The 121,896-nt window shown below is 38.1% G+C and overlaps 1 protein-coding gene across 2 annotated transcripts; it reads left to right on the forward strand.

The window, feature by feature from the left end:
- The first annotated feature begins 14,743 nt into the window (after positions 1-14,743).
- Positions 14,744-121,089, forward strand: map3k5 (mitogen-activated protein kinase kinase kinase 5). Of its 2 annotated transcripts, none has more exons than XM_057822390.1 (30): positions 14,744-15,600; positions 42,278-42,417; positions 47,520-47,543; positions 55,282-55,475; positions 56,640-56,808; positions 57,214-57,320; positions 64,369-64,539; positions 68,991-69,103; positions 71,258-71,417; positions 71,960-72,113; positions 72,216-72,323; positions 75,879-75,931; positions 79,930-80,025; positions 82,380-82,461; positions 87,908-88,041; positions 94,636-94,763; positions 97,432-97,568; positions 100,355-100,460; positions 101,010-101,167; positions 104,468-104,645; positions 107,348-107,365; positions 107,512-107,689; positions 110,668-110,836; positions 112,211-112,396; positions 115,093-115,198; positions 118,346-118,580; positions 118,662-118,774; positions 118,935-119,059; positions 119,131-119,207; positions 120,146-121,089. In XM_057822390.1, exons 1-30 carry the CDS (start codon positions 15,165-15,167, stop codon positions 120,204-120,206), a joined length of 4,116 nt encoding a protein of 1,371 aa, XP_057678373.1. In that variant the 5' UTR covers positions 14,744-15,164; the 3' UTR covers positions 120,207-121,089. The 2 variants fall into 2 exon arrangements, with proteins under 2 accessions (XP_057678373.1, XP_057678374.1); XM_057822391.1 differs by having other exon boundaries at positions 118,938-119,059.
- Positions 121,090-121,896: the final 807 nt, after the last annotated feature.

Here is a 121,896-nt window from a genome sequence, read left to right on the forward strand (position 1 = left end):
GTGGGCATCTTCCCGCACCCCGAGGTGATGTCCACACCTTCATTTTTCTCAGACAATGAGTGGAATCATTTCCCCTTGCTTGCATGCCTCTCCATCATTATTGGCACACAATTATTGATCAGGACCTTACCTGCTAAATTAGAACCTATTTATCAAACTCTTTCTTAAAAGATGTTGATGGAGGTTGTTTACACTGTATGATCTATTCTGGAAATTTTCCTGTTAAGTAGATTCATTAGGTGAATGTAGATGAGCCGGCCCATTCCTCAAGGGGCTACTACCTAAGCATCAACATTAGTTCAAGGAAGCATCCAGGTGAAATCTACAATACTGAAGTTAGAGAGCAACAACGGCCTCACTTTTTTTTGTGTTTGTCCCCTAGGCCTATCCTACTAAAGAGAAGTAATTTGGCTTATCTTATCCCAGAGACCTAGCAGCTGCTTTTTATTCTTTTTTGTGAGGTCTTTTTTCTCATTTAGTCCAACAAAGATTGTCCTCATAGATTGACCTTCTCTTGTGCCTGCAGGCCGTTGCCCTCATGCCAGTAACTAGATAACACACTCTATCAGAGATTTGAGAAAATCATTGGGAAAGCAGTGGGGCTGATAGTGGCATCAATCCTAACCTGACACTAGGCTGGGTCAACCATTTATCTCTGCACACCGCCTCTGGTCACAACAGCGGCCATCTTGCGCCGCTACATCCTTCTTTAATAACCTTGGCCACGTCTCTTTGCAGATTGAGAGGCGCGACGCAACTCATCACTGCGGCTTCGTACGTTTTTTTTCACGGAAAAACAGCATTCTTACACATGTTTTTAAATGGCCGTGAATTTCTGCACACGAGTCCAATAAGAGGTCCAAAACTCACAAACTCGTTAGCTTCCGAGTTAATGGTGGCTACACTGTCATTGATTCCCCTCGGTGTGTGACTTAAATGCTTCTATATTGGTGGAGGAAGAGATTCCCAGAGGCCTCCTAGAGCTCAGATCATTGTTTTTCACTTACTAACAATGAACTTATGATCAGAGCGCTGCGAGGCGTTTGAAAAATGCCCTGTAGGATCATTAGAAAAGTGTGTGTGTGTGTTTGTGTTTGAGGCCGGCGCAGCGGCAGCGTGTCCGAAGCTCATCTCGATGCTCGGTGGCGCAGACTGCGATGAGTGGGGAGGTTAAATGGGGCGTCATCAATCTCAATGAAGTGCAATTATTTTCTCACTTATTAATCATTGCAGGCTAATAGCTAGTGGCAAAGCTACGCCTGCCATTTGTCAAACTTAGCAGATTTCTGTAATTTTGTTTCCCCACTAATGTTTGTGTGGATGTTGGCAGATATCTATGGAGGGATGCAATAAGTCTGTGCCTCAAAGTGTCTTTCGCTTACCTGCAATGCCCAACTAACTGAACTTCTTTCACCATGTGAGTGATTCTCTCCATTTCAGAGCTGAGTGACCATTTCATGGTCGGTGGCTTTATTTGCAGGACTGCAGTACAGACTGACTGTGGATGCCGAATAACTACACTGAAACGCACAGATGGACCCAGTTCTTTATTAAATATACGGTCTGTATTTTAATCTTTGCTGGAAGATGTTGAAAATCAACTTCTAAGTAGGCCTGTCAAATTTATCGCGTAAACGGGCGGTAATTATTTAAATTAATCATGTTTAAAAATTTGACGCAATTAACGCATGCACGAAATGACCCGTTCATGCTTTGCCTCAAACAGTTTACAATGACACCGTTTTAACACGGGAAATGCGAGTGGATACTTATTGGCTTAAGCTTTGGCAACTCTTTCACAACAAATATGAGTATTGTGGCAAACGACATCGGGAAGAATGAAAGGAGACGATCTTTTTCTTGACACGGTTAATTGAACACAACGCAGAACATACTGTATACCATTTGCAGCCACTATTAACAGACATGGTTGCCCGACTTCCCATCATGCATTTGAGTGGAGCAGGAGACGATATTTTTCTTAATACACTTAATTGAACACAATGCAGAACATACTGTATACCATTTGCAGCCACTACTAACAGTCATGGTTGCCCGACTTCCCATCATGCATTTGGGCAGAGCAGGACACGATATTTTTCTTAATACGCTTAATTCAGTGCTTCTCAATTATTTTCTGTTTCGCCCCCCCAAGACTTAAATGTTTCGCGCCCCCCAAACTCTGCCGCCACTGTAAATAGTATCATTTGTCTATAATATTACGATTATAAGTACGCCTCTGCCTCACAGTGTGTCCTTTTTTTCTCTTAGAGAAAATATAAGTATCATCAAATATCAACTTATAAAGTATCACTTTATTAACATTGTTTTGTTTGGAACAGAAAAGACTTAACGCGCATCAATTTGCCTGAATTTGAAAAAAAGTCACATCCAAACTAAAAATACACTCAAGGTACATTTTTGACCATTTGATACGGAAAAATAAAATCAGTAAATAATAACAAATTCAAATTGATTAGAAACATTAACTCATGAGGACAATATGCCACAATATAACACTGACAAAGCGGGACGATTGTTGGCAATATTCGGCACGTTTTCACTGAAAAACAACCAAGCAGCTTATCAATGAGATTTGGCTCTAATGTCTTTAAGTGGCGTCTTAATTGATTTGGCTTCCGGCTGTCCGCTATGATCATTTTTAGAAACAGTAAACAGTGGTCTTTCCTCATCTACCACTGTATTAAATGTCAAAGCTAAAAGGCAAACGGCCCGAAAAAAAGCGCATGCTCGGTGGCCGAGGGAGAACCGTAGGTGAGGGCGGTCATCGTGACGATCCCAAGCCGAAAATGGCACTTCTCGGGCGGACACGTGAAAACTGGAGAAGACAGTGGGTCGCTGTGTGAGTCCGGCTGGAAAACGGCTTTTGAAAACGGCGCACAACTCTTCATATCTCTCTTCTGTGTGCTCTTGCTTACTTCAAAAATACTGCGTGCACTTTGAAAATGAGAGCGCCACTGCCACCCACTGAGTGGATGTGCAAGTACACTTTATTCTAGTATGGCAAAAAAAAAAAATGCATGTTCCCCAAGGTCACATGCGGCACCCCTTGCATAACTCTGCGCCCCCCTGGTGGGGCACGCCCCACTATTTGAGAAGTACTGGCTTAATTGAACACAATGCAGAACATACTGTATACCATTTGCAGCCACCACTGACAGTCATGGTTGCCCAATTTCCCATCATGCATTTGGGCGGAACAGTTAAGTCGCTACAGTATCATTTAGTGAAAGCACAACAAAAATAATATTACTATCGCTCAAAAAAAATAATGTTAACAAAAAGAAAAGTGCTCAATGCAAAGAGAACTGGCATTCCCAATCGAAATAGCTATGCAAAATACACATAAAACTTACTCAGACTTTGCCTTGGCTAGATCTCTAATTCATTTAAAACTCGCCATTGACACCTTGTGGTGTATTTCAATCACTACCTTACGTAGTTAAAGACACTGTGGAAGAACGGCAGGGAGCCCATATGACGTCCCGCTCGGTGATGTCAACAATGGCGAGCTATTAGTTTATTTTTTGATTGAAAATTTTAAATATTTTATTAAAACGAAAACATTAAGAGGGATTTTAATATAAAATTACTATAACTTGTACTCAAATGTATCTTTTAAGAACTACAAGTCTTTCTATCCGTGGATCCCTTTAACAGAAAGAATGTTAATAATGTTATAGCCATCTTGCGGATTTTTTGTTATAATAAACAGATATAGTACTTATGTACAGTATGTTGAATATTTATGTCTGTCTAAATAAATAAATTAAATATAACTGAAAAAACCTCTTAGTTAAGTAAAACTACTGCTTTGGTCCACAAGCACAGCTAAACTCGACAAAAAAAATGATAGGTTTTTTTTTTTACCTTGACTATGATTAATGTATGACTATCTGAAAAATCTGCATTGGCTCCAAATAAAAATATTTTTAAATAAATAATGTCGAAAATTGAAGGAATCTGACCTTTTAGCCAGATTGCTGGAATCACGCCAGCCAAACCTCCGGAACCGTGCTAGCGCAATTCCGACAACCCGGGCCGGCAGACATCCGACAGCCCGGCCAAAAGGCCAAACTCTGCGCGTTCACCTTAGTCTTAACCCTTTGTACTGACTCCATTTTAAAAGCTGGAAAAAGGCTTCGAAACACAAGTTGACAATTTATTCCAAGTTGGCAGCAATTCAATTCAATTCAATTTTATTTGTATAACCCTATATCACAACAAGGTTGTCTCAAAGGGGTTTTCAAGGGGCAATATGATACACAGTCAGAAACAGTAGATGAATTAAATAAAGTTCAAGTCCAAGTCCTGGGCATCCCTCATCCTTAGACCGTCCATGTCGGCAAGGAAAAACTCCAAAAACCATTTGGGAAAAATGAGAAACCTTGGTTGAGAACCGCAGTCAGGACAGATCCACTCCCAGGACGGACAGGCTATAGATGCAACAGGACTGATGGTGGGTATTAGCAGCAGGAGGTCCAATTTGTAGAGACGCAATGGAATGAAGAAACAAGAGGAGGTCCATCTAGCCAGATGAGACGGGGGCGTGGGGTCAACGAGGATGACCATGCAGCCAGGGGTCAGGATAGTCAGCAGCAATCATACAGCACAGACAGACCCAGGCGAGGAGGCAAACTGGATCCAGGGTCACCATATAACAAGTCAACAAAAGATTCCCGAGAAAAATGACAACGATTAGTTAAAAATTCTGTGTTTTAAAGGCTCTGGTGAGGCGGGCTGTGTTCTGGAAGAAGGGTGTGTTTGGGCATTGTTTAGGATTATTGTATGTTGGACAGGAGAATTCTGGCATTACTGTTGTCAGGGCAAAGAGAGGATATTTCCATCCTCAGCACCACGTGAGTGTGTGCGTTCACTTCTTGGTCAAAGGTTCCTCTGTATCAGATGTTCCTTGTGGCAAGACAAGATGTCCCGCCATTTGTTCTGGCCTGTCCAAAAGAGTTGATACATTATAAATAAATGCAAATGATCAGCCAATCAAACGTGAGTTTGAGAGGGAAAAATGGACTGGCACATTCAGCAAGTGAAAAGGGGTGAATGTAAGTCTAAACATAATGAGCATAGTTCACTTAATGATGGTAGGGTCAATTTTGTCCTTACAACATACGGGAAGACAATCTAAATTACCTATATAAATGAATTAATAATACAATGCTGATAAAGTTGATAGTATTATGTCCCTTCTATCCCTATGCAAACCTACACCCTTGTATTACAGCTACATATTGAGACGACAAATCACTAGCAAGATACTTCGTGAAACTTCAACTTAGTTAGCTTTAAAAGGACAAACTCGGCAAGTGTGTGCTTTCACTGTGACACTGTGCCAGCACAGAAGAGTATGATAGAATGGAAGAAAAATCTGGTGATGACCACAGAATAACAGAGCTTTCAATTAACCTGTAATGTTCAGCTGCTAAGACCTGCAGAATGGCTAATCTGAATGTATTTTAATGCTAGAACAGTTTTATCATGCCACGATAGAGTTTGGAATACTCCCTCTGTGGTTGATAATATTTTGATGTTTATTGAAAATGCAACCGCACAAAAAGGAGGACAGACTAAAAGAGCAAACAGAAAAATAGTAATACTGAAACATTGTTGAATATACAGTATATGCTACTTGACTATAAGTAGCGTTACAAAATCATCACAACTTTATTCAATCTGTAAAGCAGGGATACACAAGCTAACGGATGGGAAAGAAAGAGGGAGGCTGGAAAGTTTAGGGTATGACGTGCAATATAGACCCACACTAAGATTAATCACCTGTGAAAAATTGTAAGTTTACATCCAATGTGGTATTATTATTCCCGGCACAAACAGCCATCATAAACTAAAATATGTCAAGTGATGCCTATGTGTAAGTATACCAAAGCTTACATGAATGTTAATCCTGTGGTGTAAGGAACTGTTGCACGGGTATAATAAAAAAAAAATTTAAAAAGGAGAGGCACCATCCCAGCCACCCTTGAGCAAGCTGAGCCGGCGCCCCCACTCCTTGTAGCAACCAGCTGAGGGGATATCATTCGCGCCCCAGGACCCAGGGCAGCACCCCAGTCCCACAGAGATACCTTTACCAGTCCCCGAGAGTATGAAGGGTGAATCAGATCAACCTCCCCCTAGCCCTCCACAAACCCACGCAATCATAAATGAAGACATAGTAATAGTATACACTTAACACATTATGGTAAGAAGTGGATTTTAACGAACCAAAGGTTGAAAGCTTTTTTGTACAGTGTAATACATTGATGAAAATGACATGAATGAGCATACTCCTAACAATACAAAGCTCATTATTTTTGCTTTTTACTCACATTAAGAATGGCTCACTGTCATTAACCTTAGTGAGCTTTTCTTCACCATAGGCGGATCGACAGTGTTCGATGGGAGCCGTTTACTAAATTACAGCATTTAGCTGTCAGAGAATCACAAATGATACCCTTGCATGTGCATTCATTAAAATTCTGAAAATTCTAACCATGACTAATGAAATTTTGGGGCAAGGTTGCCTTCCATACACCCACAGGACATTCCTTTCAAAAGCCTGCAAAAATCATGGAGATTCTGTACTGTTTGATTAATGAATACTGCATTTCTACTTTGAGAACAATTTATAAGATTATGAGTGAAAAGGGTCAGTTGTCAATTAATCGGGTATTGTGTGACATGATAATTAATCGGGTATTGTGTGACATGATTCCATCAAAAATTAACACCAACTATGAGCTCCATAGGATTTTGTACGAATCAAGAAGGGGAAAATATCACGACAGGATGACCACTATCAATAATAACAATAATGTAAGAAAATATAATCATAATACGTTTGTTTTATTTCTTTCTTTTTTTTTTTTTTTCTTTTTTTTTTTTTTTTGTTTTTGTCCTTTTATTTCTGGACAGGGGACCTAACTATTGCATTTATTTCAATAACCAAGCTCGCTGGTGGTCTTTTTCTGTCCCTAAGCGGGTCTTTGGTATCAAAGTATGTGATTCCACCTAGGCCATATCTTGTAATTTGAGTGTGAATGAAACGATAATGTGGAAAGCAAACGCTTGTGTCATGTAGGATTGCGCCACAGGTACCTACCCTCACGCGGAGTAATATCACAGTGTCGGGGGAAATTCAGTGCGACAGCATTTTCACACTCAGTCTGGAGTGCAGCATTTTATGGCAGTAATGAATCTATGTGTTGTTATTGAGTGACATCTAGTGGTAGGATTGATCACACACCACATAGATGACAAGTAAACCTCAACCAGATCAATGTTTATTTGTTTATTTTATCGGTCTCATGTATGAAACAGTAGGGAAAATGCACTTGAATGCGAGGTCCCATTTAATGAATGACCTAGTGGTACTAAAAGAACACTGGACAGGCGTCCGTAAGAATAATTTGACTTGCTGCACAGAAAAAAAGCTACACTCATCAATTTTTTCCTTAAATATGAGAGTTGTCCAATATAATCGGGTAGGCGATAACATCGACCGATAAAAGCATTTTAAATGATATTGGATAATATTGACATCAGTTTTTTTATTATTGGGTTTGGGCGAATATGCATGTTGTTTTCAGAGTGAATGTAGTTGTATTGAGCACATTTTGCCTACACATATAGATTATATGCTCATGACAGTGTCATAATTATGATTGTCTAATGACTTGTGGCGGCACTGTCAAATAAAATGCTACCAAATAGCATAACTAGCAATTAATGAAATAATTGGAACAGTAACTGAAGAAATAATTAGCACAGAACACGATTTTTGATTATCATTTACAGTGGGGCAAATAAGTATTTAGTCAACCACCAATTGTGCAAGTTCTCCGACTTGAAAAGATTAGAGAGGCCTGTAATTGTCAACATGGTTACACCTCAACCATGATGGACAGAATGTGGACGGAAAAAAACAGAAAATCACATTATTTGATTTTTAAAGAATTTATTTCCAAATTAGAGTAGAACATATGTATTTGGTCACCTACAAACAAGCAAGATTTCTGGCTGTCAAAGAGGTCTAACTTCTTCTAACGAGGTCTAACAAGGCTCCACTCTTTACCTGTATTAATGGCACCTGTTTTAACTCATTATCGGTATAAAAGACACCTGTCCATAATCTCAGTCAGTCACACTCCAAACTCCACTATGGCCAAGACCAAAGAGCTGTCGAAGGACACCAGAGACAAAATTGTAGACCTGCACCAGGCTGGGAAGACTGAATCTGCAATAGGTAAAACGCTTGGTGTAAAGAACTGTGGGAGCAATTATTAGAAAATGGAAGACATAAAAGACCACTGATGATCTCCCTCGATCTGGAGCTCCATGCAAGATCTCACCCTGTGGCGTCAAAATGATAACAAGAACGGTGAGCAAAAATCCCAGAACCACACGGGGGGACCTAGTGAATGACCTAAAGAGAGCTGGGCCCACAGTAACAAAAGCTACTATCAGTATCACAATGCTCTGCCAGTGACTCAAATCCTGCACTGCCAGCTGTGTCCCCTGGCTGAAGAAAGTACACGTCCAGGCCCGTCCGCGGTTGGCTAGAGAGCATTTGGATGATCCAGAAGAGGACTGGGAGAATGTGTTATGGTCAGATTAAACCAAAATAGAACTTTTTGGTAGAAACACAGGTTTTCGTGTTTGGAGGAGAAATAATACTGAATTGCATCCGAAGAACACCATACCCACTGTGAAGCATGGGGGTGGAAACATCATGCTTTGGGGATGTTTTTCTGCAAAGGGACCAGGACGACTGATCTGTGTAAAGGAAAGAATGAATGGGGCCATGTATCGAAAGATTTTGAGTGAAAATCTCCTTCCATCAGCAAGGGCATTGAAAATGAGATGTGGCTGGGTCTTTGAACATAACAATGATCCCAAACATACAGCCAGGGCAACAAAGGAGTGGCTTCGTAAGAAGCATTTCAAGGTCCTGGAATGGCCTAGCCAGTCTCCAGATCTCAACCCCATAGAAAATCTGTGAAGGGAATTGAAAGTCCGTGTAACCCAACAACAGCCCCAAACATGGAGGAATGGGCCAAAATACCAGTAACAGTCTGTGAAAAGCTTGTGAAGAGTTACAGAAAAGGTTTGGCCTCCGTTATTGCCAACAAAGGGTACCTAACAAAGTATTGAGATGAACTTTTGGTATTAACCAAATACTTATTTTCCACCATGATTTGCAAATAAATTCTTTAAAAATCAAACAATGTGATTTTCTGTTTTGTTTTTCCACATTCTGTCTCTCATGGTTAAGGTTTAACCATCTTGACAATTACAGGCCTCTCTAATATTTTCAAGTGGGAGAACTTGCACAATTAGTGGTTGACTAAATACTTATTTGCCTCATTGTATATTAGAGTGCGTCTATTACGTGGATTATGCAGGCCAATAAATTGTATGTCTTTATTAGGGTTGTTAGAAATATTGAATTGTATTGATACAGAAATATTATATCGGGATATGATATTTTCTCAGTTATCTATTGGTTTGTGAGCTACCACATGTTAAGAGAATTTTGTCGTCATATGGTAAATTTGATTCTGCACGAGTCTTGATAGTAATGGAGGGTATTTTTTCATTTTCCTTTTTAACTCATTGGCTGCCATTGACTACGCTAAATGTCCAGTCCATTTAAAGTGGGAGGATCGCTAGCGAATGAACATTTATTCACTGCCAACCTCCACGTTCAAATAGATTGGACGCCAAATAGGGTTTTTTTCTGGGGGTGGAGGGGTTTCCACATTCTGTCTCTCATGGTTGAGGTTTACCCATGTTGACAATTACAGGCTTCTCTAATATTTTCAAGTGGGAGAACTTAGTGGTTGACTAAATACTTATTTGCCCCACTGTACATAAGGAGCACCGCGATGCATGCTAGGAGGCATGTTGGACAACAACAGTGTTGAGAGCAGATGGCAACAGAGGTTAACTCCTAAGGGCCAAATGAAGCTTCATAAAACAATTAAGCTTTGCAGCCAATTGTGTCAATGCTTCATGGTGGTTGATTTGGTCTTATGACAGTCGTATGATGCCACTATCCAGTGTTGTGTTACCGGTTAATATCTTTTGGTGTAAATATCCCATAATACAGTGTGGACAGCTGCGACTTATAGTCCCGTGCGGCTTATCTATGAACAAAGGCCATTTTCGTGTCACATTTGGGGGGTGGAAGCTTATAGTCAAGTAAGCTTTAAAGTCCGAAAATTACGGTAGTACTACTAAAATGCTCTGGAAAATTTTGCCTGAAGATCAAGGTGTGCTCAAGCTATTAAGTCCTTTAAATTGGGGCTAAATGCTATTGTTTACTAGAGCGTTTTCATAATTGCCCCTATTGTTCAAATACTCAATTGTATGACCTTTTACTTTTCATCCATTTATTTGTTTTTATTTGTATTTCCTGTATGGTTTTTATTTTTAACTGTCTGACTGATTTCACATGACTTTGAAGTGTCCTTTTATTTGTGATATTTCCATTGCTTAATTGTGCTTTGCTAATTTGATGTAAAATGATTTGGTTTTATTTCTATTTCTTGTATGGTTTTTAATTTTAACTGTCTGATTGATTTCACATGACTTTGAAGTGTCCTCTTATTTGTGCTATTTCCATTTCTTAATTGTGCCTTGCTAATTTGATGTAAAATGTGCTTTAGAGCTCTTTGACTTTGTGTTGAGTTGTAATATACATGCCTTCAGGTGAGTCACACCATCATTCATCAGCTGATAAATGACGGGTCACACCAACATCAGTGACACTAGATGAAGGCGAAAGTAGTCGCCGAAACATGTCAGGTAAATAAAAAAACCTAAAGCAATTGTCTGGGATAAAAGAAAAAATTAACTCCAGTGAATGTAGTCTTCTGCCTTTGTACAAGGGCTGGTCACAGTTTAGCACAGAAGTTATGCTATATCCATTAGGTTTCTCCAAACTAAGATGCTTGGGCTTTGTTATGTGAGCTGATCATTGGCATTCATGGTGCAAAAATTAAATGAACAATAAATGATTGAAAATTAATGAATGTGTTTCTTCCACGAGCGCATATATTGGTATCGGTTTGATGTCGGTATCAGATTTTTGGAGTTTGGATAATATCGGGATATTAGCTATTGGTTAAAAAGTCATTATCGGACAACTCTATTAAATATTTGTCATACGGTCCAGAACGAAACAAAGTATTATTTCTCTGGAGTTTATGACTCTTACAAAATGGTCACAGTGTTCTGTAATATTATCTTTTCACCACTAGAGGTCTGTCCTGCAATAAGAAATAAATAACCAAGCGCATAACTCGTCCTAAAACGTTTAGACGGTATTAATTTATGTAAAGCAGTTTACATTTTGTAGAGTAATCGATTAAAATGTTGATCAAATAATTTAGGTAAGTTTTACAATGTACCTTTAACTAATAATTTACAGTGAATAATTGGGAAATTTAGCAACACATCCATAAAAATGCCCTAAAAATGACTCTTTAACCCATTATAAAGCAAGTGAATATTTTTGGTAATTAAAAAAAAAAACTTCCAACATATTTTGGGTGATGTGTTGCCACCATGATAAAAAATTGGAAGTCCATGTTTGTGTACACCAGGTCTCAACCATAAATTTTATTATTTCTTATTATTAAACATTGTTATATCAAATTTTTTTAAATTTATTTTTTCTGAAGACGCACAATTATAAATTAATGTAATGTTACTATAACCAAATTAATACAATGTAAAGGATAAAAGATAAACCCAGAAAAATTGAGTTTTTTTAAAGAAATAATAATAATATTTTTTTTTTTTTTTTTTTTAATTTTTTATAGTATTTAACTCATTGCCTGCCATTGGCAAGGATAAACGACCAACTCATTTAAACTACGACAATGGCTGTGAATGCTCATGTTTCAGTGCTATTGACGGTGTTAGACATCCGAGCCATTTTAACTAGGAGGTAGCGATCATTCGCTGCCAGACTCTCCTAGAAAAAAAATGATTGAATGTTGAGCTCCAATGGCAACTGATGAGTTAAATGAGTGTATTTTAAAAGGGTCAATAAACAATCTATCCATCCGTTTGCAACACCACTATATTGAATCTTTGTTTGAATTTTTCCCTAGAATTTTGGCGCTGGAAGTGGGGTGCTAAGGGTTCTGCAGCACTCCCTGGTGTTGGGTAGAGTCTTTTCTTTTGTTTTTTTTTTTTTTTTTTGTTTTGTTTTTGTTTTTGTTTTTTTTGGGGTTAAAAATCAGTCAATCAATGAAACATTGATACAATCGCCTATTTAACGTTGGGAATTAAATATATACAGTACTGTGCAAAGGTTTTAGGCAGGTGTCCTGCCTAAAACTTTTGCACAGTACTGTATGTTGAAAAAATGTTTTGAATAAGACGCTATTGGAAAGTAAAAGTTAACTGTTGACAGAAGAGGTGTTAACGTGGTACAAAAACGAATTAGGGATTTTTTTCTTTACAAAAAAAAAAAAAAAAATTCTAAAATTCAAATCGTGGTCAAAAATGAAGATGATTCTGATAGTTTATAATAATGCCCGGCGAGGAAATGTTAGCTGCAGATTTTGACAGTGGAGAACTTCATACAGCTTGCATTGCAGTCATATTATTGTTTGTTGTTCCTGTTGAGCTGCTGCCGTGCAGAGCGCTGTTGAGTGTCGTGAAAAGTAGGTGTTAAACCGAGGCTTATTAAACCTTTTAGTTGTCAAATGTGTGTCATTGTGCCATCGAGTTGCGAGGATTTGCATTATAATCAGGGCCGGCCCAGGCCATTTGGGGGCCCTAAGCAAAATAATGCAAAGGGGCCCATATTTTTGACCCACCATTTCCTCACAGTGTACTATGAAACCCATGCTACATGCAATCCCACCCATACGTCCATATTTTGTATATTAATCAGATTTTGTCGCACTGCATACTTCAAACTTCTCACTCCAAATGATTGTCAGTACTTACAGTAGATAGCGCCAAACCTTTTTCTAAAAGAGGAAAGAAAGAAGTTAAGGAAGAACTTTTTTTTTTTTTTTTTAAGCTTGTAATCAAGTATCAAAACTCACAAAAGTCAAACAAAGCAAACTGTAGTAAACAAAATAGAATATAAATTAAACAATTGCCAGATTGGGGGCCCCCTAGTTCTCAGGGGCCCTAAGCAGCTGCATAGTCTGCGTATAGGCTGGGCCGGCCCTGATTATAATACACTTTTATTTCCAGTACAAAAATTCCAACACATACTGTAGATGAAATAGAAAGCTGTCTTTCTAGTAGCCTAGTAGTAGTACTTAAACTATCCAGCATGCGTGTGTACTGCCATTGTGCACACCTTGTATGGAGAAAAAGAGCGAGCCATAGACTTCATAATGTATTGACGGGACACGGGATGCGGCGCCGATTAATAGAGGGGAGATCAGCGCAGCCCATCCCTCCTCCCGCAGCCCAGCAAAGGAGCCATCGTCACCCCCCCCCCCCCCCCCCCCCCCGGGATCCCCGGGCCACCCGCGCCCTTATCCAGCGGCTTTCAGGGATGGGAAGAGGGGACGCACCATCAAACCCAAGTCAGTCTTGACTCTTGGTTTAAAACAAAGAAAAACGTGCAGTTAGCATATATTTTACGTAAATATTGCGAACTATGATGCGAGTCAGTACGCAAATGTAGCAGCGGCCTTATTTAAACAAAGAGCTTTTTCCGTTGAAGATTCTTGTGAATATTTGCTTAAATCCCTGAATCTTTATGGATATGGACATAAAACAGTCTAGATTCTTGGTTTAAAGCCAAAAAAAAAAACAAACGCACAGTTAGCATTTATTATACATAAATATTGCGAACTATGATGCCAATGCCGTAGCGGCTAATTTCTCCCATTGATTTTTTTCCAGGTTTCAAAATGCATGCATGGTACGAAAAATACAATAATCACCTTGAATCCTCGAACAAAACACTCCTGAGACAATCCTTCCTGTTTGTATGCGGTACAGCTTTTGAACCTTTTCAACCAAAATCCGGTGTTGGATCGCTGCATGTGTCGTTGCGAGCGACTGTGAATAACTGAAGCGGAGTGTGGGATGGCCCCCTACTTGAAGGCGTGGCGCAGTGCCTCTTTAAGGTGACCCGTCAATGTCATTATGAAGTCTATGCGCGGGCATGACATATTTGGACCGAAACACCTGTTTTTGGATGGGAAAACAAAATAATATCCTCAGCACCCCCTGCTGTGAGTGACTTCCAGCGCCCCTGCTTGTATTTGTTAAAATTCCTATGTTTATGTATGTAATTGCGTATGTGTGTGTTGTTTTTAATATCATTTTTCAAATGCATAAACTTTAGTCAAACATTATTATTTTTTGTTTTATCTCATTGCTTGAAGATGGCTCGAGAATGGTACACATACTAATGGACATTACAGAACACTGACAGGTCCTGTAGCGATGTGATCAATTGAAATTTCAATATAAAGAATTGAAAAAAAAAAAAACGTAATCAGAGATCAAATTCACAGTGTACAGTAAAATTTTGGCATAGCTTTTATAAATCACTTTTCGACATTCGTCAAACTTGGCAAAACTCCTGTATTTCGACACGCGTTGCCATGGCGAGCGATCCCTTTCAGAGCCTCACACGTGGTCAACGTAACTCCGCCCACACCCACGAGGATTTCAGTCGTTGTCTCCGCCCACCGAGCTGCAAGTAGACGGAACAGATAAACAGTACAAAACTGGGCAGGGTTCGACTACCGTGCTGTACCGAAGCCTTTCGTGTCAATCGTGTACTTCTTTTAGTAGTGAGTGCACGGCTTTTAGCGTCGCGTTTCTGCAGCTTTGCACAACTTGCCTGGATTTTTCACAAAAGGCAGTAAGGAATGCACGGAGGTTGTTGTTTTTCCGCTTCTTGTGCAGTGTTTTGAAGCCAGTCGCCGTGACGCGCAGAGTGCAACATTTGCAGCATGACTTTGCCTTGCAGCTTTTTGTCGTGTGGTGAACCCACGCGAGCCTTGCACGTCGTGCCCGAGCAGGTGTGAAGGCGCTGTGCGTAAATCGCCGTGCGTAACCGTGGGGTTCCATGGAGCTCCTGCGGCTGTGCTGCTTGTCTCTATCCGCCTTGTAAAAGAAACCTAGAGACATTCGAGATGAGCCAAGAGCAGGAGGGCATTTCCTTGCATGTACCTTGCCTCGGGGTTTGTCCCGCCAGAGGAGGGGATGTCGGCGGGGAAAGCACTTGCACTACCCGCGGAGGAACCACAGGAGCCTCGGGTCCTGCAGTTCCAGCAGCCGGGACTTTCTGGCAGGATTCCGCGGTGGCAACCGGGGTGCACAGCCACACTTCCGGGAGCTGTGCGCTGGATGGTGGCGGTCTGTTGTCCACGGGCAAGTCGTGCAAAAGCAGGCCGGTGAGTGTCGCCTATGTGTTCAACAACGAGCCGAACCAGCAGAACAACGCCGAGTGCATGGCCCTGCAATGCCTCAAGGACGCGTGTGAGGCAGTGGGTAGCAAACTGGAGACGGTCCACTTTGGAAAGCTGGACTTTGGAGAGACCACAGTGCTGGACCGCTTCTACAATGCAGGTAAGGACGGTTGGTAACTCCAGCGATTAATGCATTGAGCTGGATTAATTAGTGCAAAAGTGTCAAACATAAGGCCCCGATGCCTGGGTTTGGTCATGCACCTTTATGTGACCCCAGAAAGCTTATCACAATGTTTCCAATTTTAGTCAAATCATGTCTTTAAAACTGGTTAATTTGTAAGTTTGAGACTGTTTGGTGCAAGGAAATGTAATTTCTCATGACTATGTAGATTGGAATGCTCTTGTGTCAAAGGTCACACCTTTGCTGCATCATCTTTACCTATGAAAGTGGATGCCTGCAGGACAGGTTGCTCTAGCCTCAGCAGTCAGATTTTCATGCCACTACTTGAGACTGCACCCCTTATATCACGCTGTAGTTTACACCTGATTGAATGCATGTGAAAGTCAATGTGAATCAACAAAGTGCAGATTGTTTTGCTACCACGCATGTGGATCTGCACATATTTTCAATTCATGTGAGCCACATCACTGAAAACAGAAACTGTACTAATCAAAAACTGAAAAAAAAGATTGTTTTGCTCAGTTGCCCAAAACTTTAGAGTAGCTTTTATTCTCATAATGACTACTTTAATGACAGGTGGAAAAACAGCTAACTGAATAAATGATTTCTATTTATAAATAGCTTATTGCAGAATTGGCCCTAGGTGATGGCAATGCACAAGAGGATAAAGTTATTTTATCTTTAGGAACTTGCTAGTAATTAGGGTTGCAGCTATCGATTATTTAATAGTCGATTAATCATCTAGTTAGTTTGAATAATCGAGTACCGTATTTTTTGGACTATAAGTCGCACCTGAGTATAAGTCGCACCAGCCATAAAATGCCCAACGAAGAGGAAAAAAACATATATAAGTCACACCAGAGAATAAGTCGCATTTCTGGGGGAAATGTACTTGATAAAATCCAACACATAGAACAGATATGTTATCTTGAAAAGAAATGTAATATAAAAATACAATATACATGCTGAATAAGTGTACAGTATGATGTTACATGATGCATGAACAACGAAATGCGAATATACTGCCCTCACCAGGACAGTATACGGCTCGGTCCTGGCTATACAGCGAGCTAAACTCCCAAATGACGATGCTGGACGTCCGTATGATTTGCTGAATCAATTTCGTCCTCGATACCAAACAGGTTCGCATCAACGTAAATACATGATAATTAGCTGCTATTACAGCTATGACACAAATGGTTAGCATGCGTTCGCTAGCATTAGCACATAGTTCAAACAACCACACAACTGGCTCCAAGTGTCTGATCGCGGGTGGAAAACACAGAACAACAACAACAGAAAAGATGATACACACAGGTGTTGCCTCTGTGGAGATATTTTACAAGCATGAACAATGACCGTAGGTTCGCATCCGTGTTTCTCTCTCACTCTCTCTTCCATTCGCTCAGAGACGCTGCATAGCTGTCCGTCTTCTTCTGGCGGGTGGAGTGCGCCCCCACTTGGGCGTGAAAGCGCCACAAACTAAAAGCATGCATTTCAATATTAAAAAAGTCAATAATACAATTGAACACACATTGCCAAAGGCATAACGCGAACGTGGCCATTGCTATTAAGAGTTATTCAGATGACTATAGCATAAAGAACATGCTAACAAGTTTACCAAACCATGAGTGTCACTCCAAAACACCAAAATAACATGTGAAATGATATCGTAATGTGTTAATAATTTCACATATTAGCCACTCCTGAGTATAAGTCGCACCCCCAGCCAAACTATGCAAAAAAACTGTGATTTATAATCTTAAAAAATACAGTAATCAGATTAGGAGCATTGATTGTGTTGTAGAATAAATTTTAGGAGATGTAAAACAAAGGATTGCTAAGATTGCACTTTCAAAAGTGCATGAAATGCGAACACAAAAAATTTTCCTGAGCGTTTCTTCAAACTATGCAGAATTTCACTTTCACTTTGTTTTTTGTTTTGTTTTTTTACAATACTCTAAACAAATCGTTTAAAGACATGTTCCCACAAAAATCAGCTAAATATACTGATAAACTAAATTACAAATGCATAAAAAAATACATATTAGCTTATGTTGATATTAACAGGGAGTGGCTGGATTCAGCAATGGTAAATGAGTTATGACATTGTCACTATTGCCACTAGAGGGCAGCCCAAAAAAATAAACCAACCCCCCCCCCAAAAAAAAAAAAAAACTAAAAGCAAAAACTTTCAAAACAAACCATTACAACAGCACTCTAATTAAACAAATACTTGAAGCAACAACATTTGATTCGAAGCTTTTTCCTAAGTGAATTCATCGAGTTAATCGATTAATCGTTGCAGAACTAATGGAGTGGAGTGGAATGGAGAATACTTATATAGCGCATTTAACTACATGGTTACCATGCCCAGAGCGCTTTACATTACCGCACATTTACCCTTTCACGCGCACATTCAAACACCAATGGTGCTGTTGCCATGCAAGGCGCTGCCAACCCATTGGGGACAAATAAGGGTTCAGTGCCTTGCCCAAGGGCACTTCGACAGTGGGCAGTCGTAGCCAGGAATTGAACCGCTGACCCGTCGGTCCCAGAACGACTCGAGCTACCAACTGCGCCATGCCCGCTCTAAACTAGAACTAATAGTGATGTTGAAATAATGCTGAGGACAAGGCAAGAAACTTTTGTCCCAGTTGAATAAAATCATTACGTTATTCTGCTTAAAGCAAAACTCAATGATATATCACCTGGTAAATCAAATGTAACAATAATAACAGTGACTGCACACCATGGACTTCCAAACATGACTTTCCTGGCAATACAGTCACTATAGGTTCCCCTTTTTTCCATTTGTTTATCTTGTTCTGAACTTCAGTGGAAATGTTTCATGGTTCACATGGGAGGGCTGAGGCGTTTTTCCCAGAAAGGCACAGTATCTACCCGCACACACTACGTCGCCTCTTCCTGCACAAGCGTGTACCAGTGAGTAATGAAGGCTGGGCACAAAAATCGCACAGTGGGTTCCTGGCCAGACAGCACCTGCCTGTGAATATTAAGAAACAATTTGTCTTCGTCAAATGCAACAAGAAGGTGCTGGCCTTTAAATATCTTGGTCACGTGGTGTTGAGGACAAGACTGATTTGGGCTGGGAGATGGAGGGAGGAGGATGTATCAACCTTGAGTGTATATTCACAAGAAAGAGAAAGTTGTACAGCTTTCAAAAATGAAACACCAGAGGCTGCCGTGTTATTTTCATCTGTACTTCATTGCAAATCAGCTGATGATCCTGCATTGAAACACTGGTTTAGACTAGAGTTAAGAGTAAGTGTAAGTAAGTTTGGTTTAGTGGTTTCATTTGCACCCTCTATCTTGCTCAACAAAGACAAGTATTTTTGGCTTGATGGACAAGTAGAACGTCTTGTTATAAGTGACAGCCGCTTTCATGATAATAACTGCTGTATTGTACTAGTAGGTAGTGCAGTATGACAATCATAGAAAAAAAGAATCACATAATTTAGAACAATAGGACTGTTTAATCGCTAATCAGGCTGTGAACTGTACGTTTTTCTCGTTCTTTTTCTGTTGGCATGATGGTTGTTGCCTGCTCCTGTGTCTTATTCTCTTATTAAAAGAAGCTTAATATTTCACTTGAAACAACACGAGGTAACTTTTCAGTTTTGGTCGATTTTAGCGACACCGGTGAACAAAAGGTAATGTTTTGCCCTATGGAAGACTGTGTTTCCCATGAGGACAAGTGCACACCCGCACAGTGTCGTAAAATCGCGATCTCCCTGGCGCCGGCAGATGGATTAAACAACATTTCTGTTTCCAGCGGCTGTGTGAAGGATGAATAGTAGTAAGGTAATGAATCCAGTTGTGGCCAAGCAACAGCATAGGACGATTAGCAACCGTGTGGCTTGGTTTGGCTAACCCCCCACCCGAGCTCGTCAGCGTTGACGAGTTCAGCCGAAGGGGGCAACATCACGCCTGTTAAAGCCAGGCCAATGTTTATTCTTGAGTATCCTGGTAGCCTTTTTTCCTCCTCGGACGAAACTTTTTGTCTCTTTTGTTGCTCTGCCATCTTTGCAGGATTCACGCGACATCGTCCGCATCGACTTCCATCTTTATAATAAATGGTGAAAGGGGAAAGTGACGTATGCCATAAAGCTGATATGAAGTTTTTTTTGTGTGGCGGTGTTCCTGCCATCCTCCTTAAAGTTAATTAGTGCTGGTGAAGATATAAAAGAGGTGTCATTCAACTAATTGTCAGTCAACCTATCATCCCAAATGTTATGAAAATATTTTCTAAAGTAGGAGTCGGAACCTCTTGGTATCTCACGATACGATACGATTTGCGATACAAAGCTCACAATAACGATGATCTGACGACATGGCGATACAATGATTATCGATACATAGGTAAGGAAATCATTCTAGGATATTCTACAAACAACTAATAAAAAGAAAAACAAGCTTCTGCTGTGAATTGGAATGAGTTTATCACTAGTAGATGTCCAATCCATTTGAACTGGGAGGGTGGCAGCGAATGAACATTCGTTCATTCGCTGCCATCCCTCCCACTTCAAACGGATTGAACGTCTATGGCTGTCAGTGGCAGCCAGTGCCAGGCAATGAGGTAATTTTGGGCCATTTAAGGTCATTTACCTGTTGATTTTCAGTTACTTCTTGTTGATTTTGGGGTATTTTATAGGTCACTTCCTGTTTAGCTTGAGTTACAGAACAGGAAGTGACCTGGGAATCACCAAAATAACTCAAACTTAACAGAAAATTACCTGTAAATGCCCTAAAATGAACAAACAGCAAGTGACCTGTAAATGCCATAAAAAAATCACAGAATGACTGTGAATGCTCTGGTTTGGAATGAACCAACGTTCCTAGTCTAAATGGATTGGGCGTCGAGCACTATCAATGCAGCCTTAGTGTTAACTGAGACACTATTAAGGTGGAAGATTTTGGTAGCAACTTGTTTGTTCCTTTTTATTTTTCATGTTTTTAGACATTGACACCTTTTTAAAACGGTATCTCGATTCTTGGCAGGAACATATTGATAACCTTTTGGGATACAAAGGATCATGATATATCACCATTTCGATATTTTGTCACACCCCTATACTAAAGGTTGAAAAGTTACCTAGTGTTGCTTTAAGAGTCTATACAGTAGGTGTGAGTGAGCAAGTGCTACAGAAAACGATTGGATGAAAATGGCTTAATGCGTCGTACGATAACAATCCCAAAGTGATCATAATGAGTACAAGCTGTATCGAAAGTTGATTGCTAGATGATATGCACTGAATGTAATCTGCTATAACAATGTTTCAATGGACTGCAGTATTAATATTGATTTCATCGTGATAATGTATTTATCACTTGCAAAGGCAATACATTATACTATGTACTGTGTGTCAATCTCTAAATTGGGTTTCTTATACAGTATAGTCTCTAGCTGTGCAAAGAATTTTGTTATGTAATTCATGATTAATCATTATCAGATCCACTATGTTGTTGACAGTCCCTATTCTGCTCTGAGTTTCATCAGTATTCATTCAGATTTGGACTCCAAAATTTCAGTGGTGTATCTCAAGGTGAAATTGTTCTTTGCAAATATTCATCCTCCCTATGTCCCTGTTGTCTTTTGATTGAACAACATACAAACTTTCAGTCTCCAGCACAAATCTGCCAGCGGATGACCTAAAAGTCTGCGTGCTGCCACCCCATCAGTTGGCCCCCCGCTAAGTTGTTTATCCCCTCTTGTTGACTCTGCCTGCTCAGTTGCGTGTCAGGTGAGAGAGCACAAGGTCATAACGAATTAACCCTCAGGTTACTCAATGAGAAACTGCCATTAAGGCACGTGGGGGCAGAACTGCACTTAAACTTTCAAGTTTCTATCTCTTTCCCCAATAAAACAATTTCTGTTTCCTGTTCAAAAGGAACAGATTTCTTGCACATTATTTCCTGTCAGGATCAGAAGCTCTGTAGCCTTAAGATCAAACTCCAAGCATGACTTATTAACAATATATACATCAAATCGCATTTCAAGTAGGGGTGTGATAAGATATCCAAATGGTGATATATCTTGATACATTGTATCCCAAAAGGTTATCGGTATACTCCTGCCAAGAATCGAGATATTGTTTTAAAAGGGTGTCAATGTTTAAAAATAAATAAATAAATAAATAAATAAAATAAAAGGAACCAACAAGTTGCTACCAAAATCTTCCACCATAATAGTGTCTCAGTTAACTCTAAGGCTGCATTGATGGTGCTTGACGCCCAATCCATTTAGACTGGGAACGTTTGTTCATTCGAAACCACAGCATTCACAGTCATTCTGTCTGATTTTCAGGGCATTTACAGGTCATTTGCTGTTCATTTTAGGACATTTACAGGTCATTTCCTGTTGAGTTTGAGTCACTGCCTATTCATTTGGGTGATTCTCAGGTCACTTCCTGTTCCTTAACTCAAAATAAACAGGAAGTGACCCATAAAATACCCCCAAATCAACAGGATGTAACTGAAAATCAATAGTTAAATGACCTCAAATGGCCCAAAATTACCCCATTGCCTGGCATTGGCTGTCACTGACGGCTATAGACGTTCAATCCGTTTGAAGTGGGAGGGTGGCAGCATTCGTTCATTCGCTGCCACCCTCCCAATTCAAATGGAATGGACGTCTACTCGTGATAAACTCATTCCAATTCACAGCACAAGCTTGTTTTTCTGTTTATTAGTTGTTTGTAGAATATCCTAGAATGATTTCCTGACCAATGTATCGCCATATCGTCATATCATCATTATCGTGAGCTTTGTATCGCAAATCGTATCGTATCGTGAGGTAACAAGAGGTTCCCCACTCCTAATTTCAAGAGCGTATTTGTCAGACAAGCTGAATTTGTTGTTACTTGGTTATATAGTTTGAAACCTTTAAATGATGGTTAGAAAAAACATGGGCATCTAGCCGATGTCTTAAAAAAAATGTCATTCCAAATTTTTCAGATTGATGATTGATGTGACGATAAGGCAGTGTTTTTCAACCTTTTTTGGATCACAGCAAGTTTTCACATTGGAAAAAATCTTGCGGCACATCACAAACCAAAAAATATTACAAAATTACTTTCTGTACCGTATGTTTTAATCATAAAACGATTTCTCAGTATTTATACTTACTCTGTGTGAAACTTGAGCCTGTTTATATGAACATAAAGCCGATATCCCTGCAGGAATCTTCTTCAACAGCTGTGAGCATTTCTGTTTTTATTTTATTATAGCAGTTTTGCTTGAAAAGCTCAGAATGATCAGACAGAGGGATTTTAGCAATGTCTGTAACCGCATCAGGGCCAAGCATCTTGCTGACAATGGCTTTGCAGACAGGTACTCTTAATGTCACTGTCACAGTGTGGGACTTCTGGATTTAGCAACGGGTTCACCAACAAAAGGTAACTGGCTATAGGAGCTTTCTCATTTACTTTTGTAGTTTTTCTCTAAAAAGTTGCCTGTTTCTTTGTGTTTTCACAAAGGCGAACAAAATAGTCCATCGACTTGTTTTGAAGCGACAGGTGTTTCGTTTGGAGACGACGTTTAAGTTTGCTTGGCACCATGGCGCTGCTCGTGTCGGGTTCAAGAAAAGGGGGGAAGATTGACGGTCATCACATATGGATAAAATGGAAAGGACATTTTCGTGTATATAAACACTTGACGATGCTAATCAAATGATACAGACTCGCTGGGGTCCACATTGTCACACAGCCAGGTGGCTGATGGTTACTCATCTGTACACAACCGAGAACTTTCTACCTACTCTTTCCTTCCTACTGCATCTCCACAGGACGACTTAAAAAAAAGGCAATATTAGATAATTTCTCGCTGCACACCTGACGATCTCTCACCCACACAAGTTGAAAAACACTGCGATAAGGTAGCAGCATCTTGCTGACTTTTGCGTACTGTAATTTCAGACTGTAAGAAGCTGCTTTTTTCCTTCATTTTGAATCCTGCGGCTTATAGTCCAGTCCAGTGCGGCTTATTTGTGGATTTATTTACGTTAATAGGTAACACTTTATTTGACAGCGGCTTCATAAGACTGTCATAAGACCATCACAATTATGGCATGACACTATCATGGGCTTTACTGAATGCTTATGACAGATGTCATTAAGTTTCATCCGGCAAATTATGTCTCTAACTCAGCTCGGATCTTTTACATCCATTTAAAAGTGAGATAATTTGCCGGATAACACTAAATGACATCTACCGTATTTTTCAGACTATAAGTCGCACATGAGTATATGTTGCACCAGCCATAAAATGCCCAAAGAAGAGGTAAAAAAAACATATATAAGACGCACCGGAGTATAAGTCGCATTTTTGGGGGAAAATTGAATTGATAAAATCCAACACATAGAACAGATATTTCGTCTAGAAAGGAAATTTTTAAAATAAAAATACAATAGAGAACAACATGCTGAATAAGTGTACAGTATGATAATGTTACATGATGCATGAACAGCGAAATGCGAACGTGGCCGGTATGTTAACGTAACATAGCTATTAAGAGTTATTCAGATAACTATAGCATAAAGAACATGCTAACAAGTTTATCAAACGATCAGTGTCACTCCAAAACACCAAAATAACATGTGAAATGATATGTGTTAATAATTTCACACATAAGTCGCTCCAGAGTATAAGTCGCACCCACAGCCAAACTATGAAAAAAACTGCGACTTATAGTCCGAAAAATACGGTATTATAAGCTTTCATTAATGCTTATGACAGTATCATGTCATAATTATGATTGTCTAATGACAGTCTTATGGTGGCACTGTCAAATAAAATGTTACCAAATACCATAACTAGCAATTAATGAAAAAAATGGAAGAAATAATTAGCACAGAACATGAATTTTTGATTGTTATTCACATCTGGAGAGCCGCAATGCATGCTAGGAGGCATGTTGGACGACAACAGTGTTGAGAGCAGGTGGCAGAAATGGTTAACTGTCTCCCCTAAGGGAGCAGTGATGGCCAAATGAAGCTTCATAAAGCAATTAAGCTTAGCAGCGAGTTGGTTTAAAGCTTCATGGTGGTTTATTTGGTCTTATGACAGTCATATGATGCCCCTGTCAAATAAAGTGTTACCGGTTCATATCTTTTGGTTTAAATATCCCATAATACAGTGAGGGCGGCTGCAGCTTATAGTCCAGTGTGGCTTATCGATGAACAAATGCCGTTTTCGTGTCACATTTGAGGGTGGAAGCCTATAGTCAGGTGCGCCTTATAGTGTGAAAATTACGGTACTCTTAAATACAGTGCCTATTGTTCAAATACTCAATCATATGATCTTTTGGTTTTCATCCATTTATTTGTTTTTATTTCTATTTCCTGTATGGCATTTATTAGGGCTGTCAAAATTATCGCGTTAATGGGCGGTAATTAATTTTTTTATTTAATCAAGTTAAAATATTTTATGAATTTAACGCACATGCCCCGCTCAAACAGATTAAAATGACAGCACAGTGTCATGTCCATTTGTTACTTGTGTTTTTTGGTGTTTTATCGCCTTCTGCTGGCGCTTGGGTGCGACTTTATGGGTTTCAGCACCATGAGCATTGTGTAATTATTGACATCAACAATGGCAAGCTACTAGTTTATTTTTTGTTTGAAAACTTTACAATTTTTTTTTAAACAAAAATATTAAGAGTAGGTTTTAATATAAAATTTCTATAACTTGTACTAACATTTATCTTTTAAGAACTACAAGTCTTTCTATCCATGGATCGCTTTAACAGAATTTTAATAATGTTAATGGCATCTTGTTGATTTATTGTTATAATAAACAAATACAGTACTTATGTACAGTATGTTGAATGCATATCTCCGTCTTGTGTCTTATCTTTCCATTCCAACAATAATTTACAGAAAAATATGGCATATTTTATGGATTGTTTGAATTGCGATTAATTATGATTAATTAATTTTTAAGCTGTGATTAACTCGAAGAAAAATTTTAATCGTTTGACAGCCTTAGTATTAATTTTTAACTGTCTGACTGATTTCCCATGACTTTGAAGTGTCCTTTTATTTGTGTTTTATTTCTATTTCTTAATTGTGCCTTGCTAATTTGATGTAACATGTGCTGTAAAGCTCTTTGACTTTGTGTTGAATTGTAATAGACAAATACATTTCCCTTGCCTTGACTTGCCTTGCCGTGAGTGTAATACTCCACAACTGTGGCCAAGTCTGGCAGTCAGTTGTAACAGCCTGTCAATAAAGGGCTGGATCAATCCAAATAAGGACACATTGAGGATAAAATCAAGAACTACTAAATTCTTTTCTGGCTCAAATTAATTCCTGCTTTAAAGTCATAAATGTAGACACTTGTTAGGTAGTAGTTATCTGGTTCCACCCAGCATGCTGGTCAGCTGGAGATGAATTGGCATTCTGTTCTCAGAATCCACCCCAACCCTCTACTCCCGCCCTTCCTTGGAGCCAGCACAAGTTGTTAAAGAAAAATATATCAGTGTGTGCAAATTCAAAAGGGCTTGAGGGAAAAAAAAGAAAGAAATTACTAGACTAGTATGCCATGCATCATATGCTTCAATTTTGATTTGCAGAAGAAAGGAAGCATTCATCTTTCAAGGTTGGGAGAGCATATGATTTTCTAAATAACCATTGTTTGCCTCCCATTTGTTTTTTCCTGCAAATGCTTTCTTACTTAGCGTGCCTATCTGGCTTCACATGTTGGTGAATGTGAATGGGAATTATTAAGTCCTGTTCTTTCTTCTCATGTGTACCATGTATGCGTCGGGTGTTAGTAGCACGTGTTTGTCTAGATTAATGACTACCTTCCTCTACTTGCAAATTGGCATGGCGTCATGTATGAGTTAGGGAATTTCCCTGAAACTGAGTTGAGCACTGCCTCGTTACACCTGCAGCCTCTAACCGGCAGTGTATGCAAAACACCTTGTACCCTACTATTAGTCTGTCTATTGAGAACACCAGTAAGTTGTCTGAACATATGTTGAGACAATAAGATCAAGATTCACATTAGCATGCAGAAATCTAATGTCATCACAACTCACACATTTTCTATCATAACTAACAATGGGCTTTGTTCTTTGAGAAAGTCAAGCACTGACGTGAATACTTTTCTCAATTTATTTGTCAAAATTCTTTTAGTCAGCCAAATATCTTTTTTAGCACAATAGGTGATCTTGGTTGAGAGCACCACACCTATTATTGCTACTCCTGGAAATTTGGCAGAGAACTCAAACGTTACTGTCTCCGAGGTTCCTTTTTTCCTGCAAAGAAAACTCCTTTTTTTTGTGTGGGAAACACTTTCCAGTCGAGCAGAGACAGTAAGTCCTCTGTGTATTCAGGGTGGGACTAACTCCAGTGCAATCTTCCCACTGCTTTCACAGAGATATTCACCTCTTTCTTCAGACTAAAAACCTTAGCACCTAATGACTGATGGTTCAATCTTTTATTGCAGTTTCCCTGTAGTCCCCATGGTTACAAAAGTCTCTGCACTGTTCCAATGCACTTCATAATAACACTTGTTTTATTCAAGCGTAGCCCTGTCCACCTACATGAGTACACAATTGGCCACAATTGGAGATACGAGTGACCGAACCTTCGACAGAAATAGACAGTTTGTGCACAGTGACTGCAGGCGGAGACATACGCATTCTCAGTTGCAGGTATAATCCATTAAGTTGAACAGTTGTTCCATTTCAATGTTAGCACACATAGAAGAGCAAATGGAACTGAGGAAGCATCTACAGCAGGGGTCCCCAACCTTTTTTGCACCACGGACCAGTGTGATTTTGGTCTTTTTTTCACGGACCGGTGTTCTGTCAAATTTTGCACCCTTATAAAATTTTGCTCCCAAAGCTTTTGTGGGGGTGAAAAAAGCCCTCTTTTATATTCAGTTGGACTCTCAATGTTATCCAACAGTGCTAAAAAACTATATACATCATAAACATACAAGTGCAGTATGAAAATGGCGTAAATTAATGCTTAACGACACGGCGAAGTCGTTAAGTGAGAGAGCTGCGTGCAATTGTTGTGTGCAGCTAACATGGTAAACGTAAGTTAATATTCCTTTCTTTAAAGAAAGTTTGTAGTGTGTACATTGGAATCGCTGCATTCGTGGTCATTTTTAGCGTTACACGCATGTAGGGCTGCCGCTATCGAATATTTTAGTAATCGAGCAATCAACTGAAAATTCTATCGATTAATCGAGTAATCGGATAAAACATATATATTTTTAGGTGAAGAGCAATTCTAAATATACATGAGAAAACAAGACATTTCATCTAATACTGAACGATTTTCAGTCAATCAATGACTTTATTTTCGATACACATTGTTGAAAACTGCCAACAATTGCATCTCAGATGTAACTAGAATTAAAAAAAGACTAATTCACTGCTTTCACTCAAAAAACCTTTAGATCTTATAAAGTATATATATATATATATATACATACATATATATATATGTTACCTAAAAATGCCATTACGCTTGATAACAGACATCACTTAAAAGTTAGGTGTTTTTCTCCACGTGTTTCAATTGAATTTCTATTTGTGTCAAGCTATTTTGTAAGTCCTGATAGGATTTTGAGTTTTTGCAGTGTTCAAAATAAATGTATGATACCTGCTGTATTGGAGCAGGGTCCAGTGCTACTTGGTGTTTATCCAGCAATGACTACTGAGCTAAAATTGACAGTTAGCATTATTAAGTTTTTATTTTACACCCTCATCACTCTACAATGCTATGTTTTCACAGAATAAATAAAGCCTGTATGTAAAACACGTTAGCCACGCATCGACAGTGGTCATAATTAATAGAAACCTAGCCCTCCACAGGGCTAACGTTACATGAGCGAGTGACAGTAACGTTAAACTTATTTATTAGCGCTTTAGAAGTCTACTGCTTTAAGATGGTTGCTGTTTAGTATCGCCTCTGACTCTTGTCATTTCGCATCTAGTTCAACATACATGTGATCTCTAGGAGACGCATCAGACGCTACCTGCTACCACCGTAGCATCATACGGGCTAGTTTTTAGCAACGTCGTCGTCGTTTGTAGCACCTGTCGGCTGCAGTGTTTTGTTTTGTTTTTAAATTTATTTATTTATTTATTTTTATTGCTTCTTCTTCTACGCACGTGACATCAGTGCGTTGTCTTGCATTAAAAGTAGTCCGGGCAAAACGTGATGCTTAGAGCTGTCAAAATTAAACGATTACTCGAGGTGAATAAAATTACTCTGATCAGTTTTTAAACTGGAGTTGCTCGAGTATTCGTTTCAGCTCTACACTAGTGTTGTATCGGTCGCGAACGATTCGTTCTTTTTGAACGAATTGTTTGGGTGAACGAGACCGAACTAATCACCATCTGCACTGATTCGTTCTATGAAGTTGGTGGCGCTTGTTCGCTGCGTGGGAGGGCGTTGAGCAAGCGGCAGCGTCTTCTGACATCGCACACGACCAATCAGACGCCAGCCTCATCGCGGGCAGGGGAGGGAGCGGAAACAGAATCATGGCGTATGTCACTCATTTCCACGTGTGGCCAATAAGCAGCCAGCGTGCAGGCAGGGGGGAAAGACTGAGTTTTGTCACTTCCCGTTCAGTGATTCGGTCCTCCGGTTCCTGACCTAGCTTGCTGCTAACTGGACTTTCCAGTAATGACTATGCGGTGAACGAGTCATAAAATGAAAGGAAACGACTTTGTCACATATTTGTTAACGTGGAGCCTATCAAATGCTGCTCAAAAAGACAAAAACACCACACAAATCTAGCGAGCATGGTTTAGTGTTCTACTTTTCTCAACAGACTCGGGACTGTGCCTATGACGATATACTATCAAATTTACAGTAATTTAAAACACGCGTAGCTACGAGGCAAGCAAAACCTGAGCTGCGGTCGCGTGACGGCAGTGAAGCGGGCAGAGAACTGTCACTATATGGAGGCTTCATGGCAGCGATATGTACCTCATATGTGCACAGAAAAAAAATAATATTTAGTATGATCACCATAATACTGATTTGCAATGAAACTGTATATACATGTCAATTTTTTCCGAGTGTTTTTTTTTTTTTTTTTTCCGTGTCAGAGGGTGTCGGTTGGTTTGACAAATTATGTCAATCCGTCCATCATGTGCTACTCAAGCGCCCCAAAAACAAAGCGCGCGGACACGGGAGATGTCGCAATATGTCTACATTTTTCTTAACAGACTAATGAGAGTAGAAAGGCGAAATCATAAAGCAAACAATTATTTCTCGTCAGCATTTGACGATCTGAGATGCGGGGACGACAGGGGAGCTGACCGGATTATTTTATTTATTAATACCAGTGCAAAAATTCAAAACGATCATCTTAATAATAAAAAACAAAAATACAACAGAGCGAGAGGTTAATATGATGTGTTGGCCGTTCCATAATTAGAAATTAAACTTTCGATTTATTTTTATTTTCGTGACAGCAGGCATGCCGCGTTGGCTGTTAGCAGCAGCATTGTATATGTGAGCAAGATCATGCTAAAGAAAGTCCGTGCGCCCCCTACCCCAAACCCCGACTTCCCCCTCAAAAGGAAAATGTTTAACCGTGTCCTAATTCGAAATGCAAGCACGAGCCATGACTTTGAGCCCATAGAACTAGGACAGACGACGCGGAAGTTCTCCCTCGCTTATGCAGCAGCGGGAGGGAGACGAGGCTGTCTCTGAGAGCAGAATGATATCGCCTGTCACTCATTTCTGAAACTACGACGAGTGGTCAATGTGCAAGAGAGGGAGGGACCAAGCAATGTCACTTCCCGTTCAGTTATACTGCGAAGCGGTCTTTGGTGATTCGTTCGGCAACGTCACTTCCCGTTCACTAACCGAACGATTCATTTGGGTGGGGAGGGAGATGAGGGGGGCGAACGATTCGTTGAACGATTCGTTTGAACGAATTGTTTTACTGAACGAACCGGAATGGATTCGTTTACTCAAGTGAACGACAGATCCCGTCACTACTCTACACGCATGCCAAATTTATCAGAACACCGGCAATGTGCGGCAGAAAAATACAGCAAATATAAAATAACGTTTGTTTTTAGCCCCGTTGTGTTAAGTTGTGTTAAGTGCAGGGAAAATACAACTCACCCGCTGAATCAGTGGGAGGCCTGAGCTTGTTTCGTTGAGACGAGATGGTCCCGAGATGGGAGAGTGAGAGAAGCCTGCTTCACAAAGATACGATGTTGGAAATTGTAGCACAGTTTTCAGTGCTCTCTTAGCGATGTCAGGATATTCCGAAATGACTTTAATCCAGAACCACAGCAGAGTTGTTGTCTCAAATGTACGTTTAAGGTCGCCGTGATTTGCGATCTCTACAAGCTGATTTTCCTGTTGCACAGACATGCTCGAATCACTCGGTTTTTTCACATACAGGTCACGAATCCACTCCTTCGCAGTTCGTGGGTCTTTAGTGATAGGGAAGTAGCATAGATTTTGTTTTCTTCGAGATTGTAGGCTCATCTTCTGGCTCGCCAGGTGCCGTTTTCCTCGTAAAAATTCTGTCCAAAGACATCTGTTTTTCAGTCATTCTAGTGTGGGGCTAATTATTTCCGGGAACAAATGTGATGCGCCCGCCCTACGTCATACATCATTATCGAGCACAAGCCACATAGATATACAAAACAAGATGTACTGCTAGCAGTCCAATCAATGGATTTCTATGACGACATTCTATCCTGTAGTATTATATCTAGAGTAGACAGGGGTTTTTGGTGTGTTTAGGGGCACACGGCAAAGTTAATTTGGCCGGAATGCAGTCGTTAATAAGTTATTGTTTCTGTGCGGCCCGGTAGCAAATGCGCCACGGACCGGTCCCGGTCCGCGGCCCGGCGGTTGGGGACCCCTGATCTACAATGGTTACTCGACATACGATTGCGTCGACACACGATCTTTTCGACATCCGACATAAAATTTGACTCGCCATTTGTTTCTACATCCAAAGACATGCTCGAAATACAACGACATGACAGCGCCGCAGACGGACGCATGGCAGATTTTCTTGTGAGAGAAATCAGCACAAGTTCCAAGAAGGTTAGTGCAGGTGGTGAAAAAAGAAAAAAGGTCACCTTTGCAATTGAAATGAAGGTGGAAATGATAGAAAAATATGAGCGTGGGGTGCGCATCCGTGAACTGGCTCAACAATAAGGCCGTAGAATGTCTACTATTTCAACAGTCCTCCTCCGACCTTCGTTTGCCAGGCTTCATAAGTTAAGGTGACAATTGTTATTGTAACATCGCTAAAGATATCGCCAGCTTTGTGAGGTTTTCATCATTTATTTCATAACTTGTGCAACACAACACGCCTACTGGCCACCGAAATTGATGGCAACAATAAAACATTAAAAGAGAAAGTTAAATCTCAACCGCACTTTTCTCTCTCTGTGACGTCAGCCACGCGGTGCGTTCAGGTACAGCACACAAAACACGTCCGCCACATTACAACCCGATTCGTTACATTATTACAAGAATTATTATGGTTTTTATTAATAATTTATTTGTTTTGCTGTGTGTAATTGCCATTTGTAATAGTACCAGTAATATTTATTAAGGATTTAGTGTATGTTTTTGGGCTGTCAAATTAATTTATGGAATTAAAATGTATTCTTGTGGAAAATCCCTGCTCGACATACGATCATTTCGACTTACAAACAAGGGCCTGGAACGAATTAACTTTGTATGCGGCGGTACCAATGTATTTTATACTAAGGGGTGAGTCAACACCAGTGCTGTTTTCGTCAACAGTGATAAAAAAGGTAAATATTTAGTCGACTAACAAATTTTTCATGACTATGACGTGACAATGACGAGTTAAAAATGTGGCTTTGGAAACTAGAACATAACGAGACGAATGCCAGTTTTCATCTTGTGAGATGAAAATGCGGCATCGTTTCTGTCATACGTTAACAATGTGTGACATTTTTCACATGGTACGTGGAGTACGTCGGCTTGCATCGTGGCAGTGTTTGGGTCGTGTTGCCCATGTGAGATTTGCTGCACCTCTCCCTCCTCAACGGAGTTTAGGATGTGTCTCAAACTAAGCTGCACTCCATCTTGCTTGTTTGGAAACATGGGTAAGATTTGTTTTCTTATCCTTGCAAGAGAGAATATGCAATGCTGCTTTAGCCTTTAAAGATCTGTGCTGAGTGATCATCAGACGCTAAATGTAATCCCAGCATTAGTGTAGCATTCGCGTTAGCACTAGCATTAACTTTAGAATGGCGAGGGTCCTCTAATTACATTGGCCGTTCTAATGCAGAACCACTTGGCTTTTCTGGTTGGTAAGTCTAGAGGATGTTAAACTAGGGATGTCCCGATCCAGGTTTTTGCACTTCCGATCCGATACCGATACTGGCCGATACCGATATCGGCCTATCTGAGCATGTGTTAGAGTTTAAAGTTATTTAGCCTCCTTACTTCGTTGTCAGACTCATGTTGAAAAAGGTTTTAGTACTCTTGATAACAACTAGCCAGCTGAATTAGGTGAGTTTGAATAACACACAACGGTTGGTAACAAGGAACTGACCTGTTTATTCAGTGACAAGCACAAAACATTATAAATAACAAACAGAAATTACATAGTCAGTCAGTAAAACGTGCAAATAATATTGTAAACTGTCTTAAAAAAGCAAAACACACAAACAACCTCAGTGGAAAATCCCACAAACTCCCCCAAGCTATTAGATGCTTTTAATGTTTCGTGCATTAGTTAAAAAATTGTATAAAAAGCCTCTCAGGTTTAAATAAACGACTATTTCAGTATCAAGTTAACATTTTAAAACAGTAAATAAAATACTCAAGTCCCCATTCTGTATCAGCAGCTTTAAACTACATTCAATTCATTTAATTTTCCGAATCAACTGTTAAAGTTGTTAAAATTGCTCCCATTATTCCGTAATTTCCCTTCTGTCTGCTTTCGACATGTGAAAGTTTTAAAACTGTTTTGAAGATAGATTCAAGTCAAGATTTTGCCGATTTAGGAGTATTTTAGATAAAAAGTTCATTAGGTTCGCTTGGAAGGTTCACACCAGCCTACTAGGGAAGTCTCCTGCTTTAAGATGGCGGCTGTTTACTAGCGCAACTAGTTTCAATACTTCAATATTGCTAACGCCATCGGGTCTGTCATTTTGTATCTTAGTTCTATATACATATGATATCTATTATCTACAGTAAAACGATGTTGACGTAGTTTGTAGCGGCTGTCAGCAGCAGTCAGGTATTCTTGTGTTTTTTATCCAGCGGCATGAGTTGAGCTAAAGCCGTGAGTTGAGCATTGGCATTACCCGGGTCTATGACAAGCATGATGTTTACTTCCGGGACGCAATGCAGTCTGTTTCTCATTGCGTCCCGAAGACCGTGCTGTGTATTAGTTCCACTTTACTTGACATATTTCAATAATTGGAATTTGGATGTTTGTGAATCGTTCTCGAATCTTCCACGGCCGAATTGCTCAAGGATGTAATGACGGCTGGGCATATTGTACCGTGGTTCTAAGTGTTGGATGGTGCGTCTTTACTCACGAGAGATAATGGCTCGTCATCCAGAATGAATTCTTCGGCAATGACTCTTGTTATTCCCTGGGCTTTGGGACTGTCGAGTGCCAGTTTGTCACGCATAGCAAAAGTTTCTGCCAGTGTTAGTTGCGTAGGACCTTTCTTTTTGTCTTCGGTTTTCTTAACATAGTTCTTATATTGTTTGTGGTGGTATTTCGCTGAATGCTTGATTAGGTTGGTTGTATTAAAACTTCTTACAGCTTTACCACTACGCTTGACTTTATTGTGGCATATGTTGCACTCTGCCTCTTCATCTTTGCCGTCCTTTAAAGTGAAATAATCCCACACAGCTGACATTTTTGCCGATAAAGTCTCTTGTTAAATTGGGAGACGGTAATGTAAATGTAGTGCGTTGAAGGTGTGCCGTAAAATGCGGAACGGATTTTAGGGAAACTGAAGCAAAAACTGGAATGGATTATGTAAATCGGTGCGCTGGAAAACCCGGACCAGACTTTTACAAAAAAAAAACTGTTTTAAAAAAAAAAAACTGGATCGTAAGTCTGGATCAGAATTTTTCCGTGTTGGCTGATCCGATACTGATATGCATTTTTTTGCCCATATCGGCATCCGATCCGATCCAAATATCGGATGGGAACATCTCTATGTTAAACGCTCTGACAAGTTTTTTTTTTTTTTTACATACAGTTCGTGTCTTTTAGGTAGGTTTAATTGAAAATAATGTACTCCTTTCCTGCTGAGTGTGTATAGTTAGTACCCAGGTTACGAACTAGTTCTGTTCCTAGGCTGGCGAGGTAACCTAAATTGCCGCGTAAATCAGAATTAACCCTTTAAGTACCCCAAGATACCCCCCGAACCTCAAAATAACTGTCCAAAATATTCATTATACGTCATATCAATAAGATAAAGTAAAAAAATTAGATACTGTCAGGGACATTGTGTTAAATGCTGTTATATTGAACGAGTATTCGGACTTTAAAAAAAAAAAAAAAAAAACTTCAGTTTTTACTCGAATGTGAGTCGCCTTGCTGAGAGAAAAAGGCGCCGTGGGAAGAGAATGGGAATGACATGGCCGCTCAGGTCACCAGCGTCCCCTCTCTTTACGCGACCCGCTGTCCGAACTAAAAAAACAGAAACAGATCGGTAATCGCAAGAAGTGTCCGCACTGAGGGGAAGCAGCATCAGCATGAGAACAAGGAACTGGGACCTGATGCTTTCAGAAACTGCAGGACAGCGGCGACGCTGCTAGGGGAGGAAGGAATCCTGACATGGCAAGAACTAGGTACTGTTTACGCGACTTAAGAAAAAAATATAGGACTGGAGAATGGAGACAGAATGGTGGATGATACTCCGATGTCATAAAGTCGAAATCACGTAAGCCGGGTACGTCATTACCTGGAGACTAGCTGTATTACCATCACAAAGTTGGCGTTGTCCTTGTAGACGCTTATACGTATGTGCTCGTCTATTTTCATTCGAAATTGTTGGAAACCTTTTTTAATTTTTGAACTAAAACTTGAATTTTAGCGACGAAAAATTTTTGAATAACTGACGACTAAAACTAGATGAAGTTTGTATGAGATTTCATCGACTAAAACTAGGCGAAGACGAAAACATTTTGAAATGACTAAAATATGACTAAGACTATTAAGTATTTTAAACCAAAATACTAACACAATAATTTAAAGGCCTGCCAAAAACAACACTGGTCAACACGTGTCAGTGAATTCAGGACCGCTGAAGGCATACAATCTTACTGAGATACACCCGAGAAAGGAAAAAAAGCATCTGCAGGAGACTGAGCATTGCTTCAAGCCAATTAGAATATTTAATTGTTTTGCCTGTTCTGTTTTAAACGGGAAGCAAGAAAATCAATTTGGTTTGGGTAAACAGTAGCAGTTCTGTGAATGGACGAGGCAGACTAGGAGTATTAGGCCCCTTATTTTATTGTTTTTATATGTTTAAGCGTAACATAGTTTTTCCATTACTTATTGGAGTGGCAGTAAGGGCAAGTGAGGTGAACATGTGATCTGATGCTTCGAGTCTGTTTTTAATGGGTGACACAGTGGCTCAAGTTACCCTGTTGCATTCTCTAAACAATTCTGTGTTCATACTGCCAGGTCGGCTGGCACAGTGGCATGCATTCAGATGTTCTGTTACGTTGCCAAGATGTCCCAAAATCATCTGCGTTCCAATTCTGTGCTGGTGAACAAGCGCATGCATTATCTACTTACAAGCATGCAGGTTTGAGGCTTGACTGCACATTCATAGCCGACACATTTTTTATGCAATTCAAAATAATGTTATGAAACAAAGCAGACATCAAAATCCTTGCTGTGGCCTGAAACAGGGTTATCACAGCCATGGGAAACATGGTGTAAATGGAAAGCTTAATGATGACAAATCCCAAACACAAATTCCTGCTTCCTGGTGGAAGGTGCTGGCATTGGCAATGATTGCAAGGCCACTAATCATGCACTTGTTTGCCGTGTTTGCAGAACTGAGGAATTCTATTAGTGATGTGTCATGGGAAGTGCCAACGATTGAATAGCTATCTTTCCAGGCTGTAGTTTGTAATTTTGCACAAAGTCAGCGAGGAATTGTGGGATTAAAACTAACTTTTAAAAATAATAATAATAAAAAATACTATGTAACGGTACACAAAAATCTCGGTTCGGTACGTACCTCGGTTTTGAGGTCACGGTTCGGTTCATTTTCGGTACAGTAACAAAACAAAATGCAAAATATTAATGTGATAGTTGTTTATTACACACCTTTGCGCTTTCAACAATAGGAACATTAGCCTATACAAAACTAGAATTCTGCTCAAAAAGTAGCGGGTTTTTAAAGATAATCCAACAACAATTTGCCTTTCAGACCCCGCGTATTGGTCAGCTTTCTTTCTGAAAGAAAGAAGAAAAAAGAAATCCTGTGCTAAAGAGAAAAGCAATCCCAATGACAAAGATTTTAACATGTATTTTACAAATGAAATGCCTCAATGAATCATTTTTTTTTCTTATGAAAGGTTTTCAAAAGCTGTATTGGTGTATTTTCTCAAGTTAAAGCGCCACACAGAAATTAATGAATTTAATTGTGGATCTGTGGAGGATCTGTGTATTATTCATATTATTTGATTACAGGTTAAAACACCTGTAATCAAATAATATGAATTCATTTCATTTCACTCATTTCAATGTATTTTATTTAAATGAGCTTTTATTTATTTTATAATGTGTTTATATTTTATAAATGTGATGTAGTATTCATTTATATTTGTATATTTTATGTTGTATAACTTTAGCTCCTATGTGAATATTAATTCCTACTTGTTTTGTTGTGGTAGGAGGGTTTTGTATTGAACACGGGGCAGTGTTGGTTATTATTATAGCAGAGATGACAGCAGTAAATCAACAAAGACAAGTCAACTGTGCCCTGATCTACCACTCAAGAGATCTGATGGACTTAAAAAGTGGGTTACGATTGCATATTAGTTTGAAAATCGACTGGATCCATCGTATTTTTACACAAGTGACTTCCGGTCTGCCCGATTCCAGCTACCGGTAGTAGTATTGATGCAGGAGGGTCGCGTCTCGCGTCAAATAATAAACTTTGCTGTTCTTTTCGCGTGCATCGTGTTAAGCAGCTTCTGGGACGCGTCTAACACGCGGCCGCACTGCGACTGGTGTGCATTGGCTGATTGACTTTAACGCCTGCATTTCACTGCGTTCTCGCAGCGGCCACATTGTCGCGCCATTGACATTTCTGGGTTATACTGTCGTACCGTGTTGGTCCCCATTATAGTAGAGAAGACGGAGTAAATATAATCTACACAAAGAAACTGTAACCCGATCGACTCATAGCCTCGAAAAGTAAGGGTTACATTACGTCAGAAACTCGTTCGGTACGCCTCCGTTCTGAACCGAGCACCACATGCCGAAACGGTTCAATACAAATACATGTACTGTTACACCCTTATTATATATATAGATTTTTTATATACTGGACTGTCTCAGGAAATTAGAATACACAATATTCTAATTTTTTGAGACAGTCCTGTGTATATATACAGGACTGTCTCAGGAAATTAGAATACACAATATTCTAATTTCCTGAGACAGTCCAGTATATGTATATATATGTAGAAATACTCTCTCTAAGCAGCTTCTTGCTCACGTTTTTCTGGCATTCTGTAGTTTCCAGCAGAGGTCACTACATTTCTCACAGCTTAAATCACATTAACAGTAGAAAACACAAACAGAAGGACACTTTTCTCTTAGCAGCTTCCGACTTTGATTTTGCAGGTTAGCAAGTTCACACAGTTTAATTTTATGCTAACTCTGATGCAGATCAGACTTTCAGTACTTTCAGCTACTGTCCACCATAGCCGACAGCAACAATAACAGAACATGAAAAGTGAAAGTAAGACTCTAACGCACCTCTCTCACGCTCTCGTCAGTCTGTTCAGGAACAGCATGCAAAACACAACTGCCACATTAGAACCGGATTCATTAGATTATTATAGGGCTGTCAAACGATTTAAATTTTTAATCGAGTTAATTACAGCTTAAAAATTAATTAATCGTAATTAATCGCATTAATCGCAATTCAAACCATCTATAAAATATGCCATATTTTTCTGTAAATTATTGTTGGAATGGAAAGATAAGACACAAGATGGATATATACATTCAACATATGGTACATAAGGACTGTATTTGTTTATTATAACAGATAACAGAAAATCAACAAGATGGCGTTAACATTATTAACATTCTGTTAAAGCGATCCATGGATAGAAAGACTTGTAGTTCTTAAAAGATAAATTTTAGTACAAGTGATAGAAATTTTATATTAAAACCCCTCTTAATGTTTTCGTTTTAATAAAATGTGTAAAATTTTCAATCAAAAAATAAACTAGTAGCCGCCATTGTTGATGTCAATAATTACTTACACAATGCTCATGGGTGCTGAAGCCCAAGCGCCAGCAGAGGGCAGCAAAACTCCACAAAACACAATTAACATGTGGGCATCTCACTGTACTGTCATTTAAATCTGTCTGAGTGGGGCATTTGCGTTAATTGCGTCAAATATTTTAACGTGATTAATTTTTTAAAAATTAATTACCGCCCGTTAACGCGATAATTTTGACAGCCGTAGATTATTATTATTATTATATTATTATTACTCCAATTTGTATTTATAATATATTTGTTTTGCTATGCGTAATTGCTATTTGGAATTTTTCCAGCAATATTTTTTAAGGATTTAGCGTAGGTTTTTGGGCTGTGGAACAAATTAATCTAATTATAATGTATTCTTATGGGAAAATCCCGCTCAACCTACGACCATTTTGACTTACAAACCACGTCCTGGAACCAATTAAATTTGTATGTGGAGGTACCACTGTATTCGCATAACGATATACAGTCTACATACTGTACAAACAAAACTAAACACTTCGCTATCAACGTGCACCTTTGTCATGCACCGACTTGTCTCTGTTATCAGTGTCTCCAGTCTGTAGCAACAACCCAGAATCCTGCATAAAGGCGCTTTCTCCACTGACATATACAGTACCATCATAATGTTGTGCAAGAAATAATTACTTATGAGCTAGTGGTGTTTAATGTTGTACTGATTGTCGGTTTCGGTCATAATCCTCCATGGTATCTGTTATCTAGCCTCACTTTCAAGGGGTGGGATCTCACCACAATTTCACCAGCAGTTTTAGTTCCTGCTAGCTCAACTGACACTTGTAATATTTACTCTCCTGACCTATTGATCTATCGCATAGGAATTCAGCTGGAGTGAGTGTCGTCCTGGCTGTATTTGTGTTCATTGCCAATGTTGAATTGATGGAGGAGTTGTATTGTAAAAGTGCTGTATTTTGAAGAGTCTCATTTGCCGCTGCTTGGCTTCTTGACACAAGACTCAATAGTTAACAATTGCGACAATTGGCAAATGGCAGTTTCAAGTTATTCTTGCTTTGGATTACCAATCCTGACTGCTCCCCCTTGCTAAACAAAGCCAGTTTTAGATGATGTATCCCCTCTGTGAATTTTGATGCTTATGAAATTTGATATACAGTGGAAGCTTAAAGTTGAAATACAATACTTCCCGAGATACTATTCACATAGGAAATTATGGTAACAAAAGCATTTGTTCCTGAGTCAAAATGTCGTTTCTGTCTTTCTTTCGACTTTTATTAAGTGTACGGGCACTATGGTAAATAGAGGTGGGAATCTTTGGGCACCTAACGATTCGATTACGATTACGATTCAGAGGCTACGATTCGATTATAAATCGCCAGGCGCTTTTAATGTTTTGTACATTAGTTAAAAAAACTGTTAAAAAAATAAATAAATAAAAAAAGCCTTGCAGGCTTAAATAAACGACTATTTCAGTATCAAGTTAACAGTTAAAAACAATAAATAATATACTCAAATCCCCATTCTGTATCAGCAGCTTTAAACTACATTCAATTATATTAATGTTTTGAATCAACCGTTAAAGTTGTTAAAATTGCTCCCGTTATTCCATAATTTCCCTTTTGTCTACTTTCGACATGTGAAAGTTTTAAAACTATTTTAAAGTAGATTCAAGTCAATATATTACCGATTTAGGAGTATTTTAGATAAAAAGTTAATTAGGTTCGCTTGGAAGGTTCGCTACAACAGCCTTGCAGGGAAGTCTACTGCTTTAAAATGGCGGCCGTTTACTAACGCCCGCATCTAGCTTTCTGTACATGCGCTCCTAACGCCACCGAGTCTATTTTGCATCTAGTCCTATATAAATATGATATCTACCATTATGTGGAGCTGTCGGCAGCAATCAGGTATGTTGTTGTTTTTTTATCTCGCGGCATGAGTTGAGCTAGAGCCGTGAGTTGAGCATTGGCATTACCCGAGGGGCCGGGTAATGACAAATATGATGTTTGCTACTCTCGCTCTGTTCCTCATTGCGTCCCGAAGACTGCGCGGCGCACTGAGTGTGTTTTACTTCCGCTTTACTTGACATATGTCAATAATCGGAATTTGGATGTTTGTGAATCGTTCTCGAATCTTCAACGGCCGAATCGCAAATAATCTAAGAATCGGAAATTTCGCACACCTCTAATGGTAAATATATTACATTTATATACTATAGGGCTGCAGTTATTGATTATTTTAATAGTCGATTAATATATCAACTATTTAGTTCAAATAATGGAGTTATCGGATTGGGAATAGTTAATGCGTTGCAGAAAACAGTATATTTTAGGAGATTTAAAATGCTTCTTCAAACTATGCAGAATTGCACTTTCATTTAAAAATAAATTAAAATACACGAGCTTGGCCTAAAATGGTATAAAAATAAAAATAAATGAATAAATAAATGAGGATCTAAGTACAACAAAAGAACAATTGGCTAACTTGCATAGCAAAAGTTCGCTAGCTTAAATGCTATAAAATGCTAACTTTTTTTTTTACAATGCTCTTATTAAATTGTTCAAACTCATTTTCCTACTAAAACAGTTAAATATATCTCTAAACTAAATTACGAATGCATAAAAAAAATATTAGCTCAAACCAAAAAAAATACAACTTTATGTTGGTCTTAACAGGGAGCAGCTGGATTCAGCCATGTTACATGCGTTATGTCATATTCACTAGAAGGCAGTGTATCCACCCAAATCAATCAAACTAAATGCAAACACTTTCAAAACAAACCTTTACAAGGCCACTCTAATTAAATGAATACTCGAAGCAGCAAAATTTGATTCGAAGCTTTTTTCTAATTGAATTACTCGATTAATCGTTGCAGCACTAATATACAGTATGTTATTATAGCTGTATAAAAAGATGTTCAACATTGTTGGAATTTTACCTGATTTTTTAGTTTTATTATTTCTTGTAGTTTTCGGGATTTAAACGAGGAATTCCCTCTCTCCAGTAGTTAATGAATGTATAATGTTGTACATATGAGTTTTAGCTTTTAAATTAAAGCACTGATATAGTGGCATTTATTTTATTAAGCTGTATCAGTCATTAAAGTCTATAAAGAAATTGATGGCTAGTTTCCAAGTGGCACCTGACATACAATGATGTAGTGCCTGTTTGTCCCTCTCAGATATCGCTGTTGTGGAGATGACAGACGCTTTCCGCCAACCGTCACTCTTCTACCACCTGGGAGTCAGGGAGAGCTTCAGCATGGCCAACAACATCATTCTGTACTGTGACACCAATTCCGAGTCTCTCCAATCACTGCAGGTACTCTCTCATCACAATCATTTCCAGAAAAAAAAAAGTACAGCGGTTTAATCACGAGCTTGGTTATTAAGGTCTATATTTAGGGGCGTCGAGATAGGTCAATATGGGATTTACAGACTAAGATCTTTTTGTTCCAGTAACCCCCAAAATGCATCAAAAATTGGATTGAAACACTCAACAATAAGTGAATGCAGACTCACTTATTTTTGACCTAAATACCAAACAACATAAAAACATATAGTACTGTTGTCCATTTGCTTATTTAGATGGAAGACCTAGTTTTTCATTGGTTATAATGTGAGTCTGAATTGTTATATCGTGTGTATGTGCGCCTTGATTGCTTGGTGACCAGTTTAATGTTTATCCTGTGTCAGCTGCGATTATTTGCCACTCTAATCAGGAAAATAGTATAAGATTGCATTGAAGACTAGAAGCTTTTATAAGAGCAAACAAAACAACTGTGTCTATAAGTGGCTTATTCCAGGTCAGGCTAAATCTTAACACATTGCGTTTTACAGTGTGAAAGTTGCTCAAGATAGCATTCTTTCCTTTTCTAATGCTGCTAATTAGGAAGCTATTTCCCTCTTCTGTAGAAACGCCTGCTGGAACGTGTGTGTTCTGCAAATTTTCACTTGCCACAACTAAAAAGAATCTCAGAGTTTGTTACTTTAAAGCCTGCTTACGCCTTTTATACATAATTGTTTTTTCTTTGTAATAATCCAGCTACCAGTATCTCAAGAGGTTATTGTGACCTTAAGTAAAATTATTCTCACAGCATATCTGTAGAAGTAAGTGCAGGAAAGTGTTTAATACAAAAGAGGCTTGTAAAAAAAAATCACTGCTGTCATGACAACTGAGGCCATGTCTACATGTAGCAGGGTACTTTGTAAAAATAACTTTTTCTTTGGTTTGGCCTATCATCCACACGTACACGCACGTTTTGTGCATTGGAAAACGAGGGTTCTTGAAAACTCCGACCAAAGTGAAGATGTGTGAATTCTGCGTTTGTAGCGCCATCGTATGGACACTGATAACTAGCGGTGGGAATCTTGGGGCACCTGACAATTAGATTACGATTACGATTGAGAGGCTACGATTTGATAATAAATCAATTATTGATGCACCCTAAGGCTATTAACTACTTTTAATATTTCGTACATTAGTTTAAAAAATTGTACAAAAATCCTCTCAGGCTTAGATAAACTACCTTTTCATTATCAAGTTTATAGTTCAAAACAGTAAATAAAATACTCAGGTCCCCATTCTGTACCAACAGCTTTAAACTACATTCAATTAATATAATCTTGTGAATCAACCTTTAAAGTTGTTAAAATTGCTCCCATTATTCCATAATTTTTGACATGTGAAAATTTTAAAACTTTCATAATTTAAAAAGTCAAAAGTCAAGATTTAGCATTTGAGAGAAAAAGTTAATTGGGTTCGCTCGGAAGGTCCGCTACAACAGCTTTTCAGAGAAGTCTATTGCTTTAAGATGGCGGCTGTTTACTAACGCAAGTCTGTCATGTGATATCTACCGTAGCATTATGTGGACGTAGTTTGTAGCAACGTGGGCGTTGTTTGAAGCGCTCTCGGCCGCAGTAAGGTATTTTTGTTTCTTTATCTAGCGGCATAAGTTGTCAGTCCATTCCTCATAGTGTCCCGAAGAATGCAATGACTGTGTTTTCGTTCCGTTTTATTTGGCATATTTGAATAATCGGAATTTGGATGTTTGCGAATCGTTGTCGAATCTTCCACGACGGAATCGCGAATAATCTAAGAATCGGAAATTTCACATGCCTCTACTGATAACCGGAGATTTAACTGTGGTAACATCACTGTCTGTGGCAAACTTTGTTCCTACGTCAACCATGAGACTAGGCATGTGCCGATTACAAGTTTCAAGGTATACCGTGGTATGAAAACGTCAAGGTTTCAAAACCGCAAAAAATTTCTGTCATACCGTCCCTAAGGTATTAGCTATTTTGTATGTCCCAAAAATACATCCAGCATGTTTAGTGTGTCTAGCGGTGGTTAAACGTGTTTTTTTTCTCTCTAGCAATTGTGACTAAAGGACTGCATTTATTTTAATTGTATTTAGAATATTTGTTATTTTTTTGTTATTTACTTTAACTTAACATTATAGATATCTTCCAATTTGCTAGTATGTTTTGTAAAAATCCTAATGGAAAAACATTTTTTTATTAACCTAGATATTTTAAGGCAACACATTTTAGAGCTGTAATTGCAATACCTTGATACCGTCAGAATTTCATACTGGCACATGCCTACGTACATGAGACCAATGTTTACATTTGAAGTCAACATGGATACAAGAGGCGTGTGAAATTTCCGATTGTTAGATTATTTGCGATTCGGCCGTGGAAGATTCGAGAACGATTCACAAACATCCAAATTCCGATTATTGAATTATACCAGGTAAAGCAGAACTAAAACACAGTCAGCGCGATCTTCGGGACGCATTGAGGAACGGACCGAGAGTAAATATCATGTACAACTAATGCTGATAGATAAAAAAAACAATAATACCTGACTGCGGCCGACATCTGCTTCAAACAACGCCCAGTTGCTAGTTGCTACAAACATACGGACACATACAGCTAGAATAGATACCACATATACAAGAACTAGAAGCAAAATGACAGAGGACGGCGGTGTTAAAACACATGAAGAGAACTAAATGCGAAATGACAGACTTGCTGTTTAGTAATTGCCATCTTAACGAAGTAGATTTCTTTAGAAGGCTCTGTTGTAGCGAACCTAAATAATGTTTTATCTAAAATACTCCTAAATCGGCAAAATCTTGACTTGACTCTTTAAATGAAGAAACAGTTTTAAAACTTTGGCATGTCAAAAGTAGACAGAGGGCAAATTATGGAATAATGATAGCAATTTTTACAACTTTAACGTTTGATTCACATCATTGAATTAATTGAATGTTGTTTAAAGCTGGTGATACAGAATGAGGACTTGAGTATTTTATTTATTGATTTTAACTTAACTTGATAATGAAATATTAGTTTAGCCTGAGAGGATTTTTCAACAATTTTGGAACTAATGTACAACACATTAAAAGCGCGTGGGTGGTGGGGGTGGGATCACTAATCGATTTATAATCGAATCGGTGCCTCTGAATTGTAATCGTAATCGAATCGTTAGGTGCCCAAAGATTCCCACTTCTAATGGATACCTTCGCAGTGGGTGGTCACAATATCAGTGATTTTAAACAGCCCAATGTCAAAATGTGACAAATTTTTGTGGATAAAAGATACCCATTTTCTTTTATTTCGCAATTTTTTTTTCATAAAAAGATGTTGAAATCATGAGGTCCAAATTCTTTAAATTTCCCATTTCACCCAAGGCAAAAGAAGTTCATTAGTTAATTCTTCAGAATTCTTAAGGCTCTACTTTGCTTTGGACCACAACAACGGTATTTTTTGGTCATGAAGACATTGAAACGACTGACCTTTTTTTTTTTTTTTTTTTTTTTAACTTTCTTATTATATCTCCAGTGTGATTGTAATTTCAGATGTATGATTCATGATTATTCCTTATGTTTGTCAAATATGTTTTCATTTAGCCAACAATGTACCATGCCACTTATGTTCTATATGTTAATGCATAATAATACTTTTTTTTAAAGTTAAAAAAAAAAAAAAAAAAAAAGATGGTTTAGATCTGATGATTTGACGGGTGTTTTCTGCTTCCATTTATTTCCAAACTCTTGCACTGCTTCATATTGAGGAACACATGCGGAGGTTGAGATTACAATTATTTTTCGCACATTGCTATGAATGTACAGTGGTACCTCGACATACGATCGCTTCGACACACGATATTTTCGACATCCGACATAAAATCTGACTCGCCATGTTTCTACATCCGACGACATGCTCGAAATACGCCAGTTTATGACAGCGCCGCATTTTTTTTTTTGTTTTCCCGCAAGACAGACGCACGATGGATTTTCTTGTGAGGGAAATCAACATGGGTTTCAAGAATGTTAGTGCAGGTAGTGAAAAAAGCAAAAAGGTGAGGCTTACCATTGAAATGAAGATGGAAATGATAGAAAAATATGAGCGTGGTGTGCACGTCCGTGAACTGGCTTGACAATACGGCCCTACAATGTCTACGATCTCGACGGTTCTCCTCCAACCTCCGTTCACTAGTCTTTATAAGTTAAAATGACAATTATTATTGTGGTAAAATCGCCAGCTTCTTCAGGTTTTGAATCATTTATTTCAGAACTTGTGCAACATGCCAACTGTCCACCACAGCGGAACATGAAAAGTGAAAGTAAAAAGTCCGCTCTCACTCTGTCAAGTAGCCACGTGGTGCGTTCAGGTACACCAATCAAAACACATCCGTCACATTAGAAACCTATTTGTTACATTATTACACGTATTATTATTATTACTATTATTATTGTGATTTTCACTCATAATTTATTTGTTTTGCTCTATGTAGTTGCTAATTGTAATAGTAACAGCAGCATTTATTAAGGATTTAGTGGAGGTTTTTGGGCAGTGGAAGGAATTAATGGAATTATAATATATTCTTATAGGAAAATCCTGCTCGACCATTTCGACTTACAAACAAGGTCCTGGAACAAATTAACTTCGCATGTAGAGGTACCACTGTACTTAAAAACTAATAAATGTGGTTGGCTGTGGATGCTTTTTTTTCTATAAACATGGTGGTGTAGACGTAATTATTTTTTGCTGGCATAAGAGGGCAGGATCCTCGGTTTTAAAAAGCCCTGCTAGGTGTAAACATGGCCTGAGTGTGTGAAGTGAGTGGACATTATTCTTTACTCTCGCCCCTCAATGATGAATAAAACCATCTTAGGAAGACATGTAAGTTGTAACCATTGAAAAGTATGCATCTTCAAATTGTGAATTAATTTTTCCTTTAATGAGTGTACAGGTATATTAAACTTTAATTTCAAATATCAACTCCAGTGAGTATTAGCATAGTTGTTTCAGTTTCAAAGACATATACACCTTTTTAAAATGTATTTGTTACACAAATAGAATAGTTCAATTTGAAAGTCTAATTATGCATTTTCTCTTGTCATCCATCAGGAAATTATTTGCCAGAAGAACACTGTAAGTACCAAATCACACATTAGAGCTTTATGCATCAATTTTTCACTGCATAGATAAAAACTGTTTTATTGGTTTCAGTAACTGTATTGCCTCATTACAGAGCACATTAGAAAAGTAAAAAAAATGTTAAAAAAAAAAAAGATCTGATAACATTCCGAGATATTGATATAGTATATAGTATTTGCATACTGTACAATGTGTGAAAGCTAAAATAAATTTGCTAAACGGGAAAAGGAGCATTAAATCGTCACATTAGAGAAGCAAGATCTGTTTAATAAAATGATTTTCTTTTCCAAAACGTTTGATTTTAGTGCAAGAAAAGAAATGAAAGGTGGACATGGCCTTATTGAATGAACACTGACTCATAGTAGTCTCTGTGGTGAACTGATGATCACTCTCAATAAGAGTGTGAGCTCTCTTGTGTGCACTTACTTTGTTTCCTTCCTTCCTACTGTTAGAGCCATTTACTGGCATTCTGCAATGGAGAAGTGAAACGATGAAGACTTATTTTTTATCTGTCATCATCATCCTTCCTCCCATTTCATTCAGGAGCAAGAAATTAATGGTACTTTAGTAAAGCGTTTTATATTTTGTAAAAAAAAAAAAAAAAAAAAGTCTTTAAAAAAAGAAAGAAAACAGCCATACTATTACTGTATTTTCCGCACGATAGGGCGCATCAGAGTATAAGGTGCACCTTCAATGAATGGTCCATTTTAAAACTTTTTATATACTGTATTGCGCTCACCACATTGTAAGGTGAAGTAGTAGTAGTAGTAGTAGCAGTGGTTGGCGTTGCGATACACATCCACTAGATGGTACTCCACTAAAGTGAATGTCATGCTACGATCAACTAATATTGAGCCATATATAAGGCACGCTGTCTGCTTTTGAGAAGATTGAAGGCTTTTAGGTGCGCCTCATAGTGCGGAAAATACGGTACGTATAACATTTTTTTTTTTTTTTTTTTTTAATGATTTAAAAAAGTGGTACACATCATCACTCTCTTTTTTTTCCCCACAAAGAAGGTTAAAAATGTTAGCGTAGATAAAATGAATTCAACAAATCAGTGTTTTGCATTTCCTGGAAAATCAGTTAAAAAAAAAAGAAAAAGTCTTAAAAAAAAGAAAAAAACAGCCATACTATTACTGTATTTTCCACACGATAGAACGCATCAGAGTATAAGGCGCACCTTCAATGAATGGTCCAGCTTAAAACTGTTTTTATATACTGTATTGGGCTCACCGCGTTGTAAGGTGAAGTAGTAGTAGTAGTAGTAGTAGTAGTGGTTGGCGTTGCGATACACATCCACTAGATGGTACTCCACTAAAGTGAATGTCATGCTACGATCAACCAATATTGAGCCATATATAAGGCGTACTGTCTGCTTTTGAGAAGATTGAAGGCTTTTAGGTGCGCCTCATAGTGTGGAAAATAAGGTATGTATAACGTTTTTTTTTTTTTTTTTTTTAATGATTTAAAAAACTGATACACATCGTCACTCTCTTTTTTTCCCCACAAAGAAGATTAAAAATGTTAGCGTAGATAAAATGAATTCAACAAATCAGTGTTTTGCATTTCCTGAAAATCAGTTAAAAAAAAAAAAGAGTCTGGTGATTATTAACAGTCCACCTCCACTCCATGTATTATCCTGAATTAGAGGCACTTGTTTGAGGTCGATAGCTGCATAAAGACACCTGTCCACCCCATACAAACAGTAAGACTCAAACTTTTAACATGGCCAAGACCATAGAGCTGTCCAAAGACACCAGAGACAAAATTGGACACCTCCACAAGGCTAGAAATGGCTACGGAGCAATTACCAAGCAGCGTGGTGAAAAAAGGACCCTGTTGGAGCAATCATTAGAAAATGGAAGAAGGTAAACATGACTGTCAATATTAATCGGAGTGCAGCCCCATGTAAGATACCACCTCGTGGGGTATCAATGATCCTAAGAAAGGTGAGGAATCAGCCCAGAACTACACGACAGGAGTTGGTCAATGACATGAAAAGAGCTGGGACCACCGTTTCCAAGGTTACTTTTGGTAATACACAAAGACATCATGGTTTGAAATCATACATGGCATTGAAGGTTCCCCTGCTTAAACCAGCACATGTTAAGGCCTATCTTAAGTTTGCCTATGACCATTTGGATGATGCAGAGGTGTCATGGGTGCAAGTTTTGTGGTCAGATAAGAGCAAAATAGAACTTTTTGGTCATAATTCCACTAACCCTGTTTGGAGGAAGAAGCATGATTAGTCCTTTCCCAAAAACACCATCCCTACTGTGAAGCATGGTGGTGGTGGTGGCATCATGCTTTGGAGGTGTTTTTCTGCACATGGGACAGCACGAGTGCACTGTATTAAAGAGAAGATGACTTGGGCCCTGTGTTGTAAGATTTTGGGGAACAACCTCTTTCCCTCAGTCAGAGCATTTAAGATTGGCCCTGGCTAGGTCTTCCAAAATGACAATGGTCCGAAGCAGACAGTCAGAATAACCAAGGAGTGGGCTCCATAAGAAGCATATCAACGTTCTAGCGTGCCCTACCCAGTCTCCAGACCTAAACCCAATAAAAAAACCTTTGCAGGGAGCTCAAACTCTGTGTTTCTCAGCGACAGCACAGAAACCTGACTGATCTAGAGAAGATCTGTGTGGAGGAGTGGCAAAGATCCCTCAAACAGTGTGAAAACCTGGTGAAAAACTACAGGAAATGTTTGACCTCTGTAATTGCAAACAAAGAGTACTGTACCAAATATTAACCTTTGTTTTCTCAGGTGTTCAAATACTTATTTGCAGCTGCATTACACAAATAAATCGTGAAGAAAATCATACATTGAGATTTCAGGGTTTTAGATTATCTCTCTCACAGTGGACATGCAGCTATGATGAAAATTTCAGACCCCTCCATGATTTCTACTCTGGAGAAATTGCAAAATAGCAGGTGTTCAAATAATTGTTTTCTTCACTCTATATGACTTTCCTATTCAATTAGTTTAAAAAAAAAAATGAACAAACATGACATTGAAGCAACTTTCTGTCTTGTCTTTGTTTAAAAATGACATACATGCATGAGATCTTCGAGATGACTTGAATCTCACACACTGCTAAATATAGCGTGGGGACTTGGCATCCTGTGTTGGGAAAATTGAAAGGCCGTGTCTGCCGGCAACAATGATGTCTCGAGTCTATGTTGCAATGCCTGTAGTCTGAGGTGCATCAATGCCTTTCATTACTTTTCAGCCACACCTACCTTTCACTTCCTGATTTCTCCTGACAATAGCATATTAAAAATCTCAGGAAAACACACCCACCCACCCTTATACGCTCATGTGCTTTCTTTTAACCAAATATTTGACATTCCATTGGCGTCTTCTTCGAAAGACCTTGCATGTGCCCAAAGTACAAATAGATAGTCCTGCTACTTTATCTTTATTTTCCCTGTCTGTAAACACCACATGTGCTAGAATTGGCTTTGTTTATTCAGTAGGGTCATGCCATCAAGCTGCAGGACAGGGAGAAGTTCAAACAAATAGAAACTTCTTCTTTCTGGTGAAACTATCCTACTGTTTATGTATTAAACAGAAATACACAAACAATCCCATATACACACAATACTACAGCAGTGCAAAATGAAAAATAAGGGGTTTTCATCAGGTGAGCAGGAAGAATGGTTGCTAAGTTTGTATTTCTTTTGGAAGGAAGTTCCACAATTTAGGAAGTTTTGCGATGTCTGACTTAGATTCCTCCACCCTGTTCTGCTACTGCTGTCTGTTTAGACTGCACCTTACAAACGCTCGATTGTGTGTGGTGATTTCAGCACAAGCATCACCTCATTTCCTTGAAGTTGCCTTCAGTGGGGAAATAGCTCAGACTCCCTCCAGTAGGCCAAGTTTCAAAGAGAGTAATGTAATCTTAAAACTTTCCTCAGGAAATGTTGGTTTAAGTTCTAATTTTGACTTGCATGATGTTAGGCTCAGTCTAGCCAAAAGTATGAACCCCAAAGAATTGATGAGGATACAGCCTATACATGTACTGTATAACACATTTTTAAAATACTTTATCTTAAATATATGGGATTTAGAAGGCATATGAGGTACCAGAATCAGTAGTGTTCCATATTTTTTCTGAGTAATAAATAGTTCAGTCTAAATAAGGAACAAGATACAGTCGTATGTAAGTGTCTGAACCTTTTGGAATTTCTCACATTTCTACATAAAATCACCATCAAATGTGAGCTGATCTTTGTCAAAATCACACAGATGAAAAATCTGTGTCTGCTTTACGTAACTAAAACCACCCAAACATTTTTGACCGAGCCATGATGCACATCAGACAATACTTCGCATTAAGACATTTCTTACCAGGTGCAAGTTTTATAGTGGGCAGGGCAGCTTTAAACCATTCATCCGTGATTGGGCACATACCTGACTTAAAATGTCTGATAAAAAATTGGTTTCAATTTTTTTTTAAGTCTTCTTAGTCTTCTTAGGTTTTACTTACTTATTCTCCCCCCCCCCCCTTTCTGTCATTGTTTGTGTGCTATCCTGATTAAAATATGAAAACCTATAAATGTTTGGGTGGTTTTAGTTAAAGCAGACACTGTATTTTCATCTGCGTGATTTTGACCAAGATCAGATCACATTTGATGGCGATTTCATGCAGAAATTTGAGAAATTCCAAAAAGTTCAGATACTTTTTCATTCCACTGTACACACTGTGACTAAAAGAGTCATAGGTTGCGACACATGTCCAAGACTTCTTTTCACATATGGAGAAGTTGCGTTTGTATTATTTTGTTATATTTTGTTTCAAACTAGTGATACTTGACTGCCGGTAGGTATTTGCATATTTGTAGCAAAGTTAGAGCACAACAAACTGCCGTCTATTAACGCAATATTGAGTCATTGGTAATCAAATGGAAGAAATTTGCTTGAAATAATGCTGCAAATGTATTCTGTTCAGTGCAAAAAAATCAAATGCATCTTAGTGCATTCATAATAATATACAAATGCTTATACTGTACAGTATACAGTGCATTGATATTCATGTATGCAAATCTTAAGTTTAAAACAATTCCAGACAGTTATTTTCTAATCGAGAATATCTTTACCGTAGTTTTCGGACTATAAGACGCACCTGGCTATAAGCCGCTACCAACCAAATTTGACAAGAAAACAGCATTTGTTCATAGATAAGCCGCACCGGACTATAAGACGCACCACCCAAATTTGACAAGAAAACTATTTGTTCATGTATAAGCCGCACAGGACGATAAGCCACAGCTATAGTCACACCTTTAGACTACTGTCGTCGCGATACTGTAATATTTTCAACTTGATAGCTATATTAAAAAAATACTCAATACCATTTAAAAACATGTAATGTTTGTTTTTTTTAGGAACGCTTTCAGTGCAATTGGACAATGATAAATGTTCAGTCTTGTGGCACATGAAAAATTAAACTCTTTAAAAGAGTTAATGACTATTAGACGTCCAATGTATTTGAACTAGGAGGTTGGCAGTGAATAAATGTTCATTCGCTACAAATCCTACCACTTCAAATTGACTGAACATTTATGCGCAGTCAACGGCAGCAAATGAGTTAAGACGGAGAAAGGAAAAAATATCCTCCATTACTATCCACAGTCGTGCAGCATCAAATTTACCATATGACAACAAGATTCTCTTAACCTGTGGTAGCTCAAAAACCAATAGATCGCTGAATAATCAAATATCGTATCACGATATAACATTTCTGTATCAATACAATTCAATATTTCTAACAACCCTAATAAAGACATACAATTTATTGGCCTGCATAATCCACATAGTAGACGCACTCTACTATAAACCGCAGGGATCAAAGTGGAGGCAAAAAGTAGTGGTTTATAGTCCAAAAATTACGGTATACTGTATATATTTTGAATTTGGCCATATGGATACACAGTACAGTAATCCCTCACTACTTCGCGCTTCGAACCTCACGCCCTTAGTCCATCGCGGATTTTTTTTTTTTTTTTTTTTCAATTAAAAAAATTATTTTAAAAATACGGATGAGCTGTCCGAGCCGATCGCGTAGTCTCACTCTCTCTCCCTCCATCCCTTTCCCTGTTCTTTGTTGGTCAGGCAGTGCACTTGTGCTGCTTATTAAAGTTAACAATGACTGACAGACAGTTAAGGTTTGATCCGCATGCGTTAGTCATCGTTTAACTTGTTAATAAGTTGCTGTGTTAACTCATTCTGTATAAGTGAGCTGCTTGAGTGGATTTGAGTGGACTACTCAATGAAGCATTTAATAAAGCCAAGCATTTTATTTACTTTATTCTTGTTTAAAAATAACTTGGTGGGACAGTAACATGTTCAAAACTTATTATAATTGCTACATTTGAAGTGGTTAAAAAACATTTATTATATATATATATATATATATATATATATATATATATATATATATATATATATATATATATATATATATATATATATATATAAAAAATTTATTATGCTTTGGGAAAAAAGTGAAAAAACATGCTAAAAAAAGTGAAAGTGAAAAAAACATGCTGCTAAATCTGAATACATTCATTAAACACCCAAAAAAAAAAATTTGGGGCGCTACTTCACAGTTTTTCACTTATCGCGACGGGTTCTGGTCTCCATTAACCGCGAAAAACGAGGGATCACTGTATTTAACATTTTTATGTCTGTCTTTTTTTTCTTTAAATGTTTTTTTTATGGTACCACTATCAAGGTACTTTATGCAAGTAATGATACTGATGTCATAAGTATTTTGGCATAATGGCAGCACTAGTAGAAGTTTTGCGAATGAGCAACACTGTAATACATTAAATAAACTTGTGCTGCAGCTATGGATTATTTAAATAATTAGAATAATCATTTAATTAGTTCGAATAATCGAATTATGAACATTGAATGCATTGCAAAATAAATTTTAGGAGATGTAAAACAACAAAAAAACAAGTGTTTATGCTTGCAATAATATCTATTTTGGCTTGCCAAGATAGCATTAGCATTTAATGCTCTTTTGAAAGTGTGAAATAAAAAACTGTACCTGAGTGTTTCTTCAGTCTATGCAGATTTGTCTCAAAGGAGCAATAAATGCATTAATTAAAATGCTTTAGCTTCGCTTCAGATAGTATAAAAATATAAATAAGGATCTAAGTACAACAAAAGAACAATTGGCTAAATTGCATAGCAAAAGTCCGCTAGCTTAAATAATATAAAATGCAATCTTTTTTTTTTTTTTTTTTGACAATGCTCTGAATAAATTGTTCATACACAAATTCCCACAAAAATAATCTAAATATACTTCTTAACTTAATTATGAATACATAAACAAACATATGAGCTCAAACTAATCTTACAACCTTATGTTGACCTTAACAGGGAGCAGTTGCATACAGCCATGTTAGTCGTGTTATGTCACACTCACTGTTGCCACTAGAAGGCAGAGTGTCCACCCAAATCAATAAAACTAAATGCAAACACTTTCAAAACAAACTATTACAATGGCACTCTAATTAAACGAATCCTCGAAGCAGCAAAATTTGATTATAAGGTTGTTGTTTTTTTAATCTAATTTCTCGAGTTGATCGATTAATCGTTGCAGCGCTAACATAATCTCTCCACAAGACTAATTTGGTTCATCTTGGCATATAATACATGAGATACAGTAGTCCTAAAACGTTCAATTCCACAATACTGTTTGTTCTGTGCCGACAGACTTGCTCAGCCAACTACACTTTCATCCCGTACATGGTGACGCCGCACAACAAAGTGTACTGCTGTGAGGGGAGCCTCATGAAGGGTCTCACCGAACTGATGCAGCCCAGTTTTGAGGTGCTGTTGGGGCCAATTTGCAGGCCTCTTCTGGACCGTTTCATCCAGCTTCTCAAAGTCTCGCAGGCTAGTTCCCAGTAAGTACAGCGAAGACGCTGCAATATTTTTTACTTCGTTACATATCCCTGCAAAAATCATTCTTCTTAATGTTGCTGAGTCACTGTGATGAAATCTGTGAAGTGAAGCATTCAAGCATCCGGTTTGTGAGCTTAGTAGTCGCTCCAAACAGAAACTGGCAAGGTCATCTTAACCCTGAAGTTTCAGGTGAGAGAATTTGAGATTGAGGAAGCAATAGAAGGGAAAAGCTGTTCTCTCAAACAGGAAGTCCTTAATAGGTAATGTGACCTTACAGAGGCACAGCTTTTACCATGGCTATCATTTATGGTTCTTTTATTGGACAAAAAGGAAATAGCTATATTTTTAATTTGACGTGTTTAATGTTTGCCCTAGAGGTGTGTCTCATACAAATATTTACTGTAATCATGGCATTTCCAGGTTAGAACTAGTTTGTGCAGTGGCTTAATACATACAGTCACACAACAGAACAAGGCATGCTCACTTATCACAATATTGCAATATTTTTTATTTATTGTAGTCGTAGCCTTGAAAATGTTGTCATACTTGTATGTACTGTAATGATTATAACTCTACAAATACTAGTATACTGTATCTTGCATATAAATTTAGTTCACTGTACTTTGCCACTGCAGGTGCTAAACTCTTTCACAAATCACACTAGTTCCATCATATGACCTTGTTTAGTAGAGGCACAATTGCTCAAACACAGTAAAACCTAACTATAGTATTAATTGTGTGGCTGGTTTGGGACATGAATGTCATGGAAGAAAGCAAAACAAAACTGTAATCATTATGTTTTTGAGCACCTGATAGAAAATTTCCATGATGTCAAACCTTTCACAGCCACCAAACGGCAAATTTACATGGTACCGCAATGACATTTACTCATTTAGTATATTGCCTGACATTCTCGCTGAAGTAATGCGTACATACAGTACATGACAGTTTTTTACAAATTGGAATTTGATTATATTATATGAGATTATATTAGATTCGATTTGCTTTATTGTCACTGCAACAAGTAAAACAAAAGATGAAGTGCAGACCAATCACTGCAATGTCAAAAACAGTGCAATATATAAAATATGCGAAAAAAACACAATACAATTATACCTTATAAAACACCTTCAAGATGCACCTCACTTTCCCCTCTCTTCTGACAGCCAGTATTTTCGTGAAACAATTCTGAGTGAGATTCGTAAAGCTCGTGAGCTCTTCACCGGAGCAGAGCTGGCCGCCGAGCTGGGACGAATACAGCAACGACTGGACAATGTAGAGTGCCTCTCGGTGGACATCGTCATTAACCTTCTACTGACCTACAGAGACATCCAGGTAATTGTCACAAACAAGCGAAAGATAACCCACAGTTGACATCCTAACAATGCCATTGTAAGTGGTACATTCCTTTGCGTCTTTTCAAGCAGGCACCATTAAAGCTCTTAGACAAGCATGTCTCAAAACTGTCTTTTGGTTTAGTCTTTCGTTTTTTTACCTTAGCGTCTCTGCATTCCTCTAAAACTCCTTTTGCTGTGCGCACAACCTCATGAATCATTCATAGTGACAGCGAGTATTGAGCTTGCGCTGAATTATTGAGCACTCTTTGGTTAAAGTCAACGTAGGAGCAATAAAAATGCGTTCGGCGCCACACAAATGTTGAAGTGGTGAGACAGATGATCTCTCCATTGTCCTCGGATGTCAAGTGGCTCATGATGTGTTCTATATTCATTTGTTGTGTAGGACTATGAGTCAGTCGTGAAGCTGGTGGAGACTCTGGAGAAGCTTCCCACCTTTGACCTAGTGTCGCATCCACATGTGAAGTTTCATTATGCCTTTGCACTGAATAGGTGAGTTAGAAAGTGTCGGGGCTCTTGGTTTACTGTACATTAACTGAAAAATGAAGAAAATTTGCAGTTGATTTCACTCTTTACAGTCGAAATATGTAACTATGTATAGAACGTCTTGCTATTTTTTTGTTCTGAAAGGTTCAAGACTTTATTGATGGTATGCTAGCTTGTAATAACAAAAATACCTGTTTATTTGTCAGGCATTATCTATTGTCATAACTTTAATTAATGCACAGTTAATATTGCTGTTTTGTTTTAAGCACAGTGCCTCTGTACAGTTGTAAATTTAACTTAATGTTCAGTAGCAAAACATGTTGTGGTACATTAATATTATGGCTTCAGCTATCAATTATTTTAGTAGTCGATTAATTTATCATCTAATTTAGGGGTCCACAAGCTTTTTTGCACCACGGCCCGGTGTTATTTGGGTCTTTTTTTCACGGACCGGTGTTCTGACAAATTTTGCAACCCATCAAAAATTGCAACGATGCGGTTCTGCACATGGGCGTAACGTTAAACATAGCCGCAAAATGCGCAAATGCAGCGATTCCAAAGTAAACACTACAAACTTTCTTGAAAGAAAGGAATATTAACTTACGTTGATCATGGAAGGACTTGTAGAAAAGTTCTCCACAGATACATCCTGCCATGTTAGCTGCACACAACAACTGCACACCGCTCTCACCATTAACGACTTCGCCTTGCTGTTAAGCATTAATTAAGAAGATCGCTTCACAAAGATACGATGTTGGAAATTGTAGCAAGGTTTTCAATGCTCTTGTAGCAATGTCAGGATATTCCAGAATGACTTAAATCCAGAACCTCGGTAGAGTTGTTGTCTCAAATGTATGTTTAATAAGGTCGCAGTCATTTGCGATCTCTACAAGTTGATCCTCCTGTTGCACAGACATGCTCGAATCACTCGGTTTATTCACAAACGGGTCACGAATCCACTCCTTCGCAGTTCGTGCGTCTTCGAGGTTGTAGGCTCGTCAGGTGCCCTTTTCGCCGTAAAAATATCTCCAAAGACAACCGTTTTCCAGTCATCTTCGCTCGTGTGGGGGCTAATTATTTCCGGGAACAAATGTGCTGCGCCCGCGGCCTAGTAATACGTTATTATCGAGGACAAGCGCACATAGATATATACACAAACAAGATGTACTGCTACCAGTCCAATCAATTGATTTCTATGACAACATTTTAATCTATCCCTTAGTATTATATCTAAAGTAGACAGGGATATTGGTGTGTTAAGCAGGGGCACAGGGTTAATTCGGCCAGAATGCGGTCGTTATTAAATTATTATTTCTGTGCGGCCCGGTAGCAAATGCGCCGCGGACCGGTACCGGTCCGTGGCGCGGCAGATGGGACTCCTGATCTAATTAGTTCGAATAATCGAGGTATCGGATTAGGAATTTAATGTGTTGCAGAATCAATTTTAGGAGATGTAAAACAAGGCTTGTTAAGATTGCTCTTTCAAAAGAGCATTAAATGTGAATACAAAATAAAATTCTCGAATGTTTCTTCAAACTATGCAGGATTACACTTTTATTTAAAAAAAAAAGAAAAAAATTAAAATACCTGACCTTAAAATAGATAAATGAGGATCTAAGTACAACAAAACAACCTAACCTTATGACTATATCATGCAAACTTTTCTTTTTTTACAATACTCTTAACAAATGGTTCAAACACATAATCCCCCCCAAAACGGCTATAAACTATAAACTAACGAATGCATTAAAAATCATTAGCTCAAATAATAACTTCCCAGCTTATGTTGGTCTTAACAGGGAGCAGCTGGATTCATGTTAAATGAGTTATGTCATATTCACTGTTCCCACCAGAGGGCAGTGTATCGACCCAAATCAATAAAACTAAATGCAAACACTTTCAAAACAAACCATTACAACGCCACTCTAATTAAATGAATCCTTGAAGCAGCAAAAAAAATTTCTAACCCTTTTTCTAATCGAATCACTTGAGTTAATCGATTAATTGTTGCAGCAATAATTAATTCATAACAGGACTGACTGAAACACACAACACAAGCCCTTTAAAGATTATTATTCACTTCAATTCATTTTTAAAGCAGGTTTTCTATAGTATAAGTGTGACAGTTGTCTCCTCTTTTTACTCCAAAATAAAAAGTGATCAAGCACATTCTTCCTTCAGATGCATTTCTGCAACATGCAACTTCCCTGAATAGTGAGATATTATAAAAGTGAAAGCAGCTGCACCCACACTCATTTGCATGATGCACACAAACAAGCCATTGTACGTTCCACTGAATCATGTAAGAGCATTATGTATCTCAGATATGTGGTAATGCTGTTTAAAGGATATTAGATTTTGGTGTTCAGTTTTTGTCATTTTTGTGAGAAGAGCAAAAATAATACAAACATGTGCTTTGATTTGTGAGATGTTAGTTATCATGAAAGTATGATGTCATCTTTTAAACCAGCAGAATTACTCATATACTGTATACGTACATATCATATCAAGAGACAAATAGAGGTCCCAACCCTTTTATGCTGCTTTCTCTGTGGTCGTGCGTGTGCAACGAGCAACCTCAAACAGCAGTGACGCATGCGACTAAGATTTGGCAACATTTTGGAACTTTTCCAAGTTGAACTATGTTTCGGGTTTCACTGACCGGCCCTTTACAGGTGGGTGATGTTATGTTTCATTCTCAAACAGGAAAAAGGGAGAGTCATTGCGTGACATATTCCAAACACTAATAAATTTCCAACAACATAAAACTGGCATAACCATAGAACAATAGGTACCGGTAATTTTGTATTGGGATGTTCTCCAGTTAAGATCCTACACATGCAGCAATGTAACATCAAACATTTTGATAAAGGTTAAAGTACAAGTCTGGACATATTTTGTGACTAGGGATGTACTGAAAGCAAAATTCTAGCAAAACCGAAAACCAAATATCAGAAACACTTGGCCAAAAGGCTGGAAAATACACATGCATATAATTCATTTCTTTCTTTATTTATTTACTTATTAGGGCTTGAGCACCAACTGGCGTGAGAGTCCTATTGTAATGCAAAGGATTATTATTCTTTTTTTCAGGGCAAATGAAATGGCCAATTTGGAGGCCTGAACATGCTCGAAAACTCACCAAAATTTGCACATACATGCAACTTGGCATAAATTCCGATAACTTTGCGAGATTGCGAAAAACATAACAAAATGGCTCAGTGGCGCCCCCTTGAATTAAAAAAAAAAAACACCTCTTCCATTAGGTTTTTTCAACGTGGAGCGATGAAATTTGGGGAGTCGATACATTGTGAAAAATTGCTCCAAAAAGTCTCTTTCACCCATATTACAAATCCAACAGGAAATCTGGTATTTTTGATTCAATGTGAAATTTTCATCGATTTACAGGGTGCACATTTGAGACCTTGTCGCCCAGGGAGTTAATTGGCTCCTCCTCAAAATAGGTGAGACTGTTCATGAGACCTATGAGATCTTAAGTTTTCAAAATGGTGAGTTTTCATTCACGAACCTGACCTGGGCAGCGTACAAAAGTCGGCCATTTTTTCGGCAACACGCCAAATTCAGTAAATGACTAATAACTCCCTAAAACAAGGTTAAATCTTTTTTCATATCTGGCATGTGTGTGTGGTATCCCAGCCTGAACACGACTGCATTGAAATATTACCCATTAGGCCTGGCGCACCCTGCTGGGAACGGGAAAAGGCGTTTTTTTCCGAGACGGGCTCTTCCCGCAAGGGAAAAACTCAATTAACCTCAAACCTGCATCAGGGGAGCCTTAAGACATGTGTTCAGATCCTGATGAAAAATATTGGGTTGGGTTGAAGCAAAAGGGTCCAAACAGCAAAGTGAAAATGGGTCCAAACAGCAAAGTGAAAATGACTGTGACCATTTTGTCTCGCCACAAATTTTGAACAATCATACCTTGGCAGACATACAACATATCTGCGCCAAACTTCCCGTGATTGGTGAGAGTTGTACCCTGAAGAATCATTTAGGGGTCATTTACATCAACCATACAGCGCCAGCTAGTGGCAACAGAAAGCCAATCATTTTACTTATACATGTCCAGTTCTTTTCAGGTTGGTCATTGTAGTTTCACGACCTTTTGTAATACTGTTCTCTAATCTGTTGCCGTGACGACCCTTTGTGCACCATTAAAAGGAAGTATATTTTTTCAGGGACTCAGGCAGCTTAAAGAGCCACAGAATTTGGCACACTTGGTCGAATTGGACCAATTAGAAGATTCATTTTGGTCTTGAATAAGGGCATGGCTGCACAGCTCAGTGTTGCCTCCTTTTGTATGACCCTCTAATATGTTGTTTTTTTTCTCCTAAGTATGTGAATGTATTTTTAAATAAAAAAAAAAAAGAGGTGAGTTTTGAGTGTGTTAGGTTCTCATGAAATAATTAGAGGGGACGATCTGTCACCACCCTGACCTGCGTGCCGTCCGAGTTCGCGTGACGCCCTAGTTGCGCCACACTGCAAGGGCCCGTTCAGTACTGCTTGCAGGCCTAGTTTATTTCTATTATTTGATTTCATTATTTTCTGATTAATGCCTTTTGCTTTGGCATTGGTTCAACAACCCCGGAGGCTCGGGAAATTTAGTTTGAAAGATGTCGATTCTGAAACCCTGTGGTAGGGTGTGTTCCGGGCGGCAGTGACTCTGATAGCGTCCTTTAGCTTTGGTGTTGGCGTCGTCATCGCATTCTGTTCGCACACGTCATGGCCGATGAAACATTGATAAATGTGCTTTCTTCGAAGTTTGGGGCACTCGAAAAATGGCTCTTACGCCTCCAATTGCTAAGCTAAATGAGATCTCGATTTACGTTTGTGTGGAACTGTAGTTCACAACAACAACAAAATAATTATTCCGCTCTCGCCGAAAGTGGAAAGTTCTTTACAACAGTCTCTCCTACTCCTTAAAATAAGAGTCAGTGTTTTCTTGTGCGACAAGTGGAATCAATTGAGAGCCAGGCAGGTAGGCCGAGTTCTAGCGGTGAGAAAGCTGGGCAAAGTCGCTCCCGCCCGTATTCAATGGCAACTGACAGAGGTGGTGTGAACGTCTCGGGGAAAAAAATGTGGCAAAAGAGGAAGTGGTCGTGCCATACATGTATTGTACTAAACCACAGCAAATGCACATGTATGCATTTAAATACTATTTGTATACTGTTCGCTTCATTAAACTCCAATACTCACACATGGGCTTAAGTACGCTGTGGTGCGGAACATCAATGGAAAGCAAATTCAGAATCCGCGTGTAACCGCGATGAAGCAAATTTATTATATTTACCTTCGTTTTATAATTTCTATATTTCTTTGATACCTCAAAATACTTCCATACCGCAGAGTATATGGCTGTAAGCCAGTAGTTTAGCTTCTTGCCGTGTTTTGATGATGTCATCACAAGAGTACTACGGTTCTTCACACGGTGGTAAACTCTTTAACTGTTTTCGGCGCCAGATTTTCGGTCACATCTCAATTGCTCTTGATTTATGTCACATTTGGTTTTAGGGCTGTCAAACGATTAAAATTTTTAACCGAGTTAATTACAGCTTAAAAATTAATTAATCGTAATTAATCGCAATTCAAACCATTTATAAAATATGCCATATTTTTCTGTAAATTATTGTTGGAATTGAAAGATAAGACACAAGATGGATATATACATTCAACATACGGTACATAGGGACTATATTTGTTTATTATAACAATAAATCAACAAGATGGCATTAACATTATTAACATTCTGTTAAAGCGATCCATGGATAGAAAGACTTGTAGTTCTTAAAAGATAAATGTTAGTACAAGTTATAGAAATTTTATATTAAAACCCCTCTTAATGTTTTCGTTTTAATAAAATTTGTAAAGATTTAAATCCAAAAATAAACTAGTAGCCCGCCATTGTTCATGTCAATAATTACTTACACAATGCTCATGGGTGCTGAAGCCTATAAAATCAATCGCACCCAAGCGCCAGCAGAGGGCGGCAAAACTCCATAAAACACAATTAACATGTGGGCATTTCACTGTACTGTCATTTAAATCTGTTTGAGCGGGGCATGTACGTTAATTGCGTCAAATATTTTAACGTGATTAATTTAAAAATATAATTACCGCCCGTTAACGCGATAATTTTGACAGCCCTAATTTATATTGCAGCTTTAAAGAAACACTATGTAACTTTTCAACCTTTATAGAATATTTTCATAGCATTTGTGGTAATATGTCGACTGACAACCAATTGAATGACACCTCTTTTTTTATCTTGAGGGGGGTCTATATCGCTTTCACTGGCACTAATTAACTTTGAAGGGGGTGGCAGGAACCCTGCAACACAAAAAAAAAAACTACAAATGTGGCGACTGCTTTACGGCATATATCACTTCCCCCTTTCCCCATTCATTATAAAGTCGATGCAAACGCTTTTGCGTGAATTCTGATGGCAGATGCAAAGATGACAGGGCAAAAAAAGACAAAAATTTTTGTCTGAGAAGGACAAAAAAGGGAGGCTACCAGGATATACAGAATAAACATTGGCCGGCTTTCACTCGCTGGCGTGACGCTCAAACAACCGAACTTATCAGTGCGGCAAGTTTGGGTAGGGTGGGGGTTAGCCACACAGTTGCTAACCGTCATATGCTATTGTTTAGCCACAACTGGATTCATTACCTTATTACTATTCATCCTTCACACAGCCGTTGCAAACAGAAATGTTGTTTAATCCCTCTGCAGGCGATTTTACGGTGCATGCTGGTCCTCATGGAAAACGCAGTTATCTTTAAGGCAAAACACTACCGCTTTTGTCCACCGGCGGCGCTAAAATTGACAGAAACTGAAAAGTTACCAAGTGTTGCTGTAAGACAGCCATGACACTATTAAAAGTGGTTGAAACATGAATACAGTATATTCCTTATCTTTAATAAATATCTTATGGATTCTAGCTGTTGTTTAAAAGTGACCATTTTAATGGTCCATTTTACCCACCTCTGCATGCTTGTTACAGTATGTGCTTTTACCTGGCGTTTGTGCACAGGAGGAACCAGCCAGGCGACCGACATAAGGCCCTGGACATCATGCTGCCCCTAGTGGAGGCCGAGGAACAGGTGGCTTCGGATATCTACTGCTTGGTAGGGCGCATCTACAAGGACGTGTTCCTGGAATCGCATTTCGCTGACACTGAAAGCAGAGACAGAGGAACACACTGGTGAGCGAGACAAAGTTAGCGCGTCTGTGCATTGCATCATCAAACAGTTACTCAGAATTGAGCTACATTGTCACATTTGCGGAACTTTGTTCTTGAGACAATTGCAAGGAAATCACAATGCTTAAAATGATGTATCCCTTTGACATACTGCCTAGTTCTTCTGATTTTTTACTCTGAAGTTGTACAATTGGGGGTTGCGTCATGTAACTGCATTTTGCAGCCTATCGATATCTATAGACATTGTGAAAGCTGTTCAAAACAGACAACTTTTGGGTATATGTTTTTTAGCTGCTTTCTCAAAGCTTCTTATTGTTCGCTAATAAAAGCATGCTCAAACACAACTTAGGGTGCAACAAAAACATCCGCAAATTTCCGAGATATATGCTTTGCATCTTAAAGTTTTGGCTTTGGTGTATGGAAACACAGGAGTACCAAAATGTAAAAAAAAAATTAATACGGTATTTTTCGGACATAAGTCACAACTGAGTATGAGTCGCACCAGCCCAAAAATGCGTAATGAAGACGGAAAAAAATATATATAAGCAACGCCAAAGTATAAGTCTAAGAAAGTATAAGAAATGTACTTGATAAAATCCAACACATAGAACTGATATGTCATCTTGAAAGGCAATTTAAAATAAAAATACAATAGAGAACAACATGCTGAATAAGTTTACAGTATGATAATGTTACATGACGCATGAACAACAAAATGCGAACGTGGCTGGTATGTTAACGTAACATAGCTATTAAGAGTTATTCAGATATATAAAGAACATGCTAACAAGTTTACCAAACCATCAGTCTCACTCCAAAACACCAAAATAACATGCTGAAATGATATAATAATGTGTTAATAATTTCACACGTAAGTCGCTCCAGAATATAAGCCGCACCCCCAGCCAAACTATGAAAAAAAACTGCGACTTATAGTCCGAAAAATACGGTATATAAATAAATGGATAAATTAATTACCGTATTGGCCCGAATATAAGACGGTGTTTTTTGCATTGAAATAAGACTGAAAAAGAGGGGGTCATCTTATATTCGCGGTCTAGACATTATACCTATTCACGACGCTAGATGGCGCCAGATATCATTGAAGCGATGTTCTGTCATGACAGATCTCAGCTACTGTCCCCATTCACGACGCTAGATGGCGCCAGATATCATTGAAGCGATATTCAGTCATGAGAGATCTCGGCGACTCTCAAGTCTAACCATTTTGCGTTATTTTATTGCAATGTTTTTTCTTATTCAGATTTGTTTCAAGACTACAGTTACAGTTAGACTTCACTTTGATGGTTAATGCAGTCATTGCAATTTTGTTGTTTTATTACAATAGATTTGTTTATTTACATTTCAAAAACCAGAAGCCATTCATTTATGATTGATTGCACTTTAGTTTACATATTTAAATGTTCAGATATTAAGATTTGAATGAGGCAAAATTACATGCTTTTTCTCTCAAATATATTGTTATAATCGTTTGTTTCGGATGAACTGTAATTATTTTCGGTATAAAAATTAATTTGGTGTTCAAAAAGTCTTTTTTGAAACTTGAGTCTTGAAAAAGGGGGGGTCGTCTTATAATCTGAGCGTCTTATATTCGGGCCAATACGGTAATTAATGAAAATATAAAAGTGTATTTTGTCTTTGACTTTTGCTTTCTGTCATTGAAAAACACAAACGGAAAAACAATGGCAATTTTTTTCTTTGTCTTTGCCTTTTCTATTTTGCTTGTCATTGTCTTTGCTTTTGTGTTCATCGTCTGCTTTTACTGAAAAGAACGGTCTGTCAATCAAATGAAATTGGGAGGGGCTTTCCAAAGAGGAAAAGGTTAGTTATTGACAGCATTAAATTTTGATTGTCTTTATAACAGTGTAGTTGGCTGAGGCGACCCATCCAGCCTGTTAGCTGCTCCTCCAAGCAGTTGTGAAAGGGATTTTTTCCATATCTCTCCAAATACTGTAAATGATGAATCAAAAATCGCACGTGATACAGATTTTCCCCCTGTTGTTCCGAGGCGTCACTTTCCTTCAGGTAAACTAGGTGTAATCAGCTATCGACTACTATTCCTGTTTGGAAAGCCCCTGCCAACGGCATCTGATTGACAGACCATTCCTTTCGGTAAAAGCAAAGGCAAAGACAATGACGATGACAAACGATAAGAAAAAGCCCAAGAAAAAAATTGCCATTGTTTTTTCCGTTTGTTTTCCACTGACAGAAAGTCAAAGTCAATGACAAAAATTGCCATTGTTTTTTTGTGTGTGTGTTTTCCAATGACAGAAAGAAAAACTCATTGATAAAAATTGACATGTTTTTTGTATGTTTTTCAATGACAAAAAGTAAAAGTCAATGACAAAATATACTTTTATGTTTTGTTTCATTTACAGTGCCTTGCAAAAGTATTCGGCCCCCTTGAACCTTGCAACCTTTCGCCACATTTCAGGCTTCAAACATAAAGATATAAAATTTTAATTTTTTGTCAAGAATCAACAACAAGTGGGACACAATCGTCAAGTGGAACAAAATTTATTGGATAATTTAAACTTTTTTAACAAATAAAAAACTGAAAAGTGGGGCGTGCAATATTATTTGGCCCCCTTGCGTTAATACTTTGTAGCGCCACCTTTTGCTCCAATTACAGCTGCAAGTCGCTTGGGGTATGTTTCTATCAGTTTTGCACATCGAGAGACTGACATTCTTGCCCATTCTTCCTTGCAAAACAGCTCGAGCTCAGTGAGGTTGGATGGAGAGTGTTTGTGAACAGCAGTCTTCAGCTCTTTCCACAGATTCTCGATTGGATTCAGGTCTGGACTTTGACTTGGCCATTCTAACACCTGGATACGTTTATTTTTGAACCATTCCATTGTAGATTTGGCTTTATGTTTTGGATCATTGTCCTGTTGGAAGATAAATCTCCTTCCCGGTCTCAGGTCTTGTGCAGATACCAACAGGTTTTCTTCCAGAATGTTCCTGTATTTGGCTGCATCCATCTTCCCGTCAATTTTAACCATCTTCCCTGTCCCTGCTGAAGAAAAGCAGGCCCAAACCATGATGCTGCCACCACCATGTTTGACAGTGGGGATGGTGTGTTCAGGGTGATGAGCTGTGTTGCTTTTACGCCAAACATATCGTTTTGCATTGTGGCCAAAAAGTTCAATTTTGGTTTCATCTGATCAGAGCACCTTCTTCCACATGTTTGGTGTGTCTCGCAGGTGGCTTGTGGCAAACTTTAAACGAGACTTTTTATGGATATCTTTGAGAAATGGCTTTCTTCTTGCCACTCTTCCATAAAGGCCAGATTTGTGCAGTGTACGACTGATTGTTGTCCTATGGACAGACTCTCCCACCTCAGCTGTAGATCTCTGCAGTTCATCCAGAGTGATCATGGGCCTCTTGGCTGCATCTCTGATCCGTTTTCTCCTTGTTTGAGAAGAAAGTTTGGAAGGACGGCCGGGTCTTGGTAGATTTGCAGTGGTCTGATGCTCCTTCCATTTCAATATGATGGCTTGCACAGTGCTCCTTGAGATGTTTAAAGCTTGGGAAATTTTTTTGTATCCAAATGCGGCTTTAAACTTCTCCACAACAGTATCTCGGACCTGCCTGGTGTGTTCCTTGGTTTTCATAATGCTCTCTGCACTTTAAACAGAACCCTGAGACTATCACAGAGCAGGTGCATTTATACGGAGACTTGATTACACACAGGTGGATTCTATTTATCATCATCGGTCATTTAGGACAACATTGGATCATTCAGAGATCCTCACTGAACTTCTGGAGTGAGTTTGCTGCACTGAAAGTAAAGGGGCCGAATAATATTGCACGCCCCACTTTTCAGTTTTCTATTTGTTAAAAAAGTTTAAATTATCCAATAAATGTTGTTCCACTTCACGATTGTGTCCCACTTGTTGTTGATTCTTGACAAAAAAATTAAATTTCATATCTTTATGTTTGAAGCCTGAAATGTGGCGAAAGGTTGCAAGATTCAAGGGGGCCGAATACTTTTGCAAGGCACTGTATTTATTCATTTAATTTTTGCAATCCCGTGATTCCATATTGGTGGTAAAAATGTGAATAGAAAATCCAATATGAGCTAACTTAGTAGCAGAGCTAGGAGGGGGGAAAAATCAACATGCGTGTTCTCATATATCTCTTGAACTATTACAGGGAGTCCCAGCTTATTGGCCTGTCACAATGAGGCAGCGGTTCCTAATAACATTCATTCCCTTAGATGAACATATTACTCATTAGATAAATGCTTCTGTCATTTTGTGCCCTCCAAATCAATATAGCTGTAATTGCAATTTCCAACTGAAGTGCTTCAAGAAGCTGCAGGCGCAGTGCAAAGTCGTCTGTTACTTAAGATCTGAGATGCTTGGGAATTTCGATGATGCATTTCTCGGATGACTCATATTTATTAAAGTTATTTGTCCTCGTCTATTGAGGTTTAAAATGGGCTTTGAGTCGGAGCCAACGCTGCACTCTGGCATTAACTACGCTGTTCTGCTCCTGGCGGCTGGACACCAATTTGAGACGTCTTTTGAGCTTCGTAAAGTGGGTGAGTGGATTTTTCTTGGTTTTTGGTCTTGTAGGCATCCAATGCATTTCTTGTCGTTGTTTGTGCTTCCTCTGTCTCTTTTCTTCTGTCCACCAATAACTCCTTCCTGTTCGCTGGTCTCTCTTAATAAACGTGGCACATTGAATGACAATCATGACGATCACAAAGGAAGTATGTCATACTCCACATTAAAACTGTTTAAAGCAATCGGACACTCAGATTTCCATCCTCCGCGTCAATCAGCTGAACAGGACAGGTAAAAAAAAATTAATAAATATATAAATAAATAACACAAAATAATAATAAATACAAAATAAAATTTATTATTATTTATTATTATCATCTTTGAATTCCCAGTTCACACATGTTATTTGGTAACAGCGGTGGCACTTTGTGAGTGATGGTCATAGGCGGATCTACTATTTAGGTGAAGTAGGCGATCGCCTTAGGCCCCCAACCAGCTGCCCTTGCCCCAACAAGCAAGGGCTTGGGCCACCAGAGCCAGCAGCACCCCCAACTATTCGTCATGTATAATTATGTCAGCATACTAAACAAACAAATAACAAAACAAAAAGAAAGCCATTTGAATGCTGTATTCATATTATCTCTCCCCCACACACACGCACTACAATCGACTGTTCCACGACGACTGACTGAGTATCAGTCGCTTAGCTTCATTTAGCGCCATTTAGCTTCGCTTAGCTCCGTTTAGCATCGCTTAGCTGTTCGTTAGCTTCACTTAGCTCTCCCGCGTTTTTCATGCCACTAAGCTCGCTAATTTTACAGCTCACTTTCTACTTTGCACGTCGGCTATCGTTTATCTCGAACACATGAGCGAACGTGCTCTCCATGAGAGCCAAAGTGCAATGAGGGAGAAGTTGAGAACAGGCCGCTAATGCCTCTTTTAACTTTCTTCTTCTTCTTCACACCGAACGTAAAATACACGACAGCACACCCTGTGGCGAAACAATGCAGTACAGTTCCAATCAGTCATACAATAACACTCAACAGCTGGTTAACAGCATTTGCTAACGAAAAAAAAATTAAATCTATTAGTGACACCACAAGCAATGACGAAGAATGTTTTTTTTTTTACGGAGTGTCAAGCTTTCGGTTAGCAGTTTAGCAAACGTACCTCCGGTGAACATTTCAAAATAAAAGCATGTCTTGTTGGTCATATAAATAACGATTTCTGGAGTTAATCCCACATACTTCAGAATTAATATTATAATATGTTGAGTAAATACTACAGAATACAGATTCTACACTAAGAATAGCTTTTAAATGACACTCTTTAAGACAAATATGATTGGCAATTAATAATTATTATAATTATTATACTTCCATTATACATAGTCGTATACTATAATAATAATGCTAGAATTTTTTTTAAGAATTGTTTTGAATAATGTTGGAAAGGCAGTCAAAGTTCTGAATCCGTTTACTTTTCATTCTTTTGCACTAGTAAATGCTATCAGCATTTAACCTCATTGTTTATTTGTGATTAATTATTGTTATTTACATGATTAGTTGTACTTTAATAAAGAATTTAAGTGTTCCAAAATGGTTTTGTGAATTAATAAGCGTAAAAAAAATGTCATAGCTAAATTAGTAAAAAAAAAAAAAAAAAAAAGAAAATTATTAGATTAGTCGACTAATCGTAAAACCTGTCGGCTGACTAATCAGGAGAAAATTGTCGTTTTGGACAGCCCTAGTGTACCGGAACATATTTCCTACACACCCTTCTCACCTTTTTAACCCCTGACCCATGAAGAAGGCCTCTGGATATGTTCGCCTTAGGCCCCAAAATTGCCAACTCTGCCACTGGTGACGGTAGTAGCAGTGGGAGGCTACATTAGTTGACATTTTGGGAACCTTTGCACTGTAAATACAGTCTTTGTTTATTGAGGTGCTGTGTTTTAATTTCATTGCTTTGATCCACCTCGGTGTCAAGTGAAGCAGATGGGCGTCATGGACTGCAAAGCTCAGAGGAGCCAAGGAATGCATGGAATCAGCTTGTGGCTCCTTATATTCCCCCTTGGCCTTCCTAAAACCTGCTTATGATTTTCTCCAAACCGCAGTTTTGTTTTGTTCTTCTGCCCATAGAACAAAAACATCCCTATGCACCAACTCCTTTTCTTTTATTTCTTGCAGGGGTGAAGCTGAGCAGCCTCTTGGGTAAAAAGGGCAGCTTGGACAAGTTGCAGAGTTACTGGGATGTAGGCTTCTTCCTGGGTGCCAGCATCCTGGCCTGTGATAACACTCGGGTCATCCAAGCTTCTGAGAAGCTCTTCAAACTCAAAGCACCCATCTGGTGAGAAGACACATAAGACATTCTGGTATGAGGCTGAACATGGGGAAGAAAAAAAAACGTTTTTGGGCCTCATCGGTCTCCAGCAGGACGAAAATGGGCCGTTTTTCATTGAAAGACTTTACTTGCCATCTGTGGACTATGTGTGAGCATTTGGCTTATTTGGGATGGGGAAAATATCACGAGAGGCTCAAGTCACTGTTTGAACAGCATCTCTTTTGTGTACACAAATACAGAATCCTTTATCCTTTGTGTTTAAATAAGTTAACTTACTTGATTAATGATGGATTGATAGTTTTACTTCTGTAATTGTTTTCAATTACATTGCATTTAGTTATTTAATATTATTTACACTGATATTTTAATCATTTAACTTTTTTCATCGTGCAAACTCTGCACAATGAGGCCTAAGCCGAAATTAAATCGAGAACCTCTCGACTTTGAGGCATTCATTCTGACCACAAATACACTGTGGTGCCATGTTTAGAATATTTGAGCATTTTGACACATTATACTTCATTTCTTCCCTGTCTGGTTGACATCAGGTATCTTCGCTCCTTGGTGGAGACCATATTGATCTATCAGCACTTCAAGAAGCCCTGCATTGAACAACCAGCCCCCAAGCTGGAAGTGATGGATTTTTGGATGGATTTCTTAGTGGAGGCAACCAAGAAAGATATTTCCTCTGTGCGATTCCCTGTGAGTTAGCCAGTGAAAGTAATCCTTCACCATGGAGACCATAAATATGTTCACCTAAAGAAGCATTGTTTTACAATACGACCGTTTTCATCCCTTGCCTAGGTGTTGATACTGGAGCCTACTAAAGTCTATCAGCCTTCATATTTGTCCATAAACAAGGATGTGGATGACAACACAGTGTCCATTTGGCACGTGGCTCCTGATGACAAGGTCTTTTTGATTCCTACAAGTTGTATTCTTTTACACACATGAATTCAGTCACCTCATTTTTTGTATGTTTCAATTGCCACATTATATTCATTTTCTGAAAAAAATGAAGCAGAGTAACTGCTAATGTATTTTATAGAGGTCGACTGATAGGGGAAATTGAAATGCCGATATCGAAAAAAAATTTCAGCTGATTTTGTAAGCCGGTATTTTAGGCCGATAAATTACGAAAGGCAATTCTTAAAATTGCTTCAACAGCTTCAAATTTATAACGATGACCTGAGACTTAAAGGATTAATTCGGTCTAGTGCTACCAAACCAACAAACGCAGCACTTATTTTTATGATTATACACACTCAGCAAGAACAGTACATTATTTTCAAATAATTAAACCCACCAGGACGTCATGACGAGATGTAAACAAGTGAGAGTGAGAGTTTAAGAGGATACTCACTATCAGTGTTGTTAATAACGGTGTTAGAGTATAACGGCGTTACTGTTATTTTTTTTCATTTGTGAGTAATCTAATTAATTACTTTTTTCATCTTTGCAACGCCGTTACCGTTACTGAGAATGCAAAGGCGTGTGTTACTATGCATAACTACGTTGGTTGAATGACACGAGAAAAGTCTGAGAGACACGGAGAGAGAAGAGCGAGAGTGGAAAGGAAGGAAGACAGTTGTGATGCTGTTGCAAATGCGATGCTAGGCTCGGTGGCTCCAATAATACCATGTAGCCGACAGCCTCCAATCTACGCTCACATGATGCTACGCTAGATCACATGCATATAGAACGAGATGCGAAGTGACAGACTCGGCGGCGTTAGCAAATGTATAGAGAAGTAGATTCGAAATGATACACTCGCCGGCTTTAGTAAACAGCCGCCATCTTAAAGCAGTAGACATCTCAGGAAGGCTCTGTTGTAGAGAACCTTCCTAGCAAACCTCGTTAACCTTTTTATCTAAAATACTCCTAAATCAGCAAAATCTTGACTTGAATCTTTCATTAAATGATGAAACAGTTTTAAAACTTGCACATTTTGAAAGTAGACAGAAGGGAACTAATGAAATAACAGGAGCAATTTTAACAACTTTAACGGTTACTATCTGGTTATCGCAAGATCCACAATTCCCCTGTGTCTAGTTAAGTTAAGGATAAAGAATTGGGCTAGGGCGAATTGTCCCAAAAACCCTTGAACTTCACATAGTGTGACTTTGTTTTTTTAAATGGAAAAAAAAAACATGAAAAGTAACACCAGTTACTTTGCCAAGAAACTAATTACTAATTACATTCAGGTAACAGAGTTACTAACTCAATTACTTTCCGGGAGAAGTAATATATGACTAATTAATTACTTTTTTAAAGTAAGATTAAGAACACCGCTCGCTATGCTAATGCGAATGTTCCGCTAACGCTACGAGTTACTTTTAGAGTGTAAGCATCACTCAGTAAACACATTAAAAGCCTAAAGCAACATTGCATATTCTTTCATGCAAGAAAAAAAATCTTCCAGTTTTTACAAAACAGGCAGGCTTGAAGCTTCCTATAGTAGCCTGCCTTCAAGCCAATAATACCTGACTGCAGCCAACAGCCGCTATAAACTACAGCCACGTTGCTACAAACTACGCCCACATGATGCTACGGTAAATACGAAATGACAGACTCGCCGGCGTTAGTAAACAGCCGCCATCTTAAAGCAGTAGACTTCTCAGGAAGGGTCTGTTGTAGCGAACCTTCCTAGCGAAACTAAGTAACTTTTTATCTAAAATAAAAAACCTAAATCGTCAAAATTTGACTTGAATCTATCTTTAAATGATGAAACCGTTTTAAAACTTTCACATGTCGAAAGTAGACAGAAGGGAAATAATGCAATAACGGGAGAAATTTTCCTAATTTATTTTATTCGTTCAATTAAAGTGGCATTCTAATGGTTTGTTTTGAAAGTGTTTGCATTTAGATTTATTGATTTGGGTGGATGCACTGCCTTCTAGTCTGCCTCATTTCACGTGACTGAATCCAGCTGCTCCTTGTTGAGACCAACATAAGCTTTATGTTTGAGCTAATGTTTTTTTAATGCGTTCGTAAAGTAGTTTATGGGTATATTTAGCCGTTTTTTGTGCGAATATGTATCGGAACTATTTGTTAAGAGCATTGTAAAAAAAAATTTTTTTTTTTAAAGCTAGCGTTTTATAGCATTGAAGATAGTGGCCTTTTGCTATGTAAGTTAGCTAAATGTTCTTTTGTTGTACATAGATCCTCATTTTTTATTTTATCTTTTTTTTTATACCGTTTGAGGCTCAGCTCAGGTATTTTAATTTTTTACGTTCCTTATTCGATTACTCGATTATTCGAACTATCTAGTTCATCGATTATTCGACTACTGAAATAATCGATAGCTGAAGCCCTACTTCCCATAGTATAATAAAAAAATTCTTCGCGCCACCGTACAAACAGCAGGCGTTGTTTGGAGGGGCGTAGTTTGTATGAGGCCTAGTTTGTAGCATGGCTGCGGCTGCAGTCAGACCCTTTCTTCTTCAAGCTGCTGCAGGGTCCTTCCGGGGCGGGGTCCTACCGTCAGTCAGCGGCGGCCACAATATCCCAGACATGCCTGATCAAAATCCTTTTTATCGGCTTATTTTTTCTTGTTAATCGGTCATTGGGACATGTTGGAAGAAAGTCCATATATCGGCTCGATATACAATATCTGTCGATCTCCAGTATTTTATTACATTTTTGGTTAAAGTTATCAATGTTCAATGACTCTCATGCAGCTGTCAGCAAATTGTATTCCAAAGAGTTCACTGCTATTTAGTTCCCCCATCACTCGTGGAATTTATGGCATATTTCAACGTCTTGCTCAGAAATCAAATAGTCTGTGGAATACAGGGCAAGGTGCAAAATTTGACCTGTAGTTTTTGCTAGATTTAGCTGTTAAATAGCACCCGCCACATACAAGAGATTTATGTGAATGTAATTTATATTTATTTATTTATTTTACAGTGGACAGCAATAATGTTTATTAAAAAGTGGGTAATTTAAACTCAGTTTTAATTGTTTCGTTTAATCTCATGTTCTGCACTTTATAAGTTATTTTTTTTCTGCTCAATGCTGCAGGCTGATGTTTACAACATACGGGTCGAGTGGATAGCTTGCACTTTATTTATATCTTTCCTTCAATATCACTTTTGCCTCAAAGCCATTGTTTGATTAAATGGTTTGCACTTTATAAATAATGCAAATAAATCTGCCTAAGAGTGACAAAGATAATATTGATGGTTACTAATTTCTAACCACAATGTTTGGCTGTGTTTAGTCTTGCAAATAATGCATCATTATCATTATTATTGCATTGTTTACCTTATAAGTGGTCACTAACTAACTAAAATTTTTTCTATTGCCCCTGGAAAAACTACTTTCAAGCCGCACAATCAAGAATTGCTCCCCGCAGAATCAACACGCTTTTGCGTAACTTTTTCCCCGGGGGACTAGTTATTAATTCACCACAAGAATTTTTGCGTCTGTTCTAATCGGTGCAACATTATGTGGTATGTCCTGCAGAACAAGGGGATTCACGAGTGGAATTTCAGCGCCACATCTGTGAGAGGTGTCAGGTCAGTGCTTCAGTTGCATCGTTGTACAGTATCTTTAGGGGTACTCACTGCCGCAGTATCCTCAAAAGTCTATTTTGTGACGCTTGCAAAGCTACACAAGTTTAATCTTGGTAAAGGTAGAAACAGTTACCGAGGTTCGAATAATTGTGGGATACATTAGTGTAGGGACAGCAATTAACACACTGTAAATCATTTTAATTTACTAGTTAAAACACAGATTAGTGATAAACATTATCTAATTTGACTCACATTTAATTGAAGGGAATATAAAATCAGCCTTACTTACCCAAGATGTGTTTGAAATGCTCCCAATTTACATTCGCTGACTAATTTGATCTGCGCAAAATAAGTTAAATTAATTTGAAAAGTGCCATTACAATTTTCACTTCAATTTTACATATTTACAGGGTTACTAAGTGCAAGAAATGTATGTACCATAATTGACAACTATGTACAGTGATACTTCTACTTATGAACGTCTCAACATACAGAATTTTCAGGTTATGACATGCCTCAATGGGAAGATATTGCCTTATGTTACGATGAAATTTCAGGATACAAACGGCAGAAAATACAGTATGGCTGGTACTCATAGCTCCCAGTTTACTGAACGTAACATACTTATAGCTGCTCTGCCATTGGCTATTGCCTAGCATTCCTGGCATTCAACTGGCTGAGAGGGACATCTACTGTATGTGTATATCCCAGCGTCCTCTTCATTCGCCCCTCGTGTTCCGACAGCTTTACATGGGTGTATTAGCTTTTATTCTTTACTTTATTCTTGCTTTTTAACATTATGCACAACTCTGATTTTATGTTTATTGTGTAATAATCTAATTGTAACACGTACCACAATTCTTGTACTATAAGGCGCAACTGACTATAGGCCAATACCCACCAAAGTAGGCACGAAAACGCCATTTGTTCATAGCTAATCCGCACTGGTCTATTAGCCGCAGCTGTCCTCACTGTATTATGGGATATTTACACCAAAAGATATTAACCGGTAACACTTTATTTGACAGTGTCATCATAAGTCTGTCATAAGACCAAATGAACCACCATGAAGCTTTGAACCAATTGGCTGCAAAGCTTCATGGAAGCTTCATTTGACCATCACTGCTCCCTTGGGGGAGACAGTCAACCTCTGCTGCCACCTGTTGTCAACATTGTTGTTGTCCAACATGCCTCCTAGCATGCATTGCAACACTAAAGGGTGGAGGAGATGTGACATATTTATGTCACACTGCTGTTGCCATAGTGTGCACTTCCTGTGGGCGTGGTATTACAGTATAAAAAGGAATCTCTGTTATGTCTCTGACATATATGATGAGAAGCACACTGAATAAAGAAGTGTTGTTCCATTCAAGTCTCGGCCTTACATGTACTTAAATAGCAATCAGAATTCATGTTCTGTGCTAATTATTTCTTCAGTTACTGTTCCAGTTGTTTCATTAATTGCTAGTTATGGGATTTGGTAACACTTTATTTGACAGTGGCGTCTTATGACTGTCATTAGACAATCATACTTATGACATGAAATTGTCATGAGCATTAGTAAGTGCTTATAACATGTCATTTAGTGTTATCTGGCAAATTATCTCACTTTTTAATGGATGTAAAAGTTCGTGAGTTCGTGACATAATTTGCCAGATGACAATGACAATGCCCTTGATAGTGTCATGTCATAATTATGAGGGTCTTATGACAGTCTTATGACGCCGCTGTCAAATAAAGTGTTATCAAATACCATAACTAGCAAATAATGAAACAACTGGAGCAGTAACTGAAGAAATAATTAACACAGAACATGAATTTATATTTTTATTTATATATTTATTTTTATTCATATATATTTACTAGGGCTGTCAAAATGATCGCGTTAACTGGCGTTAATTTTTTTTTTTTTTTTTAATTAATCACGTCAAAATATTTGACGCAATTAACGCATGCACTAAATGACCCGCTCGCACATTGCCTCAAACACATTACAATGAGGCCGTTTATGGACATTAAGAGTGAAGAGAATGCCACTGGCCGCTTGAGGGCAGCGCCGTTCCATACTCATGTTATTTCTTCTAAACGTGGGAGAATTAGTAGTTGTGAGACGTTCACAATGCAATGCAAATTGCTATTTGTGCTCCTCACATATTTCGGTAAGTTTTCTTTCTTTTAGTGGCAATTATGTGTCTCTTGTTGTATTTTGGGTAAGATAAGCACAACAAAATTAATATTCCTATCTCTCCAAAAAAAAAATAATGTTCACAAAAAGAAAAGCACTTCAGTCTATAGTAATGAGGCCCTATTCTGACACACAGTTAAACAACAATGCAAAATGAACTGGCATTCAATATCAAAATAGCTATGCAAAATACACGTAAAACTTTGGTCACTCTATTTTTATTATTGTTATTTTTATTCTTCTTATTATTATATTAACTCTACTTTTGATTGAAAATTTTACACATTTTATTAAAACGAAAACATGAAGAGGGGTTTTAATATAAAATTACTATAACTTGTAACTATAACAATTATCTTTTAAGAACTACAAGTCTCTCTATCCGTGGATCACTTTAACAGAAAGAATGTTAATAATGCCATTTGTGGATTTATTGTTACAATAAACAAATACAGTACTTATGTACAGTATGTTGTATGTATATATCCGTCGTGTGTCTTATCTTTCCATTCCAACAATAATTTACAGAAAAATATGGCATATTTTAGAGATGTTTTGAATTGCGATTAATTGCGATTAATTAATTTTTAAGCTGTAATTAACTCGATTAAAAATTTTAATCATTTGACAGCCCTAATATTTACACATGTAGCGCTGCAGTGCATGCTAGGAGGCATGTGTTACCTATCAACCCAAATAAATAAACAAATAAGCCGCAATGGACTATAAGCCGCGGGACTAAAAATGAAGGAAAAAAGTACCGGTTTATAGTCTGAAAATTACGGTATTTTTTTACATGTTTTTATGCATTTTTACGCATTATAGGAGATTTATATCTGAATTTGGGGGGCTTGGAACAGATTAGGGCATTTACATGGAAAACGCGTCTCTACTTACAGAATTTTCAGGTTTACAAAACTACTTTCAGAACCAATTAATTTCCTGAGTAGAGGTACCACTGTATTGTTATTTCTGGAAAAAAGGCAAAGCAGGAGAAAAAAAAATGGTTTCGCTAGCTGGCAAATATATTTTGTTGATCGAGGGTGTTAAGGAGTAATTGGTAACCAGTATATATACATTACGTGCTGTAATTATGTACCTAATTTTATAGTCCAATATTACACATTAGCAGAATACATATACTGTGTCGGCCAAACTGCAAGAAGCATTAGGTAGTTGCATTAATGCACAGGCACAAAATTGTACATTATTACCACTTAACCTCCCCAAGAGCTCCATTCGCACAGTGGTCTGCTTTGGCCAGTTAGTAAGATTCTGTTCTCTGCATCTCGCTTTCCACAATTCTCAGAGGAATTCAGTGTCAGCACAGAGAAATGGAGAGCTCACATGTTGCTAGGGAACGATTCCTTCTTGGAGCCCACTCAGCCAGCAATGCAGCCACTGAGACACAATGACAGGCTATCTAAACACTTGTTCTGTACGTTCACGCTGTGTGCCAGCAAATGACAGTTTGCATTTAGTTGGGGCATAAATTTATAGGGGCAATATATTTCGACATCTTCCACAGAAATCAAAGCACTCCATGGAATACAGGGTGAGGTGCAGATTATTACATTTTACCTTATACGTTTACATTTTATTACTGGGGGTTTAAAGATGTTGTTATGTTGTTTTTATTATGCATCCTTCTGCTTGAAAATGTCATTCTACAGTCTACATCTAGCTTTGGCTAGGTGTGCAATGTGCAGGCAAATGGGCTTTCTTGGTCAAAGCATATATACAAGTGATGGCTGTTGTAACGCAACATATGATTCATATCTGCTCTCATCGAAACATATGGTTTGTCTCTCCTTAGCATCTCCAAGTTTGACGAACGCAGTGCTTTCCTTTACGTCCTTCACAATGCAGAGGACTTTCAGATCTATTTTTGCACAGAGATGCACTGTAAAAGGTTGGTGAACTTGCAAACTTCATGTTTGTGTGGAACTAGAACCTTTCATGGGTTTAATATTTTATCTTTTTTTTTTTTTTTTTTTTTTTTTTTTTTTTTGTGGCTCGGCCCTTAATGTTGAAAATTTCCAAGTACAGTGATCCCTTGTTTTTCGCGGTTCATGGGGACACCCCAATGCGAAAATCTGCAAAGTAGAGGCAGAGCATTTTTATGGGGAGGTGGGAATATGTATTCAGATTTAACAGCATTGGCAAGAGATACATGTAAGACATGTTTTTTCCTTTTTGCCAATGTATAGTTTAAAAAAAAAAAAAAAAAAAAACTTGTTCATAGACTTCACTATCTGATTGTCTGATTGTGAAGTCTATGCCTTATATGTATATGGGAAGTTCTGCTTTGAGACCTTCAATTTGACCAACTTTCAAAATTGTCCGAAACGCATGAGTGATACATCATTGTAAAGCTTAAAATCTCAATTTTCTGGGGGAACAAACATTTTTAACAGGAAGGCATTTAAAAAAAAATAAAGTAAAAATGTAACCAGCAAAACCTTAATTGGAGGCGAGAACACGCAAGAGCAGAATTAAAGATGCCACAATTTTAACGAGATATTATCGCGTACTTACCTTGTTTCAATCCAAAAACTCCACGTAGCATGTATCACCGAGTGTCAAGACACAGGTGTGAATGGCCACAGCCGGATTTTTATTTCATTTTATGGGTGAAACATGGTGATAGAACAAGGGTCGCGATGCAGAAATCGCAGACAACAAGGAGTGGTTGAGATTTTCTTTTTCATATAGTTACCCATCTAAACGTTATTTTTCAATTTTTTTTGTTGGGATCGATTATTTATCATCTAACAAATCGGGGAAAATGCGACAGTAACAAAAAAAAAAAAAAATACAATTAAGCGATAGTTATGAGGTAGATATCCGTGACTTTTTTACAGACGCCAAATTTTTCATTGTGACGTAATTCGTTTAAAAGTTTAAAATATGCCAGTGAATAATTTTTTTTAAGTCTTTTTTTTTTTTTTAACTAAAATTTAGACATCAATTAATGATTCTAAGCTAAAAATAACAGACATTTTGAATAATAAATATAATTGCTTCTGTTTATGCCTAGGTTGAAACAAAAGCGGTTGCGCGACGTCTGTAAACCGGGGTTTTCAGGGTTAAACGGGCAAATTAAAAATAGTTTGGGGGCTTATTGCGCTATGAATCTGCTATGGCAGTGTATAGACATATTGTCAATCTAACACAACAGTTCTTTTGGCTTAAAATACAGCAGTTTCTTTTAAAGAGGGGTGCAAGAGCAGCAACTGCTTTTTCAGTCTTGTCTGTTTTCTGCCATACATTGAAACAAGTTCACAGAAGGTGAAAATCCCCGCTAAAAAGTGACCATTAATCTGAAATCTCTTCCAATCGTCATCTTGTAACAGCAGTGTTGGGAAGATCTACAAGTTTACTCAGGATGGATTATCCCTTTTAATAAGGATCCACACTCACACTCATGTCAGCTCAACCCTTAGGTGCTAGATTTCACACATCGCTGTCCCTCCCAATACACCTTGCTTCATTTTGTTACTGTTTGTGATCCCTGCCGGCCTAGTTCTAAGTGTTCAGCCTCTTACGAGTACCGTGATGTGGCATGTGAGCGTCCATGAGTCATGCCCGCTGTTGTCATGGCTGTCCTCTTTGCATAATAGAGCGTAAAGAAGTGACTGTGGGATGGGATTGCGGGAAAGCAAGCGGACCGAGCTCACTGGTGCATACGTGTGAGTGTAATGCGTGCGTGCAAGCACACGTGCGGCACCTACCCGCACAATGTGCGCGACGGTATGACAAAGTGCTAAATCTCAGGTCGTGTGCGGTAAGAGTGTTAAAGGTCGTTATCTTGTAGCTGTATGTGTGGGAGGTGTGCTTGTAAACATACTGTAAGACCATCTGCATGAAAGCACATGCCAAATGCTTAATATTAGCTGTTTCATCATATGTTAAATGTTGCCAGCTGAAACAAAGACGTGAATCATTTATATTATTATTAGAGGTGTGTTTGCATGGCTAGCACATTGGCTTCACATGTGTTCGACGTATTTGTCGGGAGTTTGTGTGATTTCCCAAGTGCTTTAATGAGTTTCTTTCCACATTCCAAAAAAAATGTATGGTAGGTTCATTGCAGACTCTAAACTGAACCATTGTTTTAAACATAAATTAGATGTAAAAACAATTAGTTTACGAAAATAAAATGAATACATAAACAATAACAGACTGGAAAAGTGACACTCACAGATAAACAGAGATTTGAATCATCATTGTAAGATTTGGAGTAAGCTGGTATGTCTTTATCAGGTTCTGCGATTTGGTCAACAGCATCACTGAGGAGGCATGGAGAGGGCCGGACGAGGGAGACTGTGACACCGACGCGTTAGAGGTGAGTCGGTCACTAATTCTGGCGTGTTTTGTGTGTTGCTGCTGAGTCTCAAGTTATAGCTAGCGAAACATGAACGGAAATTAAAAAAATAAAATAAAAAAAAAATAACAATCCCATACTTAGTACGGGTGTAATGGTACATGTATTTGTATTGAACCGTTTCGGTACGTGGTCCTCGGTTCAGTACGGGGGCGTACCGAACGAGTTTCTGACGTAATGTAAAGTGCTGTCAAATTAAGTGCGTGAACGGGCAGTAATTAATTTTTTGAATTAATCACGTAAAAATATTTGACGCATTTAACGCAAGCGCGGAATGCCCGCTCATGCTCCCCATAATCCCACTGGCGCACGGCTGCTAAGGGCGTAACATAAAACGAGCCACGCACACAAATTGCAAGTGGACACAAATTTATTCACACAAGTCGAACTCGCAATGAACAAAATATACAAAATGCGGAAGAAGCTGGCTTCAGCGTAAGCCCAGGCCAAAACAACAAACAAAATGAAACTACACTTGAACCCCACCCGCTAAGTAAACCCTGATCGTAAAAAAGAAAAAACAATACAGCCACTACCCTGGCTTCTACACGAAACAAAACGGGTTGAACGAAAACGACAGTTTACCTCTACTCCTGCGGTGCTCTTATGTACAGTGGTGAACAAAAACGATCCAATAACGAATGAACACAAAATACCTCAACGAAAAAGCAGGAGTGTAACAAAATAGCGATCAAATGCACAGGTGAATGAATGGCGAGCAAACAGCTGGCGATGAGGTACGCGGCACGTATGCTGTCAAATGCGAAGTTGCGAACTCTCAGAGAGTTGACTGTAAAATGACGAGCGGTCAGATGAATTTTGTTAACGCTGCCTTTATTTGGTTAACAAGACTCAGGCACAATACAACACACACGCGGATATGCAAGCTCAAACAACGGCCTAATAGTATTACCCAGAGCCGTATTACCGTGTATCGGATTAACTGCCATAAAGCAAGTGTCGTTATTGCAGCAAATGTAAACAAAGCGCTGCATAATGGATACATGTCAGACAGAGGCTAGTTCGAGTGGCCTGTCAGCGGCGGTGACGTCGTCTGCCCGTCCGGCGTCAGTCAGAGTACGCCACGTTGGGAGGGGAGGCAGCCAGCTGGCGGACGCGGCGATCAGATGACTGACAGTCTCAAAAAAGATAAGAGTTAAACGGCCAGGGCCGCCGCACCACTCAGAAGTGCAGTGAGCAGCGTGGGTAACGGTTAAATGTTAACATGGAAGATGGTTGGCCCTCTGGGTGGAGAATTCCAATTAAAAAAGAATATAGATGGAACAACTCCTCACTTCAGTGTTGCAACTGTTCAATTTTGCACATCAGATATTTATTTTAAAGAAAAAGTCTTAGCCAAAGTTATTTTTATTTTGTTTTTCAAAATATCTACATTTCAGAATATTGTATTTTCTATTTTTGAGCAGAATTCTAACTTTGTATAGGCTAATGTTCCTATTGTTGAAAGCACAAAAGTGTGTAATAAACAACTAGCACATTTATATTTTGCATTTTGTTGTCTTACTGTACCAAAAATGAACCGAACCGTGACCTCAAAACCGAGGTATGTACCGAACCGAGATTTTTGTGTACCGTTACACCCCTAATACTTAGTGATTTTAAGTAAAGTGTTTGCCTATGGAACCCCAAAAGGGTCAAAATTAAAGACAAAAAAACATTTTTAAATAAATACTATTTTGATAAATAACAGACATATTGTGTTATATCACCCTTAGATTGTAAAATAAGGCAATATTATGAAAAAGATTTTACAAGATAAAAAAGCGTTTTTCAAAGTATTTTATTTCATAATGCCTTTTTCCACAATAGTCTTTTTATTTCATAATGCCGTTTTTCAGCACAATAAGTTTTTACAAGATAAAAAGCGTTTTTCAAATAGTACCGTAATTTTCGCACTATAAGGCGCACCTGACTATAAGCCGCCACCCACCAAATTCGACACGTAAACGACATTTGTTCATAGATAAGCCGCACTGGACCACAAGCTGCTGTTGTCCTCACTGTTTTATGAGATATTTACACCAAAAGATATCATCCGGTAACACTTTATTTGACAGCGGCATCATAAGACTGTAATAAGACCAAATGAACCACCATGAAGCTTTGAACCAATTGGCTGCGAAGCTTCAATGCTTCAAGAAGCTTCAATTTGGCCATGACTCTTCTCTTGGTGGAGACAGTCAACCTCTGTTGCCACCTACTGTCAACACTGTTGTCATCCAAGATGCCTCATAGCATGTATTGCAGCGGCACAGATGTAAATAACAAATCAAAATTCATGTTCTGTGCTAATTATTTCTTCAGTTACTGTTCTAGTTGTTTCATTTATTGCTGGTTATTAGGGGTGTAACGGTACACAAAAATCTCGGTTCGGTACGTACCTCGGTTTTGAGGTCACGGTTCGGTTCATTTTCGGTACAGTAAGAAAACAAAATGCAAAATATAAATGTGCTAGTTTTTCATTACACACTTTTGTGCTTTCAACAATAGGAACATTAGCCTATACAAAGCTAGAATTCTGCTCAAAAAGTAGCGGGTATTTAAAGATAATCCAACAACAATTTGCCTTTCAGACCCCGCGTATTGGTCAGCTTTCTTTCTGAAAGAAAGCAAAAAAAATAAGTCCTGTGCTAAAGAGAAAAGCAATCCCAATGACAAATATTTTAACATGTATTTTACAAATGAAATGCCTCAATGAAACATTTTTTTTTTCTTATAAACGGTTTTCAAAAGCTTTATTGGTGGATTTTCTCAAGTTAAAGCGCCACACAGAAATTAATACATTTGATTGTGTAAGCAGGATGTGTCTATTATTCTTTATTTACAGGTGTTTTAGCTCATTTCAATGTATTTTATTTAAATGGGCTATTATTTATTTTAATATGTGTTTATATTTTACCAATATGGCGTAGTATTCATTTATATTGTATATTTTATGTTGTATAACTTTAGTTCCTATGTGAATATTAGTTCCTACTTGTTGTGTTGTGGTAGGAGGGTTTTGTATTAAACACGGGGCCGTGTTGGTTATTATTATAGCAGAGAAGACAACTGTAAATCAACAAAGACAAGTCAACTGTGCCCCGATCTACCACTCAAAAGATCTGATGGACTCAAAAAGTAGGTTACGATTGCATATTAGTTTGAAAATTGACCGGATTAACCGTATTTTTACACGTGTGACTTCCGATGTGTCCGGTCTGCTAGCTAGTAGTATTGACGCAGGAGGGCCGCCTCTCGCGTCAAATAATAAACTCTGTAGTTCTTTTCGCGTGCATCGCGTTTAGCCGCTTCTGGGATGCGTAACACGCGGCCGCACTGCGACTGGTGTGCATTGGCTGATTGACTTTAACAGCCGCGTTTCACTGCGTTCTCGCAGCGGCCACGTTGTCGCGCCGTTGACGTTTCTTACTGGCCTACAGTGTTGGTCCTTATTATAGTAGAGGAGACGGAGTAAATATAATCTACACAAAGAAACTGTAACCCGATCGACTCACAGCCTCGAAAAGTAAGGGTTATATTACGTCAGAAACTCATTCGGAACGCGTCCGTTCCAAACCGAGCACCACGAACCGAAACGGTTCAATACTATTACATGTACCATTACACCCTTACTAGTTATGGAATTTGGTAACACTTCATTTGACAGCGGCCATCCTAATTATTACATGACGCTGCCATGAGCATTAATGAGTGCTTATGACAGATGACATAACAGTTGACATTCTGTGTCATCCGGCAAATTATCTCCCTTTTGAACGGATTTAAAAGATCTGAGCTGGACATAAATGGAGTTAGTGACATAATTTGCCAGATGACACTTAATGGCATCTGTCATAAGCATTCATTAATGCCCATGATAATGTCATGTCATAATTATGACGGTCCTATGGCAGTCTTATGACGCCACTGTCAAATAAAGTGTTACCTATTAACCCAAATAAATCAACGAATAAGCGTCATTGGACTATAAGCCGCAGGATGCAAAATGACGGAAAAAAGTAGCGGCTTATAGTCCGAAAATTGCGGTAGTTTTTATCAAATTGTTTTTCCACTATGGCCTTTTTATTTCATAATGTCGTTTTTCAGCACAATGATTTGTCTTCTGCCAATCAAATACATAAGGCGGAGTCAGTTAAGTGATTGGCTGGATCGTGGCGTCTGGTTAGCTGCATTAGAATTTGGTAGCATCTATGAACTGTCAGGTAAACACACAGAAAGCATCTCTTCAAAACACACTGCTGCTGAAAACCGGAATTCAATGTTTGTTTGTTTTTTCTTTGGCTTAGTATGGTTATGTAATACGTTATTGTACAGTATCATTAGAACAACAGTTCATAGAGATAAGTTTGTGCTGAGAGAGAAAAAATACAGTTGTTTAAAAAAAAAAAAATCTAACAAAAATGTAAGCAGTTACTCATAATGTTACTCATTACTTGAGTATTCTGTTCAGCAAATACTTTTTTGCTTGCACTTGAGTACATTTTTTTTGGATGACTACTTTTACTTTTACTTGAGTAATATCATTTTGAAGTCACACTACTCCTACTTGAATAAAAAATGTTGGCTACTCTATCCACCTCTACACATAACTGACTCGGCCTTATGTATTTGATTGACAAAGGACAAATCATTGTCCTGAAAAACAACATTTTGGTATGAAATAAAAAAGGCTATTGTGGAAAAGGGCATTATGAAAAAAATACTTTGTGAAAAACACTTTTTATCATGCAAAATCTCATTGTGCTGAAAAGCAACATTATGAAATAAAAAGGCTGCTGTGGAAAAAGGCATTATGAAATAATAATACTTTTTCACAAGTATTTTTTATTTTGTGAGATCTTTTTCACAACAATATTAGCTTATTTTACAATTTAAGGGCCATATTACAAAATTTGTTATTTAACAGAATTGTATTTATTTGAAAATGTTGTTTTTATTTATTTAATTTTGACCTTTTGTGGTTCCATAAAAACTAACCCCCAATATCTTGTTTAAGCATATAATTTTGTCATTTCAGAATTTATTTTTTCAGTTATCTGCAAACAGAAAGGGCTACTTTAAACGAATGAATGTCTACCAATAAGGAAAATAACCCCCATTATTGTTATAATGCCCCAAAATGTGTAATGCTTGTACAAATTTTGGTTCACACAAAACAAATCAAACAATGTGTCTGTCAAGATATGATGTTATGAAACAGGTCGCTTTTGCTAGTGTGTAACAATTAAAACGATTGACCAATTTTCTTTTGTGTGCTTATATGCGGCCGCTGATTTGTAATTTTTTATCCTGAAAAAAAAGGGCAATTATTCAATTCCAACAATAGAAGGAGTTTAGGAGTAGTTGTTTCATTTTTATGCAATGTACATATTTGTCTCAACAGTACGACTACGAGTATGACGAACATGGTGAGAGAGTGGTTCTTGGAAAAGGCACTTTTGGGGTCGTGTACGCGGGCCGAGACCTGAGCAACCAGGTCCGTCTGGCCATCAAGGAAATACCAGAGAGAGACAGCAGGTAAAGCAGGAATTTATGATTTTTTTTTTTAATTATTAAATAGTGATCTGGCTTGTGTCATTATTGTTTGGCTTACTGCTATTTTTTTCCTTTATTTTCATACCAGTGGCTTATTTGTTGATTTATTTGGGTTAATAGGTAAAACTTTATTTGACAGCTGCCTCATAAGACTGTCATAAGAAGATCATAATTATGACAGGACAATATCATGGGCATTACTGAATGCCTATGTCATTAAGTGTCATCTGGCAAATGATGTCACTAACTCCGTTTATGTCCAGCTTGGATCTTTTACCTCCATTCAAAAGTAGGATAATTTGCCAGATAACACTAAATGGCATCTGACATAAACATTCATTAATGTTTAGGACAGTGTCATGTCATAATTATGATTGTCTAATGACAGTCTTATGGGGCCACTGTTAAATAAAGTGTTACCAAATTCCATAGCTAGCAACTAATGAAACAACTGGAACAGTAACTGAAGACATTTTTAGCACAGAACATGAGTTTTTATCGTTATTTACATCTGTAGCGCTGCGATGTATGCCAGGAGGCATGTTGGATGACAACTGTGTTGACAGCAGGTGACAGCAGAGGTCTCCCCCAAGGAAGCAGTGATGGCCAAATGAAGCTTCTTGAGGCAATGAAGCTTTGCAGCCAATTGGTTCAAAGCTTCATGGTGGTTCATTTGGTCTTATGACAGTCGTACGATGCCGCTGTCAAATAAAGTGTTACCGGTTGATATGTTTTGGCGTAAATATCCCATAATACAGTGAGGACAGCTGCAGCTTATAGTCAGGTGCGCCTTATACTGCGAAAATTAGGGTAGTCTATCTGTTTTGTTATCTTGGTTCGCTTCCAAGTTGTTACACATGTCATGTCATGTCACTTTTCAACATTTATTGAGTGCCAGGGAACAATAAAGCATAAAAAAAACTCAATGCTCACACAGGCAGGCATTGCCTTTTAAAGCACAGTAGTTTAAATTTTAGGCCTATTAGACAATAATAGTCTGTCATTGTACTTTTGACATAGACTACCAAAGTAGATGGTGGTCGACTGATTTATCCTCATCAAAAGATGCCACTCTACCTGTCAGTGTTTGACACAAGCTTTAGGTTTAGCCCTTGTTGATGAAACGTGTTGGAGGGCTCTCTGTTTTCGCCACAGACGAGTCTCTTCTTGTTCAGCTCCCTTCTTACGGCTGATGGTCATTTGCGAGTTTTCCCTCTGAAGTGAAAGTGAGAAGCACACATCAAAAAGCTGTCAGCTGCTTTGTGGCTTCGATTGAGCTCACATGAGAGGCTGCTTTGAGCGAAGAAGTGCAGCAGGCAAAGTCCCAGACTGAATGATGCCACTGGCACACTGATCACTCGACAGACAGCATGTCTTGGCCGCACAGAGCGGTGAGAATGTGGGTGAATAATTCAGAAAGGGTGCAACTTGCCATGCCTTTGGTGTCACATAAGCTTTGGATAGAGTTGGAATTAGATGGGGGTTTTTTGAGGGGTAAAATGATTATAATGACAGTTAATTCAAGTCTTCTGACCAGGGGCATAGGTTTGGTCTCAACTGGGCATGTATGATATTCTGACGGTATGATAACCTCAAGCCAAAATCAAGGTTTTACAGTATTGCAATTAAAGCTCTAAAATGTGTTACTTTGAGATATATGGGTTTAAAAAAAAACTTCTTTCCATTGAACAGGATTTTTATTTTTCAAAACATATCAGTAAATTGGAACATACCGTATTTTTCGGACTACAAGTCACACCTGAGTATAAGTCGCACCAGCCATAAAATGCCCAACGAAGAGAAAAAAAACATATATACGTCGCACTGGAGTATAAGTCGCATTTAGGGGAAATTTACTTGATAAAATCCATCACATAGAACAGACATGTCATCTTGAAAGGCAATTTGATATAAAAATACAATAGAGAACAACATGCCGAATAAGTGTACAGTGTACAGTGCATGAACAGCGAAATGTGAATATACTGTCTTCACCAGGACGCTACGACTCGGTCCTGGCTATTCAGCGGGCTAAACTCCCAAATGACGATGCTGGACGTCCGTATAATTTGCTGAATCCATTTCGTCCTCGATACCAAACAGGTTCGCATCGATGTAAATAAATGATAATTAGGTGCTTTTACAGCAATGACATGACACAAATGGTTAGCATGCGTTCGCTAGCATTAGCACATCGTTCAAACAAACACACAACTGGCTCTAAGTGTCCGATCGCGGTTGGAAAACACACAACAACAGAAAAGATGATACACACAGGCGTTCCCTCTTGAGAGATATTTTACAAGCATAAACAATGAACGTAGGTTCGCAGCCGTGTTTCTCTCTCGCTAACTCGCGTACTCACTCAGAGCTACGTAGCTGTCGGATGCCATGTGCCCACGTGGACGTGAAAGCGCCACAAACTAAAAGCATGCATTCTAATATGAAAAAAGTCAATAATACAATTGAACACACATTGCCAAAGGCAGAACGCGAACGTGGCCATAGCTATTAAGAGTTATTCAGATAACTATAGCATAAAGAACATGCTAACAAGTTTACCAAACCATCAGTGTCACTCCAAAACACCAAAATAACATGTGAAATTATATCATAATGTGTTAATAATTTCACACATAAGTTGCTCCTGAGTATAAGTCGCACCCCCAGCCAAACTATGGAAAAAAAAAACTGCGACTTATTGTCAGAAAAATAGAGTAAGTATAATATTAAGTTGAAATTAAAATATATATATATATATATATATATATATATATATATATATATATATATATATATATATATATATATATATATATATATATATATATATATATATATTCTAAAATTAAAATAAATGCAGTCCTTTAGGTGGACTAAGCCCACAGCCACCGCTCAACATTGTTACCATCAGAACAAAAATATTTGAATTATCCTCCATAAAAAGCACATGTGTATGACCCGTATCATGTTTACATTGTACACACACTCTCTTTTTCAACACAGGCAGTTGCCAGAGAGGAAAAAACACCACGTTTTACCACCGCTAGAAACACTAAACACTCTGGAGTTAACGCTCATAGCTGGTGGGAAACGTTCATGACAATTCAAATCAATTTTATTTGTATAGCCCTATATCACAACAAGGTTGTCTCAAAGGGCGTTGCAGAGGCAGTATGATACACAGTCAGAAACAGCAGAGGAAATAAATAAAGGTCAAGTCACTGGGCATCCCCCACCCTTTGACTCTCCATGTCGGAAAGGAAAAACTCCAAAACTCCGTGGGAGACATGAGAAACCTTGGGGAGTACCACAGTCAGGAGAGATCCACTCCCAGGACGGATAGACAGGATAGATCAGGACTGCTAATGGGAATTAGCAGACAGAGTTACAGTTTGCAAAGATGCATGACAGTGTTGTATAAATGCGAAATCAATATTGGAGGTATTGCCTCCTTGGCAGCCACCCTCAGCAAACATTTTTTACATGTCGGTTAGTCCTCCCCTAAGCCGGGGCTGTCGGTAACTTTTTTGTAGCCGAAGTATTCCCATACCAGCACTTTCATTTTCTTCGATGGGGAAAAAGAATAGGAGTTTCACCTCCTCCAGCCATCATGTAGCACAGCTGACTCACTGACACTGAGCAGCAAATGGTGTTGGAGGGTTGAGCCTAACAGCTGCAAGCGATGGATATCTCCATGAATTTTTGGGACATAAAAAATAGCTAATACCTTAGGGATGGTATGATGGAAAATTTGCGGTTTTGAAATCTTGCCATTTTCATACCACGGTATACCTTGAAACCAGTAATCGGCACATTTCTAGTCTTAACATCGGTAGGGACAATATAACAGCATAACCTGCATGTACACTTTTTGCTGGGGACGGGACATTAATAAGATCAAAGAGATAATCGAACAGGGGTCAGGGATACATTTCTCACAAATATGAACCTAATTAATTGATAGGCTAAATGATCAATGCAAAATAAATCTGTATTGACTTTTACTAACTTTCACGCGTATTGGTTCAGGTCATACAACGTTTGATTCAAACTTTTGTTTTCGAAAACTACTAAAGACACATTTTCAAGTGCAAGTCCTTTTACTGGAAAAAAAAAACGGGGAGCTGTCCAAGAACTGGTCAATTTCTCGGAGACACTGTGGCATCCTTAAACTCAAACTAAAGTATTGTAATATAAAAGTGATTTGGGAAAAAATAATGAAAACAAATCTGAGAAATCCAAGGACCGATCTATATCTGAGGTAGGGCTGGGCGATATGGCCTTAAACATGTATCACGATAAATTGAGCAGATTTATCTCGATAACGATAAATGACGATAAATTCGCCCAAGCGTACTGTTATATAATTTGAAAATCTGAATCAATGCATGAAATACAGATTAACTGTTTCTTGTTGATTTATTTACCAGCATTCAATTTCATATACTGTATTTAACAATTGTACATGCAGTCTAAACATTAAGTTTATAAAAATGTAATGTAAGCAATAAGAATTCAAGTATGAACATTTATAACAGCGTGTATGACTTGAACAATGTACATTATCAAAATCAATATGCCTGTGCAAACATGTCATTGTAACACAAATGACTTGCATCTTGAACAGTACACTTCAAAAAGACAACTTATTGTTAATGGCTGTTGTGACATAATTATTAAATACAAGTGTTTACATTATGGTTTCAGGGTCCCCCCCAGTGCATTTTTTAATAAATGCACGCACAAATGAACCCCCAAACAAACAGAGAGAGACACACACACATTAAAGCTATATTGATCTTCTTCAAATGAAACGCTTAAGATTTTATGATAGCAATTATGACACAGAAATAAGCACATACAGAAAAATAGCTGGGGCCATTTCTCGGTCATTATAAGTTTCGCCGTTGGATTGTACTTTAAGCTGAATGCTTTACCATCACAAAAGCTATCAGAGGAATCACACACAGACAGATACAAAATAATGCCACATAGTAATTGCTAGATGCAGTCCGTGCCCAATCCACTCATTAAGTTCAGCCGTTTCGACAAGTTAGAGCCGCTATCCGACTACATCACGTTCATTTGTAGCGTGAGCCGCTAGCTAGCGTTAGCCTGGCTACCAGTAGAAAGCACTGAAAGCACCATCTCCGGAAATCGTGAGAACAGCAGGGAGGACAGCGGGTGAAAGCCCGTCTGGATGCCACCAAGAGTCTACTAAATGTCGGTTAAAAGTTTGGTGAACCTCCCTTAAGCCACACTCCATCACGTTTTGCTTGTAGCGTTAGCTGCTAGCGTTAGCTTACTGGGCTTTGTTTGATTGGCTCCTTGATGATCACGTGACTCCCTACGTAAGCCCATTGACTGTTTCTTAAAGGGGAATGAACATAGACGAACAACACAGAATCAAAGCGGGATGAAAAGACTATATTTCCTTGTTTTATTAATTTACCGAATTTACCGACATGGTCAAAATTACGTCGGTCATCGTTAAGAATTTCGGTGACGGTAAATTTTCGGTTTACCGCCCTGCTCTAATCTGAGGCATACTACACTACCCCAAGACTTGAACCAAAGTACTCTCATGAAATTCTGATGTGTGATTTCATTTCAGATTTTTTTTCATGTCCGTGTCCCCCTGAAGCGGACCGATAACACCCCGTTTTTTTTTTGTTTGTTTTGTTTTGTTTTTTAATAAAGGGACTTGCACTCTGAAGCCACCACGTTGCATGACAGTAATGCACATAATGCAAACAAATACAAATGAGGGATGGCTTGCTTGACTTCATTGTTCCTTGTGGAGGCTGGTCTGACCGCAGTAGTTTTGCAGGTCAGCAAGTTCATACTGTCTAATGTTATGTTAGGTCTGTTGCAGATCGGACTTTCAGTAGCAAAATTAGTGGTGTTTCCCCCATCTCCACAACGTTGACGTTTTTACATTACTTGCAGTGGCTGCTGCTGGCTGAAAAAAATCTTTAAATATCGCTCCTCTTCGAAGAGGGTGTAATGTTGTAAACATGAATCTGTCGGGGCTGTGTGAATGTGTCTGTGTGGCTGAGGTGAAGTCATCAGCCAATCAAACGTGCGTTTGAAGGGGGGGGGGGGGGGACCGGCACAATGAGCAAGCGAAGAGGGATCATTGTAAGTCTGAACATAATGAAAGTAATTCATTTTATAAGGTATGGTCTATTCTATCCTTACACCATATGGGAAGACAATCTTTAAATTATGATTATTATGTCATATTATAATATAAATACTACTATATCATTTTATAAATATAATAATTATTATATGACTGAACTCAATATAGAATACAAATAAGGTTGCTTAAAAGTTGGTGGGGACAATTTGATTATCCTGAAAAGTTGGTAGTGTTATGTCCCTATCGTCCCTATGCAAACCTACGCCCTTGCTTCTGATAAAGCACGTGAAAAATATGCCATATGTACAAAAACTCTGCTGTTGCCATTATAGTAGTATAATACTGTATCAGTCTGACATATTTACAAACATACCATATAACCAAATTTTATCCAAATATTTAACACGGAACTCATTTTGTGTTTACAGATATTCGCAGCCCCTCCATGAGGAGATTGCCCTCCACAAACACCTGAAGCACAAAAACATAGTCCAGTACCTCGGGTCCATCAGCGAGAACGGCTTCATCAAGATCTTTATGGAGCAGGTGCCTGGAGGTAAGCAGGCATTTGTCAATATAATAGTGTTTGTGCTGTTACTGTTTATAATAATGATCATACTGTACAATGATCCCTTGGTTTTTCACGGTTAATGGGGACCAGAACCCATCGTGATAAGTAAAGAACCGCGAAGTAGCACCCCACCAAAAAAATAATATTTTGTGTGTGTGTGTGTGTGTGTGTGTGTGTGTTTTCAATGTATTTATTCAGATTTAGCATAGGAAAGACATGCATATAAGACGTGTAATTAAAAAAATAAAATAAAATATAAATGTTTTTTAAAACTTGTATTTATGTATATATTTTAATAAATGTTTTTACGTACTTCAAATGTAATATCTATGATAAGTTTTAAATATACTGTGCAACCAAATTATTTTTAAACAAGAATAAGTAGAAAAATGCCTTTCTTGATTAAATTATTCATTGAGTGAGTCCACTCAAATCCCCTCAAGCTGCTCTTTTACATACAATGAGTTGCCACAGCAACTGTTTAACAAGTTAAATGATGATTGACGCATGCGGCGCTTTGAAGCTTCGACTTCCAGTTATCTCTGGCATCTGTAAAGCATCACTTTAATAAGCAACTCCAGTGCACTACAGGCCTGACCAAGAAAAAGTGCGGGGGGAGGGTGAGACTACTTGATTGGATGGGGACAGCTCGTCTGTACTTAATTATTTATTTATTTACTAAGGGGGGGTTCGCGATGGACTGAGGGCGCGAAGTTTGAAGCGCGAAGTAGCGAGGGATCACTGTAGTCCCTAATCAGGCTGGGCAATATACCCTTAAAATAAAATATGATTTACTAACCCAAAACTTAGATTTCTGTTTTTCACTAATGCCAGTCCCTGTGTTTGAGTGTTGTTTTTGGCAGCCCTTTTAATTTTTGTCTTAGTCTTTTCGACCATGATACTCTTAGTCATATTTTAGTCATGTCAAAATGTTTTTGTCTTCGTCTAATTTTTCTTGAGGAAAACTGAAGACTAATTTCGTCTTAGTCAGCATTCACTAAAAATGTTTCCGTCTGTAAAATTTGAAAATAAAATTACTCTATAAATAAATAAATAAAGGTTTCCATCTATTTCGAATGAACATTGACACACGAGCACATATTGTAGCGTCTACAAGGACAACGGCAAATCGGTGATATTTCGAATGAGCATTGACAGACAAGCACATATTGTAGCGTCTACAAGGACAACGCCAAATTGGTGTTAATACACACTCAGCATGAAAACAGTACATTTTCAATTAATTATACCAACCTGGACACCACGACCTATATGTAAAAAAAAAAAGATTAGCGTAATGCGAATGCTATGCTAATGGTACGAGTTGCATTTAGTGTGTGATGATCACTTACCGCGGACCTTTAAAGGCTAAAGCAACATTGCATATTCTGTCTGGCCAAGCTAAGAAAACAAATCTTACCGTGTGTGCCTGTGTGCAGGCTTGGAGACTGAAAAGGACACACTAACTAGTCGGGGAGGGAGGCACAGCACGTCACATGAATGACACACCCAGACACTGCTACGATACAGGCTAACTACACATAAAATGTCACACATTGTGAACATGTGACGGAAACTATGGCGCATTTTCATCTTGTTCTCGTCTCATCAGACAAAAATTGGCATTTGTCTCATTATGTTTTAGTCTCCCAAAAAAAACGTTTTTAGCTCGTTATCATGTCGTCGTCATCCTCATGAAAAAATTGTTCGTTGACGAAATTTTTTTGTCATAGTCATTGTTGACGTAAACAACATTGCTGACTTTACAGAAAAAAAAGCCAACAAAAACAGATTTTCTTATCCTATTGTTTTAACATGCATCAAATTCCACAGAAATAATAGGGATGGAAGGGAAGAATCTTTAAAGATGATTTGGATAAATGTGAGCTTTCCCATGAAAATTAGATCCCTTTTTTAAAAAGATGCAATGATGGAAACATGACTGTTTAAATTGTTTTTATTAAATACTTATTGTAAGTGTCTTAAAAAATTGCTATCTTAGCAACTCAGTCTGCTTTTAAATTATTCTAGGCAATTACTGGAATTGAGCCCAGAACTCTTCACTAGTATTGTACTGTATTCATGTTTTTAATATTTTCTCTGTCAGTTAAAAGTTAAATGGAAAGGAATGTAAACATTTTAAATAGCCATTACACAGTCCATTACAGCTCGAATAGTCAGCCAACAAAAGCAAACACAACTTTTCCATTCAATTCTGACAGGCTTTATAAGCAAGCCAGCTGAAAAATAACAATTTCACACCATACATTTTCACTATTTATTTTTAGTGGCATGGGCTCGTTCTTGGGTTGTCTGCTACTAGGTCCCATTACAGCTGTGTAATTTACTGTTAAACCACTGTGGCAAAATTTCTGTATCCAAAGAAATGGACCCAAATATAAATCTAAAGAAAGAGTCAATGAATTTACCATGCTCAAAGAACAACTTTCATGTGTTGTACCAAGTCTTCCAAGTAGGGTATCTAAGGACACCATGAAGAGAGACATTTATTCATGTACATTACAAGAAAATATAAAACTGCAAAATAAAAATTATTTTGTGTCTGGCGTCTGTTAATGACCGATCAGAACCATGCTGGTAACCTGTGTGTGTGTTTTTTTTTTTTGTTTTTTTTTGTACCTCCTGTACCTAGGGAGTCTGTCAGCACTGCTCAGATCTAAGTGGGGCCCCCTTAAAAACAATGAGCCCACCATCGGCTTCTACACACGGCAGATCCTGGAGGGACTCAAATACTTGCATGACAATCAAATCGCACATCGGGATATAAAGGTAACATGCCGTTTACATAATATGTACTTCATATGTTTTGCATCAAGCAAAGCGCACGAAAATTAATTTCTAATTTTTTTTTTTTTTTTTTTAACTTAGTACTCCCTTTTTCATGAGGAATGCATATAACATATTTATCTTAGTATTATACTAGGAGTAGGCATGTGCCGATATGAGATTCTGATGGAATGATAACCTTAAGCAAAAACATCCCGGTATTATGGTATTGCATTTACAGGTCTAAAATGTGTTACTTAGAGGTATCTGGGTTAAAAAAAAAAAAAAAAAAAAATTCCAATGCACAAGATTTTTATTTATCAAACCATATTAGCAAATTGGAACATAAGTATAATGAAAGTTAAAAAAAAAAATTGAAATATTCCAAATAAAATTAATATAAATGCAGTCCTATGGGTGAGCGTAAACCCGCAGCCACAGCTCAACAGTATTGCCATCAGAACAAAAATTATTGAATTATTTTCCATAAAAAGCACGTGTGTATGACTCATATCATGTTTACATAATACACATACTCTTTCTCAACACAGACAGTTACCAGAGAGAAAAAAAACACCATATGTTTTACCTCCGCTAGACACACTAAACACGCTGGAGTTAACTCTCGTAGTTGGTGGGAAACTTTCATGATGGTGTTTACTAACTTTTAATTTTATATAAATGTGAAACCATATTGGAGGTCTTGCCTCCTCAGCAGCCACCCTCCCCAAACATGTTTTACATGTCGGTTGACCCCCCCTCCTCTAAGCCACGGCCGTTTGTAACTTTTCTGTAGCCGACGTATTCGCATACCAGGGATTTCGTTTTCCTCGATGGGAGGAAAACTTTCAGTTTCACCTCCTCCAACCATCGTGTGAGCAACAACCATTGAGGCAGGGTTGAACCATGCAGCTGCAAGCGATGGATTTCTCCTTGCACTTTTGGGACATAGAAAATAGCTAATACCGTAGGGACAGTATGACGGAAAAATTTTGAAATTGTGACGTTCTCATATCACGGTATACCTTGAAACCGGTAATTGGCTTCTAGGTCTAACTAGGAGTGTCCGGATCACATATTTTTGAATGTGAGTCCAAGTCCCAGGTCAGCTGATTTTGATGTTCTGCCAATACCAACTCCAGATCTGATACCTCGGAAATGTATTAAAGAGGAGGTGGGTGGCACATCCAAATGTCTTTTTTTACAATTTGAAGGAAAAAGCTATGCCAACTGTTAGATGTACACCTAACTTGGCTAAAAAGAACACGGAGGAAGTCGATGTAGCTTTTGTGGAGGTTGATAGCTGCAACCCCAGTTGCTGTGATAGCAACCCTCTTTATTTAGGGGAAGACAAAAGAATGGGATGGGCAGGAAAGCAACATAGAACATAGAATAGAATACATAGACTACATGGGAGCCACATGGCCTAAAACAAAGGAAAGACTGACTAGACAGAAGTTCTCCTATCTGGTGGCTAACTATAATTCGGAAAGCATAAATTTTAACTGTATGCATAACAATTGTAACACCAGCATTATCGCCATATAAAAGGGATACTAATACAGTAGTTCCAACATAGAAGAAGAAAAAACGTATTCCTTTCTTTTTGGGGTGGAAAGTGCAAGTACAAATAGTACAATGTGAAAAAAACTGAGCTTGGTTGTGATTTTCTTGACTTTTTTTGCTGTCTCCGAACATTTTCTTTTTGTTCTGCAAAGTTTGTTTCAGTAGTGTGAAAAAATATATATTCAGTACACATAATATAAAACGTGCTGTATAACTGTCTGTATTCTATCTGTATTAAAGTCTGTTTTAAACTACAATGTATATCATAGACTTCATAATATATTGACGGGGTGCGGGGCCGCTTAATAGGGGGCCTCTCCTCAAAGCTGACCGAGTGGAAACACAGACAAAGAGCTTTTTACGCTGAAAATTCTTGTGAATAAATGCTTAAATGCTTAGTTAAAAGCAAAAAAAAAACCGGCAGTTAGCATTTATTTTACGTAAATATGTCGAACGTGCTGCTAGTCTTTAAGCCACTTTGGCGCCGCCGTATCACCACAAAGAGCTCTTTACGTTGAAAATTCTTGTGAATAAATGCTTAAATCCCTGAATTCTTATGGACGTGAAACAGTCTCAATTCTTGGTTAAAAGCAAAAAAACGGGCAGGTAGCATTTATTTTACGTTAATATTGCGAATTATAATTTCTCCCTTTGTTTCTTTTTTCCACGTTTCAAAATGCATGCAAGGTACAAAAATATAATAATTACCTTGAATCCTTGAACAAATCACTCCTGAGACGATCTTTCCTGTTTGTATGCGGTACAGCTTTCTTATCTTTTCAACCTAAATCCGGCATTGGATCGCTGCATGTGTTTGAGAATAACTGCAACCGACTGAAGCGGAGTGTGGGACCGCCCCCTACTTGAAGGCATGGCACAGTGTCTGGGGAATGTGTCCCGTCAATATCATTAGAAAGTTTATGACTGTATAATTGTAAATCATAATTAATCATGGCTTTTGCAATATCCTTATACTGTATCTCTGGATTATTTTTTGCCTATAGCCATTAATATGTTCACTGCCATTGACAGTTATAGACATTAAATCCATTTCAACTATGGAATGCCGGCATTGAGTGATCATGTTTCAATGCCATTGACGGCGAAAGACGTCAATCAAATTTTGACTGGATTTGGCAGCGAATCCAGTCAAAATTAGATTGGTTTGTGTTCACTAGTCAAACTTGTTTTTCTGACTATGTCTGTATATTTTTGATTTCCAGGGTGATAACGTGTTAATCAACACCTACAGCGGTGTGTTAAAGATATCCGATTTTGGCACATCAAAACGCTTGGCTGGGATTAACCCCTGCACTGAGACATTCACAGGTACACACTGACTCAATGTCTTGATTTCCCGAATGGGGAATTTATGATGTGTATGGAAAAACTAATGAACAGGTAATATGACCTGGCAACAATAAAAAAAAAGAAAACTCTTGCAAGGCGAACTAACAATAGTGACTCCTGTAATACTTTAGACAAAAGTACAGAAATAATGCAAGCACAGTTGTGATTATGTTGCACTCCCATTCTGGAGTGAGTCCTAAATTTGCATCACAGTTCAGGAGAGCGTGCCTGCCCCTTTTTATAGGTGAGGTCTGCTTTAAATGAGTCGCCGCCTGTTTTTAGCACACCGCACACTCTTTAGAACAGCGGATAGTCAGGAAGCTATTATTAGCACAAAGTAGTTTGTTCAATGAGCTTGCGTGTTATTTCTGGAAGTAACCATTCTTGCCGTAAGCTAATATAAAAGCCCCTCTCAAGCTAACAGTAATATAACATAATGGGTTGCAAGAAATTGGGTTAACACTTCATGATGTAATTCATACAAACAAGTAACTCTTGGGTTATTTCTTTTGTTATCATTATTTTTAGGTACACTACAGTACATGGCTCCTGAGATTATAGACAAAGGTCCTCGTGGCTACGGCAAGCCAGCAGACATCTGGTCTTTGGGATGCACAATTATTGAAATGGCTACTGGGAAACCTCCCTTCTATGAACTAGGAGAACCACAAGCTGCCATGTTTAAAGTAAGAGACACCTGCATCACTCAACATGTTTTGTTTTCCAAATGGACCAGCCATTACATGCAACATATTTCTCATTTTTAACAAATGAGCTTCACTAATGTTTTGTCTTTTTTTTTTTTTTTTTTCAAATTCTATACGGTACCACAATTACGTATTTGCAAAACAATAATATGCACTAAAACCAATTTAATTTTATAACTTATTTCAGACTTTTGTTGTTGACATGAAGCCGGCATTGGTGTATGAAGTACTCACTTTTTTTACTCACGTAAAAATACAAAATTACTTGTTTCAAAATATACATTACAAGAAAAAGTATTTTGTCCCGATGCAAAAATGTAAATACATATACTGTATATATATATATATATATATATATGTATACACACAGTATATGTTTGTGTATATATGACGGAAAACACAGACAAGACTGAAAAAGCAGTTTCTGCCCTTGCACTCCTCTTTAAAATAAACTGCTGTATTTTAAGCCAAAAGAACTGATGTTTTGATAGAACAATATGTCTATATGCTGCCATAGCAGATTCATGGTGCATTAAGCCCCCGAACTATTTTTGATTTGTCCGTTTTACCCTGGAAACCCCCGTTTACTGACGTAGTGCAACCGCTTTTGTTTCAACCCAGCCATAAAACGAAGATAGTTAATTAAAATATTATTCAAAATGTCTGTCAATTTTAGCTGAGAATCATTAATTGATGTCTAATATTTCGTTTAAAAAAAAAAAAAAAAACGACTTTAAAATATTATTCACTCGCATATTTTAAACTTTTAAACAAATTACGTCACAATGAAAAAAATGGAGTCTACAAAAAAGTCATGGATCTCTACCTCATAACTATCGCTTAATTGTTGTTGGGTTGTTGTTTTTTTTGTTTGTTTGTTACTGTCACATTTTCTCCGATATGTTAGATGATAAATAATTGATCCAAACAAAGAAGAATTGAAAAACAGCATTTAAAAGGGTAAATATATGAAAAAGAAAATCTCGACCACTCCTTGATGTCTGCGATTTCTGCATCGCAACCCTTGTTATATTACCATGTTTCACACATAAAATCCCCCAAAAATCCAGCTGTGGCCATTCACAGCTGTGTCTTGACATTCAGTGATACATGCTGCGTGGAGTTTTTGGATCGAAACAAGGTAAGTACGAGATAATATTTCGTTAAAGTCATGGCGTCTTTAATGCTCTTTCATGCTCTTTCATGCTTTCATGCTCTTTCATGCTCTCACCTCCAAATAGGGTTTCACGCTTTAATTATTTTTTTTAAATGCCCTCCTGTTCAAAATTTTTCTTCCCCCAGAAAATTGAGATTTTAAGCTTTCCAATGATGTATCACACATACATATCGGACAATTTTGAAAGTTGGCCAAATTGGGGGTCTATATATATATATATATATATACATACACACACATGCATATATATGGTGAATATTCAAAGAAAGAACCAGAAAATTCATTGACTGCTCAGTTTTATTTAAAACTGTGCAGAATGGAAAAAAAACAAGCAATAAAATTGACTGCACAGTAAACAGAAGCTTAATAAGCTAAAAAACTCCAAAACATAGCTTAATGTCAGATTGCAAGCAACTATCAGGTGCATACCGCCACATACTTTACAAGAGTGTGGTGGTTTTTCTTGCTCAATATCTTGTTCGCTGGCCTAATCTTGCATGTACTCGTGTTGCTGCCTCTAGTGCTCAGTTCTGGTATAACTGCACGGAGCTTATCGATTGTGTCAGAGGCATGAAAAGGAACTATCAATTCACCATGAGGAGAAAAGAAAACAAACAAAAGTAACCTGTAACGCAGGTGACAATTTGAAAATTTGTGGAGTAAAAAGTACGGATACTACCTGCTGTAAAACGTAGTGAAGTAAAAGTAAAAAGTACAACTTGTCATGTGACTCGTTATAGGAGTGCTGTCAACATTGCTGCAGAGATTGAAGAGGTGGGGGGCCAGCTTGTTCGTGCTCAGACCGTACGCCGCACTCTACATCAAATTGGTGTGCATGGCTGTCATCCCAGGAGGAAGCCTCTTCTGAAGACGGTACACAAGAAAGCCCGCAAACAGTTTGCTGAAGACAAGTCAAAAAAGCACATGGATTACTGAAGCACAAACAGGCTGACCGCCCCACCTCTTCAATCTCTGCAGCAATGCTGACAGCACTCCTGTAACGAGTCACATGGACATTTTGGAGGGAAAATGACAAGCAGTACTCAATTTGGACATTTAGTTTTGTACGTAGTTCCCATGCGGTGTACTCACTTTTGTTGCCAGGGGTTTGGATATTAATTGCTGTATCATGAGTTATTTTGAGGGGAAAATAAATTACCTCCATTATATAAGCTGCACACAGACTTCTTTTCATTGTGTCAAAGTGTCATTTTGTCAATGTTGTCCCATGAAAAGATATAATTAAATATCTGCAGAAATACAAGGGGTGTACTCACTTTAGTATATTTCAACCTTTGCACCTATCCTATTTTTTTTCTAAGTCATGAAAAATCTGTTTTCTTTGTCGAAAGAATTAATGTGAATTAGCCCACACCTCTTTTTGTGTCAATAGTAGGAAGCTGTAATATTATCATACCAAGAAGCAACCCTAAACATGGCCTTTAATGAACTATTGTTTAAGTCCAAACAAACATGACGCATCAGTATTTTCCACTCCCTGCTTTCGTGCGTCTTGTTTTGAACTCACTGTCATTATGACATCTTGTTGTTCTGTGCTTGTGACATGTGCTATGACAATAAAAGCTATTCTATTAGTACGCCACTTGCTAACTGCATGACTTGTTATCCCAGCACAGACTTTCAGCAAAGCCCAGTTCTTAAGGGTTGTCTGGAAAGCATTATAGCCCACCCATCTGACACTGAATCATGGAATATTCCATAGTATATTCACTTGTTTAAGGCATGTGAATTTGTCTCAAGTTACTCTGCTGAATCTCACGTGCAGTCAACAAGGATTTCTCCCAAAGGGGAAATTCCATGTGAAGATGTTCACATTTTATTGGACAGTGACGCAAATGCAATCAGTTACAAAAGCATAATAACATTTGAGTTTCTTAACTTGGGTCTTCTCTCATCCTTGTGGAATGTCTCTGATAATGGCAGGTCAACATTCTTCAACAGCACGCGCGCTGCCAATAGGGATTTGTGCTTGAACTTTGACAGTTATTTTTCTTCTACACGTTTCATTGTTTAATATGTCAGGAAAATACTTAGAAAGAGACCGACGCTCTGGACTTTGTGTTTACTTACTGTATGTGCAGGTAGGCATGTTTAAGATCCACCCAGAGATCCCAGAGTCCATGTCAGCAGAGGCCAAGGCCTTTATCGTGCGTTGCTTCGAGCCCGACCCGGACCGCCGAGCCACCGCCTTCGACCTGCTCACAGATGAGTTCCTCACCGTCACCAGCCGCAAGAAAAAGAATAAAAGTAGTTTCACAGGTGATTGCACATAAACATGTTTTTCCATCTTTTTATTCCCTAAACATAGACTTCATAATGTATTGACGGGACACGTGGCGCGGGGCCGATTAATAGGGGGCCTGTATTGTTGGCGTGGCTGTCAAAGCTGACCAAGTGGAACCACAGACAAAGAGCTTTTTCTGTTAAAAGTTCTTGTGAATAAATGCTTAAATCCCTGAATTCTTTATAGATGTGGACGTAAAACAGTCTCAATTCTTGGTTAAAAGCAAAAAAAAAAAAAACGTGCAGTTAGCATTTATTTTACGTAAATATTGCGAACAATGATGCTAGTCAGTCAGCAACTGTAGCTGCGGCCTTGTGAAAACAAAGAGCTTTTTCAGTTGAAAATTCTTGTGAATAAATGCTTAAATCCCTGAATTCTTTATAGATATGGACGTAAAACAGTCTCGATTATTGGTTAAAAGCAAAAAAAAAACAAAAAACGTGCAGTTAGCATTTATTTTACGTAAATATTGCGAACTACGCGAATGCCGTAGCGGCTAATTTCTCCCATTGATATTTTTGACGTTTCAAAATGCGTGCATGGTACGAAAAATATAATAATTACCTTGAATCCTTGAACAAATCACTCCTGAGACAATCCTTCCTGTTTGTATGCGGTATATCTTTCATATTTTTTCAGCCTAAATATGGCGTTAGATCTAGGGCTGCAGCTATCGATTATTTTACCAGTCGATTAATCGATGAACTAGTTAGTTCAAATAATCGAGTAATCGAATAAGGAACATGAAAAATTAAAATACCTTAGCTGAGCCTCAAACATTATAAAAAATAAATAAATAAATGAGGATCTATGTACAACAAAATAGAAATTGGCTAATTTACATAGCAAAAGTCCGCTAGCTTAAATACTATAAAATGCTGATGTTTTTTTACAATGCTCTTAACAAATGGTTATGACACATATTCCCACAAAAATAGCCAAATATACCTATAAACTAAATTACGAATGCATTAAAAAACATGAACTCAAACAAAAACATAGGTTATGTTGGTCTTAACAGGGAGCAATTGGATTCAGCCACGTGGAATAAGACAGACCAGAGGGCAGTGTATCCACCCTAATCAATAAAACTTGATGCAAACACTTTCAAAATAAACCATTACAACGGCACTTTAATTAAACAAATACTCAAAGCAACAAAATTTAATTTGGAATATTTTTTTTATAATCTAATACTGGAGTTAATCGATTAATCGTTGCAGCACTAATTAAATTGCTGGGTGCGTGTGTTTGAGAATGACTCCTCTTGATGCTGTGTGTGGGCAGGCCCCCTACTTGCCGTGGTGCAGTGTATGACGGATGTGACCTGTCAATATAATTATGAAGTCTATGCCTTAAATTTAACTGTACCAGTGTTGTTTTGGGCAGCCTTTTTAATTCTTATCTTAGGTTTTTTGGAAGAAAATACTTAATAGTCTTAGTCATATTTTAGTCATTTCAAAATTTGTTCGTATTCATCTAGTTTTAGTCGACAAAATCTCATACATATTTTGTTTAATTTTAGTCCACAGTTACTGAAAAATTTTTTGTCTGTAAAATTAAAACGTTTTAGTCCAAAAATAATAAAGGTTTCCAACAATTTTGAATGAACATAGACAGACGAGCACATATCATAGCGTCTATGAGGGCAACGCCAACTTGGTATGATAATTCACACTCAGCAGGAAAAACAGTGCATTATTTTCGATTAAACTCACCTAGAAGCCATGAAATATATGTAAAAAAAAAAAAGTTGTCTGAGAGTTTAAGAAGATGCTCTCAATGAGCATTAGCGTAATGCGAATGCTATGCTAACGCTACGAGTTACATTTATTGTGCGATGATCACTCAGCACAGTCCTTTAAAGGTCTTAAAGCAACATTGCATATTTTCTCTGGCCAAAATAAGAAAACAAATCTTACTGTGTGTGCGTGTGTGCAAGCTTGGACACTGGAGAGGACACACTGATGAGTCCGGGCAGGGAGCGCAGCACGTCACATGAGTGACACAACCAGAAACTACTACGATGCAGGCTAACTACACTTAAAATGTCACACATTGTGAACATGTGACGGAAACTGTGTTTTAGTCTTCAAAGCCACGTTTTTAGCTCGTCATCGTCACATCATCATCGTGAAAATATTGTTCATCGACTAAATATTTTCGTTATCGTCATTTTTGACGAAAACAACACTGAAATGGACAGTGTTTCCTGGACTGTAAACAGCATGTTATTCATAGTTTGCAGAGCCTGCGACTTATAATCAAGTGCGACAGGTGTGGGGGTTTTTTCCACACGAACAGCCGCAAAAAAAGGCGCTCACAGCGTGCACTTTGCTTCCACAGATGTCAGACTTGTTCATAAGTGGTACTGAAAATAAAGACTTTAACCCTAACCCAGAAATGGGACTTAAACTGCAGACCTTTGTCATTTTGTTTTTCCTCTTGGTTATGCAAATTTTTCAGCTAGTAGGACTTGGACTCCTCAGCACAATTTATAGTCCGAAAAATACAGTAATCCCCAAAACAAGGCGCCTTGTTCATCAGTCACATGATCCTTCAGATTAGAAAAAAGTGCCTTGTGTCTTTGTGCACATGTGAAAATGTTTTTCTTTAACTGTAATCATGTACTACCTTGCTCAGTTCATTACTGACTTATTGTGTATTTCTTTCACAGCGCTGTCACCAGGCACCGGTGAGTGGCTTTGCATTTTACACTATTCTCCAGACCTCTAAATTGCTTTAATAGATAAGAAATTTCTGGATATTTATTTCTGGTGTCAGATATTAGGATGATATTAAGATGCATAAGTGATTTTTAACGCTATGATTCCCACTCAGAATACCTGCGCAGTATTTCCCTGCCTGTTCCCGTTGTGGTAGAGGACACCAGTAGCAGCAGTGAGTATGGCTCCGTCTCCCCTGACAACGACCTCCACACCAACCCCTTCATCTTCAAGCCCAGCATCAAGTGCTACAGCGAGCGTGATGTCAAGGGGCCCCGATCACTCTTCCTTAGGTACAATAATTAATGTCACATTGCTGTTACTGGTTATCATTTCAGTTTGGAGCTAAAAAAAAAAAAAAAAAAAGCAACTAAACAAGTGGTTCTCAAGAGCGAGGTACGCAGGCTCCTTCTAGTGGTGCTTGAAAGATTCTCCAAATTAATGCACAGTGCATTTAATATGTTCAGTTGTATTTAACTTTGAACTACAAATGATTCACATTTAATATCTTGTAACTGTTTCTTTTCAAATAAAGATTTGGGTACAAATCATATTTGATTTTTAAATGCAATACAGTTTAGTTGGATCCTAATTTAAATACAGTTCTTGTTCCAGAGTAGTGATATTGTTCAAATTGTGAACATTTTGGCCTACGACATGAAGTAATCTGACCTTTTAGCCAGATTGCCGGCCCCACACTAGCGCAATTCCAACGATTCGGGCCGGCAGAACCCCGACAACCCGGCCAAAAGGCCAGACTCTGCACATTCACCTTAGTATTAACCCATTGTACTGACTCCATTTTAAAAGCTGGAAAAGGCTTCGAAGCACAAGTTGACAATTTATTTCAAGTCGGCAGCAATCATACAGCACAAAGAGATCCAGGCGAGGAGGCAAACTGGATCCGGGGTTACCATATCACAAGTCAACAAATGATTCCCGAGAAAAATGACAACGATTAGTTAAAAATTCAGTCGTTTAAAGGCTCTGGTGAGGCAGGCTGTGGTCCAGAAGAAGGGGTGTGTTCGGGCGTTGTTTAGGGTTATTGTCTGTTGTGGATTGGACAGGAGAATTCAAGCATTACTGTTGTCAGGGCAACGAGAGTTAAGAATTTTTGCCATCCTCAGTGCTACGTAAGTGCTAAGTGTTCACTTCCCGGTCGCGGGATCCTCCGTATCAGATGTTCCTTGTGGCAAGACAAGATGTCCCGCCATTTGTTATGGACTGTCCAAAAGAGGCGATTGCGGGATTTGGTGGTGCAGACGTGGGCTTGGAGATGTCTTACTACCCCCCTCTTGTCAGCGTCAATCTTCAGTGGTCACAAGGCGTCCTGTATCTGTTCTGCCCTTATCTGCCCATTTTCCTGGTGCTGCAAAATCTAATTATTTCAAGTCCAACTGTTCATAATATTAAATATGTTCTGCTTGTTTTTCTCAAACTATGATTATAAATGCCATTTATTTTATATTGGGTGTGTTAGAGTGATACAGTCTAACAGTAAATATGAGAAAAGCTACTATTCCCTGATTGGTTATATTAAGTGTGTTAGAGTAATACAAACAGTAAATAGGGGAAAAGATACTATTCCCTTCAGACACTGTTATTTAATGTTGGTCGTGATGTTGTGAGGTGGTAGTGGTATAAAAAGTTGAAAAAACACTGCATTAAAGCATTAAAATCTATTGAAAAATAACATATTATATTGTATCATACTAATATTAACATATTAAACAGATATTATTAACATATTATTCTAATACTGCTTTGAACTAATGAATATGTTCCAAATGGAAGTATAGTTTTAAGTGACTTCTGTTGTAGAATTATATATCTAATGTCAAGTCAGTTCTCTGAGATGAAGTTGTAATTTGTGTTGATTTTTGTCTCCTTTTTAATTCATTCAAAAGACAGTTGATCTGACTTGTATACAGCCTGACTGCTTATTTTTGAACAACCTCACTATCCAGGTGCATCTCAATAAGTTGAAATATCGAGCAAAATATTTATTTCAGACAATCAATTCAAAAACCGAGGTATTTTGATGATTACACTTTTTAGCAAATGAAATCCCAAAATTCACCTTTAAAAAAAAATAGAATTCAAAAGAAAAATGAGTTGATCAGTTATTTTTTACATTGATATGAGGTAGAAATCGACATTCTGACATTCATTCTATTTGCGAATCACCAGAAATTGAACTACTACCCTAAAATAAATAATTGAAGAACTAATTTTGCTGTTTTATACATTATTGGCATGGCTCTATAAATTCAATTTATTCACACACATATCCATATTAGCAAAGTGTACATCATCTCATAATGCTGAGCTAGGATCATGTATAGGTCAGGTCTCCTTAAGAAGCTATTCAAAGCTTATAGACAGGTGCCTGTGTACATTAAGACAATCATAAGAGAAATTACAAGAAGAGCAGGAAGGGGGAATCGTAGCACATTATAGCATCCTCATACAATAACATACAGACAAACAATAACATTAAACACTAAATACACACAAAGAAAGAAATACTTCCCTGGAACAAGAGAAGTTATAACCTAGGTACAGTATGTTGGAATATTTTTATGAACTGATCAGAATACTTTTTAGCATTGTTTTAAAAGTGTAGATGGATTTCAACACTTTTAACTAGTCATCGAGCTCATTCCAAATCTGCGGGCCTCTAGATACGATGCTCAGGCTGGTGTTAGCAAGTCTTCTTTTTTTGCCACTGATGAGGTCTTTGTTCCTGAAATCATGAGTATGGAGAGGAGTCCAGAATGGAATGAGCTCAGACAGCATGTTATTCATAATATTTACAATTTGGAACATTGTGCATGCATTTTGAACAATAACTTGGGGCATTAAAACTGTACCAGGACATGGCCCGTACATCTTCTTTTGTAGGGTTTCTAGTTTCTTTAGGTGACTGGGGAATGTGTTACACCATATGACATTGCAGTAATCAATATGGGGCTAAAATAAGGTTTTGTACAGGGTAAGAAGTGCAGGGAGATGGTGTCTTATTTTGAAGAATAGACCAACATTTTTGGATAGTGTTGATACTGTATCATGCGCGCTACAAGTTAGAGTTGAATAAACAATGTCCATTGTTGTCTCATTTAAATTAACTTGTCACTAGTTCAGTCAAAATACAAAGTTTTGTTAATAAATTGTTGCAATATGATACCCAAATATCCCATGCTTTTTCAGTTTGTTTTATTAATATATATTTCTTTCTTTCTTTCTTTCTTTCTTTCTTTCTTTCTTTTAGCATCCCTGTTGAAAACTTTGAGGACCACAGTGCTCCTCCATCTCCTGAAGAGAAGGATTCTGGCTTCTTTATGCTGAAGAAAGACAGTGAAAGGCGAGCCACCTTGCACCACATCCTGACCGAGGACCTCGATAAAGTGGTGGCCAATCTAATGGAAGCCCTCACACAGGTACTGTAGGTTATGAAAGTACAGTGGGGCAAATAAGTATTTAGTCAACCACTAATTGTGCAAGTTCTCCCACTTGACAAGATTAGAGAGGCCTGTAATTGTCAACATGGGTAAACCTCAAACATGAGAGACAGACTGTATTGTTTGATTTTTAAAGAATTTATTTGCAAACCATGGTGGAAAATAAGTATTTGGTCAATACCAAAAGTTCATCTCAATACTTTGTTATGTACCCTTTGTTGGCAATAACAGAGGCCAAACGTTTTCTGTAACTCTTCACAAGCTTTTCACACACTGTTGCTGGTATTTTGGCCCATTCCTCCATGCAGATCTCCTCTAGAGCAGTGATGTTTTGTTTCTGTCGTTGGGCAACACGGACTTTCAACTCCCTCCACAGATTTTCTATGGGGTTGAGATCTGGGGTTGAGAGCAATTCAGTATTCTTTTTCCTCCAAACACGAGAACCTGTGTTTCTACCAAAAAGTTGTATTTTGGTTTCATCCGACCATCTCTGACCATCCTCTTCTGGATCATCCAAATGCTCTCTAGCGAACCGCAGACGGGCCTGGACGTGTACTGGCTTCAGCTGGGGGACACTTCTGGCAGTGCAGGATTTGGGTCCCTGGCGGCGCATTGTGTTACTGATAGTAGCCTTTGTTACTGTGGTCCCAGCTCTCTGTAGGTCATTCACTAGGGCCCCCCCGTGTAGTCCTGGGATTTTTGCTCAATGTTCTTGTTATCATTTTGACGCCACGGGTTGAGATCTTGCATGGAGCCCCAAATCGAGGGAGATTATCAGTGGTCTTGTATGTCTTCCATTTTCTAATAATTGCTTCCACAGTTGATTTCTGTACACCAAGCGTCTTACCTTTTGCAGATTCAGTCTTGCCAGCCTAGTGCAGGTCTACAATTTTGTCTCTGGTGTCCTTTGACAGCTCTTTGGTCTTGGCCATAGTGAAATTTGGAGTGTGACTGACTGAGATTGTGGACAGGTGGCTTTTATACCGATAATGAGTTAAAACAGGTTCCATTAATACAGGGAACGAGGGGAGACCTCGTTAGAAGGTTAGAAGTTTAGACCTCTTTGACAGCCAGAAATCTTGCTTGTGTGTAGGTGACCAAATACCTACTGTCCACTCTAATTTGGAAATAAATTCTTTAAAAATCAAACAATGTGATTTTCGTTTTTGTTTTTTTTTCCACATTCTGTCTCTCATGGTTGAGGTTTACCCATGTTGACAATTACAAGGCTCTGTAGCATTTTCAATTGGGAGAACTTGCACAATTAGTGGTTGACTAAATACTTATTTGCCCCACTGTAGGTGCTCGTACCTGTCAAATAATACTCATCCATAAGTTTTATTGAACTGGCAGGGATCGGAGGAAATGAAAATGAAACCTCAGCACATCTCCACTCTGGTAGTCAGCCTGGCAGATTTTGTCCGTGGAGCTGACAGGAAAGTCATCGCCCGCACGCTGTCACAACTCAAGCTGGAGCTGGACTTTGACAGCACGGCCATAAGCCAGCTGCAAGTCGTACTTTTCGGCTTCCAGGATGCTGTAAGTAGCAGAGACGTAAAGAAAGAGCCAAAGAGCAAGCACTTCGTTTTAATTGTTGTCATTTAACATGAGCGGGCTACTGGGAGCAGGTTTCATCCTTGACGTCAGCCCAATATAATAGCTATAAAACCTTTAAGAAATGAAATAAAAAGGCCAAAATGTCAGTAATAATGGCAAATGTATTCAAAAGAAAGGTCGGCGTGCTTTGGCTCCTACTGCCCATTAAATGACTTAATGCAAGTGGATTTTTTACATTTCTTGTGGGGATACGTTAAACATTTTTATGTTCCATGACTACCCTCAAACCTATATGATCTTAAACATTGAATAACAACTCAAGGTAATTATGACCACCTCCCCTTACCCCTACATTTATCTATTTATTATACATTTATTGCCATCATTAATTATTAGTAGAGAATATTATAGTGGCCTTGTGGTCGTTGTTTTTTCTCTCTTTTGATATTTTTTTTCCAAAGAGGAAATTTTGGACACTCCTGCTTTCCGTGAAGGTTCGGTCAGAGGTGGGTAGAGTATCAGCCAAAAATGTACTCAAGTAAGAGTAGCATTATTTCAAAATAATATTATTCAAGTAAAAGTAAAAGTCATTATCCAAAAAGTGTACCCAAGTACAAGTAAAAAAAGTATATTTGGTGAAAAAAAATAGTAATGAGTAAACTTGTGAGTAACTGCTTACGATGTTTGATTTTTTTTTTAACAATGGTATTTTTTTTTCTCAGCTAAGTTATCTATATGAACTGTTATTATTATACTGTAGTATTACCTATTACATTAAAAAAAATACAGAAATTAAGCATTATTCTTCCAAAGAGCATGACTGCTCTCTAGTGGAGAAAACATATTTCCTAATATGAAAATAAAAGGATCATATCTCCGGTTTTCCGTTGTCAATCGGTGCCAAATAAAAACTGGGAGACAGTTTAAAATCCACGCTTTCGAGTCATGTTGATGGCGGCGCTCTATGTCAGATACTTAATTTTTTACGGTGCTTTAAAGCATAAGCGGGTTTTCGGCCCCCTGGTGACCGAAAAGTATCGTTGCATGTAATTGACTTTCGTATATATATAAAGTTGTAAAGCAATAAAACTGCAACAAAAAGTGAATGAAATGAACAAAAAAATATATTTCTATAATGGCCCAAACACAAAAAGAATTGCTTCAATCAAAGAAAACTTTTTCGATGAAAAATTAAGTGTTTAAATGCTAATTTTTCAATCTCAAATATTTTTTTGCATTCAAAAACTTTTTCCATAATGGAATTTTTTCTTATTGAAGTGATTTTTCTTGTTGAAAACATATATATTTTTGAAGCAACTTATTTTTTGATTGAATAATAAAGACAAAAATGTGCCTAGCCAAAATGTGGCCTAAACACAAATCAACATTACTTGAAACTTGACTTCAATTTAAAAAAAAAAAAAAAAAAGCTTTTTTTTTTTTTAAGTTTCAAATTTATTTTTGCATTCAAACACATTTTTTTAATTGAAGCAACTTTTTTTTGATAGAATAATAAAGACACAAATCTACCTCCATATGCCTCCGCCCTGGGGATACAATTTTTGACTGGGATAACCACATTGGCACACCACAGCGGGCGTACCATATTCAATGGATGACGATCTTGGTGAAAAGTATTGCCTAAGCAGCCTGATTTAGATTTCCGCTTAAGAATGATTGGAAACAAAAAACACTCACTGTCAACTTATAATAAATATTCTTAAGTTAATTTTATTGCTGACACTGCATTTCGGGGTCATCAACATGTTGTGCCCCCCCTGCCTCAAAAGTCAAACTCCGCCTATGCTTTAAAGACACCACGTGATTGAACAGGTCGGCATGATCATAGGAAGGCAAGCTCGAGTCTGATTGGTATATTGGAGTGATGTGATTATTGTTGCGATGTCTCATTGGTGAAACAGGTTCAGCCACTGTTAGCGTATCAAAAAAAAGTGAAGTCTAATATGTAGAATAAAAAGGAAAATTGTAATGACTAGTGTAGCCCAAAGTATTGGCGTAAGAGTGGTGTTTCTTCTTCACAAATCTACTCAAGTAAAAGTAAAATTAGTGGCTTAGTAAAACAACTCTTAGAAGTACATTTTTCTGAAAAAGTTACTTAAGTAAATGTAAAGTTTTACCACCCACCTCTGGGTTCAGTATTGCATAAAGTGCTGTCGCCGATTGTGTCGTGGTGTGATTGTGAATGGTTGTTTGGCTGTCTGTGTATGTGTTCTACGACAGGCAGGCAACCAGTTTAGGGTGTAGTCTGCATTTCGCCCAAAGTCGCTGGGTTAGGCTCCAGCACCTTGTGACCCTGACAAATGGTGTTGAAAATGAATGGAAGGATGTAATAAAGTGGTACTTTAATGCCTCCTGTTGGTTTAAAGACAAATGACAGTGGAAATGCTTATGGGAGTACTGTACTTAAAATAAGCACAATGAAGTACTGTATTCTTAAGGTTGTAATATTTTAAGTAAATTTAACCTAATTCAAACTGGGTTTGAACTGTTTGTCAAAATGTGTCCAGCAATTGACTACCAGCCAGTCTAGGTTGTCCAGAGAAGGACAAGTACTATATTAAAAAGAAATGTATGTTATACTTGTTCATATTTAAGCTTATTGTTGGTCCTGAATAAAATAATTATCACGCTTAAAGTTGTGAACCTTTATATTTTAGGTGAACAAAGTGTTGAGAAACCACAACATCAAGCCTCACTGGATGTTTGCACTTGACAACATCATCCGAAAAGCAGTTCAGACCGCCATCACAATTTTGGTGCCAGGTAACAATATTACAGTACTCTCTCCAAAATGAACTACAGTGTCATGTATTCTACAAGAATTTGAAACTCACATTTTACAAAGAAGCTCAAATCAATTTAACCCTAACGTTCAAGTCATTACATTTTACTATACATTAGTTTACAGTTCAGTGCGACTTTTTAAGAAGTCACAACTGTCACAGTTGGATCTAAGTTTATACTTTTTAAAAAGCATAACTTGAACTAAAATTACAGCTTTTTTTTTTTTTGAGACAAAACACTTATATTACATTTTAGCATTCAAATTAGATTTTAACATTTCAACAAATCCTGTATATTCCATGGAATAGTGAGATGCATATGCTAAAAATAATAATTATGGATACTGTAATTTTCACACTATAAGGCGCATCTGACTATAAGCTGCCACCCACCAAATTTGGCACGAAAACGGCATTTGTTCATAGATAAGCCGTACTGGACTATAAGCCGCAGCTGTCCTCACTGTATTATGGGACATTTACACCAGAAGATATTATCCGGTAACACTTTATTTGACAGAGGCATTGTAAGACTGTCATAAAACCAAATGAACCACCATGAAGCATTGAACCAATTGGCTGCAAAGCTTTCATTGCTTCAAGAAGCTTCATTTGGCCATCACTGCTCCCTTGTGGGAGACAGTCAACCTCTGCTGCCACCTGCTGTCAACACTGCTATTGTCCAACATTGCCTCCTAGCATGCATTGTAGCGCGACAGATGTAAATAACAATCAAAATTCATGTTCTGTGCTAATTATTTCTTCAGTTACTGTTCCAGTTGTTTCATTAATTGCTAGATATGGTATTTGGTAACACTGTATTTGACAGTGGAGCCGTAAGACTGTCATAATTATGACATAACACTGCCAAGAGCATTAATGAATGCTTATAACAGATGTCATTTAGTGTTACACGGCAAATTATCTCACTTTTGAATGGATGTAAAAGATCCCAGCTGGACGTGAATGGAGTTAGTGATATAATTTGCCGGAGGACACTAATGAAATCTGTCATAATCATTCAGTAATGCCTATGATAGTGTCATGTCATAATTATGAAGGTCTTATGAAAGTCTTATGATGCCGCTGTAAAATGATGTGCTAACTATAACCCAAATAAATCAACAAATAAGCCGCACCGGACGATAAGTTGCAGGATTCAAAATGAAGGAAAAAAGTGGCGGCTTATAGTGTGAAAATTATGGTATTTATTTGCATTTTATTACAGTATCTCTCCCTTAATGCCAATGTATTTTCAATGACAGTGCTTTTATTTCTTGTTGGTTTTCAATTTCAAGTTTCTGGACTTTGGATTTAGTTTCACTTTTCTCACACGCAATTCGATCAGTTGAATTGCCGCAATGCCAACTCCATCTCTGTTGTGGGTTTTCTGTGTAGAAACAACAGGTTGTGATCACCATTCATTAGCATACAGCTGATCCTTGGCCTAGTTTATTCTGGAGTGGCAGTTTGCAAACTGTTTAAGCAGTTCTCAAATGGCCTCACCCTGACACTCCTTCAGGTAAACTAAGTCTTAGCAATGTTTTTATTCAACAATACCTCACATTATGCCTAAAACGTAAATAGGCTCTCTGCAGCGTGATAGGAACCGTGAGTAATTGCCCTCACACACACAAAAATAAGGTTTCTTCCTTTTTAAATAACAATTTCATTTGTGTGTCCATGTATTTCTTCAATGGCTCTTCATGCTTACTTCTAAATGTTAATCAGGTTCAGAAGGGTCAAACATTCTGTAATTCCTTTGCAGAAAGATGGCAGTGCAACACTAATGTTGTCTAAGTGAAGCGTCTCAATTCACTTTAACATTGTTTCTTTGGACCAAGATGCCATAAGATCACAGTACAGCAATGCCATTGACTTCATAATGATATTGACGGGACATGGGGTGTGGGCCGATTAATAGGGGGCCTGCATTGTTGGCATGGCCGTCTAAGCTGACCGAGTGGAATCACAAAGACCTTTTTTCGTTGAAAATTCTGATGAATAAATCCCTGAATTCTTTATAGATATGGACGTAAAACAGTCTCAATTCTTAGTTAAAAGCAAAAAAAAACGTGCAGTAAGCATTTATTTTACGTAAATTTGTCGAACGACGATGCCGCCATACAGTATGTAAGCAGAGCGTTTGCAGTGAAAATTTTTGTGAATAAATGCTTAAATCCCTGAATTCTTTATAGATATGGACGTCAAACAGTCTCAATTCTTGTTTAAAAGCAAAACAAACAAAAAAACAGTGAAATTAGAATTTATTTTACGTAAATATGTCAAAGTACAATGCTAGTCTGTTAATCAATGTGGCGGCCGCCATATGTAAACAGAGCTTTTCCGCTGAAAATTCATGTGAATAAATGCTTCAATCCCTGAATTCCTTGTAGATATGGACGTAAAAGTCTCAACGCTTGGTTAAAAGCACCAAAAAAAACTTCATTTAGCATTTATTTTATGTAAATATGCCGAAGAATGATAAAACGGTCAATTAGCATTTATTTTATGTAAATATGCAGAAGAATGATGCTAGTCCGTAGAGGTTCATTTCTCCCACATCACATTTTAAAATGCATGCATGGTACGAAAAATATAATACTTACCTTGAATCCTCGAACAAATCACTCCTGAGACAATCCTTCCTGTTTGTATGCGGTACAGCTTTCGTACTTTTTCAAGCCAAAATCCAGCGCTGGATCGCTGCATGTGTTAACTAACTGCGACATACTGCAAATAACTGAAGCGGACTGTTGGACAGCCCCCTTCTTGAAGGCGTTTCGCAGTGGCTGACGGAGGTGACCCGACGATATACAGTATTTATGAAGTCTATGGTAATGCTTCATTGCTTTTGGCTGAGCACAAAAAAATGGAGATCTGGTTTTTTTCAGAGGGGGAAAAAAATCATAAGTACTGTTAAAAAATAACAGGAGGGGAAAAAACAGCCAATAGGTGAAAAGTCCAGTTCAGAGCATGGATGAATTTGATAAATGCATGGCTGGAATAATGTGAAATGTAGTTGATTATAAAAATTTAATGAAAAAATCTGAAAAGCACAATTAACTCAAATTACGAATGACAATGGAGCAGTAATGTGCCAAACTGTACGTGTGTGTGTTTTCAGAGCTTAGGCCTCATTTCAGCCTAGCCTCAGAGAGCGACGCGCCCGAACAGGAGGACGACTACGAGGCCGAGAGAAACTCAGCACACCAAAGGCGGGCACCGGCCGTCTCAAGTCACGATGACACAGTGGTAACTTCAGGAGTCAGTACACTCAGTTCCACTGTATCACACGAGTCCCATAATGCGCAGCATTCTGTAAGCATGGAGCTGGGCAGGATGAAGCTGGAGACCAACAGGTTGGCATTTGCGTTGATTATAAACATCATCCACTAAATATCACTTGTCACTTATACTTCTTCTTACCTGTGTCACATCAGACTGCTGGAACAGCTACTCGAGAAGGAGAGAGAATATCAGGCAATCCTTCAACAAGTTCTGGATGAGCGAGAGCAGGAGATCCGACTACTACGACTGCGATCTCAGACTACAGGTAGACAAAAGTGAAAAGTTCTTTCAAACACTAAACGGATTATCCATTTTCAGCTCAACTATTACCATAATGAAGACATAGATGACAGTGAATGATTAGTTGAAAAATCAGACTATGTTTGAAATAATATTTGTGGGGCGTCCTTCATTTCTACTTCCAGTAGAAATCTCCACATCGCCCTTTGGTACAGGAGCGAATATGGATCAACCTGCCAAAAAACACGAAGAGACCGAGCTGAGCAATTGGCTGAGGCTTTACGGCGCAGATCAGGACTCTATAGACGTGGTGTGGACCTGTTTGATAGATCACTTTGTGTCTCATGCTCCCATGATTCTAACTCGGTTTCTCTACTCTAGATACTCAGTGAGGACTACACGTTAAATGACCTCCTCAATGATGTCACAAGGGACGATCTGAAAAGTCTTAGACTGAGGTAATGCATCCGTTTCTGTTATTCTAATTTGACTGAAGAAGAACCTTCAAATGTTGGTAGCTTTACTTCCACCAATAAGTAGTTCAGTTGAGTTGAATGTGGACTTTTTTCTCAAAACAAGGGATCACTACAGTGGCACCTCTACATACGAATTTAATTTGTTCCAGGACCTGGCTTGTAAGTCGAAATGGTTATATGTCGAGCGGGATTTTCCCATTAGAATACATTATCATTCGATTAATTTGTTCCACAGCTTAAAAAACCTACACTAAATCTTTCTTAAACACTGCAGGTACTATTACAAATAGCAATTACACATAGCAAAACAAATAAATTATAAATACAAATGGGAGTAATATGATGATTAGGCTTGTCCCGATAGCATATTTTTGCTGCCAAGTCCTAGTCATCTGATTTTGAGAATCTGCCGATACCGAGTGCCGATCCGATACCGGAAAAAAATTGTTCCCATTGTGTTCAATTTATTTACAGTGGTATGTAAAAGTATCTGAACCTTTTGGAATTTCTCACATTCCTGCATAAAATCACCATCAAATGTGATCTGATATTTGTCAAAATCACACAGATGAAAATACAGTGTCTGCTTTAACTAAAACCACCCAAACATTTATAGGTTTTCATATTTTAATGAGGATAGGAAATCACTCCTGTTTGTATGCGGTACAGCTTTTGTACTTTTTCTATCTAAATCCGGCATTGGACCGGTGCATGTGTTTGAGAACAACTGCGACCGACTTCAACCGACTGAAGCGGAGTGTGGGACGGCACCCTACTTGAAGGCGTGGTGCATTGTCTGTGAAATATGTCCCGTCAATATCATTATGAAGTCTATGCATTACCACAGTTATGTTTGGTTTTCCAAGCCATTTTCTGCACACTTCTAATGTTAGTTTGCTCTGTCTTTATGTCCTGTGCAGAGGCGGAATTTTGTGTAAACTTTGGAAGGCCATTACGGACCACAGGCACAAGCCCACTTGAGGCCTTAAGTGACAGAAACCACTCTGAGAAGCCAGGACACCTCAGTATTCTCCTCAATACCTCAGTATTTATTTTTAGAACAAGAGCCTGTGTTTGCAGCTCCCATCCATGTTATAGTCTATTTTGTTGGTCAGGTATAGTGATCATTTTGAAAATGTAATTCTGTTAAGTGCCAATATCGCGTCGACCCGCCTTATTGAGATGAGAGGCATGTCTTAACGATGTTGATTTGTATTTTTGTTTATACACCCACAATTGTTCTCGTCTTTACGTGCTGAAACGTTTACATATCTAGAGACTGACTGTTCGTGATGTAAGCCTGAGATACAAAAATACAACATGAAAATATATGTTTCGTTCATCTACATCTTTAATGTTTTATTATGTACCCCAAATGCCATCTTATTTGTTTTTAATATAATTGTTTTGCAAATCTGAAGGATGTCGATGCATGCTTTTTTTCTTACATCACTGAGACTAATTTAAATGGCATTCATTTACATTTCACAAATATGTTAATATAATATGTTATTATGGAATACCTTGTGTATGTGAACATGCATTCATGTGGACTAGAACGTCTATATTTATGTACTATTGTTGGATTCTTTAATGTAAAAATCATAGAAGATACTAATAATACTATTATATATTGTATGTGATCTGTTCCCTTTTTCATTATTTTTACTTTTATTCACCTTGCTTGACTCAACCTGCTGTTTGTTGGAAGGATAATGTAAGAGTTAAAGTTTATACTTGGATTCATGACTCTTGCCATTTGTCTGAAACAGGAGTTGTGTGTCTGTGTTGTTTCGTTTGTATGTTATATTGTTAAAATAAATCTTTTCATTATGGAATTGAATTTAATTTGGATTTTTTTTTTTTTTTTTTAATTCTCATAGTCTTATATTTTCGAGTATGTGTGAGGAATAGGACCATGGTAAAATGAGCCTACACATGACAAAACATGTTTTTAAAACACTGGGAAAACAGGTTTTGTTGTTTTACGTCTGATGGCTGTTTTCAACGCATTTCGATGCAGAATCCCAAAAATGATTTTAACTTTTGTCTATCACTTCAATCGTTGTTTTCAACAATCATGTTCGGTGTAGCTTGCACCGAAGATGCTCGTTTCATTAAAAAGAAAAAGATGATGTTGACATACAATGAAATTTGACAGAAACAGGCATGACTGCAGTTTTGTTTTATTTTTAGCACTATTATGTTTTACAAATGATATACCCAGTTGTGTGCATGTAGTAATGATTTAGTAAGTACCGATATTTTCGCACTATAAGGCGCACCTGATTATAAGCCGCCACCCACCAAATGTGACACGAAAACGGCATTTGTTCATGGATAAGCTGCAGATGTTCTCACTGAATTATGGGATTATTGACACCAAAAGATATTATCTGGTAACGCTTTGACAGCAGCAGCATCAAAAGACCAAATGAACCACCATGAAGCTTTGAACGAATTGGCTGCAAAGCTTTATTGCTTCAAGAAGCTTCATTTGGCCATCACTGCTCCCTTGGGGGAGACAGTCAACCTCTTCTGCCACCTGTTGTCAACACTGTTGCTGTCCAACATGCCTTCTAGCATGCATTGCAGCACTACAGATGGAAATACATCAAAATTCATGTTCTGTGCTAATTATTTATTCAGTTACTGTTCCAGTTGTTTCATT

This window comes from Corythoichthys intestinalis, chromosome 19 (genome assembly GCF_030265065.1).
Source record: "Corythoichthys intestinalis isolate RoL2023-P3 chromosome 19, ASM3026506v1, whole genome shotgun sequence".
Taxonomy (NCBI): domain Eukaryota; kingdom Metazoa; phylum Chordata; class Actinopteri; order Syngnathiformes; family Syngnathidae; genus Corythoichthys; species Corythoichthys intestinalis.

What these genes read in the sequence shown, in the direction of transcription:
- map3k5 (XM_057822390.1), top strand. Translation starts at nt 15,165, where the DNA reads ATGAGCCAAGAGCAGGAGGGCATTTCCTTGCATGTACCTTGCCTCGGG. An exon ending in TTTTCGGCTTCCAGGATGCT is followed by an intron (nt 112,397 to 115,092) that starts GTAAGTAGCAGA and finishes TTTATATTTTAG; the next exon opens with GTGAACAAAGTGTTGAGAAA. An exon ending in CATCACAATTTTGGTGCCAG is followed by an intron (nt 115,199 to 118,345) that starts GTAACAATATTA and finishes GTGTGTTTTCAG; the next exon opens with AGCTTAGGCCTCATTTCAGC.